This window comes from Salvelinus alpinus, chromosome 29 (assembly GCF_045679555.1).
Source record: "Salvelinus alpinus chromosome 29, SLU_Salpinus.1, whole genome shotgun sequence".
Taxonomy (NCBI): domain Eukaryota; kingdom Metazoa; phylum Chordata; class Actinopteri; order Salmoniformes; family Salmonidae; genus Salvelinus; species Salvelinus alpinus.
This window is the reverse complement of record NC_092114.1, coordinates 47,107,218-47,249,934: the sequence shown is the minus strand read 5'-3', so window position 1 is coordinate 47,249,934 and position 142,717 is coordinate 47,107,218. Positions and strand designations below refer to the sequence as shown.

The 142,717-nt window shown below is 42.0% G+C and overlaps 3 protein-coding genes and 3 long non-coding RNA genes across 13 annotated transcripts in view; 2 read left to right on the top strand and 4 right to left on the bottom strand.

Annotated features, from left to right (window-relative positions):
* Positions 1 to 57,829: 57,829 nt before the first annotated feature.
* On the bottom strand, positions 57,830 to 64,596 carry LOC139558849 (myelin basic protein-like). Of its 7 annotated transcripts, XM_071374357.1 has the most exons (7): positions 64,324 to 64,573; positions 61,252 to 61,344; positions 60,935 to 60,970; positions 60,667 to 60,687; positions 59,548 to 59,631; positions 59,412 to 59,429; positions 57,830 to 58,715 (listed from the first exon to the last, which is right to left on the bottom strand). In XM_071374357.1, the coding sequence occupies exons 1-6, from the start codon at positions 64,441 to 64,443 to the stop codon at positions 59,424 to 59,426; spliced, it is 360 nt and encodes a 119-aa protein (XP_071230458.1). In that variant the 5' UTR covers positions 64,444 to 64,573; the 3' UTR covers positions 57,830 to 58,715; positions 59,412 to 59,423. The 7 variants fall into 7 exon arrangements, with proteins under 7 accessions (XP_071230458.1, XP_071230459.1, XP_071230454.1 ...); XM_071374358.1 differs by lacking the exon at positions 60,667 to 60,687 and having other exon boundaries at positions 64,324 to 64,596; XM_071374353.1 differs by lacking the exon at positions 59,412 to 59,429.
* Positions 64,597 to 66,130: 1,534 nt separating this feature from the next.
* On the top strand, positions 66,131 to 66,910 carry LOC139558850 (uncharacterized). Its single transcript, XR_011671658.1, has 3 exons — positions 66,131 to 66,369; positions 66,482 to 66,509; positions 66,701 to 66,910. It is a non-coding gene; the product is annotated as an uncharacterized lncRNA (long non-coding RNA).
* An 11,067-nt stretch (positions 66,911 to 77,977) lies between these two features.
* LOC139558846 (sodium channel regulatory subunit beta-1-like) lies at positions 77,978 to 102,589 on the bottom strand. 2 transcript variants are annotated; one of them, XM_071374351.1, is made up of 7 exons: positions 102,272 to 102,589; positions 100,439 to 100,661; positions 99,944 to 100,110; positions 82,560 to 82,797; positions 82,224 to 82,365; positions 80,620 to 80,694; positions 77,978 to 78,346 (listed from the first exon to the last, which is right to left on the bottom strand). In XM_071374351.1, exons 2-6 carry the CDS (start codon positions 100,485 to 100,487, stop codon positions 80,628 to 80,630), a joined length of 663 nt encoding a protein of 220 aa, XP_071230452.1. In that variant the 5' UTR covers positions 100,488 to 100,661; positions 102,272 to 102,589; the 3' UTR covers positions 77,978 to 78,346; positions 80,620 to 80,627. The 2 variants fall into 2 exon arrangements, with proteins under 2 accessions (XP_071230452.1, XP_071230451.1); XM_071374350.1 differs by having other exon boundaries at positions 77,978 to 78,324; positions 102,272 to 102,587.
* LOC139558847 (uncharacterized) lies at positions 81,363 to 82,199 on the bottom strand. Its single transcript, XR_011671656.1, has 2 exons — positions 81,737 to 82,199; positions 81,363 to 81,703 (listed from the first exon to the last, which is right to left on the bottom strand). It is a non-coding gene; the product is annotated as an uncharacterized lncRNA (long non-coding RNA).
* A 145-nt stretch (positions 102,590 to 102,734) lies between the features above and the next one.
* Positions 102,735 to 105,865, top strand: LOC139558848 (uncharacterized). Its single transcript, XR_011671657.1, has 2 exons — positions 102,735 to 102,777; positions 105,045 to 105,865. It is a non-coding gene; the product is annotated as an uncharacterized lncRNA (long non-coding RNA).
* Positions 105,866 to 140,076: 34,211 nt separating this feature from the next.
* The window catches only part of LOC139558919 (zinc finger protein ZFPM2-like), a 7,164-nt gene continuing 4,523 nt past the window's right edge, over positions 140,077 to 142,717 (bottom strand). The window contains exons 5-6 of the mRNA XM_071374421.1: positions 140,804 to 142,290; positions 140,077 to 140,709 (exon numbers count right to left, since the gene is read on the bottom strand). Of these exons, the coding sequence (XP_071230522.1) occupies positions 140,077 to 140,709; positions 140,804 to 142,290 (2,120 nt within the window). The remainder of the gene's footprint in view (positions 140,710 to 140,803; positions 142,291 to 142,717) is intronic.

Here is a 142,717-nt window from a genome sequence, read left to right as displayed (position 1 = left end):
AAAGCAAGAGTCCGGTTCAGCTGCCCAACAGATGCCACGGGCCATGGTCAAATACCTACCTTTGTTTTTGTGCGTAAAATTCCAAGTTCTTGCGTAAGAGTAATGTTCCAATTCACAGACCGACTGCGAATCTCAAAGCAATTGTCTTTCCGAGGAGCGGGTTCTTGGTTTTGCTTGCCTGCAGGTGCACTTTAGAAGCCCCCGCCTCTAGTCCATTATGAGAAGCCCTCTAGCCAAATGTTATAGGCTAGAGGGATGCCACAGAAGGAGTTGGGACCGTTTCTTCAGTCCCAGCAACCGCCCACAGCTGATGTTTCAGTTGGCTTATGGAGCCATTTTACTGGGTTGATAAGTTGTTTTCTCAAACAATCAAAGTGAGTGTAACTAAAAATAGCCTATATATAATGAAATTACATTTTGAGGTTTGATGTCTTATGAAGAATACACTGTATTAAGAGTTGTGTGGATATAATTCACAAATCATGCCCTCTCTGAGATAACAAATGTATCAAAATGGGTCTCGTTGTCCATGGCTGTGGCCCTCTAATCAGCTATTGTTCAAAAGGCTGTAATTATGGTATTAAAAGATGTGGTCTGCCTGGAAATGGCAGAATCAGCTGTTAATAATTGCAAGTAGGCCTACTACACAACAGGCTTGTAATGCTTGCCTTGTCTCCCATTCCCCTAGTATAGATTCCCCACTCCATGAGGAATGTAATTTATTTTTGACCCATCAGCTTTCTACAGACTTATGATGAAAAGCCAGAGTGGTTGAGAGCTCTCTTATATCACAACTTTGATGTAATATTGATTATTTATCACTAGCTTAGCACACAAAACGAACTACTTGACCACTATCATGTACAACCACAATGCTGGAACACTGATCTCCTGCTTCTGCAAAGAAAATTATGTTTTGAAACCGTTTATATGATTTAATATCAGTACTGTACACATACCAAAGAGAAGCACAATAACTTACAGTGCAGACACAGGTCAGGCTACTTACGCTGAATGTATGAACCTACTTATCATAAGTAAGTAATTCAATCCAATAGGATAGTACATGCATGCTATAACGCCAAAGTGCATGAGCTCCAATAGACGGAGGGGTTTAGGGAATTGTTTCTCTCCCAGGTACCAGTGAGATTTGTGTTCCATTCTCCCTTCAGATTTTTTTGGGGAAACAATATCAGTTACTATAGATTGTTTTAACACCACAGAGCACAGTCTGACTCTCAATCCTGGTAAGTGCATGCAGAAAACATACATTTTCCAAAAGATGTTGTGATAGATTCAACAATCAAATCCAATTGTATTTGTCACTGTAAAGGTTTTCTTCCTGGGGTGAAGGAGAGGACCAAAATGCAGCGTAGCCAGTGCTCAACATGTTTAATTATAAGAACAAGTGAACACTACAAACAACTTACAAAATAACAAACGTGCAAAACCGATACAGACCTATCTGGTGCAGAACACAAACACAGAGACAGGTAACAACCACCCACAACGAACACAGTGAAACAACCTACCTAAATATGACTCTTAATTAGAGGAACGCAAAACACCTGCCTCTAATTAAGAGCCATACCAGGCAACCCTAAACCAACATAGAAACACACAACATAGAATGCCCACCCAAAACTCACGCCCTGACCATCACACACATACAAAACAACAGAAAACAGGTCAGGAACGTGACAGTCACATTCGCCCGAATTCAACAGGTGTAGACCTTACAGTGAAATGCTTACTTACAAGCCCTTAACCAACAATGCAGTTTTAATAAAAACAAGTGTTAAGTAAAACATAGATAAGTAAAAAATAAAAAATAATAGTAACAAATAATTAAAGAGCAGCAGTAAAATAACAATAGCGAGGCTATATACAGGGGGTACCGGTACAGAGTCAATGTGCGGGGACACCGGTTAGTCGATGAAATTGAGGTAATATGTACATGTAGGTAGAGTTAAAGTGACTATGCATAGATAATTAACAGAGAGTAGCAGCAGCTTAAGGGAGGGGGGGGGGGGGGGGGGGGGGGGGGGGGAATGCAAACAGTCCGGGTAGCTGTTCAGGAGTCTTATGGCTTGGGGGGTAGAAGCTGTTAAGAAGTCTTTTGGACCTAGACTTGGCGCTCCGGTACCACTTGCGGTAGCTGAGAAAACAGTCTATGATTAGGGTGTCTGGAATCATGGTAAAGTATGTGTATAGAAAACATGTTTACTGCATTTTGTCTGTGCCACTAAAGTCTCAATGAAAAAATAAGCTTGTTTCAAGGTAAACAACATATTGGAGGCCAGTGCACAAGTGTGCATATTGAAGTACTTCAAGTGGCATGCTTTTGTGTGCATTGATTACAGTACAGTGTGATTTAATACTGGCCAAATGGATGAGCAGATTTTGCCCCCTCCTGTCAGGATATGTCAGCTGAGGAATGTGTGTACTACGTGGGGTTTGGTGACTTATAATGAAGATATGACATCCTGTTACACCTGACCCTGTCCGTGCTCAAAGACAGCAACAGCAAAATCCTAAGATTTGCATTTTGGGTTAGATGACAAATGACTGAGGCCAGCAGGTCTGGTGGGGGCTGTACAAGGAAGAAAAGTGCCTGAAATGATTTTAGGACACTTTTAACTCCATTTTTAGAGACAGCCCCATTACTCTGCCGTTGAGTAACATCCTAGATGTTTTGCAATTTAACACATAAGGAACACCTCTTGGAACTATAGGGGGTGCTGTTCCGCATTAGCATATTTGGGTCTCCAAATTAAACTGCCTCGTGCTAAATTCTTGATCGTACAATATGCATATTATTGTTATTATTGGATAGAAAACACTTTCTAGTTTCTATAAGCGTTGGAATTTTGTCTCTGAGTGGTACAGAACAATATCTACAGCACTTTTCATGACAGGGGTCAGATTTCAGAAATTTTTACCCCTGATCTGGAGTCTGTTTTTAAGGCGACAGTGAATGCTATGAAGAAACCGACACTGCCTACGTCTTCCTCTGGGTGTCTGTACGTCATCACGTTTTGAATGGAATCGATTGCACAATCACAGCCATTATAAAAGAACAAAACGTATAGGTACCTCCCTTTGTCGTCGCGCGCCTGAAGCGTGAAGGACATCGGACTTGCCTCATTCCAAATCGTTGTCTAACCAGCAATATTTCTCCGGTCATGTTTTCAGTCGTTATAGTTGTTAAAAACATCATAATGTAGTTAATTTGAACCGTTTTATAGCAATTTATATCCGTTTAGTGCGATTCTGAGGAATTTATTTGTCGTGCACTCTGAAACTTTGGACACGTTTTGTGGTCCCGTTCGATCGTTAGTGGATATTTCGAAGGACAGAGGACATCTATCGACCAAAAGAAGATTACAACATAGAAAGGATACATTGCCCAAGAATCTGATGGAAGAACAGCTCAAAGTAAGCAATATTTAATATGATAAATCGTTGTTCTGTCGAAATATTTTAAACGCATATTTCGCCATTTTGTTTGTTATCGCGTCACTTGGCGAACCCTGTATTGAAAAGTAAGGATAATTTTAAAAATGTAAGTCAGCGGTTGCATTAAGAACTAATTTGTCTTTCGATTCCTGTCAACCCTGTATTTTTTAGTCAAGTATATGATTAGCTTTCAATTAAACTAGATCACTCTGATAGATGACGTCAGACATATTGAGGCTTGATTTCCTAGTATTTTTATTGTGTAACCACGGTTTTGTATGGCTAAATATGCACCTTTTCGAACAAACTGTATATGTATGTTGTAAAATGATGTTACAGGAGTGTCATCGGAAGAATTCTGAGAAGGTTAGTGAAAAAATTAATATATTTTGGCGGTGATTACGTTATAGCGCTCTTTGGCTGGAATCGATGCTCTGGTAACGTTTGCACATGTAGTATGCTAACTTATCGATTTATTGTGTTTTCGCTGAAAAACGCTTAGAAAATCTGAAATATGGTCTGAAATCACAAGAACTGGGTCTTTCCATTGCTATGCTTTGTCTATTTTTATGAAATGTTTTATGATGAGTAAATTGGTCATACACGTTGCTCTATCTAGTAATTCTAGTCGATTTGTGATGGTCGGTGCAATTGTAAACTGTGATTTCTACCTGAAATATGCACTTTTTTCTAACAACACCTATCCTATACCATAAATATGTTATCAGACTGTCATCTGATGAGTTTTTTTCTTGGTTAGTGGCTATCAATATCTTAGTTTAGCCGAATTGGTGATAGCTAGTGGTGGAGAGAGAAAATGGTGGACAAAGAAAGATGGTGTATTTTGCTAACGTGGTTAGCTAATAGATTTACATATTGTGTCTTCCCTGTAAAACATTTTAAAAAACAGAAATGATGGGTTTATTCACAAGATCTGTATCTTTCATCTGGTGTCTTGGACTTGTGATTTAATGATATTTAGATGCTACTATTTACTTGTGAAGCTATGCTAGCTATGCTAATCAGTGTGGGGGGGGTGGGGGGTGCTCCCGGATCCGGGTTTCTGAGGCAGTAGAGTATAGTAACTGTGTAATTACTATTGCAACAACATTACATAAACATGTTACATATCAAATTGCTACTATTAACAGTAAGATTATTTGAAAATATAATTCTACCAAAGGGTTTCTCATAGGTGCACTATGTTTGGTAACATTCTTTGCAGTCTGCCGGCACACTACACCATTACAAAATAGATAAAAAATGATTAAACACGTACTAACACGGAACCCAAACCGGCTGTGCGCGTGCGCCATTGTGCGCCATCTGGCATAAATATATTTTGTTCTCCTACACCAAACGCGATCATGACACGCAGGTTAAAATATCAAAACAAACTCTGAACCAATTACATTAATTTGGGAACAGGTCGAAAAGCATTAAACATTTATGCAATTTAGCTAGTTAGCTTGCAATAGCTAGCTAATTTGTCCTATTTAGCTAGCTTGCTGTTGCTAGCTAATTTGTTCTGGGATTCAAACATTGAGTTATTTTACCTGAAATTCACAAGGTCCTCTACTCCGACAATTAATCCACGCATAAAACGGTCAACCGAATCGTTTCTAGTCATCTCTCCTCCTTCCAGGCTTTTTCATCTTTGAACTTATATGGTGATTTGCATCTAAACTTTCATTGTATCACTACACCGACCGGCAACTCAGTTCGTCTTTCAATCACCCATGTGGGTATAACCAATGAGTAGATGGCACGTGGGTACCTGCTTCTATAAACCAATGAGGAGATGAGAGAGGCAGGACTTACAGCGCGATCTGCGTCAGAAATAGAAAGGAGTTATATTTTAGCCCTTGGCAACGCAGACGCTCGTTGACGCGCGCAAGCAGTGTGGGTGCAATATTTGAATAACATAGATTTCTAAATTTATTTTGCAACGCAAGCGGTGTGGTCAGCCTATAAGGGTCTGTTTCCTCGTATAATCACACAAAGTTTTTGTTTTTTGAAAATGTTTATAAATCACAGCCTGGATCAATACAGTGGGGCTTGGCTGCAGTGATTGATTTGAATTAATACATGACATAGAGTCAGCTCTTACACAATGACATATGGTCTCACTCCTGTTCCTTCAGTGCACCAAATACAGTACCAGTCAAAAGTTTGGACACACCTACTCATTCAAGTGTATTTCTTTATTTTACTATTTTCTTTATTTTTTACTATTTTCTACAATGTACTATGAACTATAAAATGACATACGGAATCATGAAGTAACCAAAAAAGTGTTATTTAGCTCAAATATATTTTATTTTTCCTTCACTCCGCAGTTCAACTCATCCCAAACCATTTCAAATGGGTTGAGGTCGAGTGATTGTGGAGGCCAGGTCATCTGATGCAGCACTCCATCACTCTCCTTCTTGGTCAAATAGCCCTTACACAGCCTGGAGGTGTGTTGGGTCGTTGTCCTGTTGAAAAACAAATGATAGTCCCACTAAGCGCAAACCAGATGGGAAGGCATATCACTGCTGAATGTTGTGGTAGCCATGCTGGTTAAGTGTGCCTTGAATTCTAAATAAATCACAGACAGTGTCACCAGCAAAGCACCCCCACACCAACACACCTCCTCCTCCATGCTTCACTTCCTCCTCCAACACACCTCCTCCACACACCCCCACACTAACACACCTCCTTCTCCATGATCTCCATACATGCGGAGATCATCTGTTAACCAACTCTGCGTCTCACAAAGACACGAGGTTAGAACCAAAGATGTCAAATTTGGACTCATCAGACCAAAGGACAGACTTCACCGGTCTAATGTCCCTTGCTTGTGTTTCTGCATTGTTTGTTATATGTCCGTGTTACCCGTGTGCTGATGCTGTTCCTGTCTTGTTCTATGTCTGTTCCCAAATACTCCCCGTACCTGCTTCACCTGTCCGGCGTCGGCCCTGACACTATTATTATACAATGTAGAAAATAGTAAAATTAAGAAAAACCCTTGAATGAGTAGGTGTGTCCAAACTTTTGACTGGTACTGTATGTCCTCAATATCTGAAAGGTTCATCAGATGTAGTTGGGATCAGGAACCTATAGGTATAAGAAGTGTGTGAAACAAGAGTTGGTATAGTGTGGGTGTGCTTCTCCAGCTCTGCCTTCTGTACATCATACATGTGTGTGAGGAAAGAAGGGTTTTGTTTTTGTCCACACATCCGTTGACATGAATGTTATTTCACCCTGTAAGGAACATTATTTGAGAGTTTATTTTATTTTTACAGGTACAGTGCACATTAATCAACGCTTCACCAAAAACGCCTGTTTTAGCCAGCCGGCAAATTTTCAACCGCAGTCCCTGGGCAGGTTATTAACAACAATTACAATAACAATACAGACAATCAATGAGCAGTGAGCACATGCAGAGCAACATAGGACAAGCCACATGTAGCAAGCAGACAGAGCAATAGCACAAAAAGCAACAAAACAAAATACATAAAAGCAACAAAGTGTTTCAGACAACAGACAACAGATAACATGGAAAGCGACAATACACAGCTATGTTCACAAGTTTGATTGGCCTTTAGCCATGGCTTCATGTTTTTTGTGAAGGTGCTATAGGTGGTGCAGGTGTGTGTGTGTCTGATGACAGTGTGTTCCAGACATGGGAAGCTCTCACAGAGAAAGCAGATTGACTAAAGGTCCTTTTCCTTAAGGGAACTGTACATTCACCGCTCATGGCAGACGTTGTGGTATGTGAGAATGGGAGCCATTATCATTATGCCTAATCCTATGTAAAAAAATATATATACATGAGCATACCTTTTCACCTGTTCAATTTTCTGTTGTAAATCACACATCTCAATATACTGCACTAGCATGCCTAGGATATTACATCCAAATTACAACACAGTACATGGGATCATAACACACATCATCAATACAGGAACATATCATGGCATCATAGTTAAGGTGCCAGATTACATTTAAACCAAGTATTTTTCTGCATATCTAAGCACATCTCTTGAGCTGTCTGTAGAACCTGGTTCTTTTTTTAAAGATATGAAATATAATAAATCTGTGTAAAAGATTGAAAGGAATGTGAGTCTTATTCAGTACATTTACAATGAACAAAAATAAAAACGAAACATTTTCAAAGATTTTACTCAGAGGTCATTAGGCCCTAATCTATTGATTTTACATGACTGGGATTACAGATAGGCATCTATTGGTCACAGATACCTTAAAAAAGGTAGGGGCGTGGATCAGAAAACCAGTCAGTATCTGATGTGACCATCATTTTCCTCATGCACCACGACACATCTCCTTTGCATAGTGTTGATCAGGCTGTTGATTGTGGCCTGTGGAATGTTGTCCCACTCCACGTCAATGGCTGTGCGAAGTTGCTGGATATTGTCGGGAACTGGAACACGCTGTTGTACACCTCGATCCCGAACATCCCAAACATGCTCAATTGGTGACATGTCTTTTGAGTATTTAGGCCATGGAAGAACTAGGACATTTTAACCTACAGGAATTGTGTACAGAAGCTTCCGAGGGATGATGGCGGATGAATGGCACGACAATGGGCCTCAGGATCTCATCACGGTATCTCTGTGCATTCAAAATGCCATCGATAAAATGCAAATGTGTTCATTGTCCATAGCTTATGCCTGCCCATACCATAACTCCACTGCCACCATGAGGCACTCCGCTTGCCCACACGATGCTGTCTGCCATCTGCCTGGTACAGTTGATACCAGGATTCATTCGTGAAGAGTACACTTCTCCAGCGTGCCAGTGGCCATCAAAAGTGAGCATTTGCCCACTGAAGTCGGTTACAACGCCGAACTGCAATCAGGTCAAGACCCTGGTGAGGGAGACGGGCACACAGATGAGCTTCCCTGATATGTTTCTGACAGTTTGTGCAGAAATTCTTCAGTTACATCAGCTGTCTGGGTCGCTGGTTTCAGACGATCCTGCAGGTGAAGAAGCCGGATGTGGAGGTCCTGTGCTGGCAAGGTTACATGTGGTCTGCGGTTGTGAGTCTGGTTGGATGAACTGCCAAATTCTCTAAAATGACATTGGAGGGGGCTTATGGTAGAGAAATGAATATTCAATTCTCCAGCAACAGCTTTGGTGGACATTCCTGCAGTCAGCATGTCAATTACATGCTCCCTCAAAAAGTCAGACATCTGTGTTGTGTGACAAAACTGCTCATTTTAGAATGGCCTTTTATTGTTTTTATTGAATTTTAAAACATACAATCTATCTGCAGTGAAGCCACTCAATATTTGCATTACATTTTGTCATCTAGCAGACACTCCCATCCATAGCGACCCACAGGTGGAACCAGAGTCAAGCGCCTCGCCCAAGAGCACATCGACTAATCTCCCACCAAGTCGAATCGAGGACCTCAACCAGAGAACTCTCGGCCACCGGCCCAAGATCCCAACCGCCAAGCCACCAACCATCCAAGATCCTCCCCAGTCCCAACCGCCAAGCCACCAACCATCCAAGATCCTCCCCAGAGTTCCACCTGAGAGCTGCCCCTCAACCATCTTAAACCTCCCCCTGGTGCAAATGTATGCTCAGATATGTCACCTTCATGTAAAGATGCACAAAGAGTTTTGGTGCCTAAACAGGTAAAATCATTTGGGTGCTGGACATTGACCATGAATTGGATTAGCCCAATTTCCATGCCCACGCTTCAATCTATATTGTAACAAAAATATAAACGTAACCGATGTGAAATGGCTAGCTAGGTAGCAGTGGTGGGCGCTAGCAGCCTTTCAGTCGGTGACGTCACTTGCTCTGAGACTTGAAGTAGTGGTTCTCCTTGCTCTGCAAGGTCCGCAGCTTTTGTGGAGCGATGGGTAACGATGCTTCGTGGGTGACTGTTGTTGATGTGTGCAGAAGGTCCCTGGTTCGCGCCCGGGTATGGGCGAGGGGACGGCCATAAAAGTTATACTGTTACATAAACACAACATGTAAAGTTTGGATCCCATGTTTTATGAGCTGAAACAAAAGATCTCAGAAATGTTCCATTGTGCACAAATTTGTTTACATCCCTGTTAGTGAGCATTTCTCATTTGCCAAGATAAGCCATCCGCCTGACAGGTGTGGCATATCAAGTAGCTCTTTAAACAGCATGATCATTACACTGGTGCACCTTACGCTGGGGACAATAATAGGCCATTCTAAAATTATAGGCAATGCTACCAAATACTAACTGAGTGTACTGTATGTAAACTTGTGACCCACTGGCAATGTGATGAAAGAAATAAAATCATAAATAAATCCTTCTCTCAACTATTATTCTGACATTTCAAATTCTTTAAATAAAGTGGTGATACTAACTGACCTAAGACAGGGAATTTTAACTAGGATTAAATTACAGGAATTGTAAAAAACTGAGATTAAATGTATTTGGCTAAAGTGCATGTAAACTTCCGTCTTCAACTGTATAACATTCTATTGGTTGCAAGAGTTTTGTATTATAATTTAAATAGAAAAACTATGTTTTAAAGCCAGCATTGTTGTGTGTATCAGTTCATAAACAGTTCATTTTTTTATTTTATTTTTTATTTCACCTTTATTTAACCAGGTAGGCTAGTTGAGAACAAGTTCTCATTTGCAACTGCGACCTGGCCAAGATAAAGCATAGCAGTGTGAACAGACAACACAGAGTTACACATGGAGTAAACAATTAACAAGTCAATAACATGGTAGAAAAAAAAGAGAATCTATATACAATGTGTGCAAAAGGCATGAGGTAGGCAATAAATCGAATAATTACAATTTAGCAGATTAACACTGGAGTGATAAATCATCAGATGATCATGTGCAAGAAGAGATACTGGTGTGCAAAAGAGCAGAAAAGTAAATAAATAAAAGCAGTATGGGGGGTGAGGTAGGTAAATTGGGTGGGTAGTTTACAGATGGACTATGTACAGCTGCAGCGATCGGTTAGCTGCTCGGATAGCAGATTTTTAAAGTTGTTGAGGGAGATAAAAGTCTCCAACTTCAGAGATTTTTGCAATTCGTTCCAGTCGCAGGCAGCAGAGAACTGGAAGGAAAGGCGTCCAAATGAGGTTTTGGCTTTAGGGATGATCAGTGAGATACACCTGCTGGAGCGCGTGTTGCGGGTGGGTGTAGCCATCGTGACCAGTGAACTGAGATAAGGCGGCACTTTACCTAGCATAGCCTTGTAGATGACCTGGAGCCAGTGGGTCTGACGACGAACATGTAGCGAGGGCCAGCCGACTAGGGCATACAGGTCGCAGTGGTGGGTCGTATAAGGTGCTTTAGTAACAAAACGAATGGCACTGTGATAAACTGCATCCAGTTTGCTGAGTAGAGTATTGGAAGCTATTTTGTAGATGACATCGCCGAAGTCGAGGATCGGTAGGATAGTCAGTTTTACTAGGGTAAGTTTGGCGGCGTGAGTGAAGGAGGCTTTGTTGCGGAATAGAAAGCCGATTCTTGCTTTGATTTTGGATTGGAGATGTTTGATATGAGTCTGGAAGGAGAGTTTGCAGTCTAGCCCAGACACCTAGGTACTTATAGATGTCCACATATTCTAGGTCGGAACCGTCCAGGGTGGTGATGCTAGTCGGGCGTGCGGGTGCAGGCAGCGAACGGTTGAAAAGCATGCATTTGGTTTTACTAGCGTTTAAGAGCAGTTGGAGGCCACGGAAGGAGTGTTGTATGGCATTGAAGCTCGTTTGGAGGTTAGATAGCACAGTGTCCAAGGAAGGGCCGGAAGTATATAGAATGGTGTCGTCTGCGTAGAGGTGGATCAGGGAATCGCCCGCAGCAAGAGCAACATCATTGATGTATACAGAGAAAAGAGTCGGCCCGAGAATTGAACCCTGTGGTACCCCCGCAGAGACTGCCAGAGGACAACATGCCCTCCGATTTGACACACTGAACTCTGTCTGCAAAGTAGTTGGTGAACCATGCAAGGCAGTCATTAGAAAAACCGAGGCTACTGAGTCTGCCGATAAGAATATGGTGATTGACAGAGTCGAAAGCCTTGGCCAGGTCGATGAAGACGGCTGCACAGTAATGTCTTTTATCGATGGCGGTTATGATATCGTTTAGTACCTTGAGCGTGGCTGAGGTGCACCCATGACCGGCTCGGAAACCGGATTGCACAGCGGAGAAGGTACGGTGGGATTCGAGATGGTCAGTGATCTGTTTGTTGACTTGGCTTTCAAAGACCTTAGATAGGCAGGGCAGGATGGATATAGGTCTGTAACAGTTTGGGTCCAGGGTGTCTCCCCCTTTGAAGAGGGTCATAAAGGGTCGGCAGGTAGCCTAGTGGTTAGAGCATTGGGCCAGTAACAGAAAGGTTGCTCGATCGAATCCCCGACCTGACAAGGTACAACTCTGTCGTTCTGCCCCTGAACAAGGCAGTTAACCCACTGTTCCCCAGTAGGCTGTCAATGTAAGTAAGAATTAGTTCTTAACTGACTTGCCTAGTTAAATGAAGGTTAAGAAAATAATTCAAAAATAAACCATGTGCCTTGGAATTGGTACAATAAATCTCTTACCAAATATTTTGCAATTTGTATGGCACAGCTGTCAATTTGTGTGTCCTTAAATGAAACGAGTATACTTTTTATTTATCACAATTTTCTTTAGCCAATTTTGGTCTTTCATGCAAGTTCCTTACTTTCTCTCCCTTCCACTTGCCTCTTCCACTTTTGCGGTAATACTGCAATTAGTTGGTTGTAGTTTTGAGTAGAGCAGGCATTTCCATATATTTTTGTTAGCTACATGTGTGACATAACTCTCCCGTCCTATTTATGATATAATTTAGAAAGATTGTACCTTTTCCGTTCCAAATAAAATGGAAAATGTTTTGCTCATATAATTTAAAAAACAAGTCACAACTATAGGTGTAGGCAAGGCCATAAGCAAATAGGTAAACTGGGACATGACTAAAGAGTTAATCAGTGTAATTTTTCCACAAATAGATAGGTATTTTCCTTTCCACGGTAGCAAAATCATATCTATTTTTTGCCAACATTCTATTAAAATGTATTGTAATGAGAATTTCTTTCTTTTGGATATGAATACTGAGTATTTCCACTTCACCGTCAGACTATTTTATTGGTAAACTACACGGTAATGTAAAAGTCGTTTTTTTTGGTGATCCAATACGTAATATTGTACACTTAATAATTTGGTTGTAATCCAGAGAGGTTAGATATAGTATCTAGATCATCTATGAGGCTGTGGAAGGATCCAAATTATGGATTTAAAAGAAAACATGAATCATCAGCGTACAATGACACTTTTGTTTAAGCCCTAGATGTCTTATTTTAATAGCAAACATTTCGATGGCCATAATAAATAGATATGCTGAGATGGGGGAGACTGAAATGAAAACATATGCTTAAAGTACTTTGCTTCCTCTTTCAAAATATTGTTTGGTGAATCATGGGCAACCGTCATTTGTAACAAGTTTCAGTAAATTATTTTTGGTAGCATTTCTATGTTGAAGATTAAAAAAGAATTTGGTGCATTTTCCCACCTATTCCATCCAGTTCTCTTTATTTTTTATAATATATTACACTTGATCTATCTTGAAAAAGTTTCTCTATTTATTAGATTTTTTCCTCTAATGTATTCTGTGTATCTATGGTACTGTTTTTATTGCTATCCTTCTGTACTGTTAGCCGCTCTATTTCCTTCTTAGACTTTTGCTAGCAGCGAGAATGACATAAGAAAGTAGTCAAGACAACTAGCTTGATTGAGCATCAGCCATACATATCTCACCAGGTCATGATATTTAAGCCTCTATATATCCGGATGCGGAGGGTTTAGTTGGCGCACCACATTTTGATTTCTAGTCTAATTTCCATGATTTTGTTTTGCTCCACATTTGGTATTGGTTTTTCTTTTGTTTGCCTCTTAGTGTGCAAATATTTGTGGGACCTCATGGTGGGTGTCTTTTTTAAATTTCAGTTGTTGTTGCTATGCAACTTTCAGCGGACACCCCCATGAGTGTATTTTAGAACCCCTCCTAAAACCCCACCTGTTTTGTTTTGGTTGTTGTTGGTGACTCTTTGTTAGTTCCCCCCTTCTGTTTGAGTGACTTTTTTTGTTGCTGGGGAACATAACAATTCTAAAATGTATTGACTCAGGGGGTTGAATACTTATCTAATCAAGATATGTGTTTTTATTTTTTGCAAATGTTAGAATGTTTCCACTTTGACAGAGTATTTTGTATAGATTGTTGACAAAAAATGACAAAATATTTGTTTTATCCCACTTTGTAACACAACAAAAAGAAAAAAGTTTCTGAAGGCACTGTATATAAAACACAGGTAAATCGCGTTTTTGACTGCACTGGGCCTTTAAGTGTGGTCGCCGTGAGTCAAGATAATTTTTAATTTTGACAAATGAATGTCAGAGGTCAATTGCTCTCAGATAGCATCTGGGTGAGTTCCTACCGAAACTAACAGCAAAAAGCAAGGACAATGCCTGCAGCACTCTGTGTCCTTTAATTCCCATTTACATACTAGGCTAATCATTAATTTTCTTACATCCCCGATTATCCACCATCCCCACTTTCCATGTTAACATCAATGTCACAGATCTGGTGTGGATTAAATGTATCTCAACAAGCTGATTTTGCAAAGGTTTTCCATTTATCTACAGTATATCTACGCAGTATTGAAGAAAAATTATAATTGGCACACTTTATTCAGCATAATTCCTTGGAAAAACTAATGTTGTCAAATTCCAATGTTTCTTATTAACAGTGTTTCTCTGACACTGAGATCTAGGTATGAGTAGGTGTAATGGAAGAACCTGTTGCCTTCAGAAAGAAAAACTCACAACCCTTGACTTTTTCCACATTTTGTTGTGTTACAGCCTGAATCTATTGGTAGATGAGCAAAAATAAAAGTAGACATTGAATATCCCTTTGAGAATGGTTAAGTTATTAATTAAACTTTGGATGGTGTATCAATACACTCAGTCACCACAAGATACAGGCAACTCAGGAAGATAGGTAGGAAACTCAAGGATTTCACCATGAGGCCAATTGTGACTTTAAAACCGTAACAGAGTTTAATGGTTGTGATAGGAGAAAACTGAGGATGGATCAACAACATTGTGGTTACTCCACAATACTAACCTAATTGGCAGAGTGAAAAGAAGGAAGCCTGTACAGAATAAAAATATTCAAAAAGATGCATCCTGAAGTGTGTGTGTGTGTGTGTGTGTGTGGGGGTGGGGGGTGTAGCCCTATACAGCCAATAAGGCACTAAAGTAAAACTGCAAAAAATATGGCAAGAAATTAACTTTTTGTCCTGAATACAAAGCGTTATGTTTGGTGCAAATTCAACACAAAACATCACTGAGTACTACTAATCATATTTTCAAGCATGGTGGTGGCAGCATCATGTTATTGGATTTTTTTTTTTAAATGCAACAGAACTAAGCACAGGCAAAATCCTAGAGGAAAACCTGGTTCAGTCTGCTCTCCAACAGACACTGGGAGACAAATTCACCTTTCAGCAGGACAATAACCTAAAATGCATGGCCAAATATACATTGGAGTTGCTTACCAAGATGACATTGAATGTTCCTGAGTGGCAACTTACAGTTTAAAATTAAATCAGCTTGAAAATATATGGCAAGACTGGAAAATGGCTCACTAGCAATGATCAACAACCAACTTGACAGAGCTTGATTTTTTTTTTTAAGAATAATGTGCAAATATTGTACAATCCAGGTGTGCAAAGCTCAAAAAGACTCACAGCTGAAATTGCTTGTAAAGGTGATTCTAAAATGTATTGACTCAAGGTTGTGAATACTTATGTAAATTGGTATTTCATTTTCAATAAATTTGCTAAAATTTCGAATCAAAGTGAAAACATGTTTTTACTTTGTCATTATGGGGTACTGTGTGTAGATGGATGAGGACAAAAATGTATCTAATCAATTTTGAATTCAGGCAGTAACACAACAAAATGTGGAAGAAGTTAAGGGGTGTGGATACTTTCTGAAAGCACTGTATCTGTCATCTGGATCCAATAATAATGTTACTTGTGTGGAGAAGTCAAGCTAATGACTTTCACGGTCAGTCAGGTCCTCACTCTCTATGGCTATTTGTATGTCAGATTACAGTTTTTTCCAACTGCTTACACACAAAATCTTTTCATGTCACACCTCTCACTCAAAGTGCAAAACTACACACCAAATATCCAAAACCATAAGCTATTTCTCAGCCTTTGACTCAGTTCACAATTGCATAAAACACTTTTTTCAAAACACTACACACAATTCTCTATCTAAAACACAAAAAATCTAACAGGAAGTGACTTGCTTTCCTTTTCCAAACACAACCAATCAAAATGCTACACTTATTCACCAGGTCACACACACTCCTCACATGTGCAAACACATATAGCTTAACTGATCACTAACCAATCACTGCTTTACTGTAGTATAGGCCTATAAATAGGTCAAAAGTCAGATTACCTGTTTTGAACAATGGATGCCAACAATGGACAGAGAGCAAGAGGAGTAGGAGGGAGAGGAAGAAGAGGACGAGGGCAAAGAAGAGAAGGAAGGAGAGCCATTTCTGATGAGATTAGGGCAACACTTGTTGATCATGTGATCAACCACGGTTTGACCACGAGAGAGGCTGGACTGAGAGTCCAGCCCAACTTGAGTCGATTTACAGTGGCGTCCATAATTCGAACCTTCAGAAATGAGAACAGGTATGCAACTATCTAATGACTATTTTAGCATTACAGTAATGTACTGTAAAATAGGTATGACTGCATAGTATTGCATAAACATTTGTAACTCTAAGCCATCCATTTACTGCACTGCATTGAATGAATGAGGGTAGTTATCATGCTGTACTACATCATCATACATTGTTTACAGTTCCTATGCTGAACACATACTGTGTTTGAATTCTGTACAGAGTGGAAAGGCAAAGACATCATGGAGGACGAGGACGCTTGTTTACAGATGTACAAGAGACTGCAATTATAAATATGGTTTTGGCCAACAATGCAATTAGGATTCGAGAGATAAGAGAGCATATCTTGAATAATGACACCATATTTAACAACATCAATGCTGTAAGCCTGTCGACCATACAACGCATCCTCCAACGGCACCGAGTGACGATGAAACAACTTTACTAGGTGCCATTTGAGAGAAACTCTGACAGAGTCAAGAATATGCGACATGACTTTGTAGAGGTATGTATGCAACACTACTTCCAGTACTTCAGACATACCATATTTACTCATCTGTATATCATTTTGTCTGTTACAGAGAGTATTGGAGCTGGATGCCCATGTAATTCACCATTAATTTATTTATGTGGATGAGGTTGACTTCAACCTCACCAAAACCAGGCGCGGCGGAAGAAATGTAATAGGACAGAGGGCAATTACCAATGTCCCTGGACAGCGTGGGGGTAATATAACTATGTGTGCTGCCATCACTCAAAACGGGGTCCTCCATCACAATGCAACACCGGCCATATGCTCACTTTTCTGGATGCAATTTACACAATGCTTGTCCCTGATCCAGATCAGGAGCCTGCTAGATGTGTGGTTTTATGGGACAATGTTAGTTTTCACCGGGCTGTTCTGGTCCAAAACTGGTTTGCCACCCATCTACAATTTGTAGTTTTGTACCTACCCCCATATTCACCTTTTCTAAATCCCATAGAGTAATTCTTCTCAGCCTGGCGCTGGAAAGTGTATGATTGCCAACCCTATGCCTGCATGCCACTTCTCCAGGCTTTGGAGGACGTATGTGGGGACATAGAGGTTGCCTCTGTCCAAGATTGGATACGCCATGCTAGGAGATACTTCCCTCGATGTTTGGCAAGAGAAAACGTATCTTGTGATGTGGACGAAGTATTGTGGCCAGACCCAGGCCGGAGAAGAGATAAAGCGTAGCTTAGCACTGGTGACTGCCCCCCCACCCCCCTACCAATTCCTGGATTGCCCCCCTGGGACCCCACACACACAATTGTGTTCTTTACTGTATTCTAAAGAATATACTTTTGGTTTACATATGTTTATGGTTTTGTTGTATGCTACTGTATACAACAGTAATGTTTGGCCTAATAAATATTTTCTGTTTCTACATTGCATTGGTGTTTACAGTGTACTTGTTACCCCTCTCAGCAGATTACTTTCACTGTAGAACATTGTATTGAAATGTAGATATAAGCCTATGAAAGACCAAAGAGCTTTAGATTTAGAACAACAGTGTTTACATGGTATATCCCAAAATGTAATATTATGAAAGCAGTGTTTGCCATTTGATGCAAATGCTTCATTCTGACATGTGTTTATGGCATTTTGAATGCAGTGTTACATTTTGAAGGAGATGTGAGGCATTTTGCATTTTGTGTGTGCAGTTTTGGGAGTTGTGTGTAGAGTTTTGAAAAAAGGAGACAGTTTTGAAAACGTGTGTAAGCAGTTGGAAAAAACTGTAACTGTTAGGTTAGGGGCTCAAAGAACAGGCTGACCTGGTTGTTTCTGCCCTTGTAGCACTACCACAGTGTAATAATGACAAAGCAGGGATGTTTACTAATGATTAGCAGAAATGCTTTCGGTTAATTAGCAAGAGCTACGTTTATTGTTCCATTTGCACATTTTGGGTGTTGGGGGGACTAATCATTATTAATTAGGGTCATTGTTGTGACGGGGATGAAGTGTGTGTGTGTGTGTGTGTGTGTGTGTGTGTGTGTGTGTGTGTGTGTGTGTGTGTGTGTGTGTGTGTGTGTGTGTGTGTGTGTGTGTGTGTGTGTGTGTGTGTAGCCCTACAGCCATATTCATCAGGCTGCGACAAAGCTCCATTGCCTTGTCTGATGGCATTGGCCTGTGATCTCTTAGCATAATCTAAAAGCTTAATTAGGATGAAGAGAGGACCCTCATAAACACTGCACTTTGATTAGGCCTTCAAGTGGATCATTGGTTTTACATGTCACCTCTATCTGGCTTATGGTGCCCACAAGACACCACTCAAATGACAGTGAGTTAGGTGTAGCAGTAGAGCAAGGAGATCAGTAGAGGTCTCTCATTCTTATATAGTCATACAGGTAAATCATAACGTAAAATAAATCATAGCTAGGTGTGTACTTATTCAACATGCATTTCCAATGAACATCAATTGGACGATCTGGGCACATTTCTGGTAATGTTTATGTAATTAATGTATCTGTTATTATGAACCTAATTCATTTCATGTATTTGATGTCAAGTTGTATCCGGAGATTGTTTTGGTTATATCCGAGTTGTATATGGCTCTTGATTATATCATTGCTTTTCCTGTCCTCATCATGGAAGACGTTAATATTATGATGTAATGACAACTTAATAAAATCACAGGTAAGGTGCCAGGTCAGGAGGGGGTAGTGAGATACATCTTTGTCCTCAAAGACAATAATTCATGAATTTAGTTACCAGCCCATCCTATAAATTATATGTTTCTGAGTGGAACCTAGCCTGGACGAATATTAATCATATTAGATATTCTCCCTGAGACTGTAATAAATCAAATGCTTCAAAGCTTGTATTGCTAATAACAAGATGTTAGGATCTGAAGGGCAGGGAGTAAATCATTTTTTTTCATTAGCTTTGGACCCATACATGTAAATGAGACTACCTACTGCGTGAGTCTTGATGTGACGTGTTATTAAGAGAGCAACCGTCAACACAAGGAAATCAATGGAATGATTTAGAAAAACGAAATATACAGTTGTCAGAAGTTTACATGCACCGTAGCCAAATACATTTAAAGCCAGTTTTTCACAATTCCTGACATTTAATCCTAGTAAAAATTCCCTGTCTTAGGTCAGTTAGGATCACCACTATTTAAAGAATGTGAAATGTCAGAATAATACTGGAGAGAATGATTTATTTCAGCTTTTATTTCTTTCATCACATTCCCAGTGGGTTAGAAGTTTACATACACTCAATTAGTATTTGGTAGCATTGTCTTTAAATTGTTTAACTTCGGTCAAACACTTTGGGTAGCCTTCCACAAGCTTTCCACAATATGTTGGGTGAATTTGGCCCATTTCTCCAGACAGAGCTGGTGTAACTGAATCAGGTTTTTAGGCCTTCTTGCTCGCACACGCTTTTCAGTTCTGCCCACACATTTTCTATAGGATTGAGGTCAGGGCTTTTTGATGGCCACTCCAATACCTTGACTTTGTTGTCCTTAAGGCATTTTGCCACAACGTTGGAAGTATTCTTGGGGTCATTGTCCATTTGGAAGACCAAGCTTTAACTTCCTGACTGATTTTGCTTCAATATATCCATATAATTTTCCTCCCTCATGGTGCCATCTATTTTGTGAAGTGCACCAGTCCCTCATGCAGCAAAGCACCCCCACAACATGATGCTTCACGGTTGGGATGGTGTTTTTCGGCTTGCAAGCGTCCCCCGTTTTCCTCCAAATATAACGATGGTCATTATGGCAGGCCTTAAAATACATCCACAGGTACACCTCCAATTGACTCAAATTATGTCAATTAGCCTATCAGAAGCTTCTAAAGCCATGACATAATTTCTGGTATTTTCCAAATTAAAGGCACAGTCAACTTAGTGTATGTAAACTTCTGACCCACTGGAATTGTGATACAGTGAAATAATCTGTCTGTAAACAATTGTTGGAAAAATGACTTGTGTCATGCACAAAGTAGATGTCCTAACCGACATGCCAAAATTAAAACATTAAATGACATTAAAACTCCACAAACTTATTTAGGCTTGCCTTAAAAACTTCTTAAGGCTAGGGGGCAGTATTTTTGTTTTTTTGGCTAAAAAACGTACCCATTTGAAACTGCCTATTTCTCAGCCCCCGAAACGAGAATATGCATATAATTGTCAGATTATGATAGAAAACACTCTAAAGTTTCCAAAACTGTCAAAATTTTGGCTGTGAGTTAAACAGAACTGATATTGCAGGCTAAAACCTGAGGAAAATCCAATCAGGAAGTGCCCCTGTTTTTGAAACCTCTCTGTTCCTATGCATCCCTATTGCCCATTTAAAGGGATATCAACCAGACTCCTTTTTCTATGGCTTCCCTAAGGTGTCAACAGCCTTTAGACATAGTTTCAGGCTTTTATTTTGAAGAATGAGCGTGAACGACCACATTGCGTAAGTGGATAGGTGGGGGCTCTCAGAGTGAGTTGTGCGCAAAGAGAAAGGCAGCCATTGTTACTCCCGGTCCTAGTGAAAAGCCAACTGTCCCGGTTGATATATTATCGAATAGATATTTGAAAAACACCCTGAGGATGGATTATAAAAAACGTTTAACATGTTTCTGTGGACATTATGGATATAATTTGGAATTTTTGTCTGCGTTGTCGTGACCGCTCTTTCCGGTGGATTCCTGGGCATAACGCACCAAACTAACTGAGGTATTTGGATATAAAAAATATCTTTATGGAACAAAAGGAACATTTGTTGTCTAACTGGGAGTCTCGTGAGTGAAAACATCCGAAGATAATCAAAGGTAAACGATTAATTTGATTGCTTTTCTGATTTTCGTGACCAAGTTACCTGATGCTAAGTGTACTTATTGTTTTGTCGAGCGATCGATAAACTTACACAAACGCTTGTATTGCTTTCGCTGTAAAGCATAATTTCAAAATCTGAGACGACAGGTGGATTAACAAAAGGCTAAGCTGTGTTTTGCAATATTGCACTTGTGATTTCATGAATATGAATATTTTCTAGTAATATTATTTACCTGTGGCGCTATGCTACGCTATGCTATTCAGCGTTGCTGATGACAATTATCCCGGATCCGGGATGGGTGGTTCAGAAAGGTTAACAAAGGGTTTGAAAACTTACTGACTCAAGATATTTCAGCTTTTCGTTTGAATGAATTTGCCATAAAATTTCAAAAACATAATACCATTTTGAAATTATAGGGTTTTGTGTGTATGCCAGTGACCCAGAAATCTCATTATAATCTATTTTAAATGCAGGTTGTAACACAACAAAATGTGAAAAAAGTCAAGGCATGTGAATCCTTTCTGAAGACACTGTATATTTCCACACTATAAGCTTGCAATAATATTGTGAAAATTATTACAATGCCCTTTTAGCGTAATAGCTGTTTGAGAAAATCGCTTGAAATTGTTGCCTTTTTTGGTGGGATGGAGTTTTGGCCTGCCCGGTGACATCACCAAATTAGCTAATAGACTAATAAGAAAGAGATTCAAATCTCTCTGCCAATAACACAGTTTTCAGTTCCCCCCCTCCCAACTCAGACCACTCCCAGACAGTCTGAGCAAAATTCTTGCTTGAGAATTTGCTCTTTGCTAAGAAGTAATTTGCTTTGTTTTCAATTAAAATGGTCAAAATAAATCCAAACACAGCAAGGGACTTAATTGTTACCCAGAAATGATTTCATATTTCGATAAAAGCGGGCTGCATTGAACCTTAAATCAATTTAGAGTAATGGAAAAAGTTACATTTTCATGAAGTGTAAATGTGTTTTTTAACTAAATCTGTACACAAACACACACATGCAAGCGTGTATACACACACACACACACACACACACACACACACACACACACACACACACACACACACACACACACACACACACACACACACACACACACACACACACACACACACACACACACACACAGCTAAATGATAAAACACCCAAAACAATAGATACTAATTCCTGGACACAACTTTTGAGCCTAGTTGGAATATAACAATGACAAATACAGGCAATAGTCCAAAGAATGCTGTGACATACAGTTGAAAATTAGCATCATTAATTAGCACCACAGTGTGGCTATGGGGGCAAGAAGAAGGGGCTAAATGTTTAACAATTTACAGCAATGTTCATACGTAAGTCAAACAGTTTTATTGCAATTTAGCAAGCAGATATTTTATACATCATAACCTAATCTTTAATTTGAAAAGAAACAGCCCATTGTTAGTAATTCAACTCATGAACTCAGCAAACAGGGAGAGGACACACAAATCTTAGCACCATCTCTTCATAGTAGAGCGAGCCATTTTGCACCTGATTTGCATCATAGGGGAGTACTGCCATCTAGCGAGAATGTCTAATCTGTGTGAAATTAAACAGGTACCTATGGTGCGGCATGGTTTATTTGATCAAAAGAGACTGTATTAATTAATTTTTCACAATAAATATTTGCATTGATACAGTTGTATAGGTTTAATTCTAAATATTGAATCCAATAACATCAATTTAAGAAGTGGGTGTCTAAACACAATTCACAGTAAGACAAACAATTAAAACAAATACAGTAGATGTAGACCGTAATTCAGTCAAGCTCATTCATATGCTATTAAGTATTTCTTGAAGATGAAATATGATCTTTACAGAGCTCTCTTCCTCGAAACATCACCATTCTTCTTCTCCCAGTCTCTCAGCCCCCCTCAGACTTTTCAAAGGACCCATGAATGAATCCCAAATAGCATCATATTCCCTATAGTGCTAGTGCACAACTTTTGACCATGGCCAATACGACTCTGGTCAAATGTAGTGCACTATGTACGAAATAGGATGCCATTTGGGATGTACCCTCAGTTTGTTGTTCAGCTCTGACAAGCTGTTCATCACAACTCTGAGAGAGACAGTGAAAAGAAGAGTGATAACATCATACAGGTTTGTGAAAGGATTGTGTTTCACTGACAAACCCTTGTTAGAGGCCTCATCCAATTTGCTTCAGCTTTGAGATGGCTTCGGAAAGGAGAAAAATGGCATCCCCGGGGTGAGACAGGAAAGATGCATAGCTTTGTTCCCACCAATTCTGCCCCAGTGCTAGCCAAAAATTAAGTGGCCTGAGTTGGAGTGAAACCCGCAGACGTTCTCTGATCTCTGCCGGGAAAAGAGACGTGATCTAGACTCGGAGTCACAGTTCATTTCATTTTTCACATTCGATGAGATCTCAGCTGATTAAATTGAACAACCATTAGTAAGCACAGGCGAATAAAGCACTCTTGACTGCTAATTAACAGAAATCCCATACTTTGTCAGCAGTTTTGAATGAATCGGCCCAGAGCAAGAATGACAGTTTGTGGAATGGTTATGTTCATATTTGTATGAACATAACAAGATTCAACACCTGAGACATAAACTGAACAAGTACCACAGACATGTGACTAAAAGAAAGGGAATAATGTGTCCGTGAACAAAGGTGGGATCAAAAGTAACAGTCAGTATCTGGTGTGGCCACCAGCTGCATTAAGTACTGCAGTGCATCTCCTCCTCATGGACTGCCCCAGATTTGCCAGTTCTTGCTGTGAGATGTTACCCCACTCTTCCACCAATTCTTCCACCAAGTAAGTTCCCAGACATTTCTGTGGGGAATGGCCCTAGCCCTCACCCTCCGATCCAACAGTTCCCAGACATGCTCAATGGGATTGAGATTCGGGATCTTCGCTGGCCAGGCAGGAAATCACGCACAGAATGAGCAGTATGGCTGGTGGCATTGTCATGCTGGAGGGTCATGTCAGGATGATCCTGCAGGAAGGGGGATGAAGGAGGAGGATGTCTTCCAATGCACAGCATTGACATTGCCTGCAAGGACAACAAACTTAGTCCGATGATGCTGTGACACATTGCCCCAGATCATGACAGACCCTCCACCTCCAAATCGATCCCGCTCCAGAGTACAGGCCTCGGTGTAACGCTCATTCCTTCGACGATAAACGCAAATCCGACCATCAGCCCTGGTGAGACAAAACCGTGTCTCGCCCGCGAAGAGCAGTTTTTCCCAGCCCCGTCTGGTCCAGCGACGGTGGGTTTGTGCCCATAGGCAACGTTGTTACCGGTGATGTCTGGTGAGGACCTGCCTTACAACAGGCCTACAAGCCCTCAGTCCATTCTCTCTCAGCCTATTGCGGACAGTCTGAGCACTGATGGAGGGATTGTGTGTTCCTGGTGTAACTTGGGCAGTTGTTGTTGCCATCCTGTACCTGTCCCGCAGGTGTGATGTTCAGATGTACGGATCCTGTGCAGGTGTTGTTACACGTGGTCTGCCACTTTGAGGACGATCCTCTGTCCGTCCTGTCTCCCCGTAGTGCTGTTTTGGGCATCTCACAGTACGGACATTGCAATTTATTGCCCTGGCTACATCTGCAGGGCAATATTGCCTCTGCCTCCTTGCAGCATGCCTAAGGCACGTTCCCGCAAATGAGCAGGGACCCTGGGCATCTTTCTTTTGGTGTTATTCAGAGTCAGTAGAAAGTCCTCTTTACTGTCCTACCGTCTGTAAGCTGTTAGTGTCTTAATAACGACCGTTCCACAGGTGCATGTTCATTAATTGTTTATGGTTCATTGAACAAGCATGGGAAACCATGTTTAAACCCTTTACAAGGAAGATCTGGGAAGTTATTTGGATTTGTATGAATTATCTTTGAAAGACAGGGTCCTGAAAAGGGGACATTTCTTTCTTTGCTGAGTTTATATATCACAAACATCAATAGGAAATAATGAATATTTACACAGAATATATACAGTTGAAGTCGGAAGTTTACATACACTTAGGTTGGAGTCATTAAAATTTGTTTTTCCAACACTCCACAAATTTCTTGTAAACAAACTATAGTTTTGCCAAGTCGGTTAGGATATCTACTTTATGCATGACACAAGTGGGACCACGTAGCCATCATTCCGCTCAAGAAAGAGATGCGTTCTGTGTCCTAGAGATGGACGTACTTTGGTGCGAAAAGTGCAAATCAATCCCAGAACAACAGTAAAGGACTGGAGGAATCAGGTACAAAAGTATCTATATTCACATTAAAACGAGTCCTATGTCGACAAAACCTGAAAGGCCGCTCAGCAAGGAAGAAGCCACTGCTCCAAAATCACCATAAAAATGCTAGACTACGGTTTGCAACTGCTCTAGGGACTAATATCATACTTTTTGGAGAAATGTTCTCTGGTCTGATGAAACAAAAATAGAACTGTTTGGCCATAATGAACATCGTTATAGTTGGAGGTAAAAGGGGGAGGCTTGCAAGCTGAAGAACACCATCCCAACCGTGAAGCACGGGGGTGGCAGCATCATGTTGTGGGGGTGCTTCACTGCAGGAGGGACTGGTGCACTTCACAAAATAGATGGCATCATGAGGGAGGAAAATGATGTGGATATATTGAAGCAACATCTCAAGACATCAGTCATGGTCTTCCAGTCGCAAATGGGTCTTCCAAATGGAAAATTAACCCAAGCATACTTCCAACGTTGTGGCAAAATGGCTTAATGACAACAAAGTCAAGGTATTGGAGTGGCCATCACAAAGCTCTGACCTCAATCCTATAGAAAATGTGTGGGCAGAACTGAAAAGCGTGTGCGAGCAAGAAGGCCTACAAACCTGATTCAGTTACACCAGCTCTGTCAGGAGGAATGGGCCAAAATTCACCCAACTTATTGTGGGAAGCTTGTGGAAGACTACCCGAAATGTTTGACCGAAGTTAAACAATTTAAAGGCAATGCTACCAAATACTAATTGAGTGTATGTAAACTTCTGACCCACTGGGAATGTGATGAAAGAAATAAAAGCTGAAATTAATAATTCTCTCCACTATTATTCTGACATTTCACATTCTGAAAATAAAGTGGTGATCCTAACTGACCTAAGAGAGGGAATTGAATCCACTAGGATTAAATGTCAGGAATTGTGAAAAACTGACTTTAAATGTATTTGGCTAAGGTGTATGTAAACTTCCAACTTCAACTGTATAAGTTAATTATTCATGACTGGAGCTGGGAACACATCAGATGGCTTCCACAACATGTGAACAATATCAGAAAAAAATGGGATTGATAGATTTAACAACTAGAAATGGGCAGATGTTTTAATAAGTGGTGCCAGGTGTGCTCAAGGGACGTTTCCTAGTGTCCTGAAACCTCTCCAAAGTGGAATATGTATGGAAATTAGACAATTCCAGTGCTATTACATATTTTCAATGCCTAAATGCTATTTGTTCAGTATAAAAACAATTTCTACCATATCAACCTTACTCAAACATTGTGGTGGTGTTATGAGGTATCCAGGGTACATTCAAGTGTCCTTTCAACCTCTCCAAAGTGTCCGCATGTGGTAATTGCACTGTTTTTGCACACTGGATGTGCCTAAAAGTTATTTAAAAAAGTTACTACATTTCTACAACACCAACCTCTCTCAAATATTGTGCTGGTGTCAGGGGACATACAGGGGAAATCCAAGTGTTTTGGTCCCACATACAAATGAACTGTTTACACAAATAATATAAAAGCAACATATACAGTGGGGCAAAAAAGTATTTAGTCAGCCACCAATTGTGCAAGTTCTCCCACTTAAAAAGATGAGAGAGGCCTGTAATTTTCCTCATAGGTACACTTCAACTATGACAGACAAAATGAGAAAAAAAATCCAGAAAATCACATTGTAGGATTTTTTATGAATTTATTTGCAAATTATGGTGGAAAATAAGTATTTGGTCAATAACAAAAGTTTCTCAATACTTTGTTATATACCCTTTGTTGGCAATGACAGAGGTCAAACGTTTTCACAAGGTTTTCACACACTGTTGCTGGTATTTTGGCCCATTCCTCCATGCAGATCTCCTCTAGAGCAGTGATGTTTTGGGGCTGTGTCAGGGCCGGCAGTGGGGGTGGTTGAAGAGGAGTGTAGTGTTTGTGGAGTAGTGGATGTAGAAGCGTCAGACAGGGTGATTGAAACTGCATTGGGGAGGAGGGGGGGTGAAGACCTTGACCGGCTTGTGCACTTGCTGGGAGGGGTGGCTCGCAAACGTCATCATCCAAATCCTCTGCATCCTCCAATCTGTGGTGAAAAAAAATAAAGGGATATATTGTTGTAAGACACAGAATTACAGTTGACAAAATTTACAATGACATTTCTGTAAATTAAAAACACCACGCTTAAACTTTATCTGTACAGTGACTCACATAGGTGTGAAGTACACACACGGCCATGAGAGTTTAGTTGCCTCTCCGAAGTGACAAGGATGAAACTTAGAACAGCAAAACAGTGAACTAATATGAAGCATAGACAATAACTACTTTGGAATTATATAACATTGAAATTAGTTTTAACATAGGCCTATGTAAACTAAATCCAAAGCACAAATAGCAGACAGCTTACAGAAAACAAAATACATCTAGTAAATTAGGTATATAAAATCATGAAAGAAATGTACTTACCGATCTAAAAGTGGATCCAATCCTTCTAGAAAGCAATCGTCGTCGGCCCAGTCGAAATCCTTGATGTCCAACTCGCTCCTCTTGATCTGAGTCCGACTCCAGTATTTCATTCCATGCTTCTGTCACTATACTTATTCATAGCTGCCTTCTTTTTAGATTCCTGTTCGATATTCTTAGTTTTTTTCCCCTGCTTGAGAAGCCATCTTTTATGCTAAAGCGATGAAATCTGTTTAATGTAGCGTGCTCGGTGTGTCTCGTCTCTGAGCCAGGTAGCAATAGTTCGCATTACGCATAACATGTTCTAGACCTTGCTTTGTCCCACCCAGGTCAACTGCGTATCCCTTGAAAGCTTATCTCAATGGCTACAAGACTGTCAAGGTGCCATAGTAGTCATCTCTTGTGTAGCAGATGCCTACAGCCCGTCACTTGGTGGACATTCGATGTTGCCATTACGTCATACATCATCAAATAACATGGCATTAGGCTAAATGTGTTCTTACCAACCAAAGGATTCAATTGATATCCCCCATGTTAGTTATAGCTCAAACACAGACCAAATCGAAGCTGGCCTTGTAAGATGTTTGGTGAAACGTTGTGTAAAATAAACATTGACTCTCGGGGGTGGTAATCAATAACGGTAGGTCACAGGCAGACGAGTCCTGGCTTTCTGTGTGTATAAACGTATTCCGTGTTTATTTTGTTTAAGCTTCACAACACTAACTGGAATGTAGGTAGCAGCCATGTTGAGATGAGGTCATCGGCTCGCCTGCCTTTTATAAATTCATATGCCCATATATGGTAGTAAGTCACCGATCAATACTCAAGATACTCAGCTTTCCGCAGATACCCTGCTTTTGCAGATAGAGGCTACCGTTCTCATACCAGACTGAATTCATCTGGCCCGGGCCCTTCGTCGACACGGCGCCCCGCCGTACCACCACGACTGGTCCGCAGACGTAATTCCATCAGCTGTGCCTTCAACCGGCCTTTTCCGGACGACGGGGCAGAAGCTTCTACTTACCCCGGACTGCTAACTTTAAACGCTGTGTCTCCCGCGTGCTAGCGTAGTAACGACTACCTAGCGGCTTCCCTGTTTCATCTATTGCTGTACACTGGACCCTATGATCACTTGGCTACATAGCTGATGCCTACTGGACTGTTCATTTATCATGGTACTCCACTTTGTTTACCTTTGTTTATCTGTCGGTCCTTGCCCTGAACTCAGGCCCTGTGTGTAGTTAACCGACCCTCTCTGCCCATGCATCGCCATTTTACCTGTTGTTGACTTAGCTGATTAGCTGTTGTTGTCTTACCTGTTGTTGACTTAGCTAGCGCTCCCAATCAATACCTGTGATTGCTTTATGCCTCGCTTTTTGTCTCTCAAATGTCAATATGCCTTGTATACTGTTGTATAGGATAATTATCATTGTTTTAGTTTACTGCGGAGCCCCTAGTCCCACTGTACATGCCTTAGATACCTCCTTTGTCCCACCTCCCACATGCGGTGATCGCACCCAGTATTACCAGCATGTCCAGAGATGCAACCTCTCTCATCATCACTCAGTGCCTGGGCTTACCTCCACTGTACCCGCACCCTACCAAATCAAATCAAATCAAATTGTATTTGTCACATACACATGGTTAGCAGATGTTAATGCGAGTGTAGCGAAATGCTTGTGCTTCTAGTTCCGACAATGCAGTAATAACCAACGAGTAATCTAACCTAACAATTCCACAACTACTACCTTATACACACAAGTGTAAAGGGATAAAGAATATGTACATAAAGATATATGAATGAGTGATGGTACAGAACGGCATAGGCAAGAGGCAGTAGATGGTATAGAGTACAGTATATACATATGAGATGAGTAATGTAGGGTATATAAACATAAAGTGGCTAGTGATACATGTATTACATAAAGATGGCAAGATGCAGTAGATGATATAGAGTACAGTATATACATATACATATGAGATGAGTAATGTAGGGTATGTAAACATTATATTAAGTGGCATTGTTTAAAGTGGCTAGTGATACATTTTTACATAATTTCCATCAATTCCCATTATTAAAGTGGCTGGAGTTGAGTCAGTATGTTGGCTGCGGCCACTAAATGTTAGTAGTGGCTGTTTAACAGTCTGATGGCCTTGAGATAGAAGCTGTTTTTCAGTCTCTCGATCCCTGCTTTGATGCACCTGTACTGACCTCACCTTCTCGATGATAGCGGGGTGAACAGGCAGTGGCTCGGGTGGTTGTTGTCCTTGATGATCTTTATGGCCTTCCTGTGACATCGGGTGGTGTAGGTGTCCTGGAGGGCAGGTAGTTTGCCCCCGGTGATGCGTTGTGCAGACCTCACTACCATCTGGAGAGCCTTACGGTTGTGGGCGGAGCAGTTGCCGTACCAGGCGGTGATACAGCCCGACAGGATGCTCTCGATTGTGCATCTGTAGAAGTTTGTGAGTGCTTTTGGTGACTAGCCGAATTTCTTCAGCCTCCTGAGGTTGAAGAGGCGCTGCTGCGCCTTCTTCACAACACTGTCTGTGTGGGTGGACCAATTCTCGCCAATGTCAATACTCGCCAATGTCCAGTCTCTTGACACCCCACCATACCCCTGTCTGCACATTATGCCCTGAATCTATTCTACTATGCCCAGAAATCTGCTCCTTTTATTCTCTGTCCCCAACGCACTAGACGACCAGTTTTGCTAGATTTAGCCGTACCCTCATCCTACTCCTCCTCTGTTCCTCGGGCGATGTGGAGGCTAATCCAGGCCCTGCGTGTCCCCAGGCACTATTATTTGTTGACTTCTGTAATCGAAAAGCCTTGGTTTCATGCACGTTAACATCAGAAGCCTCCTCCCTAAGTTTGTTTTACTCTCTGCTTTAGCACACTCCGCCAACCCTGTGGTCCTTGCCGTGTCTGAATCCTGGCTTAGGAAGGCCACCAAAAATTCTGAGATTTCCATACCCAACTACAACATTTTCCATTAAGATAGAACTGCCAAAGGGGGAGGAGTTACAATCTACTGCAGAGAAAGCTTGCAAAGTTCTGTCATACTTTCCACGTCTATGCCCAAACAGTTCGAGCTTCTAATTATAAAAATTTATCTCTCCAGAAATAAGTCTCTCACTGTTGCCGCCTGTTAACCTGTTAGTGTGTAGGGGGCGCTATTTTCACTTTGGGAAAGAATCGTGCCCAAATGAAACGGCCTTGTACTCTATTCTAGATCGTACAATATGCATATTATTATTACTATTGGATAGAAAACACTCTCAAGTTTCTAAAACTGTTTGAATTATATCTGTGAGTAAAACAGAACTCATTTTGCAGCAAACTTCCAGACAGGAAGTGAAAAATCTGAAATCGAGGCTCTGTTCCAGGGCCTGCCTATTCAACTGGCTTATATCTGTCGATATACATGCACTTCATACGCCTTCCACTAGATGTCAACAGGCAGTGGGAGGTGAAATGGGGTGTCTAGCTTGATCTGAGGTCGAACAAAAGCTTTTGGAGTGACAGGTCTGGAAATTTCATTGTCTTCGAAGGCGCGAGAAGGAACCCCAGATTGCCTTCTGAAAAGCGTTCGGTATACACGGCTAATATCTCCGGCTCTGATTTTATTTGATACATGTGATAATATCATCGTAAAGTATGTTTTTTCAACCGAGTTTTATCAGATTATTCAACGTTTATCGGGACTTTTGGAGTTTTCCGTTGTTTGGGTCGAGAGAAGATGGACATGTTTGCTCCACTTGGCTTGCTAAGGTTGCTAATTCGACAGGAGAAAAGGACATTCTAAAACCAAACAACGATTTGTTCTAGACCAAGGACTCCTTGTACAAGATTCTGATGGAAGCTCAGCAAAAGTAAGACAACATTTATGATGTTATTTCGTATTTTTGTGTGAAATGTTTAGTCCTATTCTCCGACCTTTTAGCGGGCGCTGTCTCGCAATAACGCAAGCTGTGTGTCGTACTAAAGTTATTTTTTTAAATCTAACACAGCGGTTGCATTAAGAACCAGTGTATCTTTCATTTGCCATACAACAAGTATTTTTATGTAAAGTTTATGATGAGTTATTTGGTCAGATTAGGTGAGTGTCAGAAATATATCCGGACATTCTGGGAAAAAGTTGCTACATTTTCACAATGTATAACCACAGTTTTCAGCTCTAAATATGCACATTTTCGAACAAAACATAAATGTTTTGTGTAACATGATGTTATAAGACTGTCATCTGATGAAGTTGTCCAAAGGTTAGTGTTTATTTTATATTTATTGCTGGTTTTTGCTAAAGCTATCTTTTTGGTGAATAAATGCGGTTGTGTGTTTGGCTATTGTGGTAAGCTAATATATTTCTATATTGTGTTTTCGCTGTAAAACACTTAAAAAATCGGAAATATTGGCTGGATTCACAAGATGTTTATCTTTCATTTGCTGTACACCATGTATTTTTTCATAAATGTTTTATGATGAGTATTTATGTATTTCACGTTTCTCTCTGTAATTATTCTGGCTGCTTCGGTGCTATTTGTGATTGTAGCTGCAATGTAAAACTATGATTTATACCTCAAATATGCACATTTTTCGAAACAAAACATAAATGTATTGTGTAACATGTTATAAGACTGTCATCTGATGAAGTTGTTTCTTGGTTAGTGACTAATTATATCTATATTTTGTCGGTTTTTTGAAAGCTACCTATGCGGTGGATAAATAGCGTTGTGTGTTTGGCTATTGTGGTGAGCTAACATAAATATATATTGTGTTTTCGCTGCCCTCCAAATACACCTCTGCTGTTTTCAATCAGGATCTCAGCGATCACTGCCTCATTGCCTGCATCCGCTATGGGTCCGCGGTCAAACGACCACGCCTCATCACTGTCAAACGCTCCCTAAAACACTTCTGCGAGCAGGCCTTTCTAATCGACCTGGCCCAGGTATCCTGGAAGGATATTGACCGACGCGTGGTCGTTCTTTAACTTGTTATGGATAGGGTGCAGCATTTCCACGTTTGGATGAAAAGCGTGCCAAGAGTAAACTGCCTGCTACTCAGTCCCAGTTGCTAATATATGCATATTTGGATTGAAAACACTCTGAAGTTTCTAAAACTGTTTGAATGATGTCTGTGAGTATAACAGAACTCATATGACAGGATAAAACCTGAGAAAAAATCCACCCAGGAAGTGGGAAATCTGAGGTTTGTAGTTTTTCAAGTAATTTCCTATCGAATATACAGTGTCTATGGGGTCATATTTCCTAAGGCTTCCACTAGATGTCAACAGTCTTTAGAACCTTGTTTGATTCTTCTATTGTGAAGTGGGGGCGAATGAGAGCTGATTGAGTAACAGGTCTGCCAGAGTGGCATGAGTTGATCACGCGCATTCACGTGAGAGCGACCTGCGTTCCATTGCAATTCTAAAGACAAAGGAATTCTCCGGTTGGAACATTATTGAAGATTTATGTTAAAAACATCCTAAAGATTGATTCTATCCATCGTTTGACAAGTTTCTACGAACTGTAATTTAACTTTTTGAACTTTTCATCTGAACTTTCGCCTGGAATTGCCCGCGCGTCGTGAGTTTGGATTTGTGAACTCAACACGCGAACAAAATGAAGGTATTTGGACATAAATTATGGACTTTAGCGAGCAAAACTAACATTTATTGTGGAACTGGGATTCCTGGGAGTGCATTCTGATGAAGATCATCAAAGGTAAGTGAATATTTATAATGCTATTTCTGACTTCTGTTGACACCACAACATGGCGGGTATCTGTATGGCTTGGTTTTGTGTCTGAGCGCTGTACTCAGATTATTGCATGATGTGCTTTTTCGGTAAAGCTTTTTGAAATCTGACACAGCGGTTGCATTAACACAGTGTCTAAAGAAGGGCCAGATGTATACAGAATGGTGTTGTCTGCGTAGAGGTGGATCAGGGAATCACCCGCAGCAAGAGTGACATCGTTGATATATACAGAGAAAAGAGCCGGCCCGAGAATTGAACCCTGTGATACACCCATAGAGACTGCCAGAGGTCCGGACAACAGGCCTTCCGATTTGACACACTTAACTCTGTCTGCAAAGTAATTGGTGAACCAGGCGAGGCAGTCATTTGAGAAACCAAGGCTATTGTGTCTGCCGATAAGAATACGGTGATTGACAGAGACGAAAGCCTTGGCCAGGTCGATGAAGACGGCTGCACAGTACTGTCTTTTATCGATGGCGGTTATGATATCGTTTAGTACCTTGAGCGTGGCTGAGGTGCACCAGTGACCAGCTCGGAAACCGGATTGCACAACGGAGAAGGTACGGTGGGATTCGAAATGGTCAGTGATCTGTTTATTAACTTGGCTTTCAAAAACTTTAGAAAGGCAGGGCAGGATGGATATAGGTCTGTAACAGTTTGGGTCTAGAGTGTCACCCCCTTTGAAGAGAGGGATGACCGCAGCAGCTTTCCAATCTTTAGGGATCTCGGGAAAAACGAAAGAGAGGTTGAACAGAGTGGTAATAGGGGTTGCAACAATGGCGGCGAATAATTTTAGAAAGAGAGGGTCCAGATTGTCTAGCCCAGCTGATTTGTATGGGTCCAGGTTTTGCAGCTCTTTCAGAACATCTGCGATCTGGATTTGGGTGAAGGAGAAGCTGGGGAGGCTTGGGCAAGTAGCTGCGGAGCTGTTGGCCGGGGTTGGGGTTGCCAGGAGGAAAGCATGGTCAGCCATAGAGAAATGCTTATTGAAATTTTCGATTATCATGGATTTATCGGTGGTGACCGTGTCGCCTAGCCTCAGTGCAGTGGGCAGCTGGGAGGAGGTGCTCTTGTTCTCCATGGACTTTACAGTGTCCCAAAACTTTTTGGAGTTAGAGCTACAGGATGCACATTTCTGATTGAAAAAGCTAGCCTTTGCTTTCCTGACTGACTGTGTGTATTTGTTCCTGACTTCCCTGAACAGTTGCATATCGCGGGGACTATTCGATGCTATTGCAGTCCGCCACATGATGTTTTTGTGCTGGTCTAGGGCAGTCAGGTCTGGAGTGAACCAAGGGCTATATCTGTTCTTAGTTCTACATTTTTTGAAAGGGGCATGCTTATTTAACCTCTTATGGCTGAGATCGTCTAAGATCCCGTTAACAGGATAGATTTGACAACAGCCAGTGAAAGTGCAGGGCGCCAAATTCAAACAACAGAAATCTCATAATTAAAATTCCTCAAACATACAAGTATTTCATACCATTTTAAAGATAAACTTGTTGTTAATCCCACCACAGTGTCCAATTTCAAAAAGGCTTTACGACGAAAGCATACCAAACGAATATGTTAGGTCAGTACCTAGTCACAGAAAAACACAGCCATTTTCCAACCAAAGAGAGGAGTCACAAAAAGCTGAAATATTGATAAAATTAATCACTAACCTTTGATGATCTTCATCAGATGACACTCCCGGGACAACATGTTACACAATACATGTATGTTTTGCTCGATCAAGTAAAAACCTCAGTTTACATTTGGCTTTGCCTCCAAAACATCCCGTGAATTTGCACAGAGCCACATCAAATCACAGAAATACTCATAATAAATATTGATAAAAGATACAAGTGTTATTCACAGATTTAATGATATGCTTCTCCTTTAATGCAACCGCTGTGTCAGATTTCAAAAAAACTTTACGGAAAAAGCTAACCATGCAATAATCTGAGTACGACGCTCAGAGACCAACACAACCCAAGAAGATATCTGCTATGTTGGAGTCAACATAAGTCAGAAATAGCATTATAAATATTCACTTACCTTTGATGATCTTCGTCAGAATGCACTCCCAGGAATCCCAGTTCCACAATAAATGTTTGATGTTCCATAAATTTCATAATGTATGTCCAAATACCTCCTTTTGTTAACGCGTTTGGTAAACAAATCCAAACTCATGACGCGCGTGCAAGTCCAGCGGAAAGTACGGACGATAAGTCCAAAAAGTTATATTACAGGTCGTAGAAACATGTCAAACGAAGTATAGAATGAATCTTTAGGATGTTTTAACATAAATCTTCAATAATGTTCCAACCGGAGAATTCCTTTGTCTTCAGAAAAGCAAATGGAACAAAGCTCGCTCTCACGTGAACGAGCATCACGAGCTCAAATTATTCTGCCAGACCTCTGACTCATTCCCCTCTCATTCGGCCCCACATCACAGTAGAAGCATCAAACAAGGTTTTATAGACTGTTGACATCTAGTGGAAGCCGTAGGAAGTGCAACATGACCCATATCCCACTATATCTTTAATAGGGAATGAGTTGAAAAACGACCAACCTCAGATCTCCCACTTCCTGGTTTAATTTTTCTCAGGTTTTTGCCTGCCTTATGAGTTCTGTTATACTCACAGACATCATTCAAACAGTTTTAGAAACTTCAGAGTGTTTTCTATCCAAATCTACTAATAATATGCATATTTTAGCAACTGGGACTGAGTAGCAGGCAGTTTACTCTGGGCACGCTTTTCATCCAAACGTGAAAATGCTGCTCCCTATCCATAGCAAGTTAACTCCTTAGTCATATCTCAGTTTACTCCTCTTACTTATGTTGCTGCCTACTCCTGATTTATTAAATCATATGAGCAAAAAATATTTAGCTTTATCTGGGTTGCAAAACAAGACAAAATAAAGTGTGCCTATTTATATAGTGAATATGAACTGGGTGGGTTGAGATTATTAAATAGAAAAGCACTAATCCTCTCTCTAAAAGCTTCAATTATACAAACGTTTTACTTGAACCCTAAATGGTTCTCAAGTGGCTTATTAAGAAAAGCTCATCCATTGTTTAAAAATGTCCTTTTAGACTTTGTGCAGATTGCCATTTCTCATTTTCGATTAATTGAAAATTAAACCTTTTTCAAAGTATCTCTCTTTTTCAAACAACCATTGCAGAGCTTGTTACAATTTCAATTTCATGCTCCTGAAAAGATAAAACAAATATTACAGCAAATGTGCTGGTTTATAAAAGACCTGTGTATATGGGAAATGGTATTTTGTAAATTGGATTGGTAGAGTTATGTCTTTCATGGAGTTATCAGAATTGTATGGGAAGGCCGGCTCAATCCAAGATTACAACCAAATGATTACGGCATTACCCCAAAAATGGAGGAGGCAGGTGGCAGCGGGAGGAGGTAGGAAACTGGTCTGTCTGTCTAAAGGATCAAAACTGGCGGAGGAATAAAAATAGCATAAATAGGAAAGTATAGCAGTTTCATTTAAGACCCAGGATGTTGGCAGCTGTGCCATACAGATTGCAAAATAGATGGGAAGAGATTCCATGGTACAGGGTGTATGAGTTGATATACACTGCTCAAAAAAATAAAGGGAACACTTAAACAACACAATGTAACTCCAAGTCAATCACACTTCTGTGAAATCAAACTGTCCACTTAGGAAGCAACACTGATTGACAATAAATTTCACATGCTGTTGTGCAAATGGAATAGACAAAAGGTGGAAATTATAGGCAATTAACAAGACACCCCCAATAAAGGAGTGGTTCTGCAGGTGGTGACCACAGACCACTTCTCAGTTCCTATGCTTCCTGGCTGATGTTTTGGTCACTTTTGAATGCTGCCGGTGCTTTCACTCTAGTGGTAGCATGAGACGGAGTCTACAACCCACACAAGTGGCTCAGGTAGTGCAGCTCATCCAGGATGGCACATCAATGCGAGCTGTGGCAAGAAGGTTTGCTGTGTCTGTCAGCGTAGTGTCCAGAGCATGGAGGCGCTACCAGGAGACAGGCCAGTACATCAGGAGACGTGGAGGAGGCCGTAGGAGGGCAACAACCCAGCAGCAGGACCGCTACCTCCGCCTTTGTGCAAGGAGGAGCACTGCCAGAGCCCTGCAAAATGACCTCCAGCAGGCCACAAATGTGCATGTGTCTGCTCAAACGGTCATAAACAGACTCCATGAGGAGACAGAGAGACAGCCTGGTGCGGGGGGCTGCCACCGGAGAGCTGGTGCGTGGAAGTGGCACCGGATAGACCGGACCATGGAGGCGCACTGCAGGTCTTGAGCACCGAACCTGCCCAACCCTACCTGGCTGAATGCTCCCCGTAGTCAAGCCAGTGCGGGGCTGTGCTGGCGAACCGGGGACACCATGCGTAGGGCTGGTGCCATGTACCCCAGCCCGAGGAGACGCACTGGAGACCAGATGCATTGAGCCGGCTTCATGGCACCTGGCTCAATGCCCACTCTAGCCCGGCCGATACGAGGCGCTGCTATGTACCGCACCGGGCTATGCCTGCTCAGCGGGGACACTGTGCGCCTCACGGCATAACACGGTGCCTGCCCAGTCTCTCTCTCCAATGTAAGCACGGGGAGTTGGCTCAGGTCTCCTACCTGGCTTAGCTACACACCCCGTGTGCCCCCCCCCCCCCCAAGAAATGTTTGAGGCTGCCTCTCTGGCTTCCAGCCGCGCTTACGTGCAGCCTCCTCATACCACCGCCTCTCCGCTTTCGCTGCCTCCAGCTCAGCTTTGGGGCGGCGATACTCTCCAGCCTGTGCCCAGGGTCCCTTGCCGTCCAGAATCTCCTCCCAGGTCCAAGAGTCCTGCGATCGCTGCTGCTGCTGCTTTTGCCCGTTACCACGCTGCTTGGTCCTTTGTTGGTGGGTGGTTCTGTAACGATCTTCGTCTGGAGAAAGAGAGGAGGACCAAAGCGCAGCGTGGTAAGTGTTCATGATGAATCTCTAATAGAACAGAAATACAAAACAATAAAGTGAACTACAGAAAACCGAAACAGTTCCATGTGGAACACACAGACACGGAAGACAACCACCCACAAAACACAACAGAAAACAGACTACCTAAATATGGTTCCCAATCAGAGACAACGACAAACACCTGCCTCTGATTGAGAACCATATCAGGCCAAACGAAAAAACCCAACATAGAAAAACAAACATGGGGGACAAAATGGCGCCGTAGAGAGAACACTGTGTTTCAGCGAGCTCCCGTGGCATTCATAAATTTATATTCTTTCATTAATCTCCTAGCTTGAAAAAGTGGTAGAATTGGCTAAATAAGTTATCCTGCAATGAGTCTTGACGGTTATTTCTCAAAAATCTCCGACAACATGCCCAGCAGAGCTACTAAGAACTCAACCAAAACCACCATCCCTGTAGATGTGCAGGAGGAGCTAGCTTACGTTAGCGAGGCTAACACCGTTGCGGATCCAGGCACAATGGACCTGGTGATTCAAAAGATGACGGACAACATTACTAAAGTGATCGATGTTAAGATAAGAACGGTCTTGGAAGCAATAGCAGGCCATTCAGCTGAATTACAGAGGGTGGTCAAACGTGTCGATGAGGCGGAAGGAAGAATCGCTACAGTGGAAGCCTCAACTACATCTATGGACACTAAGATGAAAGCACTTGAGAAACAGGTGCGCGAAATGGCGGAGCACATTGACGACTTGGATAATCGAGGACGCAGATGCAATATTCGTGTTGTGGGACTCCCGGAAAATTCTGAAGGGACACGTTCAGTAAATTTTTTTGAGGAATGGATCCCTGACTACTTACAAATGGACACTAAGGCTGGTCGTGTGAAGCTGGACAGAGCCCATCGCTCTCAAGCACCGATACCCGGTCCCAACCAGCGCCCACGGCCAGTGGTTATAAAGTTCCACAACTTCACCGACAAGCAGCGCGTTATGGATGCGGCTAGAAATATCGGCTCTGACGGTAGTCAACGTAAAGGTCCAAAGGTCTCATTCTTCAATGATTACTCCACAGCGGTTGTACGAAGACGCAAAGGGTTTGATGAGGCGAAGGCTCGACTCAGGAGAATGAAGATGGACTACGCACTGTTGTACCCGGCCACATTGAAGATTATGGTCAATGGATCGCCTAAGAAACTCTCCACACCTGAAGAGGCTGCTGCGTTTATTGACTCTCTCGGGTAAATAACTTTAAGCTGCGCCGCCGCAGCATTGGATAACTTTATTATCTTATTTGAATCTGATCATGAAACAGTGGTGTGAGTTCTCACATGCTCCGGTTCAGTAATATTCGTATTTTTATTATTTTTCTTGCTAAAGTAACTGCCGCTATAGCTCAGGCTGAGATATGGGTGAATCTATATTGGTGCCCAGGCTTGGTTTTAGGTGGAAGAGCCTCAATCTTCATATATTGATTTTCATTTTCATATGTATTAAGGACGAGGCTATTGAGTGGCAATGCAGACTTAAGAGTCTACATTGGAAAGTTGAAATCCCCTGCATGTTAGCCAGTGGGAAAACCCCCTTTTGGATCTTTACATGTTTAATTTTGGGGTTTAGTATAGTTAGAGTTCAGGGTTCATATCGTTTGTTTATGCTCGGTGAGATAGAAGAGAGTTCAACACATGGAAAAAGGTACCACCCCATTTTTATGGTGGGATTCAATCTGAATATGAAACGGTCAAAGTGCAATGGCAGGTAATACACTGCGTGTATGTACATGGAACATTAGAGGGAGCCATAATCCCATTAAAAGGAAGAAGGTACTGTCTTTTTTGAAAAAATAAAATATTGATATTGCCCTGTTGCAAGAAACTCATTTAGATGATAAGGAGCATCTGAAATTACAACAAGGGGGGTTTGGTCAAGTGTTTTTCTCATCATTTACATCCAGAAGTAGAGGTGTAGCAATTATTGTGAAAAAGAACTTACCACTTAAGGTCTTGAATTGTGTGAAAGATACATTTGGTCGCTTTGTTATAATTAATGGTACTTTACAAGGGCAGAACATCTCCATAATGAATATTTACTTCCCCCCTGCCCACCCCCCTGATTTCCTCACTAAGGTATTTCTAGACTTTTCAGAATTAAACTCAGACACTGCAGTGGTTGGAGGAGATTTTAATTGTTTGTTGAACCCCCTTATTGATAAGTTTCCCAGCGGTATAGCTTCACTCTCTCCTCGAGCTAAGTCACTTAAAGCTATTTGTGATGATCTGGGGTATGCTGATGTTTGGAGAACTTTTCACCCCTCCAACAGAGAGTTCACTTTTTTCTCTGCACCTCATGGATGTCAGACTAGAATAGATTACTTTTTTATGCCCAGGACGTCTTTGCAGTCTGTTTTATCTGCTAGGATAGGAAGCATAGTCATATCTGATCATGCGGAGGTGATCCTGGACATAAAACTCAACGGGGCATTCAATCTGTCAAGACATTGGAGGCTGAATACAACCATCCTTAAAGACCATACATTCACATCATATTTTATTACAGAGTTTAAAGCATTTTTCTCTATTAACTCTCAATCAACAGATAATCCCTCGCTCCTTTGGGAAACCTGTAAAGCGTACGCCAGGGGTCTGATTATGTCATACACAGCCATTAAGAGGCGGAAAATGCGTGAAAAGCAAAAAAGGTTAGAGGGTGAATTAGGAACTAAAGAGAAGGACTACATTAAAACTCCCACGCCTACCCTATTAAAGGAAATATCAGTTCTTAGATCAACGTTGGACTCTCTCCTAACACAGGACGCTGAAAAGAAAATGGGATTTGTCAGGCAAAAGCTATATGAACATGGCGATAAGCCAGGAAAGTACTTGGCGTACCTAGCTAAAAAGAGAGCTGACTCACAGTCAATTGCTACTATTACTGATTCGGATGGCAATCATTTATATGAAAATAAATTGATAAATGACTCATTTAAGAAATTTTATGCAAATCTTTATGCCTCAGAACTGCCAAATGACGCACCCAAATTAATGGAGAATTTCTTTTCTAAGATTGAGCTCCCTACTATCTCAGAAGAACAGAGGTCTCTCCTTAATGCCCCTATTACCGAGGAAGAGATAATGATCGCAATTAAGAATCGGCAAAACAGTAAGGCCCCAGGACCAGACGGGTTTGGTAGTGAATTCTATAAAGAGTTTCATGGCCTGATCCTTGAGCCATTGCGTGATATGTTTAACCACTCATTTTCAAATGACCAGCTCCCTCAAACGCTGAGGGAAGCCAACATATCACTTATTCTCAAAAAGGGAAAATGTCCAGAGTCTTGTTCCTCGTACAGACCAATTTCCCTTCTGAATGTGGATAGAAAATTACTTTCTAAAATTCTAGCCACAAGATTAGAGGACTCACTGCCACTAATTGTGAAAGGAGACCAAACTGGCTTCATTAAGGGCCGTAAGTCGTGCAACAATGTCAGGCGGCTTCTTAATGTAATTCAAGCCTACCAACAAAGTGCTAGGGATGGTCTTGTGCTCTCCCTAGATGCTTGGTCTAGGGGACAACTTTATAAAATGGGTGAAAGTTTTATATGAGGATCCTCAGGCTGCTGTCCTTACTAATGGGCTAAGGTCAAATAGCTTATCTATATACAGAGGTACCAGACAGGGCTGCCCTTTGTCCCCCCTCCTATTTGCACTCGCTATGGAACCACTGGCCGAGGCCATCAGGGTAACGCCTGCTATACAGGGGCTGCTCATTGGTGATGTTCACCATAAAATAAGCTTATATGCTGATGATGTCCTGATATTCATCTCTAATCCCGAGACCTCAACTACATCTCTTATTAATATTATTCAATTATTCAGCGAATTCTCAGGCTACAAGATTAACTTAACTAAATCAGAGGCTATGCCACTTGGTAGCCTTCACTCTGTACCTAATACTTCTCCCCCCTTCCCTTTTAAATGGTCTCCCTCAGGCTTTACGTATCTGGGTATATTTGTAACTCCTAAATTCCAGCAAATGTACAAAGCCAATTTTGTTCCCTTGTTTGATACAATAAGACAGGATCTGGAGCGCTGGAACTCTCTCCCGATTTCTTGGTTGGGTAGAATATCCCTCTTGAAAATGAACATTTTACCTAGACTACTTTACCCAATCCAAATGATCCCAGTATTACTCTCCAATAAGGTAATAAAGGATGTAAATGGATGGCTAAGCTCCTTCATATGGAGTAAACGCAAGCCAAGGCTTAAGATGGCAATATTGCAGCTGCCAAGTTCTATGGGGGGCTTGGATCTGCCCAATATCAGGTTCTATCAGTGGTGTGCCCACCTATGTTATATTTCTGATTGGATCACAAACGATGACTCCTCTATTTGGTTAGACATTGAGACTTCTCTTTCAAAATACCCCTTACAGGATCTTTTATTTTTCAGAAGTTTCAAGTCTGTAGAAGATCACTGCAATAATCCTATTACACTTAACACACTCAAGGTTTGGAGGTCAGTTCAGCGCTTCCTGGGAAGGTCCAAACTAACCTCTGCTCTTACCCCAATTCTTAACAACCCAGATTTTGGTCCAGGATTGCTGGATGCTGGCTTTAACTCTTGGCTTAATAAGGGCATACGCAGACTAAATTACTTATTTGCTGATAAGATTCTTTTGTCATTTGAGCAGATGGTGGAGAAATACCGACTCCCAAAGCAGGACTTTTTCCGCTTCCTACAAGTAAGACATTATATTGTGAAGAGCACCACCTTAATTGGTAACCCTGATATGTCTGTCATTGAGAGAATGCTTTTTTTTCCACAAAGGAAAATGTCTGTAAGTCTGTTTTATGATGCTTTAAGGTCCTTTCCTGCTGTCGACACACAGAGGGTGAAACAAGTGTGGGAGAAAGAATTGTCTGTGACTATTGACGAAGAGATGTGGGAGGACATTTGGAGATATGCAAAAACAATATCTATATGTAATCGTACTAGAGCAATCCAATTAAGAATAATACACCGATTGCATATATCCCCAAATCGCAGACATGCCTTTAGCCCCTCTTCCTCTTCTCCTCAGTGTCTTAAATGCAAAACTGATACAGGCACCCTAACACATTGTTTATGGTCATGTACCAAAATACAAAGATACTGGTCTGGTGTTCTGCAAGAAATTGAAAAGATCCTAGGGGTTGATCTAGAATTGGACCCAGTTTCTTTACTGTTGGGTCTCCCTAGTAGGCATGTTACTTCTGTGAGTAAGAGGAGGCTTTACAACAGCCTTACCTTTGCTGCAAGGAAAAACATCCTTTTACGGTGGATTAGTGATAAGGTTCCTTCTATTAAAGATTGGCATAAGATACTTTTTGAATGGGTGCCTCTGGAATATCTGACATGTACATTGCATTCTAAAACAGATCAGTTCTACAAAGTGTGGGAACCCTATCTAAATTACCTAGAACCTGAGGTATCAGCTATTATGCTGCAAGGATTCTCTTAGAATGGTGGTGATCTATGTATTCAGAATTACACTGTATGTTCCATGTGTGGAACCTAACTTCTTAGTTTAAACCGAGCTTTTTTGTTTAATTTCTGTTTGTAAGTTTGTTTAAAATGCATGTATTGAGAGACGCAATGATGGGGATAGGGTGAGAGAAACGGGGATAGGAAAATGGTGTGCGTATGTGTGTATATGTGTATGTATATGTGTATGTATATATGTATGCGCAGGTATGTGTAGGCGAGTGCCGTTTTTTTTTTTTTTTTTTTTTTTTGCCTTGTCTCTGTTGTTGTATCTCTTTAATATGGGTGAAAATTGTGAAATTCCAATAAAAATACTGTTTAAAAAAAAAGAAAAACAAACATAGATAACCCACCCAACTCACGCCCTGACCATACTAAAACAAAGAAATAACAAAAGAACTAAGGTCAGAACGTGACAGTCGCTGCACAGCTATTTTCAGGTCTCTCCAGAGATGTTCGACCAAATCAAATCAAATGTATTTATATAGCCCTTCTTACATCAGCTGATATCTCAAAGTGCTGTACAGAAACCCAGTCTAAAACCCCAAACAGCAAGCAATGCAGGTGTAGAAGCACGGTGGCCAAAACCTAGGAAGAAACCTAGAGAGGAACCAGGCTATGAGGGGTGGCCAGTCCTCTTCTGACTGTGCCGGGTGGAGATAATAACAGAACATGGCCAAGATGTTCAAATGTTCATAAATGACCAGCATGGTCAAATAATAATAATCACAGTAGTTGTCGAGGGTGCAACAGGTCAGCACCTCAGGAGTAAATGTCAGTTGGCTTTTCATAGCCGATCATTGAGAGTATCTCTACCGCTCCTGCTGTCTCTAGAGAGTTGAAAACAGCAGAGCTGAGACAGGTAGCACGTCCGGTGAACAGGTCAGGGTTCCATAGCCGCAGGCAGAACTGTGGAAACTGGAGCAGCAGCACGGCCAGGTGGACTGGGGACAGCAAGGAGTCATCATGCCAGGTAGCCCTGAGGCCTGGTCCAAGGGCTCAGGTCCTCCGAGAGAGAGAAAGAAAGAAAGAAAGAAAGAAAGAAAGAAAGAAAGAAAGAAAGAAAGAAAGAATTAGAGATAGCATACTTAAATTCACACAGCACATCGGATAAGACAGGAGAAATACTCCAGATGTAACAGACTGACCCTAGCCCCCCGACACATAAACTACTGCAGCATAAATACTGGAGGCTGAGACAGGGTTCAAGTCCGGGCTCTGGCAGGGCCACTCAAGGACATTCAGAGACTGGTCAAGATGCCCCTCCTGTGTTGTCCTGGCTGTGTGCTTATTGTCCTGTTGGAAGGTGAACCTTCACCCCAGTCTGAGGTCCTGAGCACTCAGAAGCAGGTGTTCATCAAGGATCTCTCTGTACTTTGATCCTGACTACTCTCCCAGTCCCTGCCGCTGAAAACATCACCACCAGCATAATTCACCGTAAGGATGGTGCCAGGTTTCCTCCAGACGTGACGCTTGGCATTCAGGCCAAGGAGTTCAGCCTTGGTTTCATCAGACCAGAGAATCTTGTTTCTCGTGTTCTGAGAGTCTTTAGGTGCCTTTTGGCAAACTCCAAGCGGCTAACATGTGCCTTTTACTGAAGAGTGACTTCTGTCTGGCCACTCTACCATAAAGGCCTGATTGGTGGAGTGCTGCAGAGATGGTTGTCCTTTTGAAAGTTTCTCCGTCTACACAGAGGAACTCTAGAGCTTTGTCAGAGTGACCCTTGGGTTCTTGGTCACCTCCCTGACCAAGGCTCTTCTCCCCTGATTGCTCAGTTTGGCTGGGCAGCCAGCTCTAGGAAGAGTATTGATTGTTCCAAACTTCTTCCATTTAAGAATGATGGAGGCCACTGTGTTCTTGGGGACCTTCAATGCTGCATAAATGTTTTGTGCCTTTCCAAATCATATCCAATCAATTGAATTTCGAGACGTGTAGTACACTTGTCATTCCAATCTCCTTTGCATTAGCGTAGACTCTTCTGTAGCCTGTCAACTATGTGTCTGTCTATCCCTCTTCTCTCCTCTCTGCACAGACCATACAAAAGCTTCACGCCGCGTGGCCGCCGCCACGCCAACCTGGTGGTCCCAGCGCGCACGACCCATGTGGAGTTCCAGGTCTCCGGCAGCCTCTGGAACTGCCGATCTGCGGGCAACAAGGCAGAGTTCATCTCAGCCTATGCTTCCCTCCAGTCCCTCGACTTCTTGGCACTGACGGAAACATGGATCACCACAGATAACACTGCTACTCCTACTGCTCTCTCCTCGTCTGCCCATGTGTTCTCGCACACCCCGAGAGCTTCTGGTCAGCGGGGTGGTGGCACTGGGATCCTCATCTCTCCCAAGTGGACATTCTCTCTTTCTCCCCTGACCCATCTGTCTATTGCCTCCTTTGAATTCCATGTTGTCACAGTTACCAGCCCTTTCAAGCTTAACATCCTTATCATTTATCGCCCCCCAGGTTCCCTTGGAGAGTTCATCAATGAGCTTGACGCCTTGATAAGTTCCTTTCCTGAGGATGGCTCACCTCTCACAGTTCTGGGTGACTTTAACCTCCCCACGTCTACCTTTGACTCATTCCTCTCTGCCTCCTTCTTTCCACTCCTCTCCTCTTTTGACCTCACCCTCTCACCTTCCCCCCCTACTCACAAGGCAGGCAATACGCTTGACCTCATCTTTACTAGATGCTGTTCTTCCACTAATCTCATTGCAACTCCCCTCCAAGTCTCCGACCACTACCTTGTATCCTTTTCCCTCTCGCTCTCATCCAACACTTCCCACACTGCCCCTACTCGGATGGTATCGCGCCGTCCCAACCTTCGCTCTCTCTCCCCCGCTACTCTCTCCTCTTCCATCCTATCATCTCTTCCCTCTGCTCAAACCTTCTCTAACCTATCTCCTGATTCTGCCTCCTCAACCCTCCTCTCCTCCCTTTCTGCATCCTTTAACTCTCTATGTCCCCTATCCTCCAGGCCGGCTCGGTCCTCCCCTCCTGCTCCGTGGCTCGACGACTCATTGCGAGCTCACAGAACAGGGCTCCGGGCAGCCGAGCGGAAATGGAGGAAAACTCGCCTCCCTGCGGACCTGGCATCCTTTCACTCCCTCCTCTCTACATTCTCCTCTTCTGTCTCTGCTGCTAAAGCCACTTTCTACCACTCTAAATTCCAAGCATCTGCCTCTAACCCTAGGAAGCTCTTTGCCACCTTCTCCTCCCTCCTGAATCCTCCTCCTCCCCCCTCCTCCCTCTCTGCGGATGACTTCGTCAACCATTTTGAAAAGAAGGTCGACGACATCCGATCCTCGTTTGCTAAGTCAAACGACACTGCTGGTTCTGCTCACACTGCCCTACCCTGTGCTTTGACCTCTTTCTCCCCTCTCTCTCCAGATGAAATCTCGCGTCTTGTGACGGCCGGCCGCCCAACAACCTGCCCGCTTGACCCTATCCCCTCCTCTCTTCTCCAGACCATTTCCGGAGACCTTCTCCCTTACCTCACCTCGCTCATCAACTCATCCCTGACCGCTGGCTACGTCCCTTCCGCCTTCAAGAGAGCGAGAGTTGCACCCCTTCTGAAAAAACCTACACTCGATCCCTCCGATGTCAACAACTACAGACCAGTATCCCTTCTTTCTTTTCTCTCCAAAACTCTTGAACGTGCCGTCCTTGGCCAGCTCTCCTGCTATCTCTCTCAGAATGACCTTCTTGATCCAAATCAGTCAGGTTTCAAGACTAGTCATTCAACTGAGACTGCTCTTCTCTGTGTCACAGAGGCGCTCCGCACTGCTAAAGCTAACTCTCTCTCCTCTGCTCTCATCCTTCTAGACCTATCGGCTGCCTTTGATACTGTGAACCATCAGATCCTCCTCTCCACCCTCTCCGAGTTGGGCATCTCCGGCGTGGCCCACGCTTGGATTGCGTCCTACCTGACAGGTCGCTCCTACCAGGTGGCGTGGCGAGAATCTGTCTCCGCACCACGTGCTCTCACCACTGGTGTCCCCCAGGGCTCTGTTCTAGGCCCTCTCCTATTCTCGCTATACACCAAGTCACTTGGCTCTGTCATATCCTCACATGGTCTCTCCTATCATTGCTACGCAGACGACACACAATTAATCTTCTCCTTTCCCCCTTCTGATAACCAGGTGGCGAATCGCATCTCTGCATGTCTGGCAGACATATCAGTGTGGATGACGGATCACCACCTCAAGCTGAACCTCGGCAAGACGGAGCTGCTCTTCCTCCCGGGGAAGGACTGCCCGTTTCATGATCTCGCCATCACGGTTGACAACTCCTTTGTGTCCTCCTCCCAGAGTGCTAAGAACCTTGGCGTGATCCTGGACAACACCCTGTCGTTCTCAACCAACATCAAGGCGGTGACCCGTTCCTGTAGGTTCATGCTCTACAACATTCGCAGAGTACGACCCTGCCTCACACAGGATGCGGCGCAGGTCCTAATCCAGGCACTTGTCATCTCCCGTCTGGATTACTGCAACTCGCTGTTGGCTGGGCTCCCTGCCTGTGCCATTAAACCCCTACAACTCATCCAGAACGCCGCAGCCCGTCTGGTGTTCAACCTTCCCAAGTTCTCTCACGTCACCCCGCTCCTCCGCTCTCTCCACTGGCTTCCAGTTGAAGCTCGCATCCGCTACAAGACCATGGTGCTTGCCTACGGAGCTGTGAGGGGAACGGCACCTCCGTACCTTCAGGCTCTGATCAGGCCGTACACCCAAACAAGGGCACTGCGTTCATCCACCTCTGGCCTGCTCGCCTCCCTACCTCTGAGGAAGTACAGCTCCCGCTCAGCCCAGTCAAAACTGTTCGCTGCTCTGGCACCCCAATGGTGGAACAAACTCCCCCACGACGCCAGGTCAGCGGAGTCAATCACCACCTTCCGGAAACACCTGAAACACCACCTCTTTAAGGAATACCTAGGATAGGATAAAGTAATCCTTCTAACCCCCCCCCCCCTTAAAAGAGTTAGATGCACTATTGTAAAGTGGTTGTTCCACTGGATATCATAAGGTGAATGCACCAATTTGTAAGTCGCTCTGGATAAGTAACCAATGGTGGCTATTTTGTGTTGTGCAGTAATAATGATCATGTATTACATTTATTCAGAATAATTTCGAACTGGATAAATGTGTTTGCTTTTCTGTGTCCATCAAAGACAAAAAGCAATTTACAAGATACGTTTGGTTAAAGTTGTCCTCCTCAGGGGCTGACAATTGATTAGGGTTGGGCTCAAACTTGCATGCATGTAGAATAGACGTAGAAAAGACGAGGGCCTGTTTGAATGGCGCAGGTTGTCTCTTTCACTCCTCCCTAATAGACTTATTATAATCACATGCATTGGTAAACTCTGAACACTGTAGCCTAATATATTTGTCAGTATGCGGAGATCGCATGTAAACAATTCAACTTGGAATGGGGAATGTTTAGCCGACTGGTTGCTCAGGAGACAAAGGCAATGTCAGACGTATGGAAGACATTTGACTTCAGCTCATAGAAAGAGGAAGGAGCCAGTGCTGCGTGCATGTGCCAAACAAATCAAATCAAATTGTATTTGTCACGTACGCCGAATACAACAGTGAAATGAAATGCTTACTTACAAGCCCTTAACCAACAATGCAGTTTTAAGAAAATTTAAAGAGCAGCGGGAAATAGCAATAGCAGAGCTGTATACAGGGGGTACCGGTACAGAGTCAATGTACGGAGGCACCGGTGTCGAGTTAATTGAGTTAATATGTACATGTTATTGAAGTGACTTTGCATAGATAATAACAGAGAGTAGCAGCAGAGTTCCGGGGGGGTTTGTCAATGCAATGCTGTAGGTGTCACGCCCTGACCTTAGAGAGCCTTTTTATTCTCTATTTTGGTTAGGTCAGGGTGTGACTAGGGTGGGTACTCTATTTTTTGTACTTCTATGTTGGCCTGGTATGGTTCCCAATCAGATGCAGCTGTCTATCGTTGTCTCTGATTGGGGATCATATTTAGGCAGCCTTTTTTCCACCTCTTGTGTGTGGGATCTTGTTTTTTTTGTATTGTAGCCTTTTTGCACTACAAAGCTGCACATTCGTTTTGTTACTCTTTATTGTTTTGTTGCTGGTTCACATTAATAAACATGATGAACGCCTTCCACGCTGCACCATTGTCCAATCCTTACAACAACGATCGTTACAGTAGGCTACTATATTTTTCTTGTCTGATTGCTTGGTACAGTGTAAACAACACAAAATAAAGTGTAGGTGTACAAGAGAGTTGTTCTGTACTAATGAAAACAATTATAAAGCCTATTATTATTATTATCTAGGCCATTGTAGGCTAATTATTCAAGAGAATGCTTGACTGCATTTAAATGCATGACTAGTAGGCTGTGTGATGAAGATAAGTAATAATAAGACCTAATTGATAAGAGGCCAGAAAGCTAAACAAAACCAGCATAATGACATACTAGAGTCTGCTCTAACGAAGAAAAAAATGGTAAAGCATTTATTAGGGCTACATCATAGGAAAATTAAAAAAACAGTTCGAGAAAATATCACGCTGGGTGGACCGTTATACATTTTTAGAACTTGGGCGTCAATAGGTTAAAAGGCCATTAAGGTCACATGATCACCTCATTCAAAATTGCCAAGCTGCTAAAACCATTCTTCTCAAAGATGGACCACACAAATTACCACCATGCAAATGAATAATTTGTTTAGAAGAATCTAGCCTGTTAAAACAGACAGAGCAGCTCATTTTGATTGTGCGACCCTTTAAGCAATGGGAGGGTGTAGTAAAGGCTGTTCTTATGCACAACGCAACTCAGCGTGCCTGGATACCGACTGTAACCATGTATTGTGTGGTTACGGTACCACAAAAGCCAGAAAACTTTGCTTTTACGGCTATGACACTCACAGCCATGATAAAAAAATGTGATCATAACACATGGGCTCGCATGTATTATTGCTTAAATATACCATGGCTGTCAGCCAATCAGCTTTCAGGGCTCAAACCACCCAGTTACTAATACAAAATATACTACAGAATAATGACATGTTTGTAGGTACCGTTGACAACAGAGTACACAGATGTGTTTCCTAATCCCCACTGTGTGATGGCCGTTGAAGTTGAAGAAGGACATCAGGCCATTGGTAAAGAGCCTGAAAGTCAAGCACACATAGGATGTACTTTGTGAATTGAACACTTTCAAACTGCTGAGGAGATAAGGCTGGATTGTTGCTTTGTTGTCTTTGTTGCTGACAGTTTGTATCACTAATGATGCCTTTAAAATTACTTTATTGGATCCATTCTAAAGATATGACAAACCTATCTATGACCTTGTTGACACAGTCCTTTGTGTCCTCACCACCAATGTTGCTTAACCTTGCAATCTGTGTCAAGAGACTTTGTTCGAAACGTCAGAAGTTATGCAGTAACAACTGTTTCTGTCTGACTACTTTTTTTTTTTATTATACAGGCATTGCTTGTAAGAGTGGAATTAACTAATCGTATCAGTCTAGGTCGTGTGAAAAATGCTGACTAAATGACATGTCAAAATAAATGTCAGTTTCACCATCAGATTCTGTGCATCCACACGTTGGAGCTGCTGCTCTAGCTGCTCAAAGTCTCGCTCCGTCTTCATCCTCTTGACATGGAACTCAAGAGTCTTGGGGCTCTGCTCTCCCAACACGTTTCACCTCCTGCCCAATATCTCTGACAATTTAGTTAGGACACACTTCGGAAATTCCGAAAGGAGAACATTTTGTTGACACTGGAAATATGGTGTTGTCACACGCAAGGGGATCCTGACAGACGAGATTGTGATTTCGAATATACAGTAAGTTACATTTTACTTTCAATAATACATATAATTCAACGTTTCAATAATATTCTACATTCTAATGGATTCAGTGTTTAACTTGAACGCGAGTTTCAATTTTGTAGTACATTTTGAGTCGTTCCACAAAATAGGTGCCTTTTGAATTAGTGCATCATTTATACATAAAATATCAGAGAGAATTAAATGGCACACATTTCGTGGAACAATCCACTCACTGTCATTATTCATGGGAAACAGTTCTGGTCTAGCGGAGGGTAAGGGAGGGTGAGAGCTGCGATGCTCTTGGCACCGTTGGGATTGGCAAGTAGAAGCCCTGGATGAATCTGCAAAATTCAAAGCCAACTCATTGTCAACACAGAGATAAACAGCAAAAAGAAATAGCATTTTCATTTTTGTAAACCTACGCACTACAATACATATTTTAAGGATAGTTTTAATCTTCAGTTATCAAGACTGAACATGATATGTATCATTTCTGCTCATTGTAAGGAAACTAGCACCGATGAGCGAACGTGTCCCCGTTGTGTGCATGTTGTCTGTGTGTGCTCTTTAGTTACTACATAACTGCTCTCACCTTGTCTGATAGAGTAACAGGATGGATATGGAGAACATCTGTGCTCTCTGCTCTGGAGGTGGGACTGGCTAGTAGAAGCCCTGGATGATTCTGCAACATTCGAAACCAATGAATAAACCTTCTTAAAGACTTGACCGGTTAGCTGATTAAGAATTCTGGACTTTTCTGGCAAGCTTTACTCTTGACCCGCTGTGTGTGAAGTGAGATGTGGAAGGAGAGCATCTGGAATGGCCAGCTGAATCCCTGAATTGCCCTGAAACACAAATAAAAACTCAATCTGTGTTTAGTCCAGATAGCAAACAGGTACACCAAATGGCAGGAGGAGAGTTCGAGCTGCTGTGCCTGCTGGATCGACTCCTGGCCAAACTGTTGGATGGTCCTGAAACACAAACATTATCTAAACCTTTTTCTGTCTGTAGGTGGACTACACATTTGATTACTTAACTATTGTCTCTTACCAACTACATCCCGAACATGGGTGGATGGAGAATGAGAGGGGCTAGAGCTGCTGTGCCTGCATGATCGACTCCTGGCCAAACTGTTGGATGGTCCTGAAACACAAACATTATCTAAACCTTTTTCTGTCTGTAGGTGGACTACACTTTTGATTACTTAATGATTGTCTTTTACCAACTACATCCCGAACATGGGTAGAGGAGGAAGAACGAGAGCGGTTTTGCTGTCTTTTTTGGGACTGCCTAGGTGAAGTTGTTGATAGTCCTGCAACAAACATTTAAACCCAATGAATAAACCTTCCTTAATAGTTGACAGGTTAGCTGATTAAGATTTCTGGACTTGTCTGGCAAGCTGTACTCTTGACCCACCGTGTGTGAAGTGAGATGGGGAAGGAGAGCATCTAGAACAGCCAGCTGAATCCCTGGAATGCCTTGAAACACAAAAAAATCCCCAATTTGGTTGTGATCAGGACAACTTAAAATCAAGGATTTGGATAGGAAAATGCATATGTACTGTATATCATGTGTAAATAATGATCCTGATAGGCAGAGATGCCTGATACAATACGGAAAATCCCATCTGTGCTACCCTGTGAAAGGTTTGACATTTCCCACTGACTCTTCAGTTTCTCTTACCCCGTCTAGGCGGGTTTCCATTAAATTCATCTTTGGCTGGGTGGGAGGGAGAACAAGACCGGCTTTTCTGCCTTTTTTGGGACTGCCCAGGTGAACTTCTGGATAGTCCTGCAACAAACATTTAAGCACATGACACATACAGTAAACCATGCATCCAATGTTATTTGATGCACATCAAAACCCGTCATTTATACATAAAATATCAGAGGGATTCAAAAGGCACACATTTTGTGGAAAAATCCACATACTGGCATTATTCATGGGAAACAGCTCTGGTCTTGATCAGTTGTGGATGTACAGTTGAAGTCGGAAGTTTACATACACTTAGGTTGGAGTCATTAAAAATCTTTTTTCAACCATTCGACAAATGTTTTGTTAACAAACTATAGTTTTGGCCAGTCGGCTAGGACATCTACTTTGTCACATGAGTTGACGCTGCAGAGACAAAGCAGGTACGGGGAGTCAAACATTTAATAAGGAATGGACATGGAATGAGACAAGAACAGCGTCAGCATACAAGAAAACAAAGACAAAAAACTAAAAATACAGAAGCAGGGAACAGAGCAAGGGAACTGACAAATATAGGGGAGGTAATAACAGGTGATGAGTGAATCCAGGTGAGTCCAATATCGCTGATGCGTGTGACGAGGGAAGGCAGGTGTGCGTAATGGATGATAGGAGTGCGTGACGCAGGGCAGCCCAGGGGGGGGAAAGAGTGGGAGCAGACGTGACAGTACCCCCCCCCCCCCCCCCCCCCTAGGGGCACCACCCAGTGTCCCACCTGGGTGAACCGACCGAGACATGGGCGCTGTGCAAGCCGGTTAGGGCGTGGAAGCCCAACAAACCGGCAGGAGTCTGAGAGCCTGGCGAGCTGGCTGAGGCAAGACGCCTGGCGATCTCGCTGCAGAGAGGGAGCCCGAAGATCCGGTGGAGTGTGACGTGGGATGGGAAGCCGCTGAGTCAACCGAGGCAAGGAAACTTCTCGGGCCAGCGAGGCCGTGAAATCCCGACGGGCTGGCATAGGCACCCCCGGTACCATCGGCTGCGGAATCCACCCCGACATCACCAACAAAACAAAAAACAAAACAAAAACTCCTGGACCGACTGGGCGAACAAGAACTGATGATCCGGATGAGGCCCGACGTGGGATGGGCGCCATCCGAGCCAACCGGGGCAAGGAAACCTCTCGGGCCAGCTAGGGCGTGGAAGCCCGACAAGCTGGCTAGGCACCCCCGGATCCATCGGTGGGGACCCAGAGCCGATGCCACCATACCAACCGGAATGCCAGTACTCCCCGATGCTTCGTGTGATAACTTCTACATTCTGTCACATTAGTCGACGCTGGAGAGATGAAGCAGGTACAGGGAGTTAACCTGATGAGGACAGAGGGCGCTGTTTTCACTTTGGGGGAAAATCGTGCCCAATTTAAACGGCCTCGTACTCAATTCTTGCTCGTACAATATGCATATTATTATTACTATTGGATAGAAAACACTCTCTAGTTTCTAAAACCGTTTGAATTTTGTCTGTGAGTAAAACAGAACTCATTTGGCAGCACACTTTCTGACCAGGAAGTGGAAAGTCTGAAAATGATGCTCTGTTCAAGGACCTGCCTATAAATGGGCATGATACGTATGAGTATACATGCACGTCATACACCTTCCCCTAGATGTCAAGAGGAAGTGAGAGAAGAAATGAAGTGATTATCTTGGTCTGAGGTGGAATAAATCCTCTTGGAATGACGTGTCCGCCATTTCCTGTTTTCTGGAAAGCGCGAAGATGAACCTGGAATTGCCTTCTGGACAGCTGTCGTTATAGGCGAATACTATCTCCGGCTTTGATTTTATTTGATACATGTCACAATATCATCGTAAAGTATGTTCTTTCAATATAGTTTTATTAGATTATTGAAAATTTTTCGGGACGTTAGGCGTGTTGCGTTGTCTGTGTTTGTTGACGATGGAGAGCTTCGCGCCACTTGGGCAGTGTGCTTGCTAATTCAAGAGGGAAAAACGATGTTCTAAATCCAAACAACGACTGTTCTGGACAAAGGACCCCTTGTACAACATTCTGATGGAAGATCACCAAAAGTAGGACCCATTTTGTGATGCTATTTCATATATCTGTCGAACTGTGTACTAGTAGTTTTGCGCCCAGGTTTTGGCCAATCTCTCGCTATAACATAAGCCTTATGTCGTAATGAAGATATTTTTAGAATTCTAACTGCGATTGCATTAAGAACTAGTGTATCTATCATTTCCTATACAACATGTATTTTTTTGTAATGTTTATGAATAGCTATTTGGTCAGAATAGGTGAGAGTCTAATAGAAATATCCGCACATTCTGTGAAAAAGATGCTACGTTAGCATAATGGATAACCACTGATTTCAGCTCTAAATATGCACATTTTCGAACAAAACATAAGTGTATGTATAACCTGATGTTATAGGACTGTCATCTGAGGAAGGTTTATGAAGGTTAGTGAAAATTAATATCTTTTGCTGGTTTATTCGCTAACGCTAACGTGCCTATTGCTATCGCTAACGTGCCTTGATGAATGAATGCGGTTGTGTGGTAGGCTATTGTAGTAAGCTAATATAATGCTATATTGTGTTTTCGCTGTAAAACACTTAAAAAATCGGAAATATTGGCTGGATTCACAAGATGTTTGTCTTTAATTTGCTGTACACCATGTATTTTTCAGAAATGTTTTATGATGAGTATTTAGGTATTTCACGTTGGTCTCTATAATTACTCTGGCTGCTTCGGTGCTATTTCTGACGGTAGCTGTGATGGTAGCAGCAATGTAAAACTGATTTATACCTCAAATATGCACATTCGAACAAAACATAGATTTATTGTGTAACATGTTATAGGACTGTCATCTGATGAAGTTGTTTCTTGGTTAGTTTGGTTGGTTCTTGGTTAGTTTGGTTGGTTTCGTGCATGCTACCTGTGCTGTGAAAAATGTCTGTCCTTTTTTGTATTTGGTGGTGAGCTAACATAAATATATGTGGTGTTTTCGCTGTAAAACATTAAAAAAATCGGACATGTTGACTGGATTCACAAGATGTGTATCTTTCATTTGCTGTATTGGACTTGTTAATGTGTGAAAGTTAAATATTTCTAAAAAATATTTTTTTAATTTCGCGCTCTGCAATTTCAGTGGAATGTGGGAGGAGTTCCGCTAGCGGAACGCCGGGGCTAATAAGGAACGGACATGGAACGAGACAGGAACAGCGTCAGCATACAAGAAAACATAGACAAAAAACAATCAATGCAGAAGCGGGGAACAGAGATGGGGAGCACCCCCCATCCACATCGACGGGACAGTAGTGGAGAGGGTAGAAAGTTTTAAGTTTCTCGGCATACACATCACGGACAAACTGAATTGGTCCACCCACACAGACAGCGTGGTGAAGAAGGCGCAGCAGCGCCAACCATGCACGAAACCAACTTGTCACAAAAAGCACTCACAAACCTTTTACAGATGCACAATCGAGAGCATCCTGTTGGGCTGTATCACCGCCTGGTACGGCAACTGCTCCGCCCACAACCGTAAGGCTCTCCAGAGGGTAGTGAGGTCTGCACAACGCATCACCGGGGGCAAACTACCTGACCTCCAGGAGACCTACACCACCCGATGTCACAGGAAGGCCATAAAGATCATCAAGGACAACAACCACCCGAGCCACTGCCTGTTCACCCCGCTATCATCCAGAAGGCGAGGTCAGTACAGGTGCATCAGGCAGCCTGGCGCCCTCAAATGTCCTCTGGTCTCATGAAACAAAAATAGAACAGTTTGGCCATAATGTCCATTGTTATGTTTGGAGGAAAAAGTTGGAGGATTGCAACCGTGAAGCACAGGGGTGGCAGCATCATGGTGTGGGGGTGCTTTGCTGCAGGATGGACTGGTGCACTTCACAAAATAGATGGCATCATGAGGGAGGGAAATTATATGGATATATTGAAGCAACATCTCATGACATCAGGCTACCCAAAACATTTGACCCAAGTTAAACAATTTAAAGGCAATGCTACCAAATACTAATTGAGTATGTAAACTTCTGACCCACTGGGAATGTGATGAAAGAAATAAAAGCTGAAATAAATCATTCTCTCTACTGTTATTCTGTCATTTCACATTCTTAAAATAAAGTGGTGATCCTAACTGACCTAAGACAGGGAATTTTACTAGGATTAAATGTCAGGAATTGTGAAAAACTGAGTTTGAAATGTATTTGGTTAAGGTGTATATAAACTTCCGACTTCAACTGTATAAGACACTTATATGTACCGACATTTGTTGTTTCTCTAAAATCTGCGATCTTGACACAAGGCGCAGCATGATTTACAACTGTCCTGTTGACGTGACGCCGATCCCCAAGAAGTCCTCTTAAAACAGTTTTGAAAAAGTTTAACAGTGCAGTTTGGAAGGGCATTTGTTTTAATTGTTGTTGTTTTATTAAGCTTGGACAACATAACGGTACACAACATTGATTATTTCAGTGCCTAAGTAAACCAAGACTTTTGTAATATGACTAAACATACAAATGTAATTGTTGTTATATTACAGTGGAATATTACATAATGTTAGTTTATAATTTGTGCAGGTAGTTTTCCCATTACATTTTCAAATGCAACTGCACGTTTCAAGCACTGCATTCATTAAATACTTTTCACAAGACAATTTTTACTATTGCATGCATAACAAGACCCACAAACACTTTATCAGACTAGATTTCACATAAATGGCAACATACAAAACAAAACACAGTTGTGTGTGAGCTCCTAAAAGCAGCAAAGGGGAATATAAAGCATGTTTTTATGCATAGAAGAACAGATCAACGATGTACAAAATGCAGACAAATAGAAAAACACATAACATGAACAACAACCCATTGATAGCAGACACTAACGTGATTCGAACAGGGTGCTAGGATGAGGTGAATAGCCCATTGAGCCAAATGTTACAGTAGAATCATTTTGAAGCATTTTCAAAAAATCTGAAAGCTATGAAAAATACATCCAAATGAGAACTTTCCCTTAGAGCTAAGATTATAAGACTATTGATGAACTCAGATTGCATATTGTGATCCCAGCAGGCGAAATATTAGGTGCCAAGATTGTGTCACTATGTACAAACAAAGGAGACCGGCTGGTGTTAGTGTGTTAACGTTGTCGAGGGTTGTTGTGAGTCTTTCAAATGGAGATCTTATTTCTCTTCTTCATCCTTTTCCCCCTCTGTTGGATCATTGATTTTCTCATCTAAGGACAGCTCAGAAGATGGTGCTCCAGCGTTTGGGAGGAGGGCGGGACTTGGTCTCCTGTAAACAGAGGGAAGTAGAAGTAATACATTAGATGATTGACATCTGAATAATACATTCTATACAACCAAAGGAGGAAATACAGAGTTTAAAAGTGCTGAGTGTCTCTGTATTCGATGGAAAGAAGTATTTCTATTTTCTATGAGATAAGATTGGGGTTTAAATTGTTATTTGTATTTATATGATTGTCAAATGTCACATTTTCAGGGATTCTTAATTAGTACATACTCTCGGGAAATGGGGTTGAGGAAGGTTTAAAGACATCAATAAATAATACCATCAATAAAAAGGAGTGATGCAATAGAGATTAAACTGAAAAAGCATTGATAACAAAATACACAGTTTGTAATTCATTTCCCTAATACCTATATATTTACATGAAAATTGCATAGCCAAATACAGTGTAGTTACAGTGCACTTACATACCTGTTTGCTTACTGTTACACCTGTTTATAACAATGTGTACCTACACTGTAATTACACTGTAACTACTATGTAAATGTATAGGAAGTATATCAAGGGAACCCAACCTTAAAAATATATGCTTTTTTCATTTAATTAATTGCTGATGCATATGTTGTTAGCTTAGTATGATGGCAAATACATTTCAATGTAATTAGCTTTTTTGTGATTTTATGTATAGATGAATGATGATTCAGGATGGATATGGCTAGGTTACATCTCTAATTTACTCACTGATTCATGAAATCACCACTGTTGTTTTGAGAGGTAAACACAAACAAGAAAACAATGTTTATCAGGTGCAATCTTTAGACAGTGTAACTGTGTAGTGACAAGATAAACTTGCGACACAAACGTCAGTATGTCTCACCAGGTTGAAGATTTTGGACAGTGTTCCTTGGTCTCTGCGGCGTCTGTGAGGTGACTTTGTGGCATCAGCACGCGGTGGCGTGGCCTAGAACAAAATGCTTTATAAACACATGGAACATGGCTGGACCTGGAACCTTATCAGTGCTCAGTTCTTATTAGATGAAGTAGGGAGAGAGGACACCAAAATGGTGTTGAACTAGTAGTTATATTGAGTTTAATATATTTTGATAAATACAATGGGTATAAATGTTACATTACTACAATTCTCTTTTGAATTAAACCCAGAAATGTCATGTTGCTATCAAAATAAATTGGCTTCATTCAGTGATCTGTTAGTGTAAAAGAATGCTGTGAATTAGACAGGAAGAGAGATAAATAAAGAACGACCAGCATTACAGCTACCTTTAGGGGGAAAGATGGAAGTCAAAGGCATGCATTACTTCAGAACACACATAACACAGAGAACTGGTGAAGAGCACATGTCAACTCTTACACACTGGACAGCTCACTCTATGGACACAGAGGAGTTGAATGAAAACACACACAAATGCAGGATGATTAGTGAGTCACTATGAACAGAGGAGGGGGCAGAGATGAAAGAGTCTCAGACTGGTAAGGAAAGGAAAGGTGGAACTGTTGTATATAGGGGTCCCTGAGTCCTTAACGGTTGTGGTTCATAAATAGTGTGTCAAAGTCATCCAGAAGCAGTGACTGAATTGAATCGTCAGAAACACAAATCATGAAATATATTGGCACCACAGTCTAAGCTCCTATTCCAGGAGAACTGCGTTCGACGTTGACATCTGACATTTTCCATCAGAGTAAGAATAGTAACATTTCACGTAAACAATGTTTGTACTTAGCAAAATTCAATTCAAGCTATGTAAGGAAATATATATATTTTTGATGTTAACTGTCTTGAAGAATCACACAAGGGAAAGGATGAAGAGCTGGGAGAGTAAGAGTTAATTAAGAGGGAAGAACAACATATCAAGACGCTCACAGAACGACGTTAGAGAACGTCTTCAGACAGAGGGAGACATTGAGATGTCATTATTACGCACAGGGCTGTAAAGTCAGCAGTGTTTTGGGGGTTTAGGACTGAGTTTGAATGACCTACCAAGCCCAACACCTTCCTCCACTGGACATGAAAGAGAAAGAGAGGATCAGGAAGATTCATGAAGGCCTACTGGAGGAGCGCCTGTTACTATAACTGCTGAGAATCTAGCTACCCAACTTGCACAGGCCCATGAAGAGATGTAAGTCATGCAATGTAAAAAGCAAGGACAGTTTAAAAGCTAATTAACATTGTTTTCTTGACAGAGGCTTAAAGAAACTGTAACCACAGTAAATACAAAAATAATACAAAATGAGGTAATTGAACTCACCCTGGACTTGGGATGGGGAGAGGATGTCGCCTGAGGCTACAGAACACAACAACTGATAAGGTCCTATTCTATGAGTTCAAAGATGGTTACATGAAAACATTGGCTAATTCGTCAAATCCTTTGCAATACCAGAATTAGATTTTTAAAAACTGTATTTTTTCAAGTTTGTAGCAGCGATGCAGGCCTAGAGACACAACTTGTCTTGTATTAGATAACTACTTTTTCAACTTTACAATTACAATTGTTTATATAAACTAATACAATACATGTTATAACAGATACAAATGCAGTGAGGTATTCAATCCTAAGATACTCACGCTCAAGCTCCTGAAGAAATGCATTACGGCATTCTCATTAGCCCGACGTCGAGGGGCTGGCTTGGGGGAGGTGGCATGACCCCGGAAGGACCCCTAAAGTTATAAACATGAGTCAAAAACTCACTGATGTCTTACTGCTACCGTTGGACATTCAGGCTCAATGAAATGTCTACATGGTAATAGAGCAAATGTTAATCAACTCCATAAACATCCTTTTGTATTTTAAATACCGTTTTCAACTTGAGGTGACTTTCTGAACAGATACTATGCTATGTATTTCTTCATAATAATAATTTGTTACTTTTATTTGTAATTTGTTAACTATCTATTTTTTACTTAACACCTATTTTTCTTAAAACTGCATCGTTGGTTAATATGGGCTTGTAAGGGGGAGGTGGCATGATTCAGCGCATGTGACAAATAAAATTTGATTAGATTTAATGTTATGCATCTTAGTTCACCTAGTTAGTTTTCTTACATTGTCTGCTCAATGGAATTAGAAATTAAATTAAATGCATACAGATGAGTACAAAAAGGGTTGCATAACCAAATCCTCCTCACATGAAGGTGATTAGGAGTTGTTTTTTTAAGCTGTCTGACTGGAGGATTGCACTTCAATGGAAGATGCTCAAAACCTGTATAAAGAAACTATTCTATAAACTATAATTGGGCAGAAAGAAATTCAGATTTCCAAGAAATTGGCAAACAATGAACCTATCTAGAAGTACAACTTTACTACAGCAAGAAAATTCAGCCGGAATTCAAGAATCCTACTTTCTTTGTAGGTGTATGCAGATCACAACTACAGATGTAGGATCTTAATTTGTTCACTCCTTTTGTTGCTGCAAATTTTCCTACACTGCAGGAAATTCAGATGAGATTCGTGATTTAGATACATTTCTGAAAACCCATACTAACTCATGGTTATATTAACAGTATTGCACTTTGTAGCCTACTTTTGTCCAGCCTAACCGCCGATCAAGAAACATTATGGGCTAAATGTTCAAATCTTGTTGGTGCAGGATTATTTTGCTACGACAATACTGGTCAAATTAAGATACTACATCTGTAACACAAACTACAGCATTATGTTAGGTTACATTCTCATATCTGTAAGTGTTTAACACAAGCACAGAGTAGATAAGACAGGATATTCTTTCAGTATGTCTGCAATGGGAAAATGCTGTAATTTTCTGGTCTAAAATCCATATATATATTGATAAAACATTACAAACAAATGCATAGCACCAGGGATAAGCTGTTGTGGACCTGCCATCACTCTGCAAACTGCCCCCCTTCCTTAGTTTTGGTTGCGATAAAATCTAGAGAAAATAAGCTAAAGACGGAGCTCAGAATCATTTGGGGGTGTTTGATCGACATGCTCAGCATTAGGAAAAAACATTCAACCTTATAACCCGCAGAGGACCACCTGGTGCCTAATGCAAACAGATCACATTTGATATTCTGTTTGCTATCAAGTCTGTACAGCTAAACCAATGGTGGTCAAAGTTTTATGAATTAAAATAAACTATGCAGTAGTTGTATTTCAAATACAAAACACCAAACATCCAAGATCTGCCCACAGTTCCCCTGAGAGCTGCCCCTAAACCCGACTGTTGATTCTAACTATTTCAATCATTTGAGGAACTCTAAGTGCAAATATATTTTATGAGTTAAGGCGCTGATTTTTCTACATTGGTAAAAACATTAAAGACATGCTTCGGAACTTTGACAACTAGTACGTTTAAAAAAAAACTATTTTAAACGCTTTGGGCTGGATGCGTCAATATGTAGTTCATACATGCATAATCTACGATCAGAATTACTGCCTTACCTCAATTAGCCACGAAATCCCTAGTTTGAAAGCGACTGTTTACTGGAAGCTGTGCTGCGCCATTTTCAACCATGTGGGTCAGGCCCCTAGCCAATGAGCTTAAGCCCCTCCCCTTTTGAGTGACAGCTAGCAAGATGCACATACAGCAGAGCGAGATAGAGAGAGAGCAATGGCGTGGTGCACATACTGTACCTGCACATAAACTGAGTATACCAAACATTAGGAACACCTTCCTAATATTGAGTTTGCACCCCCCCCTTTTGCCCTCAGAACAGCCTTAATTCGTTGGAGCACAGACTCTACAAGGTTTCGAAAGCGTTCCACAGGGATGCTGGCCCATGTTGACTCCAAAGCTTCCCACAGTTGTGTCAAGTTGGCTGAATGTCTCTTGATACACACGGAAAACTGTTGAGCATGAAAAACCTTGCAGCATTGCAGTTCTTGACACAAACCGGTGCGCCTGGCACCTACTACCATACCCCGTTCAAAGGCACTTAAATCTTTTGTCTTGCCCATTCACCTTCTGAATGGCACACAATCAATTGTCTCAAGACTAAAAAATCATTCTTTAACCTGTCTGCTCCCGTTCAAATACGCTGATTGAAGTCGATTTAACAAGTGACATTAATAAGGGATCCTAGCTTTCATCTGCAGTCACCTAATCAGTCTATGTCATGGAAAGAGCAGGTGTTCTTAATGTTTTGTATACTCAGTGTATGTGACGTAGTACGCCATTTTCGGGGACCACTTTTGGCTCGTGAATGCTACTTTCCGAACTACTCTCTTAAAGAGAAAATAAATTAAGTGTATTCCTCTTTATCAAAGCGAATTCCTGTTATCTTTAGCGGTTCTATAGCTAGCCCTTCAACTATTCCTCAACATAGCTGCCATAGCATTAGCTACTCTTCCTGGGGTCCAACAAAATGTCAATTATATACAATTTTACAAAAATTATATAACATTTCACAATAGATTTCGCAACACATTAGATCTGGAATAGAAATGAAATTTAACCAATTATCTGAGATTTTATTACACCAGGTATTCTAGCTCTACAAGTATTTTAGCTCTGCACAATAAGTAAATCACCAATTTTCAAAGAATCTCTTTCTTGACCGCAGACTCCAACACAAACACTGGACAGATCCATCCTTACCATCATCATCTTAGACCTCTATAGACTGGAAGAGTCTTGGTGAGGCAATTGGTTATGACAGTTGGTAACTCCAGATGCTCACCTTGCTCCCTTTCTTTTTGTCGCCTCCAAAGAAAGTGCTAATCTGATCCATCAGACCAGGGGCCTTCTTCCTCCTGCTCAGTCCAAATGAGCTTTGCCCTGAGCTACTCGCTGTGGTCATGCTGGACAGTGGTTAGGTTGGGTGGGCTTGAACGCTCTGTATCTGGGAGTAAGACTTCTTGCAAACAATCCAAACCAACTCTGTAAACGCTCTACTGTTGCTCCTCTATCTATGTTACTTTTCTATACGTCTGACGTTGGATAGGCAGTGTTTAAAGGTGTCGTCCCCGTGCCCCAATGCACCATGGGAGATGATGCGGGTAAGGTGGGGGTAGGCAGCCACAGTGGCATCCATGGTGCTGGCCTGACTCCAGGCATTCTTTGGTCCATCAGTGCCTGTGGAGTCAGTCACTACCGCCCTCTGCATGGGCCAGCCATTGTTCTCTCCCCTCCCCCATCTGCCTCACCCAGTCTGAGGAACAACAAGGGTTATGTACGAGGCTGAACTAGGGCCCTGATGAGTAACAGTCTCCAGCACTGTGAACCCATTGTTGAAATGGACCCTATTTATCTTTTTGATAGATTATATTGAAATAGGATTTAAATTAGCCCTGTTTTCCATACAGAGTTGACTAGAAAAGGAAACACCCAAAAGCTAACAAATGTTCAAACATATGGAAACATATTAAAACAAACTATTTTAAAGAGAAATAATAACTACACAAATGTTATGGTCAGCCATGGAAAGAGCTTTGACCTCCATTACTGTAAATATCATATTGTAGGGCAGCCTCCGAAGTAACTCTTCTTATAAACTGTATGCAAGGATTCATCTGTGTTGTTTGAGGAATGCCTCATTATCTTTCCAACCCCCAATGTCACGCTTCTAGGTAGCAGAGGTTCTGTTGTCTTTACAGGTCAGTAGGTCTGATATCTGATTGGAGGTTAACTTTACAGTAATGCTATTGGTAAACAACTCAGATGTTATAAAAGGGTCTTATTTTGTTCCTAAACTGCTGTGGTTCTTTCTGTCTGTCTGTCTTTCTCTTTCTCCCATGAGCCATCGCTCAGGCCATGGTTCCTCTCTCTCTCTCTCTCTCTCTCTCTCTCTCTCTCTCTCTCTCTCTCTCTCTCTCTCTCTCTCTCTCTCTCTCTCTCTCTCTCTCTCTCTCTCTCTCTCTCTCTCTCTCTCTCTCTCTCTCTCTCTCTCTCGTAAAGCTTGTTAATGCTTTGTAGCTTATGCTTTATGCCTTGTATGTGAATCCATTCATTTTACCAAGTAATTAAATACTATTGTATTTAGAATTCCATTCTCAGACATTTCCTGATTGCCTATTACTGTAACTCAACTATAGTCTTGCATGTTTTAATTATCTTTATGGAGTCAGATAAACATTTTAATAGGCTAATTAAATAGTCTTATCATAGGTCGCATGTAAGATACATACAATAGACACATATCAAATATTACCCCACTACAGTAAATGGTGACCCCAACGTGCTCTATCATTAGGAACTTGTGGATTATATTGATAACTTTGGAAGTACAGTAAATGGTGACTTCCGACTTGATCTTACGGATACTTTGGATTAAATTAGAGTTTATTCTATTAGATTCCTCGATATATAACGAATACGTAGTTTACGTGATGTCGAATATGCAAGCAACAGATATTTCTGAGTTATGGCAAACGGCTTGTATTAATGATTTGATCAAATAGAACCAAATGGAACCTAGTCTTTGCTAGACAGAGAGACTAATACAGAAAGAGAGAGAGGAAGGAAGTGAGAAAGAAAGTGACAGGGAGAGGGAGAGAGAGAGAGAGAGAGGTGGGAAGAAGAGTGAAAGACAGAGAGAGATAGAGAGAGAGAGAAACAGAAAGAGAAAGACAGCAGTGCAAATTTACTTAGAATTTTCATGTGTCTTGTTTGTCTCAAGTCGTCAATGTGAGTGAATCTCTGTCCATCGTGTCCATCGTCCGTCATCTGTTTTGTCTGTTTTCCCACCCTTGTTTTCACTGCTTTGCCGGCTCCCCACCTCAAGAAGGTAGGTGTTTTACTACATTGCATCTTGTTGTGAATTGTATGTTATTATAAATAACCTTAATAACCTGTTGTAATGTTGTTTTTCATTTATATAAAGATGTGTTTTCTTGCAGACATTGGCTGTGAAGTTTAAGTTGGTTGGTAGGTATATAGTACATAACTGTCTTGTATTGCAAGTAACGTTTACAAGCATGTAAATATTTGTATATTTTTCCATTTGTTTGCTGGTAAATATTTGAAACTTGCTCGAATTGGCTGTAAATGTATACATTTGCATATTAAATGTATTCATTGCAAGTTGTCACTTGCATACTCCCTATCCGGCGCTCTAGGTCACCAGGCTGCTCATTATTACACACACCTGTCACCATTGTTACGCGCACCAGCCTCATCAGACTCACCTGGACTTCATGACCTGCCTGATTACCTTCCCTATATATGTCACTTCCCCAGGTGTTATTGACTCTGTTTCTGTTTCATGTCTGTGTGCGTTTCTTGTTTGGTATTATGTTCCATTTATTTATTAAATGATTCACTCCCTGTACTTGCTTCCTGACTCCCAGTGCACACGTTACACAAGTAAAATGTTCAATTGACTGTTCAGTTGCCCAGTTCCTTACTGGTCCTTCTCCCTAGCCATTCATCTTTTGTGTCCAAATAAAAATTGAGGCCAGGTTTGGTATGGAATTGGACATTGGTTTCTAGTTAGTGTTTGCATATCTGGAGGGTCTATATTTGTGTACGTAATATGGCAGAAGTGTCCAGGAGTCCATTACACAGCAGGGTTGAGTCATCACCACATTGCTATGCTTATTCAAGCCCCATCATGTCAAACACTTAAAAGACAGAGTAGGGGGTTAAAGGCCTTAATTAAACTGGCCTGTACCTTGACGTGGTGAGAGGGCTTCCAACTAAACCAAGCCCATGTTATTGAAAATAAAGTATCCATTGCTTTTCCATCCCACCACCCTTTACTGAGACTGGCTGCCTGTCGAGGACAAGTGACAGGAAGAACTTGCCGCAGCACCTGTCTCTTGATTCTGCCTCTTTCCTCATCCTCTCTCCTGTCTCTCCAGATTAAATTCTGCATCTAGTGACGTCTGATTGCCCAACAATCTGCCCACTCATCCCATCCCCTCCATCTCATTAAATCATCTAAATCTGTTAATGGCATGTCATTATCTACTAAAAAAAATTGCTAACCGTATCATACTGGACACATAATATATGAGATAAGCAGATGAGCTAAAAACACTAGCACTGCAAACACGGAACAAAGAGAGCAGCAGTGCATGGACTTCGTAGTCTGCCTCTTCAAGTCCCCCTTCCGAGACCTGCTGCCTGTTGAGAACAACTGACAGGCAGAACCTCCCAACCACACAGCACCCACCTCTCTATTCCACACACCAGAATTAAGTATTAAAGTCTGATTGCCATGTGAGTGTACAAAAAATTATCTGTGAAAATAAATGAATGACAAGCCTGTGTCACAAAAATATAAAAGTTTATTTATTAAAATCAGGTTGGTTTTCACAGCTGTTTCACAAGGTATTCATTATTTTAAATTGTAAGGTATACTTTGATGGTATTTATTTGTTCCACATTATTAATTATTGTATCGTAGCATAGTTTGGACACATCTACTATTTATTTTTACTGTTTTCTACATTGTAGAATAATAGTGAAGACATCAAAACTATGAAAAAACACATATTGAATCATGTAGTTACCAAAAAAGTAAACATATTTTAGATTTTAGATTCTTCAAAGCAGCCACCCTTTATCCTTGATGACAGCTTTGCATACTCTTGCATTCTCTCAACCAGCTTCATGAAGTAGTCACCTGGAATGCATTTCAATTAACAGCTGTGCCTTCTTAAAAGTTAATTTGTGGAATTTCTTTCCTCAAAGAGTATGAGCCAATCAGTTGTGTTGTGACAAGGTAGGGGTAGTTTACAGAAGATAGCCCCATTTGGTAAAATACCAAGTCATTACCATCATTACTTTAAGACAAGAAGGTCGGTCAATTCAGAAAATGTCAAGAACTTTGAAAGTTTCTTCAAGTGCAGTCGCAAAAACCATCAAGCTCTATGTTGAAACTGGCTCTCATGAGGACCGCCACAGGAAAGGAAGAGTTACCTTTGCTGCAGAGAGCATAAGTTAATTAGAGTTCACAGCACCTCAGATTGCCGCACAAATATATGCTTCACACAGATCAAGTAACAGACACATCTCAACATCAACTGTTCAGAGGCGACTGTGTGAATCAGGCCTTCATGGTCGAACTGATACAAAGAAACCACTACTAAAGGACACCAATAAGAAGAAGAGACTTGCTTGGGCCAAGAAACTCGAGCAATGGACATTAAACCGGTGGATATCTGTCTTTTGGTCTGATGAGTCCAAATTTGTAAGACGTAGAGTAGGTGAACGGATGATCTCTGCATGTGCGGTTCCCACTGTGAAGCATGGAGCAGGAGGTGTGATGGTGTGGGGGGGCTTTGCTGGTGACACTGTCAATGATTTATTTAGAATTGAAGGCACACTTAACCAGAATGGCCACCACAGCATTCTGCGGCGATACGCCATCCCACCTGGTTTGCGCTTAGTGGGACTATCATTTGTTTTTCAACAGGACAATGACCCAACACACCTCCAGGATGTGTAAGGGCTATTTGACCAAGAAGGAGAGTGATGGAGTGCTGTATCAGTTGAACTGGCTTCCACAATCACCCGACCTCGACCCAATTAAGAAGGTTTGGGATGAGTTGGACCGCAGAGTGAAAGAAAAGCAGCCAACAAGTTCTCAGCATATGTGGGATCTCCTTCAAGACTGATGGGAAAGCATTCTTCATGAAGCTGGTTGAGAGAATGCCAAGAATGTGCAAAGCAGTCATCAAGGCAAAGGCTGGCTATTTGAAGAATCTCAAATATAAAATATATTTTGATTTGTTTAACGCTCTTTTGGTTACTACATGATTCCATATGTGTTATTTCATAGTTTTGATGTCTTCACTATTATTCTACAATGTAGAAAATAGTGAGAATAAAGAAAAACCCTTGAATCAGTAGGTGTGTCCAAACTTTTTACTGGTTCTGTATATATTCAACCACAAGGGTGTACTAAAAAGCTATGCAAGATAGAAAAAATGTATCATAATAGAGGACTTCTGAAATAAATGTATTTCAGTTTAGATAAGCGAAGTGCAGGTTAAACTAAAAACATGACAGCGAGACAAGCCAGTGTATGAATCAAATGGATTTGCATATGAATGGATTGGGAATTAGCTGACTTCGTGATCTGTAAGGTAAGTAACTTTGATGTAGAAGAAAAAGAAACGCACACCTATTTAGGCGAGGTGCTGGCTAGCGGAGTAGAAAACTTGAAAATAAAGGAGAGCCGCACACTCTAGGAGATCAGATGCCAAAATTTTATATCCAACGTTTCGACAGCAAAGCTGTCTTCATCAGCGTATAATGTACCCTGATGAAGACAGCTTCGCTGTCGAAACATTGGATATAAAAATGTTGCACCTGAGCTCCTAGAGTGTGTGGCTCTCCTTTATTTTCAAGTAACTTTAATGTGTCAAGCAGATTACACGTTTTCTTTGCCATTTCCAAAACGTAGCAATGTTTAAGACTTGGATTTCATGTTGTAATGTTAACAAGGTACCCAAAAGTAGTTTGAACGAATGTTTTCATCTTATTAGCTAAACAAAACTTGTTTAGACAGCGAAATTGTCACGGAAATCAGCCTTGTTTGCATAATGTTAACAAGGTACCCAAAAATAGTTTGAATTAGTAGTTTCACTTTATTAGCTAAACAAAACTTGTTTAAACAGCGAAATCGTTGCTGAAATCAGCCTTGTTTGCATAGCGATGATGAAAAGAACGTAATTTAGGCTGTAATGATCTCCAAAATTCTGATCATTAGGACATCACACCGTTGACATAGCAACGGTCGCTGATAGTTTATCGACTCCCATTGTGACGCAGAGGGGGACACTATATTTGGCCGGGGTACATTATTTGGAATGACAGGCCCCCGTGTTGAGGATCAGCTTTGGCAGATGTGTTGTTGCCTACCCTTACCACCTGGGGGCGGCCCGTCAGGAAGTCCAGGATCCAGTTGCAGAGGGATGTGTTTAGTCCCAGGGTCCTTAGCTTAGTAAGAGCTTTGAGGGCACTATAGTGTGAACGTTGAGCTGTAGTCAACGAACAGCATTCTCACATAGGTGTTCCTTTTGTCCAGGTGGACAAAAGTGGATCTGTTAGGGCGGTACGCAAATTGTAGTGGGTCTAGGGTTTCTTGGATGATGGTGTTGCAATGAGCCATGACCAGCCTTTCAAAGCACTTCATTTCTACAGACGTGCGTGCTACAGGGCGGTAGCCATTTAGGCAGGTTGCCTTAGTGTTTGTGGGCACAGAGACTATGGTGGTCTGCTTGAAACATGTAGGTATTACAGACTCAGTCAGGGAGAGGTTGAAAATGTTAGTGAAGACACTTGCCATTGGTCAGTGCATGCTCTGAGTACGTGTCCTGGTAATCCGTCTTGCTCTGCGGCCTTGTGAATGATGATGACCTGTTTAAAGTTTTTACTCACATCGGCTATGGCTACGGAAAGCGTGAACAGAACAGCTGGTGCTGATGTTTTGTCAATGCAATATTGAAGTTTACCAAATAATGTTTGTCGAACTTTATTGTGTCATTTTTACCCATTGAAGCTGCAGCAGTTGTGAAACAGCTGATTCTGTAGCGCGGTGAGTTGTGTTGTAAAATATCCTAAAATTAGCATATTCATATTTTGGAACAAATGCCTTTTGTTATGGATGGTTATTTTTGTTGAACAAACAAAGCTATGTAAAGAAGGTAACTTTCAGAGCAAAATAATCAACTTTTCAAATCTCTAATTTTACAATAATAGGTTGGGGTGAATACCAAATATTTAATACCATTTTAAAGCTAAACAGAAAATATTGACTTAGTAGGATTAACCTGCAATGGCCTCAAAGACATTCCAAATAGTACTTTCACAGAACTCACTCCGGTGATTGATGGTGTCTAAGGTTTCTGTTTTCTGACAAATTCAGAGACCTCTGCTCTGCACACCAAAGTAGAGTACAGATAATAACTTTGACAAAGTGAGATTAAACATGAGAGTAGAATCTCAGATTGCTTTGAAACATCAGAAGAACAGATAAGCTAAAATAAAATGGAAGTGTTATGAGAGAAACACATTAATCTCAACTAGTCTAGTGTGAAATGCAGCAAGCTTCATTTTCCCCAATACAATTAGAAGGAACTTAAAAGAGAATGTTTCTTCAGAAAGTGTGAACTACACATTGTATGCCATGTCAAAAAAAGCTATTATACTTTAGCCTGACACATAGGCCTATAAACTTAACGTAGGAGGTGTGTCAAATTAAATCTGCACAATGCTAATTGTTCACTGCATGCTGGTCATGAGAGTCAAAACTCCATGAGAACAACCGGCTGTGGCTTGCACAATAGAGTTATGCTGTTCATGGGTGAACACATTGCTTCTTTTTATAAATAGTAGCACGGTTTTAATGGCTTTTGGCCACTCTATAAATGGAGTACACTTGGAGGGAGACATTTATCTAATGTCTACAGTAGTCCGTCTGTTTTGTCAGGGAGGGTCTATGAACAGAGATAGAGAGCAGGAATGCATGGAGTGGGTTGACTGCACTGCATGTGCCCTCGTGTCCAGAAGACTCTTGGCTTTGTCCCTCCAGTTTGAAGGTCGAGAGAGACTGCGGGGGAAACAATATGGGCCATGGAAGAAGATAACCTTGAACCACGAGAAGAATGTAGATCCAGAGACCAAGACACCCACCTAGGGTAGCAGCTGAGAATCTGAGATTCTGCTACTTCACAAGGCATTGTGTTGCCACTGTGCCTTAGGAGCCCACCAGCCAGGGAGACAGCTCCTCTGTTTCATCACGTGTGGATGGGGAAAGAGAATATAGGGGGTTGTTTGCTAGGCCTCTAATTACAACAGCAGTTATACTGGTTGTAACTTAACCGGGTGCTTTCTTGCCTAGTCAAATCAAATTGTATTGGTCACACACACATGCAGATGGCTCGGGTGGATGATGTCCTTGATGATGTGTTTGTCCTTTCTGTGACATTGGGTGCTGTAGGTGTCCTGGAGGGCAGGCAGTGAGCCCCCGGTGATGAGTTGGACAAACTGCACCACCCTCTGGAGAGCCCTGCAGTTAAGAGCTGTGCAGTTGCCATACGAGGTGGGGATACAGCCCAACAGGATGCTCTCAGTGGTGCATCTGTAAAAGTTTGTGAGGGTCTTAGGGGCCAGGCCGAAATTCTTCAGCCTCCTGTTGCCTCCTCCACTGTGTGTGGGTGGACCATTTCAGATTGTCATTGATGTGTACGTCGAGGAACTTGAAGCTTTTCAACTTCTCCACTGCAGTCCTGTCGATGTGGATGGGGCGTGCTCCCTCTGCTCTCTCCTGAAGTCCACGATCAGCTCCTTCGCTTTGTTGACTTTGAGGGAGAGGTTATTTTCCTGGCACCACTCGGCCAGGGCCCTCACCTCCTCCCTGTAGGCTGTCTTGTCATTGTTGATAATCAGGCCTACTACTGTTGTGTCACCTGCAAACTTGATGATTAAGTTGGAGGAGTGCATGGCCACGCAGTCATGGGTGAACAGGGAGTACAGGAGGGGGCTGTGCACTCACCCTTGTGGGGCCCTGTGTTGAGGATCAGCGTAGTGGAGGTGTTGTTTCCTACCTTCACCACCTGGGGGAGGCTCGTCAGGAAGTCCAGGACCCATTTGCACAGGTCGGAGTTCAGACACAGGGCCCCAAGCTTAATGATGAGCTAGGAGGGTACTTTGGTGTTGAAGGCTGAGCTGTAAATTAACAGTATTCTTACATAGGTATTCCTCTTGTCCAGATTGGATAGGGCAGTGTGCAGTGTGACGGCGATTGCATCGTCTGCGGATCTATTGGGGCGGTATGCAAATTGAAGTGGGTCTAGGGTGTCAGATAAGGTGGAGGTGATATGATCCTTGACTATTCTCTCAAAGCTCTCAGGGCTCCCGAGTGGCGCAGCGGTCTAAGGCATTACATCTCAGTGCTAGAGGCGTCACTACAGACACCCTGGTTTGAATCCAGGCTGTCTCACAGCCGGCTGTGATTGGGAGTCCCATGGGGCAGCGCCCAATTGACCAAGCGTCGTCCGGGTTTGGCCGGTGTAGGCCGTCATTGTAAATGAGAATTTGTTCTTAACTGACTTGCCTAGTTAAATAAAGGTTAAATAAAAAAATTATATATTAAAATGCTCTTCATGATGACTGAAGTGAATGCTATGGGGCAGTCGTCATTTAATTCAGTTAACTTTCTTTTCTTGGGTTCAGGAGCAATGGTTTCTACTTCATTCAATTCGAAAGTATGGATTATACCCCTCGTGCTCTGCGCAGGTCGAGTAATAATAACAACAAAGTCCCGCCGGTGACGTGATAGCGTGGGAGGACCACGTACTGTCTCTTATTCCTTCTTGCAAAATTAGCTTAATTGTATCACACAAGTTGACTGCTCCTGTTTTTGCTCAGATTGCATCTTCCCAGGTCCCGGTAGGGTAAGCTAAACTCTGTGTGAGTTGTGTGTACTGTCAGTCTGTCATCAACAGGTTGTGACCTGTGGGTCAGAGTGCAAAATTCGCCCTCCAAGGCTGTATGACAGCTCTCCCCTACCTATCCATTTTATCGGAAGATATCGGGCTTCCTTGTCTTGTGCTGACTTAGCCCACCAGCTAATGTGTGTGTTGGCCACCGTACTCCGGTGCTAACCTTGTCAAGATATTCTACACTGCCATGCTCGTTATCGAGGCCACAGGACACTAGTCATCTTTCGACTATTTAAAACTCAAATCACTTCCCTACATAACCACCTCTAGGAAGGTTGTCAGCTTCAGATTGCCTCCACTAGGCATCCCTCTCCCTTAGTTTACTAACTCAACCTAGCTGCCACTGTGTGTTGTCAGCTAGCTAACCAACTCAACCTAGTTTCCGCTGTGTGTTGTTAGCTTGGCTTACCAAACGACACACCATTCGTGCGTGTTTTGCATAAATAAGCCTACATTTAAAAATGATATCTCTCCTGCTCCAGCCCTGTGGTTATAGCGCCCACCAGATTATTGTAGCTCTCTACCTTACTCTGTATTGTGGTAGCTGTTGTATACAGTCTCCGGTTACTATTATATTAGTTAATTTGATGAGTCAGTATATTGCATAAGAAATACTTTTCTTCACATTCTGAGCTGAGAGAACACTGCATCACCATGATGCTGGGCATGCATGGCTGCTCCTCTTGTGGATCTGAACTACAAGTAGAAAATTGTTATGACCTGTGCCCCGCCTGCCTAGGCATTGGACAACTGCCTGAGGCCCTTTCTTACCCCTGCTTTTACTGCGCCATCCTGCCTGTGAAGGTAAGGGAAGCGCGACTCAGATAGCCATGATGATGACCTGCTCTCCACTCGAGCATCCAACTACCACTTCAGTTATCAGGATGTAACCTCCTTCACCTCAACATGGTGAAGGAGGTGCCAACTAGTGTTATGGACCCATTCAGTCTCAATGCTAAAGATGGGTTAGAGGAATCATTCCCAGGCTCTGATCACACGGAGTCTGCAGCTAACCTGTTCTTTAAGAAGGCCCGGGCAGCTACATTGTTCAGTGTGCCACCTTCACTGGCTTTTCTTACGGAGCTTCAGAGATGCTAGGCCAACACGCAAGATGGCTTTAACTCATCCTATTTCCTGGTTCTGAAGAAAGACGGAAGCTTCGGTCCAGTTCTGGATTTAAAATGGTTCAATGTTTTCCTAAAAGTTCTCCCCTTTCACACATTCTCCAAACCGTAGCCGCAGGTTAATGGTTCACGTCCCTTGACTTAAAGGATGCTTACTTTCACGTTCCTGTGTTACTGGAACACAGGCATTTTCTACGGTTCACCTTCCATGGTCAGGCATACCAGTTTGCGGTATTACCCTTCGGTCTCTCCCTAGCTCCTCGTGTCTTCACAAGATGTGTGACCGCAGCCCTGAACTCCCTCCACCTACAGCGAATCAAGATCCTTCCTTACCTCGACGACTGGCTCATCTGCGTCCTCTCTCGCGAGCATGCGGCCAAGTGCACAGCGCTGACACTGACCCACGTCCCCGCACTGGGTCCGCACTGGGTCTTACTGTGAACAACAAAAAGAGCAACTTCACACCAAGCCAAAAGGTCTCCTTTTTTGACATGTCTCTGAACTCCCGCACTATCAGGGCATGTATAACACCCAGTGCGTGGATAGCATTATTCTTCTTCTGCAACAATTCCAGTTGAGTGCATTGGTGAAGGTACGAACATTCCAACAACTGATGGGCATGCTCGGACTCCAAGCGGGACAGAAATACCAAAATATGGGTTACAAGGTCATGCTACCCTACTCTTCGGCCGTAGAGGAAAAGTGCTACCTGACTGCAGGTGTCCCTCTCAGATTCCAGCAAGGCGGGAAGTTGTGACGACCGGAGCTTCACTAGCAGGCTGGGGAGCAGTGTGGTAACACAGGTCTGTACGGGAAGAGTGGTGCCCCCGCTGTAGGAAAGAGCACATCAACGTACTAGAACTTCAGACAGTTTACCTAGCCCCGAATCACTTTCTGCCGGTTCTCAAACACAAACATGTCCTGATACGATCAGACAATACATTGACAGTGTTCCACATCAACCATCAAGGGGGAACAAAGTCTGTACGGTCCCTACAGGCGGCACAACAGCTCTTGATATGGGCCCTACCACATCTGGCCTCCCTACAAGTCATTCATCTCCCAGGCAAGGTGAACGAGGTGGCAGACTTCATGTCGCGACAGAAACTGCCCCCGGGGGGATGGAGACTTCACCCACAAGTAGTGAAGATTATATGGCAGCGGTTGGACCTGTTCGCCTCAGAGCAAACGTCCCACTGTTCCCTCTGGTTCTCTCTGGCAAAGTCCAAGAGCCCCCTGGGCATGGTGTTCAGTTTGAAATTAAAATATGACGAACACTTACCACACTGCATTTTGGTCCTCCTCTCCTTCCACCAACGAGAATCGTTACAGAAACACCCACCAAAAAAGGACCAAGCAGCATGGTAACCAAGAGCAGAGGGTTCTGGACTCCTGGACTTGGGAGGAGATACTAGACGGTAAGGGACCCTGGGCACAGGCTGGGGAATGTCGCCGCCCCAAGGAAGAACTGGAGGCAGCAAAAGCTGAGCGGCGGCGGTATGAGGTAAGGCAGCGCAACAGGCACGAGAGGCAGCCCCAAAACAATTTGGGGGCGGCACCCTGGAGATTGACGGGGTCAGGCGATAGACCTGAGCCAACTCCCCGTGCTTACCGGAAGAAGCGCAGTACTGGTCAGGCACCGTGTTATGCGGTCAAGCGCACGGTGTCGCCAGTATGCGCTCATAGCCTGGTGGGCTATAGGCCAGCACCCCGCAAGTGCCATGCGACTGTGGGCATCCAGCCAGGGCGTATTGTGCCGGCCCAGGGAGAGGTGCGAGTGGTATGCACCAGATCTCCAGTGCTCACCCACAGTGCCTGCACTCTGGAGGGTCCGGGCTAAAGTGGTCATCCAGCCTGGAGGAGTGGTGCCAAGGCTGCGCACCAGAGCTCCAGTGCTCCCCCACAGCCCGGTCCTTCCGGTGCCTCCTCCAAGCACCAGGCCTCCTGTAGGTCTCCCCAGCCTGGTGGGTCCTGTGGCAGCCGTTCCGCGCCAGAGCCGCCACCGCGGACAGACGCCCACCCAGACCCTCCCCTATAGGTTCAGTTTTTGCGGCCGGAGTCCGCACCTTTGGGGGGGGGGGGTACTGTCACGTTCTGACCTTAGTTTCTTTTTATGTCTTTGTGTTAGGTTGGTCAGGGTGTGAGTTTGGGTGGGTAGTCTATGTTCTGTTTTCTATGTTGTTGTATTTCTACGTCTGGGCTGATATGGTTCTCAATCAGAGGCAGCTGTCGATCGTTGTCTCTGATTGAGAATCATATTTAGGTAGCCTGTTTTTCCACTATGGGTTGTGGGTGTTTATTTTCTGTCTAGTGTCTGTTCACCTTACAGAACTGTTTAGTTTTTCTTATCGTTGTTATTTTGTGTAGTGTTCAGTTTGAAATTAAAATATGACGAACACTTACCACGCTGCATTTTGGTCCTCCTCTCCTTCCACCAATGAGAATCGTTACAGTATGTAAACTTCCGAAATCAACTGTATACGTTAACTAGGCACTACATCCTTTTGGTGAAGTAGTTTTGATCAGTTTGATTAAGTGATAGTTAATTGTATTGTTTAAAAATGACAAGAAAATCATATCAAAAGTAAAGTGAAAATTGCATTTTGAAAAACAGATACTTAAATTGAATATATATTCAAATTAAAAGAGCAATTTGGTGCAGTGTTATAAGTGGCTTTGTGAATTTGTTTGTTGTACTCAGTCAATTGAAAAGGTGCTTAGTTTTGAAACATGGGCCATTTTGATGATCTGTTTTGATTTTTGTGCTTAGAGTTGTGAAAATTGCACAAAAGTCAATGAAAACTTAAATACAGTGTGTGATAAAGCTCTCTTGATAACCATTTAATCAGATGAATTCTCTCACAATAACTCTTTATATAAATGTACATTCACTTTAGAGAGAGATATCAATACAACCCCAAAAAATACCTTGATGCAGCATTCATACACATAAAGATTCATTAGTTGAATTAGTTACATGCTTTTGGGTGTAATACATACAGAGGTGCTGATATCATGCTACTTTCAAAGTAATGATGTCATCATATCACATTTATCCATTAACGTAACAGGAAAAGTAATAAAGACTCAGGATGTCTTCATGCGATCCAAGGGGTCGTATAGGTGATGTGGCCAGTACGTAGATGGAACCCCTTTGCATTCCTGAAGGCAGAAGCAAGCATCACTAGATTACACATGGCATACAGTGCCTTCAGAAAGTATTTGCACCCATTGACATTTTCCAAAATGTGTTGTGTTACAGCCTGAATTTAAAATTGAGTAAATTTACATTTTGTGTCATTGGCCTACACACGATGCCGCATAATGTCAAAGTGGAGTTCTGTTTTTAGAAATGTTTACAAATGAATAAAAAATGTAAAGCTGAAATGTCTCGAGTCAATAAGTATTCAACCAAAAAGGTCAGGGTTAAAAAGTCACATAATAAGTTACATGAACTCACTGACTCTCAATAATAGTGTTAAACATTCGTTTTTTTTATGACTACTTCAATTATCTGTGTCAGTCGAGTAGTGAATTTCAAACACAGATTCAACCACAAAGGGAGGTTTTCCAATGCCTCACAAAGAAGGGCACCTATTGGTCGATTGACTATCCCAAAGTATTTTATTAATTACACTTTGGATGAGTATCAATACACACAGTCACTACAAAGATAAAGTCGTTCTTCCTAACTTATGGTAAGAACAGCTCAAATAAGCAAAGATAAACGACAGTCCATTATTACTTTAAGTCATGAAGGTCAGTCAATATGGAACATTTCAAGAACTTTTAAAGTTTCTTCAAGTGCAGTCGCAAAAAGCATCAAGCCCTATGATGAAACTGGATCTCATGAGGAACGCCACAGGAATGGAAGACCCAGAGTTACCTCTGCTGCAGAGGATAAGTTCATTAGAGTTACCAGCCTCAGAAATTGCAGCCCAAGTAAATGCTTCACAGAGTTCAAGTAACAGACACATCTCAACGTCAACTGTTCAGAGGAAACTGTGTGAATCAGGCATTCATTGTTGAATTGCTGCAAGGAAACCACTACTGAAGGACACAAATTAGAAGAAAAGACTTGCTTGGGCCAAGAAACACAAGCAATGGACATTAGACCGGTGGACATTTGTCCTTTAGTCTGGAGTCCAAATTGGAAATTTTTGGTTCCAACCGTCATGTCTTTGTGAGAGGCGGTGTGGGTGAACAGATGATCTCCGCATGTGTATTTCCCACCGTAAAGCATGGAGGAGGAGGTGTTATGGTGTAGGGGTGCTTTGCTGGTGACACGGTCTGTGATTTATTTAGAAATCAAGGCACAAATAACCAGCATGGCTACCACAGCATTCTGCAGCGATACACCATCCCATCTGGTTTGGGCTTAGTGGGACTATCATTTGTTTTCCCACAGGACAATGAGCCAACACCTGTTGTATTCGGCGCATGTGACAACTAAAATTTGATTTGATTTGAAAATGTATTGACTCAGGGGTGTTAATGTAACTGACAATTAACCGGTAAGTCTAAGTCGTTGTTTTTTGTTTGAATTGTTTACGTGTTCGCTATGCGGGGGAAATGATAAGACAAGCGAAACTACGTGGCTAAGAACTGTTGTAACGGGGATTATTATCGTAGCAACACACTTTTGGAGTGAAGTCAATCCCACGCCGTGTTAGCTAAATTTCCATGTCTTCGGGGGTAGTTCGTAAAGGTTGAAGTGTGTATGTTAAGATGGTAAAATTATAATAATTAAGGATGAAGCGTGAATTCATGCCAGGAATAATAAGTGTGAAGTTTTTGATTTCCTCCCTTCTGTAATAAGCAGACAATGAGGTATTTTTCCTTTATTCATGTGTTTAATCTGATACTGTTATAGCTCCGGCTAAACTGTTTATCTATGTAAGCACTTCAGAGTTATATCAAGCTAATTAGAAAGTTGTAAGAGTGTGCTTCACTGTATTTTCATTTACTTTATTGTTCTCACAGAAGGTGATAATTCTGACTAAAACTACAGAATAAAGCCACCAGGGAACAGCTGTGCTCATGGTTACTGGAGGGAGCTACAGTTAATACTTATCTAAATGAGATATTTCTGTATTTAATTTCCATTACATTTGCTAAAATTAAAATAAAATAAAAAACATATGTTTCACATTGTCATTATGGGGTATTGTGTGTAGATGGGTGACAAAACAAATCTATTTAATCAGTTTTGAATTCAGGCTGTAACACAACAAAATGTGGAATAAGGGGTATGAATACTTTCTGAAGGCACTGTATCCTGTGGCAAGAGAGAGGTCAAGGACAGTTGAACTCTGTTAGATGAAAATGCCTCTCCATGTGCATGAATCTGATCATTTAATTGTGTAGGCTACTATGTGCTGTGCTGCATTTACATTGTTTATACTTTGAGTTTACTTATCCTTTTTCTTGCTGATAACAGTTTTTTTCATGACATACCTGGGTTATTATGCCACTTGCACCCCTGCACAGTTATCTTTACCCTCCGAGGCTATAGCTAAATATTCTGCATTCCTGGAAAGAAAGGAGAAAGATAGAAATGTTTAGAATATCATCATCAGCTTATTACCTAAAAACCTGAGATTTTATCACATGGAGATTGATAGAGGACTCTCGTGCCCAAATGCCTGTTTTAGCACAGGCAGAGCCATTAAGGACTTACACCATTTTGACATAGTGAACTGGGTGGGACTTCCTATGGATTAAGGAAGGATCACATAATTCCATGCAGGTCATCAGGTGGGATCAGCCAATGAATTATACGTGTGAGAAAACATTCCATAACTACAGGTGGCATTAAATCGCTAGGCTTTGCTTTATAACTGTTCAAACAACAAACACACTCCACCCTTTCAGTTGGTTTATTTAACTCATTGTGGGACAGATAAAATGTTGTGTTCTTCTACCTGTCTCTATGTTTCATCTTAACCTTAATCATTCATCCCTCCATTCATTAATCTATCTATCCATCTATAACCATTCGAACCACTCTCATTACTTAAAGCATTTCAATAAGTTAAACTACACTGCATTTATCTCCGACTATTCCTATGTCTATTCCACTCTTTTTATCTATTCATATCCTCTATCAATCCACGTACCCCTCTCACCTCTCTATCCATACAGGAACCCCTCTAACCTTCTTTCATCACTCCATCCATCCATAATAACTTCCTTTGTACTTCTGTCACGCAACCATGCATCCAATCCATTAAGTCACCAGATGTATTACTTTAATGTAGCAAAGCGAAGCAAGCAGTGTCAACTGAGCTAACATTCAATCAGAGACTGAATATCATTTATTTTATTGGCAGCTTATTCAGTTTCGCCATTCAGAAAGCACCATCGCTTGCATCTGCTGTGCTTTTGCCAACCAGCTCCCCAGCCTCCACCTGCTTTTGGTTCTGTTATTCTATCTATGCGGGGCATGGCAGATATTCTGCTCCCTACCTATAGCTTGCTTTTGATTGTATACATTAACTGAGCACTTTCCCCACGTTGGCAGCACCCCACAGAGCACAGCCTAAACACCAAGGCCAAATGTAGTATCATACACATTTTATGTTCAATGAAATGTGATGTCAACGGAATACATGAGTTCCCCTCCTGACACAACTATATTTAACTCCAACTTCTTTTCAAGTTGAATTTTACATGAGCTTTTAAGCTATTATAAACATACTTCTAGACTGCTGAAGCAAGCAAGCAAATGTTTTTTCAGGAAAAGTACCTTCTTTGGCTTTTCTAGAGAGTGGGAAATGTGATGATTGTGGGACACAGAGATGGAAAGAGTGAGAGAGAATGGGAGTGGCAAGGAAGACGAAGATCGAGAGAAAGACAGACAAGAGTACAGGGAGAGAATATTGAACAAGGAGGAACAGAGGAATTGCACTACTCAGCACTATGAAAGAGAGAGGAGAGAACACAAATCAACCGGATGGACAGGTTCATAACAGACAAGGACAGTTGGGAGACCGTAATAGAGGACCTAAAACAAAAGAATACAGCTGCAGGAGAGGAAGTAGGGTTACAGTGTTACTCACGCGCTTTCTCTTATTGCTTCCTCTCCTGCAGCTGATATCTTTCTGAAGCAGTATACCATCTCTATGTAGAGCCAAGCCTGTAGCCCGATGATGGACACATACATCATCACCTCAGAGACTATGGAGGCCGTCCCTCTGGTGGCTAGAGAGAGAGAGAGAGAGATGGAGGGAGAGAGTGGGAGAAAAAAAGCACTCCGTAGGCACCACATAGGCTCTTAGCACTTACAAAACACTTACAAGCTTCATTTCAAGTCATAAATGTTTCCTAACAATTGGGATAATTGACATTGGAATTCAAATTGCTTACAAAAGCATGTCTGTATTGTAATACTGAACCTTTAGCCACCACTTTCAGGTGCACAAGCTTGCTGACAACAGTCTGGTTTTCATAGAACTCATACGTCAAGAGCCGGTGGAAGTGGCAACTGTAGGTGCCCGAGTCATTGAAGGTGACATTGAAGAGGTAGATGGATGCATCCTGTATGTCTTGGCTCCTCTTACTGCCGTTCCAGTCGACGCGCTCCTCAAAGCGCTCATCCACAATGTGGGGGCCCTCCTCATCGTAATTATATATCTAATGACACAGTGAAATCTGGGTTGTTCACCTGGCACTGAAAATCTGAAATCTGGCAACATCCAAGTTAATGGACTCAAAAGGATACAACTGTGTTTTGAGAGAGGTCCCTTGATTAGGAAAGTATACCCAAAGTTACATACAGTAGCTGTGAGCCTACAGTGCATTCGGAAAGTATTCAGACCCCTAGACATTTTCCACATTTTGTTACGTTACAGCCTTATTCAAAAATGGATTTCAAAAATATATATATCATCAATCTACACACAATACCCCTTAATGACAATGCAAAACAGGTTTTTAGAAAAGTTTGCACATTTGTGACTCGTTTCAGGAAACTTCGGCGTATGTCGAAGGGTCACTACTTCACAGGAGAGCCATTTGAATGTCAACTTTTTGATTTTATCAAAATGTGTTTTTTTGGCAGAAATGCCTTCTGGAACATGTAAACTTTCATGTGCCTTAAAAACAAAGTTGTATGCCATCTGTAAATATGAATAAAATTGTTAAATTACAATCCTAGTTGGTTTAGTCACAGAAAAAGTCGGCAACCATCCCGCTAGCCATGATTGGCTGAGATAATTAGTGGGCTGGACATGCCGAGAGATGAGTTCGGATTGGTCTGCAATATAGCATGCTTCTGTCTATTTGAGCTGGTCAGTATGTGTAGGTAATCCTGTCTAAAGCGGATAAAAAAAAAAGATATATTGCGTAGTAGAACTGCATAAGTGTTGCACTCCACTTTCTGAAGGACTGAGTTTTGAAATCAGTGGAATTAGAGTATGATAGCTAAGGAGATGGAGAAAACACCCGTCTCCGGATTACATCTTCAAACTAAGGGCAACCATGGCTCCCGAGTTGCGCAGTGGTCTAGGCACTCCATCTCAATGCTAGAGGCATCACTACAGAACCTGGTTTGATCCTGGGCTGTATCACAACCAGCTGTGATTAGGAGTGCCACAGGGTGGTGCACAATTGGCCCAACGTCATTCGGGTTTGGCCAGGGTAGGCAGTCATTGTAAAATAAGAATTTGTTCTTAACTGACTAGTTAACATTAGCTGGTTCGCTCAGTAACGTTACGTGCATAATCTTATTATTCGTATCTCCGAGCAATTTACTTGCTAGTTATAGCTAGCTAACATTGAACCTGGTTGGTTAGCTACCTGTAGATTCATGCAGGGTAGTAACGTCATGAGTTGGGATTATGGTTCATTGTTTACCTACAGTTGAAGTCAGAAGTCTACGTACACTTAGGTTGGAGTCATTAAAACTCATTTTTCAACCACTCCACACATTTCTTGTTAACAAACTATAGCTTTGCTGCAGGAGGGACTGATGCACTGCACAAAATAGATGGCTTCATGAGGGGGGAAAATGATGTGGACATATTGAAGCAACATCTCAAGACATCAGTCAGGAAGTTAAAGCTTGGTCGCAAATGGGTCTCCCAAATGGACAATGACCAAGCATACTTCCAAAGTTGTGGCAAAATGGCTTAAGGACAACAAAGTCAAGGTATTGGAGTGGCTGTCACAAAGCCCTGACCTCACTCCTATAGAAAATGTGTGGGCAGAACTGAAAAAGTGTGTGCGAGCAAGGAGGCCTACAAAACTGACTCAGTTACACCAGCTCTGTCAGGAGGAATGGGCCAAAATTCACCCAACTTATTGTGGGAAGATTGTGAAAGGCAACCCAAAACGTTTGACCCAAGTTAAACAATATAAAGGCAATGCTACAAAATACTAATTGAGTGTATGGTAACGTCTTACCCACTAGGAATGTGATGAAAGAAATAAAAGCTGAAATAAATAATTCTCTCTACTATTATTCTGACATTTCCCATTCTTAAAATAATGTGGTGATCCTAACTGACCTAAAACAGGGAATTTTTACTAGGATTACATGTCAGGAATTGTGATAAACTGAGTTTAAATGTATTTGGCTAAGGTGTATGTAAACCTCCGACTTCAACTGTAGCTAGCTACATGTCTTAACAAAAGACTCAACTATGCAAGTAACTATTTCAATAGAATGTCACTGCGACAACTGTTGATAGACGTAGCTGTTAAATTCGCTCTGGATATCTACTCTGATTTCAGAGCACTCTCATCTGAGTGTGCCAGAGCGCAGAATAACTGCCGAATTTACGAACGCTCAACACGTTAAATATGGCCGGTGTCAGTAAACGTCGGCAATAAAGCGTAAATTGATTCCAGCAGCACAGTCGCAGTCACCAACACTCTGGATAACATAAAAACAGCCTAACCAGCTCTGCTAGGGCTAGTAAAATGGTCTGTGTCTGGAAGTAGCTAGCAAGCTAGACGACGTTAGCCAGTTGGCCTGGGTGCTTGACTGCTGTTGTTAGGACAGAACACTCTGATCAGCCCTTAAAGAGATGGGTGGGGCTAAAGCTTAAGAGGGTGTGAACGATGCTAAATTGTTGTAGACAAAGAAAAACTCTCCAGTAACCACAGCGTAGCCTAGTGGTTAGAGCATTGGACTAGTAACGGTGTATAATGGGCCTCCGGTGTACAGAGGCCCATTATCAGCAACCATCTGTGTTCCAATGGCATGTTGTGTTAGCTAATCCAAGTATCTTTTTAAAAGGATCATTAGAAAACCCTTTTGCAATTATGTTAGCACAGCTGAAAACTGTTGTTCTATTATTAAAGAAGCAATAAAACTGGCCTTCTTTAGACTAGTTGAGTATCTGGAGCATCAGTATTTGTGGGTTTGATTACAGGCTCAAAATAGCCAGAAACAAACTATTTTTTTCTGAAACTATTCTTGTTCTGAGAAATGAAAGCCATGCGAGAAATTGCCAATAAACTAAAGATCTCGTATAACGCTGTGTACTACTCCCTTCACAGAACAACGCAAACTGGCTCTAAACAGAATAGAAAGAGGAGTGAGAGGACCCGGTGCACAACTGAGCAAGTACTTTAGAGTGTCTAGTTTGAGAAACAGATGCCTCACAAGTCCTCATCTGTGCAAACTGATCCAAGATCCAAGATGGCATAGCAGTGCAGACGTGGTTTGTCGTCCTCTCGTTTCCGTTTGTATTTTTCGTCTTTTTTGTATATATTTCAATTTATTTTCAATCTTCTTTCCATTTTTAAATTAAATATACATTCCGGTAACCCGCCTCACCCAATGTGACACGGATCTGCTATTTTTTAGACCTTATAGCCAGAACCTCCATCAGAAGCTAGACATCAGAAGCTAACCAGCTAATTAGTCATTGTTAGCCACTGCTAGCGGCCTTTACCTTCTGAACAGACACCCGCCGTTTAAAAAAAAAATATGTTTAGCCTGGATAATACTTGCCAGCCTGCCAGTATCGGACTGTTTTCTCCACTACTCCACCAGATCCTTGCCGAAAGCTCTGGACCTTTGCATCGGATCATCGCCGCTAGCTAGCTGCTACCGAGTGGCGATAGTGGCTCATGCCCCTGCCCCGAAGCTAGCACCAGTTAGCCGCGAGAAAACTAAATTACTACAACTACAATACCTCTTTCGCCATCTGGCTCGGACCCTTTGTCGACATGGCGCCACACCGTACCACCACGACTGGTCCGCCGACGTAACTTAATCCGCTGTGCCCTCAACTGGCCTTTGCCGGACATTGGAGCAGACGCTTCTTCTTACCCCGGCCTGCTAACTTTAAACGCTGTGTCCCCCGCGTGCTAGAGTAGTAACGACTACCCCACGGCTTCCCTGTTCCATCTATTGCTGTTCACTGGACCCTATGATCACTTGGCTACATAGTTGATGTCTGCTGGACTGTTCATTAATCATGGTATTCCATTTAGTTTATTTTTTGTTTATCTGTCAGCCCCAGCCTCGAACTCAGGCCCTGAGTGTAGTTAACCAACCCTCTCTGCCCTTTCATCGCCATTTTACCTGTTGTTGTTGTCTTAGCTGATTAGCTGTTGTTGTCTTACCCGTTGTTGTCTTAGCTAGCTCTCCCAATCAACACCTGTGATTGCTTTATGCCTTGCTTTATGTCTCTCTCAAATGTCAATATGCCTTGTACACTTGTTTAGGATAGTTATCACTGTTTTAGTTTACTGCGGAACCCCTAGTCCCACTCAACATGCCTCAGATACCTGTACCACCTCCCACACATGCGGTGACCTCACCCAGCATAACTAGCCCGTCCAGAGATGCAACCTCTCTTTTCATCACTCGGTGCCTGGGTTTTCCTCCACTGTACCCGCAACCCACCATACCCCTGTCTGTACATTATGCCCTGAATCTATTCTACCACGCCCATAAATCTGCTCCTTTTATTCTCTGTCCCCAACGCACTAGACGACCAGTTTGATAGCCATTAGCTGTACCCTCATCCTACTCCTTCTCTGTTCCTCGGGTGATGTGGAGGTTAACCCAGGCCCTGCGTGTCCCCAGGCACTCTCATTTGTTGACTTCTGTAACCGAAAAAGCCTTGGTTTCATGCATGTCAACATCAGAAGCCTCCTCCCTAAGTTTGTTTTACTCACTGCTTTAGCACACTCCGCCAACCCTGATGTCTTTGCCATGTCTGAATCCTGGCTTAGGAAGGTCACCAAAAATTCAGAGATTTTCATATCCAACTACAACATTTTCCGTCAAGATAGAACTGCCAAAAGGGGAGGAGTTGCAATCTACTCCAGAGATAGCCTGCAAAGTTCTGTCATACTTTCCAGGTCTATGCCCAAACAGTTCAAGCTTCTAATTTTAAAAATGAATCTCTCCAGAAATAAGTCTCTCACTGTTGCCACCTGTTATAGACCCCCCTCAGCTCCCAGCTGTGCCCTGGACACCATATGTGACATATGTGATTGCCCCCCATCTATCTTCAGAGTTCGTTCTGCTAGGTGACCTAAACTGGGATATGCTTACCACCCCGGCCACCCTACAATCTAAGCTAGATGCCCTCAATCTCACACAAATTATCAAGGAACCCATAAAATACAACCCTAAATCCGTAAACATGGGCACCCTCATAGATATTATCCTGACCAACTTGCCCTCCAAATACACCTCTGCTGTTTTCAATCAGGATCTCAGAGATCACTGCCTCATTGCCTGCATCCGCTATGGGTCCGCGATCAAACGACCACCCCCGATCACTGTCAAACGCTTCCTAAAACACTTCTGCGAGCAGGCTTTTCTAATCGACCTGTTTATTTTTTGTTTATTTCACCTTTATTTAACCAGGTAGGCTAGTTGAGAACAAGTTCTCATTTGCAACTGCGACCTGGCCAAGATAAAGCATAGCAGTGTGAACAGACAACAACACAGAGTTACACATGGAGTAAACAATAAACAAGTCAATAACATAGTAGGAAAAAAAAAAAAAAAAAAAAGATAATCTATATACAATGTGTGCAAAAGGCATGAGGAGGTAGGCAATAAATAGGCCATAGGAGCGAATAATTACAATTTAGCAGATTAACACTGGGGTGATAAATCATCAGATGATCATGTGCAAGTAGAGATACTGGTGTGCAAAAGAGCAGAAAAGTAAATAAATAAAAACAGTATGGGGGTGAGGTAGGTAAATTGGGTGGGCTATATACCGATGGATTATGTTCAGCTGCAGCGATCGGTTAGCTGCTCAGATAGCAGATGTTTAAAGTTGTTGAGGGAGATAAAAGTCTCCAACTTCAGAGATTTTTGCAATTCGTTCCAGTCGCAGGCAGCAGAGAACTGGAAGAAAAGGCGGCCAAATTAGGTTTTGGCTTTAGGGATGATCAGTGAGATACACCTGCTGGAGCGCGTGCTACGGGTGGGTGTTGCCATCGTGACCAGTGAACTGAGATAAGGCGGCGCTTTACCTAGCATAGCCTTGTAGATGACCTGGAGCCAGTGGGTCTGACGACGAACATGTAGCGAGGGCCAGCCGACTAGAGCATACAGGTCGCAGTGGTGGGTGGTATAAGGTGCTTTAGTAACAAAACGGATGGCACTGTGATAAACTGCATCCAGTTTGCTGAGTAGAGTATTGAAAGCTATTTTGTAGATGACATCGCCGAAGTCGAGGATCGGTAGGATAGTCAGTTTTACTAGGGTAAGTTTGGCGGCGTGAGTGAAGGAGGCTTTGTTGCGAAATAGAAAGCCGACTCTAGATTTGATTTTGAATTGGAGATGTTTGATATGAGTCTGGAAGGAGAGTTTGCAGTCTAGCCAGACACCTAGGTACTTATAGATGTCCACATATTCTAGGTCGGAACCATCCAGGGTGGTGATGCTAGTCGGGCGTGCGGGTGCAGGCAGCGACCGGTTGAAAAGCATGCATTTGGTTTTACTAGCGTTTAAGAGAAGTTGGAGGCCACGGAAGGAGTGTTGTATGGCATTGAAGCTCGTTTGGAGGTTAGATAGCACAGTGTCCAAGGAAGGGCCAGAAGTATACAGAATGGTGTCGTCTGCATAGAGGTGGATCAGGGAATCGCCCGCAGCAAGAGCAACATCATTGATATATACAGAGAAATTCGTTCCAGTCGCAGGCAGCAGAGAACTGGAAGGAAAGGCGGCCAAATGAGGTTTTGGCTTTAGGGATGATCAGTGAGATACACCTGCTGGAGCGCGTGCTACGGGTGGGTGTTGCCATCGTGACCAGTGAACTGAGATAAGGCGGCGCTTTACCTAGCATAGCCTTGTAGATGACCTGGAGCCAGTGGGTCTGACGACGAACATGTAGCGAGGGCCAGCCGACTAGAGCATACAGGTCGCAGTGGTGGGTGGTATAAGGTGCTTTAGTAACAAAACGGATGGCACTGTGATAAACTGCATCCAGTTTGCTGAGTAGAGTATTGAAAGCTATTTTGTAGATGACATCGCCGAAGTCGAGGATCGGTAGGATAGTCAGTTTTACTAGGGTAAGTTTGGCGGCGTGAGTGAAGGAGGCTTTGTTGCGAAATAGAAAGCCGACACTAGATTTGATTTTGGATTGGAGATGTTTGATATGAGTCTGGAAGGAGAGTTTGCAGTCTAGCCAGACACCTAGGTACTTATAGATGTCTACATATTCTAGGTCGGAACCATCCAGGGTGGTGATGCTAGTCGGGCGTGCGGGTGCAAGCAGCGACCGGTTGAAAAGCATGTATTTGGTTTTACTAGCGTTTAAGAGAAGTTGGAGGCCACGGAAGGAGTGTTGTATGGCATTGAAGCTCGTTTGGAGGTTAGATAGCACAGTGTCCAAGGAAGGGCCAGAAGTATACAGAATGGTGTCGTCTGCGTAGAGGTGGATCAGGGAATCGCCCGCAGCAAGAGCAACATCATTGATATATACAGAGAAAAGAGTCGGCCCGAGAATTGAACCCTGTGGTACCCCCATAGAGACTGCCAGAGGACCGGACAACATGCCCTCCGATTTGACACACTGAACTCTGTCTGCGAAGTAGTTGGTGAACCAGGCAAGGCAGTCATTAGAAAAACCGAGGCTACTGAGTCTGCCGATAAGAATATGGTGATTGACAGAGTCGAAAGCCTTGGCCAGGTCGATGAAGACGGCTGCACAGTACTGTCTTTTATCGATTAGTACCTTGAGCGTGGCTGAGGTGCACCCGTGACCGGCTCGGAAACCGGATTGCACAGCGGAGAAGGTACGGTGGGATTCGAGATGGTCAGTGATCTGTTTGTTGACTTGGCTTTCGAAGACCTTAGATAGGCAGGGCAGGATGGATATAGGTCTGTAACAGTTTGGGTCCAGGGTGTCTCCCCCTTTGAAGAGGGGGATGACCGCGGCAGCTAGCCAATCCTTGGGGATCTCAGATGATACGAAGGAGAGGTTGAACAGGCTGGTAATAGGGGTGCGACAATGGCGGCGGACAGTTTCAGAAATAGAGGGTCCAGATTGTCAAGCCCAGCTGATTTGTATGGGTCCAGGTTTTGCAGCTCTTTCAGAACATCTGCTATCTGGATTTGGGTGAAGGAGAAGCTGGGGAGGCTTGGGCGAGTAGCAGCGGGGGGGGCGGGGCTGTTGGCCAAGGTTGGAGTAGCCAGGAGGAAGGCATGGCCAGCCGTTGAGAAATGCTTGTTGAAGTCTTCGATTATCACGGATTTATCGGTGGTGACCGTGTTACATAGCCTCAGTGCAGTGGGCAGCTGGTAGGAGGTGCTCTTGTTCTCCATGGACTTTACAGTGTCCCAGAACTTTTTGGAGTTAGAGCTACAGGATGCAAATTTCTGCTTGAAAAAGCTGGCCTTTGCTTTCCTGACTGACTGCGTGTATTGGTTCCTGACTTCCCTGAACAGTTGCATATCGCGGGGACTATTTGATGCTATTGCAGTTCGCCACAGGATGTTTTTGTGCTGGTCGAGGGCAGTCAGGTCTGGAGTGAACCAAGGGCTATATCTGTTCTTAGTTCTGCATTTTTTGAACGGAGCATGCTTGTCTAAGATGGTGAGGAAGTTACTTTTAAAGAATGACCAGGCATCCTCAACTGACGGGATGAGGTCAATATCCTTCCAGGATACCCGGGCCAGGTCGATTAGAAATGCCTGCTCGCAGAAGTGTTTTAGGGAGCGTTTGACAGTGATGAGGGGTGGTCGTTTGACCGCGGACCCGTAGCGGATACAGGCAATGAGGCAGTGATCGCTGAGATCCTGATTGAAGACAGCAGAGGTGTATTTGGAGGGCAAGTTGGTCAGGATAATGTCTATTAGGGTGCCCATGTTTACGGATTTAGGGTTGTACCTGGTGGGTTCCTTGATGATTTGTGTGAGATTGAGGGCATCTAGCTTAGATTGTAGGACTGCCGGGGTGTTAAGCATATCCCAGTTTAGGTCACCTATCAGAACAAACTCTGAAGCTAGATGGGGGGCGATCAATTCACAGATGGTGTCCAGGGCACAGCTGGGAGCTGAGGGGGGTCGGTAGCAGGCGGCAACAGTGAGAGACTTATTTCTGGAGAGATTAATTTTTAAAATTAGAAGTTCAAACTGTTTGGGCATAGACCTGGAAAGTATGACAGAACCTTGCAGGCTATCTCTGCAGTAGATTGCAACTCCTCCCCCTTTGGCAGTTCTATCTTGACGGAAAGTGTTATAGTTGGGTATGAAAATCTCAGAATTTTTGGTGGCCTTCCTAAGCCAGGATTCAGACACGGCAAGGACATCAGGGTTGGCAGAGTGTGCTAAAGCAGTGAGTAAAACAATCTTAGGGAGGAGGCTTCTGATGTTGACATGCATGAAACCAAGGCTTTTTCGATCACAGAAGTCAACAAATGAGGGTACCTGGGGACATGCAGGGCCTGGGTTTACCTCCACATCACCCGAGGAACAGAGGAGTAGTAGGATGAGGGTCCGGCTAAAGGCTATCAAAACTGGTCGCCTAGAGGGTTGGGGACAAGGAATAAAAGGAGCAGATTTATGGGCGTGGTAGAATATATTCAGGGCATAATGTGCAGACAGGGGTATGGTGGGGTGCGGGTACAGCGGAGGTAAGCCCAGGCACTGGGTGATGATAAGAGAGGTTGTATCTCTGGACATGCTGGTTATAATGGGTGAGGTCACCGCATGTGTGGGGGGTGGGACAAAGGAGGTATCAGAGGTATTAGGAGTGGAACTACGGGCTCCATTGTAAACTGAAACAATGATAACTAACCCGAACAACAGTATACAAGGCATATTGATATTTGAGAGAGACATATAGTAAGGCATAAAGTAATCGCAGGTCTTGATTGGGAGAGCTAGCTAAAACAAAAGGTGAGACAATAGCAGCTAGTCAGCTAACACAACAACAGCAGGTAAAATGGCGGTGACTAGGCAGAGAGAGTCGGATTAACTACACACAGAGCCTGAGTTCGCGGCTGGGGCCGACAGATAAACACAAATAAACAGAATGGAGTACCGTAATTAATGGACAGTCCAGCAGGCATCAGCTATGTAGCCAAGTGATCATAATGTCCAGGGGGGAGCAGTGGATGGAACAGGGAAGCCGTCACCACGCTAGCACGCGGCGTTTAAAGTTAGTAGCCCGGGGGTGGTCTGCTCAGACGGAGGCCGGTTGAGGGCACAGCGGATGGAGTATTCGTCGGCAGACCAGACGTGGTGGTGCGGCGTGGCGCAGTGTCGACAGAGAATCCAAGCCAGATGGCGAAAGAGGTATTGTAGAATTTTGTTTGCTAACTGGTGCTAGCTTCGTGGCAGTGGCGTTTGCCACTATAGCCAATCGGTAGCAGTGGTGATCCGGTGCCAAGGTCCAGAGTTAACAGCAAGGATCCGGTGGAGTATTGGGCTCTAGTCGTGTATGAGTGGGGTTCGGGTAAACAGCTGAGTAGGCCGGGGGTGGGCCTCAGGGATAGCTTCGGTACTGGGTGCCACGGAGGGTGCAAGCTAGCTGTGAGCTAGCTAGCTGCAAGCTGTGAGCTAGCTAGCTGCAAGCTAGCTGTGAGGATCAGAATTAGTGGCTCAGGGATTACGGCAGGAATCCGGCGTTGTTGTGGAGAGACAGTCCGATGCTGGTAGATTGGCGAGTAATATCCAGGCTAAGAACAGGGCTGGTGTCTGTGCAGAAAGTAAAAATGACTAAATAGCTTGTAGCTGATTAGCTGGTTAGCTACTGGAGGTTCTTGAATGTGTTCCAAAGTTAAAAATAATAGCGATTCCGTATCACATTGGGTGAGGCAGGTTACCGGAAGGTATAATCGAATTAAAAATCGAAAAGAGATAGATTTTTTTTTTTTTATATATACAAAAAATACGAAAAATACAAAGGTACAAGGGAGGACGAAGAAAAACACGCCTACACTGCTACGCCTACACTGCTACGCCATCTTGGATTATCTTGGATACTGTCCCGAGTATCCTGGAAGAATATTGACCTCATCCCGTCAGTCAAGGATGCCTCGTCATTCTTTAAAAGTAATTTCCTCACCATTTTAAATAAGCATGCCCCTTTCAAAAAATGTTGAACTAAGAACAGATATAGCCCATGGTTCACTCCAGACCTGACTGTCCTCGACCAGCACAAAAACATCCTGTGGCCTTCTGCATTAGCATCGAATAGCCCCCGTGATATGCAACTTTTCAGGGAAGTTAGGAACCAATATACACAGACAGTTAGGAAAGCTAAGGCTAGCTTTTTCAAGCAGAAATTTGCATCCTGTAGCACAAACTCAAAAAGGTTCTGGGACACTGTAAAGTCCATGGAGAATAAGAGCACCTCCTCCCAGCTGCCCACTGTACTGAGGCTATGTAACACTGTCACCAATAATATATCTACGATAATCGAGAATTTCAATAAGCGTTTTTCTATGGCTGGCCATGCTTTCCTCCTGGCTACCCCAACCCTGGCCAACAGCTCCGCACCCCCCGCAGCTACATGCCCAAGCCTCCCCAGCTTCTCTTTCACCAAAATCCAGATAGCAGATGTTCTGAATGAGCTGCAAAACCTGGACCCGTAAAAATCAGCTGGGCTAGACAATCTGGACCCTCTCTTTCTAAAAATATCCGCCGCCATTGTTGCAACCCTATTACCAGTCTGTTCAACCTCTCTTTTGTATCTTCCGAGATCCATAAAGATTGGAAAGCTGCCGCGGTCATCCCCCTCTTCAAAGGGGGTGACACTCCAGACCCAAACTGTTATAGACCTATATCCATCCTGCCCTGCCTTTCTAAAGTCTTCAAAAGCCAAGTTAATAAACAGATCACTGACCATTTCGAATCCCACCGTACCTTCTCCGCTATGTAATCCGGTTTTCGAGCTTCGAGCCACGCTCAAGGTCCTAAACAATATCATAACCGCCATCGATAAAAGACAGTACTGTGCAGCCGTCTTCATCGACCTGGCCAAGGCTTTCGGCTCTGTCAATCACCGTATTCTTATCGGCAGACTCAACAGCCTTGGTTTCTCAAATGACTGCCTCGCCTGGTTCACCAACTACTTCTCAGACAGAGTTCAGTGTGTCAAATTGGAGGGCCTGTTGTCCGGACCTCTGGCAGTCTCTATGGGGGTACCACATGGGTTCAATTCTCGGGCCGACTCTTTTCTCTGTATATATCAACGATGTCGCTCTTGCTGCGGGTGATTCCCTGATCCACTCCTACGCAGACGACACCATTCTGTATACATCTGGCCCTTCTTTGGACACTGTGTTAACTTCTTGCAACTATAGGGGGTGCTGTTCCGCATTAGCATATTTGGGTCTCCAAATTAAACTGCCTCGTGCTAAATTCTTGATCGTACAATATGCATATTATTGTTATTATTGGATAGAAAACACCTTCTAGTTTCTATAGAAGTTGGAATTTTGTCTCTGAGTGGTACAGAACAATATCTACAGCACTTTTCATGACAGGGGTCAGATTTCAGAAATTTTTACCCCTGATCTGGAGTCTGTTTTTAAGGCGACAGTGAATGCTATGAAGAAACCGACACTGCCTACGTCTTCCTCTGGGTGTCTGTACGTCATCACGTTTTGAATGGAGTCTATTGCACAATCCCAGCCATTATAAAACCACAAAATGTATAGGGACCGCCCTTTCTCGTCGCGCGCCTGAAGCGTGAAGGACATCGGACTTGCCTCATTCCAAATCCTTGTCTAACCAGCAATATTTCTCCGGTCATGTTTTCAGTCGTTATAGTTGTTAAAAACATCATAATGTAGTTAATTTGAACCGTTTTATAGCAATTTATATCCGTTTAGTGCGATTTTGAGGAATTTCTTTGTTGTGCACTCTGAAACTTTGGACACGTTTTGGGGTCCCGTTCGATCATTAGTGGATATTTCGAAGGACAGAGGACATCTATCGACCAAAAGACGTTTATAACATAGAAAGGATACATTGCCCAAGAATATGATGGAAGAACAGCTCAAAGTAAGCAATATTTAATATGATAAATCGTTGTTCTGTCGAAATATTTTAAACGCATATTTCGCCATTTTGTTTGGTATAGCTTCACTTGGCGAACCCTGTATTGAAAAGTAAGGATAATTTTAAAAATGTAAATCAGCGGTTGCATTAAGAACTAATTTGTCTTTCGATTCCTGTCAACCCTGTATTTTTTAGTCAAGTATATGATTAGCTTTCGATTAAACTAGATCACTCTGAAAGCTGACGTTCCTCATTTTGAGGCTTGAGTTGTGACTATTTCCATTGTATAACCACGGTTTTGTATGGCTAAATATGCACCTTTTCGAACAAACTGTATATGTATGTTGTAAAATGATGTTACAGGAGTGTCATCGGAAGAATTCTGAGAAGGTTAGTGAAAAAATTAATATATTTTGGCGGTGATTACGTTATAGCGCTCTTTGGCTGGAATCGATGCTCTGGTAACGTTTGCACATGTGGTATGCTAACTTATCGATTTATTGTGTTTTCGCTGAAAAACGCTTAGAAAATCTGAAATATGGTCTGAAATCACAAGAACTGGGTCTTTCCATTGCTATGCTTTGTCTATTTTTATGAAATGTTTTATGATGAGTAAATTGGTCATACACGTTGCTCTATCTAGTAATTCTAGTCGATTTGTGATGGTCGGTGCAATTGTAAACTGTGATTTCTACCTGAAATATGCACTTTTTTCTAACAAAAACTATCCTATACCATGAATATGTTATCAGACTGTCATCTGATGGTTTTTTTTATAGGTTATTGGCTATCAATATCTTAGTTGAGCCGAATTGGTGATAGCACCTGAAGGAGTAAGAAACTGATGGAGTTAGAATAGTGGTGTATTTTGCTAACAGATTTACATATTTTGTCTTCCCTGTAAAACATTTAAAAAATCTGAAATGGTGGCTTTATTCACAAGATCTGTATCTTTCATCTGGTGTCTTGGACTTGTGATTTAATGATATTTAGATGCTACTATCTACTTGTGAAGCTATGCTAGCTATGCTAATCAGTGTGTGGGGGGGGTGGGGGGTGATCCCGGACCCGGGGTAGAGGCTCGTGAAAGGTTAACAAACCTCCAAACGAGCGTCAATGCCATGCAACACTCCTTCCGTGGCCTCCAATTGCTCTTAAATGCTAGTAAAACCAAATGCATGCTTTTCAACCGTTCGCTGCCCGCACCCGCCCGCCCGACTAGCATCACTACTCTGGACGGTTCTGACTTAGAATATGTGGACAACTACAAATACCTAGGTGTCTGGTTAGACTGTAAACTCTCCTTCCAGACTCATATTAAACATCTCCAATCCAAAATTACATCTAGAATCGGCTTCCTATTTCACAACAAAGCCTCCTTCACTCACGCCGCCAAACATACCCTCGTAAAACTGACTATCCTACCGAAACTCGACTTCTCCGATGTCATCTACAAAATAGCTTCCAACACTCTACATAGCAAACTGGATGCAGTCTATCACAGTGCCATCCGTTTTGTCACCAAAGCCCCTTATACCACCCACCACTGCAACCTGTACACTCTAGTTGGCTGGCCCTCGCTCCATATTCGTCGCCAGACCCACTGGCTCCAGGTCATCTATAAGTCTATGCTAGGTAAAGCTCCGCCTTATCTCAGCTCACTGGTCATGATAACAACACCCACCCATAGCACGCGCTCCAGCAGGTATATCTCACTGGTCATCCCCAAAGCCAACACCTCTTTTGGCCGCCTTTCCTTCCAGTTCTCTGCTGCCAATGACTGGAACGAATTGCAAAAATCACTGAAGCTGGAGACTTATATCTCCCTCACTAACTTTAAACATCAGCTATCTGAGCAGCTTACCGATCGCTGCAGCTGTACATAGCCCATCTGTAAATAGCCCACCCAATCTACCTACCTCATCCCATATTGTTTTTATTTACTTTTCTGCTCTTTTGCACACCAGTATTTCTACTTGCACATCACCATCTGCTCATCTATCACTCCAGTGTTAATTAGCTAAATTGTAATGGCCTATTTATTGCCTACCTCCTCACGCCATTTGCACACACTGTATAGAGACTTTTTTTCTATTGTGTTATTGACTGTACGCTTGTTTATTCAATGTGTAACTCTGTGTTATTGTTTGTGTCGCACTGCTTTGCTTTATCTTGGCCAGGTCGCAGTTGTAAATGAGAACTTGTCCTCAACTAGCTTACCTGGTTAAATAAAGGTGAAATACATTATTTATTTTTTTCACTGGCAGCTTCATTAAATAGTACCCTCTCAACGTCAACAGTAAAGAGGCGACTCCGGGATGCTGGCCTTCTAGGCAGAGATGCAAAGAAAAAGCCGTATCACAGACTGGCCAATATTTTTTTTTTATTAAGATGGGCAAAAGAACACAGACACTGGACAGAGGAACTCTGCCTAGAAGGCCTGCATCCCGGAGTTGCCTCTTCACTGTTAACGTTGAGACTGGTGTTTTGCTCTATGGACAATTCCTTCAACCTCATAGCTTGGTTTTTGCTCTGACATCCACTGTCAACCTTATATAGACAGGTGTGTGCCTTTCCAAATCTTGTCCAAGCAATTGAATTTACCGCAGGTGGACTCCAATCAAGTTGTAGAAACATCTCAAGGATGATCAATGGAAATAGGATGCGCCTGATCTCATTTTCAAGTCTCATAGCAAAGGGTCTGAATAAATAAGTCATTAATTAATGTATGTATCGGAGAACCTGAGCCCTAGGACCATACGTCACGGCAAACCGGGCATGATGACTCCTTGCTGTCCCCAGTCCGCCTGGCCTTGCTGCTATTCCAGTTTCAGCTGTTCTGCCTGCGGTTATGGAACCCCTACCTGTCCCAGACCTGCTGTTTTCAACTCTTAATTATCGGCTATGAAAAGCCAACTGATATTTATTCCTGATTATTATTTGACCATGCTTGTCATTTATGAACATTTTGAAAATCTTGGCTCTCTCTAATTCTCTCCTTCTCTCTTTCTTTCTCTCTCTCGGAGGACCTGAGCCCTAGGACCATACGTCACGGCAAACCGGGCATGATGACTCCTTGCTGTCCCCAGTCCGCCTGGCCTTGCTGCTATTCCAGTTTCAGCTGTTCTGCCTGCGGTTATGGAACCCCTACCTGTCCCAGACCTGCTGTTTTCAACTCTTAATGATCGGCTATGAAAAGCCAACTGATATTTATTCCTGATTATTATTTGACCATGCTTGTCATTTATGAACATTTTGAAAATCTTGGCTCTCTCTAATTCTCTCTTTCTTTCTCTCTCTCGGAGGACCTGAGCCCTAGGACCATACGTCAGGACTACCGGGCATGATGACTCCTTGCTGTCCCCAGTCCACCTGGCCTTGCTGCTGTTCCAGTTTCAACTGTTCTGCCTGCGGTTATGGAACCGCCACCTGTCCCAGACCTGCTATTTTCAACTCTTAATGATCGGCTATGAAAAGCCAACTGAAAATTATTCATGATTATTATTTGACCATGCTTGTCACTTATGAATATTTTGAACATCTTGGCATAGTTCTGTTATAATCTCCACCCGGCACAGCCAGAAGAGGACTGGCCACACCTCATAGCCTGGTTCCTCTCTAGGTTTCTTCCTAGGTTTTGGCCTTTCTAGGGAGTTTTTCCTAGCCACCGTGCTTCTACACCTGCATTGCTTGCTGTTTGGGGTTTTAGGCTGGGTTTCTGTACAGCACTTCGAGATATTAGCTGATGTACGAAGGGCTATATAAAATAAACTTGATTTGATTTGATATTTCTGTTTAAACATTTTTATACATTTGCAAAAAATATTCTAAACCTGGTTTTGCTTTGTCATTATGGGGGATTGTGTGTAGATTGATGAGGGGAAAAAATTATTTTATCCATTTTAGAACGAGGCTGTAACATAACAAAATGTGGAAAATCTCAAGGGGTCTGAATACTTTCCGAATGCACTGTATCTGCCTATCGGCTGTCCCAGTGGCCCTAGTGACCTCTGAGATCTAAAATGTCATCCAGATTGATTCTATCTGAACTGCACGCAGCACTCTGCCATATTATGTGGTGGGGCATTGTGGTATGTGCATACGTGTGTGCATGTGCATGTAAGCGTGTAAATCTTTGTGTGTTGTGCCTTGTGGTTGTGGGCTTAAGGATGGGCTCTGGACCATATGGAGTAAGACAGGTTTGTCTAAAGGACAACGCAAACCTAGTCCTAGCCAATCTGCAATGACGCTGTCGGTGTGATTGAAGCATAATCCTACAATCTACTTCCATGGCAGCAATTTGGACTACTATAGCTATCATAATCCATCTCAGATACTCACATGAGCAAATTCAGCTTCCCCTTTGGCCTTGAAATACCAGTTGACTGTGGCAGAAGCCTCCACCTCGGGCCTCATCTTACAGGAGATGCAGCCCAGTTTGAACCCTTTGCCTGCAACGGCCTCAGTGTCCGAGTCCACCTCTGAACAGGCCCCATGGCACAGGGACACTTGATACAGGAGAGAGAAGACATTACACTTACATTTTTAGTCATTTAGCAGACGCTCTTATCCAGAGCGACTTACAGTAGAGTGCATACATTTTTATTAAATTTTTTACATACTGAGACAAGGATATCCCTACCGGCCAAACCCTCCCTAACCCGGACGACGCTATGCCAATTGTGCGTCGCCCCACGGCATGTTATTAGTGCTTAACATTTTGGTTGTAGAAATGGGTAGATTCATAATTCAACAGTACACTGAAGAATATCCATATACTGAAAGATGTGACCATACACAAATGGTCAATCCACAAAGGTGGTCAACTCCACTTACCAAAATGGGAACAAAGCAGAAACAGGAGCAGCAGTCGCACAGCACACATGTCCTTAAGTGTAATGTAGCTATGAAAGTAAAGATCCTAGGGCTGAGAAGCCTCAAAAGGCTCTTCTTTGAACACTTGATAGTAAGATATTCCCTTGAGATGTTATCCAGGAAGACGTTGTTTGAGCAAAGTATAAGAAATGGTAGGGACTGAAGTTGCTTCCTCCAAAATTACCTTAGAAATAACAAAAATAGAAGTCCCAACACCTTCAATAATACATTTGACATGATAAAATACTTAAACTAACACTTAATATAATAATAATAATAATAATAATAATAATACAAATATATTCCATCAAGCAGATGCTTTTATCCAAAGCAATTTACAGACATGCATGCATACATTTTACTCACTGGTGGTCCCGGGAATGGAACCCACCATCCTGGCATTGCAAGTGCTATGCTCTTGGTGCCATGCTCTTAGTGCCATGCACTTCTCTTTAAATGGAAACAATCTTTTCATCAAAGACATTAATTAATTTACTTGTTACATAGGCTACTGTTTCCATGCACAGTGAGGATACATGCAAGTATTACCATGAATATTTGATTACAATTAAAGTGTTTTAGGAAGACTCTGGAGCTTGTTGATTTTAATTAAATAATGTTCCTTTGAGTGGATGATTACTCACTCTAATAAAGTGTAAACTAATAAACGCCAGTAGGCCAAGAACAGACTTTCTAGAGAACAAGCAGAAGAACAAGCACACATTTGTTGTTGTTTTGGCTATGTACTCTAGCACTTTGGATTTTAAACTATATAATGACTATGAGGTTAAAGTGCAGACTGTCAGCTTTAATTTGAAGGGATTTTCATCCAAATCAGGTGAACCGTTTAACTATAGCACTTTTTGTACATAGTCATTCAGGATTCTCTGTAATCACGGTAGCATCCACATTAATGTTAACGGGTTTACAAAACATACTATATTCTTATTTACAATAAAAGGGACTCCACAATTACACAAATTACTTACCATTCATTTCTATTGGACACAAAATAATCTGAAGTCACAAGCTTGATGTAATCATTGCATGCTAGGAATATAAGTGAATTTGTCCCAATACTTTAGGTCCCTTAAAATGGGGTGACTATGTACAAAGCATGCTGCAATTCCTAAACGGGTCACCCGATATGGATGAAAATACCCCAAATGAAATCTGACAGTCTGCACTTTAACCTCATAGTCATTGTATCATTTCAAATCCAAAGTGCTGGAGTACAGAGCCAAAACGACAAAAAATGTGTCACTGTCCCAATAGTTTTGGAGCTCAGTATATCGCTAAACTATAGCTGTGATTATGGTCATCTTTTTCTATTGTTCCAGATCTTTGTTGACACAAAGTGTTTACAAATCTACACCCTGGCCTGGGATTATCAATTCCCTGAAGTCTTAATAGCAATTACACGGAGCTATTATTATCTTTACAGGCTATTCATACCAACTGTAGTCTGATGTTATATTAGAATAATGGGCCTAGTTCTAAAGGATATTCACACAGTTATAAAGGCAGACTGAAGATGGCATAGCTTTGAAATTAGTTTATATATTATGCTTATTTGAATAATCTGTCGACACTGTAGGTCTATGGTTTAAATAGGCTACTGTAAAGTCGCATGCCACAGAATAGGCTACATTAATAATTAATTGCATGCCATATGAAAGACGACCTAGGCTACATAAGCTACATGCCAATTATATATCTATATTTTTTTTAGGAACACTGTAAATGTGTTATTGCACTATTTGGTTTAAATAATCATATTTTGCATTGTCTCACATTTTACTGCCCTCACGTTGTCCCTTCAGAAAAAAATTGCCTCCTTATCCCGATTTGTCCGTTCTCCGGGGGGAAAATGTAGGCTTTCCTTTCCTTCTGATGGATCAACAAATTATTTAATGAAGCGCAGTTCTTTTGAGTGGCAAAAATTATCCCACGCATCAAAGGACCCTGGATATTTCTCACGGGCTGGCATTGCGAATAATACAGACTTCTTTCTCACTGCCTGTCTGGCATTTTTTTTTACCGCAGTGCATCTGACTGCAGCATCTTCCAAGCTGAGCAGGACAACTGTGTGAAGCTAGCCACAAGGATTAGCCACAATAGTTGAATGAGGTTCGCCTTCACAATAAAAGTCCCAGCAGTCCCAACACCCTACCACTGCTGCAACTGGCTATCAGCGCAGACTTGTCTGGCAGCGAAACAGTTCATGCAGCCTCTTTTACTGACTTTAAAAAATAATACGCAGCGTCACCGCCCTGTTCAAGTGAGCACAGCACAACAAGGTGAGTTCAAAAATGTCTTGTATGCTGCTGTATATATGATGTAATATGCCAGGGAGATATGTAATACTGTAGCTAAGAAAGTAATACAATATGTTGTTTAGTAAGCTGTTAGTAGCCCATGTGCCTCACTCTAATAATTTGGTCTATTTAAACCTATTCATTTTGCCTACTGTTCTGACTTGGGGGTTTTGTCATCAAACTTTGTCATCAAAGTCTGGCATTCTCTGGATTTATGGGGGGAACTCTGAAGAAAAAAAACAGCCACTCCATTGAATTGCAGGCTACCGGTTGCTTTGCACTGCTTGCAGTTAGCCACTGATTCCTTCCAAACGACTCATTGTTGAATTTGCGATTTCCAACTTGTTGTGTAATCTTTATGTCCAATGGCCGATGAGCACCGATACGTTTTATCTATAATTTCTCTTCATTATTTCTCTTCATGTGACAAGGATTAAAAAGGATTTGCCAGTAGATTGTCAAACGGATTCTTGATGGTGACTGCTAGCTAAGTAAGATGTTGACATGATCAGTCCAATCAAAGCTACTGTACATATAATGCAATTTGATGTCATTTTATCTGTGGCCAATGACCTTGAGCCTTCTTGGAAGGGCACTTGTAATAAAACTCTATGGCAGGACCCAAAGGTGTCTACCCTTACTAAGGACATTAACTTCGCAATGACATAGTGTCCCCATGAGTTTTTTTTATTTTTATTTATTTTACCGTTATTTTACCAGGTAAGTTGACTGAGAACATGTTCTCATTTGCAGCAACGACCTGGGGAATAGTTACAGGGGAGAGGAGGGGGATGAATGAGCCAATTGTAAAATGAGTGACAGAACACAGAGCCAATCACGGCGCAATGCTCCTATTTTTTGCTGGCTCGCCCCACCACCAAAGAAAGCACTGAGCTAGGCTGAAACACCGGCATTTTGGAGCTGCCTTACTCAAGAAAACAAAAAAGAGTGTATTCGGCTTTATTAACTCATTGATATATATATGTGTTATGCCAAAATAAGCAAGCCCCCCAAAAATGATCATTATATATATATATTTTGCTATAAATGTGGGGCTCTAAAAGCCCCACCTGCCCGGTCCACCACTGCAGCTGGCTACTTTTCTTCCGGGGTTTAACTCAAAGAGAGGTCACAAGTGTTTCCCTAAAAGCTGTCTGGGTTTAAACATCTTCTATTGTACAGAAAGTGAATACCTTAATCAATAAATATAGAGGGTCTTATTCTGGGGTCTTATTCTGTCTTGACTGCTGTTTGACAAATACAAATATCATCACTCTTATCCATAATAATCTCATCATGTAGACTAGACAACCTGCACAGCCTAACCGCACTGTATCTGTGAGCTGTTAGTTAGAGCGCAGGTTCCAAGACCAGAGTAGGCCCATTTTCTATTTAACACAACAGTTTTTATGACAAAACTATTGTAGAGTTGAAAATGCGATGGAAACGCATTGAACATTAGAATCTGGGCATAGCTACAAACCACGTTCCCATCCAACCATTTCATGATGTGTAATATTGTTATTAATGTTGCAATAAATAAATGTATATATATTTTTTTTTTAAACAACCCCCCAAAAATGTATTATATTTAAAAAAAAGACAAAAACTTGTATGTGGATGAAATACCTTAAGCTTTAAAAAAATTCACGACTGGGCTGATGGAAACAAGAAATGCATGTACAATTTTATAAATGCAGACAGACAATTTGTTCTCTGTGTCGGTAAAATTAATAACGCGAGAAATGCCGGTGGAAATTATATAATAACCATCATATCGAAGTAAACTTGGAGTCACGTGATGAAATGTGGTGTGGTCTACCCACTGTGACTTGGGAAAGAATGCAGTTTATTCGGCTACAGATGAAATAAGTTATGAACTTCACAGGGTGGTAAATGTGCAAGGTGATGAGCTTGACGTGTCTTTCCAATAAATATCGAGGGTGTTATTCTGGTGACATGATGATTGATGCTTGGTTGCAATTTGACAAATACAAATAATATCCCTCTTATCCATAATAATTTCATAATGTAGGTAGCCTACATCTAGATCATACTGTATCTAGATCATACTGTATCTGCAAGCTGTTGGCTAGAGCGCATGTGCCAAGACCAGAGTGGGCACAGTTTTTGTGACAAACCATCAGTAGAGATGGAATAATGGAAACCCATTTAACTTGTATATTTCATTCATGTGAATTTAATGGTAAAACAGTTTGTAAAACATGATGACTCCTTGCTGTCCCCAGTCCACCTGGCCTTGCTGCTGTTCCAGTTTCAACTGTTCTGCCTGCGGTTATGGAACCCCTACCTGTCCCAGACCTGCTGTTTTCAACTCTTAATGATCGGCTATGAAAAGCCAACTGACATTTATTCCTGATTATTATTTGACCATGCTTGTCATTTATGAACATTTTGAACATCTTGGCCATGTTCTGTTATAATCTCCACCCGGCCAGCCAGAAGAGGACTGGCCACCCCTCATAGCCTGGTTCCTCTCTAGGTTTCTTCCTAGGTTTTGGCCTTTCTAGGGAGTTTTTCCTAGCCACCGTGCTTCTACACCTGCATTGCTTGCTGTTTGGGGTTTTAGGCTGGGTTTCTGTACAGCACTTCGAGATATTAGCTGATGTACGAAGGGCTATATAAAATAAACTTGATTTGATTTAAAAGTAATTTGTATGTGCACTACGTCATCACGCACAGCCTTTTATCCACAAAAAGTCCGTTTGCTGGAAACACAACTATTTTTGTTCTTTTTTTATTCCCTTGCCTGTTTGCCTGTGAGCAAGTAAAACAAAAAAATATGAGTCAGGATACTATGTGTGTAGTAGACATGAGTAGGTTGATGTGTGTGATATTGGATGTGTGTATGATTTATGGATAAGAGTAAGACTATATGTGTGATGTCCAAATAGATCATTACTAAGCCAATTTGCATGGTTGAGTGTCTGTGTTTGTAACATGAAGTGAATATGGCCTTAATATTCAGGATGATAATTGTAATCCATATCGTATCACCATCATAGTTGCATCATAATTACATTAAACATAATTTTAATAGAAAAACACATCCCAGCATTTCCATAGTAATTGACGTTTCACATGATTATGAAAGAGACATTGCATTACTACAGAGTTGGCTTCACTACATTACAAATGTATCCAGTACAATATGCTATTATTCCCCAACATCCCTGTTCTGATATCTTTCCATTGCTTGATGTAAACATAGATAAACATGTGGACAAAGACATACAAAAGAAAGACAAACAAAAAACATAGAATTATATAAAAGTTCTTGATTATAAAGAGAGGAGAGAGGGAGAGGAGCGAAGAGAGAGAAAGTGAGTGAAGAGAGCGAGATCAAGTGTGTGTGTGTCCATCCGTATGTGTAAGCGAGCGTGTGTGTGTATAATCGTCATAGTTTTCAGATATTTTTACGGTCCCCATTATTTTCCCCGTGGAATTTAGTACAGCCATGGTGTTATGGAGCTGTCTCTGAAGAGCTGTCGGTCTATGAAGAGTTGAACTGTAACTCTTGAACTGTTCAAGATAGACACAGCAAACCAACTTTCACATGTTTAGGCTATCCTAACTTCAAATTCTTAAAAACTTTTATCAATTTTAACTATATAAGTTAGCATAAATTAGCATAAATTATCTCACTAACAGTAACTCTTGAACCATTGAAGCTAGAGATACCAAACCAATGTTCTCATGTTCAGGCTTTCCTAACTTCAAATGCTTAAATAATTTTTATCAACGATTACTATATAAATTAGCATAATTGAACTCACCAACCGTAAATCTTGAACTGTTCAAGTTAGACACACCAAACCAACTTTCTCATGTTCAGGCTATCCCAACTTCCAATTCTTAAATTTTTTAACTACGAAAATTAACTATAATTATATAATGTTGCATAAATTAGCATAAAATAACCATCCCACAGTATCTCTTGAACCTATTTAAGCTAGAGACACCAAACCAAATTCACAAGTTCAAGCAATCCTAACTTCCAATTATTAAAAAAAAATTATAAACTCCAATTATATAAATGTGCATAAATTAACTCACCAACAGTAACTCTTGAATCGTTCAAGCTAGAGACACCAAACCATTGTTTTCATGTTCAGGTTTTCCTAACTTCAAATGCTTAAAGAGTTTTAATCAAATATAACTATTTAAATGAGCATAAATTAACTCCCCAACAGTAACTCTTGAACTGTTCAAGCTAGAGACACTAAACCAACTTTCACATGTTTAGGCTATCCTAACTTCCTATTCTTGAAAATTATAACTATATACATTTGCAGAAATTAACTCTGAGGGAGTGGGGAGGTGGGTGAGATATTGTCAATATAATTGCACAATGGAACTGTATTTGATTTGTATGTGAACTGTATGTCCAATTACAAAAAAAGGAGCTTTGCACTCCAGACTGGGACTCATCAAAGCCAACATCAGGGCCAGGAAGGGTGAAATGGCTGAAGGCCTTCTTCTACAGACCTACTGTACTTCACCAACTGTTGGTCTGCCTACATCACTACCAGTATCTTCAGAGGGACCTGGGAGTTTGTCGGTAGGCAAGGGGTCCTCAGATTCAGGGTTCTCAATGGCCACAAGGTTTGAGGACAGCTCCTCACTGTCACTGACATAATCTGATTCCTCACTGACATATTCAGAATCATTGTCATTGAGTTTCCACATTTGTGAGTTGTCTCATTTTGAAAGACATTGCTAATGCTACTGCTTAGCCCACTAGATACATACATAAGTAACAACACTGAGGGTGTCACGCCCTGACCTTAGAGAGCCTTTTTATGTCTCTATTTGGTTTGGTCAGGGTGTGATTTGGGTGGGCATTCTATATTCTTTATTTCTAGGTTTTGTGATTCTATGTTTTGGCCGGGTATGGTTCTCAATCAGGGACAGCAGTCTATCGTTGTCTCTGATTGGGAATCATACTTAGGCAGCCTGTTTTTCCACTTTAGGTTGTGGGATGATGTTTTTTGTTAGCTCTGTGTAGCCTTCAAGACGTGACGTTCGTTGTTCTTTTGTTGTTCTGTTTGGTGTTCGGTTTTAATAAAGAAGCATGAACACGTACCACGCTGCACCTTGGTCTCATCCTTCCGACGAGCGTTACAGAGGGGCTCTAAGAGAGTGTCAGGGGTGACCTGATTGGCTGCCGGTGTGGGGATTTTGAAGATTTGTCTCCACAGATGGTTTGTTTACATAGCAGATTAGAATAATTAACGTGGCAGATTAGGAGAACTAACGCAGCAGGTTAGGCTTAGTTACGATGCTGCAGTTGTCAACAGCTGTTGTCCCCAACACGACCACTAGTCACAATGGTAGAAATGTAAACAAACCATCTTTGGTGACAAATCATCAGTTTTGTAACAACGGCACTGGCCAATTGTATCCATGAATCACTATCACAAAAGGGTTTGAGTGGTAATAATTTATTTATTTAACGTTTTATTCACGTTTTCAAGTACTGGTGGCAATCATGCATTCTGATTCTTGCATGGATTGTAATGTACAGTGGTGGAAAAAGTACCCACTTGTAAAGGTACCTTAATAGTAAATGACTCAAGTAAAAGTGAAATTCACCCAGTAAAAAACTACTTGAGTAAATGTCTAAAAGTATTTGGATTTAAATATACTTAAGTATCAAAAGTAAATGTAATTGCTAAAATGTACTTCAGTATCAAAAGTAAAAGAACATGTATAAATCATTTCAAATTCCTTATATTAAGCAAAGCAGACGGCCAAATTTTCTAGTTTTTATTTATTTACAGATAGCCAGCACACTCCAACTCTCAATTTATAAATGCAGCATGTGTTTACTGAATCCGCCAGATCAGACGCAGTAGGGATGACCAGGGATGTTCTCTTGATAAGTGTGTGAATTAGATCATTTTCCTGTCCTGCTAAGCATTCAAAATGTAATGAGTACTTTTGGGTGTCAGGGAATATGTATGGAGTAAAAAGTACATCATTTACTTTAGCAATGTAGTGAAGTAAAAGTAAAAGTAGTAAAAAATATGAATAGTAAAGTACAGATACCCCAAAAAACTTCTTAAGTAGTACTTTACACCACTGGTAATGTACACACACGCTATGTATGGAGACATATTGACATCATTCAATTCATTCTGGATGTCACGTAAACGTTTGTCAGACCAAAGAAGCTATAGCAAAATGAGGTGAAGGGATGTTTCACTCATCTTTTGAGTAAACTTACGGAAATGAAGGATGGGAAGTGAATGATGGTATACGACCATGACAACTTAGCCTTCAACATGCATACTGCAAACAAACCAAACTCATATTGTCACCTCTTCTTATCTTTGGTTGACGAAGAAAAACAAACATGGCGGTGTGCAAAAACTTCCCACCGTCGGATTACTTTTGAATTTTAGAAATAGTTTTACAAAATTATTTTGATCACTGATGAGCTCACCCGTGATGTGATGAATTGTAAATAGTAATTGCTATTATGGTTTCTATCAGCCGAGAGTTGGCTAAATATGACCGTTTGCGTTAGCGCTAGAAATAATATAGCCTACATTTTCAGACTTGGATGAGAATTGTGTTATGCTAAACAGGTCAACATAAACAAGGCTGCGGGGCCAGACGGATTACCAGGACGTGTGCTCCGGGCATGTGCTGACCAACTGGCAGGTGTCTTCACTGACAATTTCAACATGTCCCTGATTGAGTCTGTAATACCAGCATGCTTCAAGCAGACCACCATAGTCCCTGTGCCCAAGAACACAAAGGCAACCTGCCTAAATGACTACAGACCCGTAGCACTCACGTCTGTAGCCATGAAGTGCTTTGAAAGGCTGGTAATGGCTCACATCAACACCATTATCCCAGAAACCCTAGACCCACTCCAATTTGCATACCGCCCAAACAGATCCACAGATGATGCAATCTCTATTGCACTCCACACTGCCCTTTCCCAACTGGACAAAAGGAACACCTATGTGAGAATGCTATTCATTGACTACAGCTCAGCGTTCAACACCATAGTACCCTCAAAGCTCATCACTAAGCTAAGGAACCTGGGACTAAACACCTCCCTCTGCAACTGGATCCTGGACTTCCTGACGGGTCACCCCCAGGTGGTGAGGGTAGGTAGCAACACATCTGCCACACTGATCCTCAACACTGGAGCTCCCCAGGGGTGCGTGCTCAGTCCCCTCCTTTACTCCCTGTTCACCCACGACTGCATGGCCAAATACGAGTCCAACACCATCATTAAGTTTGACACAACGACACAACAGTGGTATGCCTGATCACCGACAACGACGAGTCAGCCTATAGGGAGGACCGAGTGGAGCAAGGACAACAACCTCTCCCTCAACGTGATCAAGACAAACTAGATGATTGTGGACTACAGGAAAAGGAATAACGTGCACGCCCCCATTCTCATCGACTGGGCTGTAGTGGAGCAGAATAACATGGTCCAAGCACACCAAGACAGTCGTGAAGAGGGCATGACGAAGCCTATTCCCTCTCAGGAGACTGAAAAGATTTGGCATGGGTCATTAGATCATCAAAAGGTTTTACAGCTGCACCATCAAGAGCATCCTGACGGGTTGCATCACTGCCTGGTATGGCAACTGCTCAGCCTCCGACCGCAAGGCACTACAGAGGGTAGTGCGTACGGCCCAGTACATCATCGGGGCCAAGGTTCCGACCATCCAGGACCTCTATACCATTCGGTGTCAGAGGACGGCCCTAAAAATTGTCAGAGACTCCAGCCACCCTAGTCATAGACTGTTTTCTCTGCTACCGCACGGCAAGCGGTACCGGAGTACCAAGTCTAGGTCCAAGAGGCATCTAAACAGCTTCTACCCCCAAGCCATAAGACTCCTGAACAGCTAATCAAATGGCTACCCAGACTATTTGGATTGCTCCCCCTTCTATGCTACTGCTACTCTCTGTTATTATCTATGCATAGTCACTTAAATAACTCTACATACATGTACATATTACCTCAATTACCTTGACTCTGTACCGTTAACCCCTGTATATAGCCCCGCTATTGTTATTTACTGCTGCTCTTTAATTATTTGCTACTCTTAACTCTTACGTTTTTGTTTGTTATTTTCTTAAAACTGTATTGTTGGTTAAGGGCTTGTAAGTAAGGTCTACACCTGTTGTATTCGGCACGTGACAAATAACATTTGATTTGATTTGATTCTATAGACCAAGCAAACTAAGGCGTGAGCCAGATGTTGCAAAATGGTTTAAACTACAACTCTACCAAAGGACAGGACCAGAGACCCATGCTGAAATGGCTAAGAAATGATTACCAATTATTCAGTCTGCAGCTGTTTAAGTACTTTAGTCTGGTAAACGCAACTGATTGAACAACCGAATGATATGCCTGACGTATCCATTATAACAAGCTACGACTACGAAAGACTTTGATCTCTGGTGGACAAACCAGAGACTTTCTGTCGACTGACTATCCAGCAGACGGATTGGCGATCACAGAGAGAGACAACAAAGGCATACACTCGTAAATATGTAAATTGCCATTTATTTTTTAATGAGCGGCTGTGCATGTTGTGGATGTGGATGAATATGTATGAACTTTCCAATTTGTAAGTCGCTCTGGATAAGAGCGTCTGCTAAATGACTTAAATGTAAATGAAAATGTTCAAAGTATTAGCATTTCCATGAGTGTAGTCAACTGTATGTACGTGGGTCTACTCTGAGTTTCCCGCTCTTGAACTGTCCCCACCCCTTTCCTTTGTCTACCAAGCCGTCTTTTCGGTTTAGCCCACTAGGGACTTTTCAGTGTATCATGTGAGTAACCAATGTATAACTATCATGTGTGTGTTTATGTAATTCCGTGATTGATTAGTTAGTTAATAAATAAATAATTAAGCAAATTTGTATATTGCTGATTCATGATTTATGTTAGGGTTCGTGCAGATATCCAAGGGTTTGCGACATTCAGGAATGACACTGATGAGGTAAAAATACATTAATAGAAGACTGTAATCGATAATGAAAATATCTGAAGAGTTAATTCAGGAAATAGAGACTCTTTAAACATTTTCCCATGGTGCCCCTGACTTCCTAGTTAATTAAAGTTTACATGATTAGTTTAATCACGTAAGGAATTGATTTGATAATATAACAGTCTTCACATTTAATGATAGTTACGCTCCGACAGTACTATATTTATAGAAATTATATGAATCCTATAAATTAAAAAGGCCAATTTTGGTGCAATCAATGAACTAGATTTCTCAGAGGTAAAATTATATTTCAACAAAATAATGTTGCAGTAATCCTAATCTTATCTGTTTCTAACTACAGAAACAATTTCAGAACAATCTGAGAGGGTGGGTGTCATGGATTGCTGAAATGACATGGCAAGCCAACAATGGCATCTATCACCAGGTTGTAAGCCTCGTCAATCACCACTGCCTAACAGGAGCATCTCTGTCACAGGTTAGGGCTCTGTGCATGCCAGTCAAGTTCTTCCACACGGATCTCGACAAATCATTTCTGTATGGACCTCACTTTGTGCACGGGGGTAACCGAGGACAGATGATTTTTACTCGCTTCAGCACTCGGCGGTTACATTCTGTATGCTTGTGTGGCCTATTGTTGTTGCTAGACGTTTCCACTTCACAATAACAGCACTTACAGTTGACCGGGGCAGCTCTAGATGGGCAGAAATTTGACGAACTGTCAGGAACACCTGTCAGGAACGGAAATAGCTGAATCCACCAATTTGAAGGGGTTATGGTAGCAAAAATACAAGATTATGTTATGATACTGTTTTTGTACGAAAAGGTTGTTTTCATGCGATAGAGAAGGGTTCTTAGGACTCTCTCTCTTCATTCTGAGTGAACTAAGGGGATTCTTTTGAAGCTTGGGTTGGCAACTGATTAAGTGATGGCTTGGTGCTAAAAAACTTTACAGACAAATTCCATTCTATGATTAGTGGTGCTTGTGAGACATATGTCTCCGGTCTGACTGAGCCTGCATTCATAGATAAGATGTGGTGTGTGTGTGACTCTAGATAGAGATAGTAGCCTGAAGGAATAGAACAAAGTGGCTTATGGTGCCCCAGCTATGTGTCGTAGTGTGACTATCATTAAATGTGAAGACTGTTATATTATCAAATCAATTCTCTATGTGTAATTATTCCTCACGTGATTAAACTAATCATGTAAACTTTAATTAACTAGGAAGTCGGGGCACCATGGGAAAACATTTTGAGTCTTTATTTCCCAAATGTATTATACTCATGAGTAAACATTCCATAACTGCAAGTGGCAGTAAATCTGCAACATTTTGCTTTATACCTTTAAAACAATACACTGCAGGTTTGCTTTCCATCTCATAGAAGTAGTAGAAGAAGAAAATTGACTACTTCAAAATTAAGATGCCTCAAGAGCATGCTGCCCGTAATAGAGAGCATGAGCATACTGACCCCAGAAGAGCATGCTGACCCCATAATGGGACAGACAGATACAATGAAACGATGTCTATCTAAGTCTATGGGTGGACTTCAAAGCGCTGGTCCCTTTATTACATGGCAAAATCAATTTTGGGTAAACTGTGTTCACTTGCGTTTACCCTCCACTAAATTTACTCAAACCTACAGACACAACAGATGCTTATAATGGTAATGAAAAAAAGGTACAAGAATGTAGAAGCTGGCCTTTTTAATTATTGTGATATTCTAACATAAATATATGTGGTGTTTTCGCTGTAAAACATTTTAAAAATCGGACATGTTGACTGGATTCACAAGATGTGTATCTTTCATTTGCTGTATTGGACTTGTTAATGTGTGAAAGTTAAATATTTCCCAAAAATATTTTTTGAATTTCGCGCTCTGCCTTTTCAGTGGAATGTGGGAGGAGTTCCGCTAGCGGAACGCTGGGGCTAGACAGGTTATATTGTTTTTGTGCATCTCTGAGCGATGTTCTATCAATTCCTGGGGTCATTTTATATTTTAATGTGTAACTGAGCTATTGTCGTTCAAGCAGACATAAACTGGTATGGTGTAGCATTGGGATAAAGCCACTCTCAGTTAATAGGAATACGACTTTTGGATCGCGAACACGTTTATCATACATGTCAGATTTCAATACTGACCAATGTCATAACGCGGGAGGTTGTATTCTCTCGAATGAGACATTGATCATATTTTTGCAATATTCCTACCTTGAGAAATATGTAATTTAACAGAGGGTCCACCACATTTCTCCTATTTGTCTGCCTCTTCAGTCCAGGGCATAGCCACGGGAAGATGTTTTGAGTTGGGGGTGCTGGAATTCTTGCAATTCAATGTTATTTACATGATAGAAGGCATTAGCAGAATATTTGTTTATTTTTTTTGCAATTCGCTATTCAGGTAGGATGCAATTTGGGAACTTCATTTATTTATTCTTTCGTGTTTGTAATAATTTGTTTTGTTATTATTATTATCGTATATCATTGCTATTATTGTAGGCCTATTTATTATCTTAACCAGTTCTTAAGGTATGCAAAATGTGTTGTGTTTCATTCTGCTGAGACATTTTTGTTGGCTAAATTAAGTTCAATCGTATTTAATTTAAGATATGTCATAAGTAGGACTTTTGTAAAATGTATGTAATTTGGTGGGTATGGTAGGCACTAGCATTTCTTTGTAATTGCTGCAATATAGCTTGTTCAAAACTTTTGTAAAGGTTTAAACCAGTTGGCCAGTGCTTTGTTTAATTATGTGAGTCATTTTCTTTGGCCAAATTAAGTTCCAAATGTAATGTTGTGTTTGCTGAGACATAATATCATGCTCATATTTTCCATAAAAACAATGGCTTAATGTAATTTTGATATTACCCTAATAAAGTTTAGAAATGACACCAGTCTCAACATCAACAGAGAATGGGCGACTCCGGGATGCTGGCCTTCTAGGCAGAGTTGCAAAGAAAAAGCCATATCTCAGACTGGCCAATAAAAAAGAAAAGATTAAGATGGGCAAAAGAACACAGACAGGCCAATAAAAAAGAAAAGATTAAGATGGGCAAAAGAACACAGATAGGCCAGCATCCCGGAGTCACCTCTTCACTGTTGACGTTGAGATTGGTGGTTTGCGGGTACTATTTAATAAAGCCGCCAGTTGAGGACTTGTGAGGCGTCTGTTTCTCAAACTAGACACACTAATGTACTTGTCCTCTTGCTCAGTTGTGCACCGGGGTCTCCCACTCCTCTTTCTAGTCTGGTTAGAGCCAGTTTGCGCTGTTCTGTGAAGAGAATAGTACACAGAGTTGTATGAGATCTTCAGTTTCTTGGCAATTTCTCCCATGGAATCGCCTTCATTTCTCAGAACAAGAATAGACTGACGAGTTTCAGAAGAAAGTTCTTTGTTTCTGGCCATTTTGAGCTTTTAATTAAACCAACTAACGCTGATGCTCCAGATACTCAACTCGTCTAAAGAAGGCCAGTTTTATTGCTTCTTTAATTAGCACAGCAGTTTTCAGCTGTGCTAACATTATTGCAAAAGGGTTTTCTAATGATCAATTAGCCTTTTAAAATGATAAACTTTGATTAGCTAGACACAACGTGCCATTGGATCACAGGAGTGATGGTTGCTGATAATGGGCCTCTGTACGCCTATGTAGATATTCCATTAAAAATCAGCCGTTCCCAGCTACAATAGTCATTTAAAATATTAACAATGTCTACACTGTATTTCTGATCATTTTGATGTTATTTTAATGGACAAAAATGTGCTTTATTTAAAAAAAACAAGGACATTTCTAAGTGACCCCAAACTTTTGAACGATAGTGTATATAATTGAGTTAATAAAGCCGCACACAAATATGGTCTCTTTTTTGTTTTCTTGAGTAAGGCAGCTCCAAAATGCAATTGTTTCAGCCTAACTCAGTGCTTTCTGTGGTGGTGGGGCAAGCCAAGAGGAAATACTGAGCGTTGCGCTGTGATTGGCTCAGTGTTCTGTCACTCATGGGGACACTACATCAAAAATTCTAGCCCCTTAGGTGCTGCCATAGAGTTATATTCGAAGTGCCCATCCAAGAAGGCTCAAGGTCATTGGCCACAGATAAAATGACGTCAAATCACATTATATCTACAGTAGATCATGTCAACATCATACTTTCAAAATCTTAGCTAGCAGTCATCATCATGAATCAGGTCGACAATCTACTGTCAAATCCTTTTTAATCCTTGTCATATGAAGAGAAATTATAGATAAAAACGTATCGGTGCTCATTGGCCATTAGACATAGACATTACAAGTTGGAAATAGCTAATTCAACAATGAGTGTTTTGGAAGGAATCAGTGGCTAACTGCAAGCATTGCAAAGCAATCATTAGCCTGCTATTCCGTCTTCAAGAGAGCGAGAGTTGCACCCCTTCTGAAAAAACCTACACTCGATCCCTCCGATGTCAACAACTACAGACCAGTATCCCTTCTTTCTTTTCTCTCCAAAACTCTTGAACGTGCCGTCCTTGGCCAGCTCTCCTGCTATCTCTCTCAGAATGACCTTCTTGATCCAAATCAGTCAGGTTTCAAGACTAGTCATTCAACTGAGACTGCTCTTCTCTGTGTCACGGAGGCGCTCCGCACTGCTAAAGCTAACTTTCTCTCCTCTGCTCTCATCCTTCTAGACCTATCGGCTGCCTTTGATACTGTGAACCATCAGATCCTCCTCTCCACCCTCTCTGAGCTGGGCATCTCCGGCGCGGCCCACGCTTGGATTGCGTCCTACCTGACAGGTCGCTCCTACCAGGTGGCGTGGCGAGAATCTGTCTCCGCACCACGTGCTCTCACCACTGGTGTCCCCCAGGGCTCTGTTCTAGGCCCTCTCCTATTCTCGCTATACACCAAGTCACTTGGCTCTGTCATATCCTCACATGGTCTCTCCTATCATTGCTATGCAGACGACACACAATTAATCTTCTCCTTTCCCCCCTCTGATAACCAGGTGGTGAATCGCATCTCTGCATGTCTGGCAGACATATCAGTGTGGATGACGGATCACCACCTCAAGCTGAACCTCGGCAAGACGGAGCTGCTCTTCCTCCCGGGGAAGGACTGCCCGTTCCATGATCTCGCCATCACGGTTGACAACTCCATTGTGTCCTCCTCCCAGAGTGCTAAGAACCTTGGCGTGATCCTGGACAACACCCTGTCGTTCTCAACTAACATCAAGGCGGTGACCCGTTCCTGTAGGTTCATGCTCTACAACATTCGCAGAGTACGACCCTGCCTCACGCAGGAAGCGGCGCAGGTCCTAATCCAGGCACTTGTCATCTCCCGTCTGGATTACTGCAACTCGCTGTTGGCTGGACTCCCTGCCTGTGCCATTAAACCCCTACAACTCATCCAGAACGCCGCAGCCCGTCTGGTGTTCAACTTTCCCAAGTTCTCTCACGTCACCCCGCTCCTCCGCTCTCTCCACTGGCTTCCAGTTGAAGCTCGCATCCGCTACAAGACCATGGTGCTTGCCTACGGAGCTGTGAGGGGAACGGCACCTCCGTACCTTCAGGCTCTGATCAGGCCCTACACCCAAACAAGGGCACTGCGTTCATCTACCTCTGGCCTGCTCGCCTCCCTACCTCTGAGGAAGTACAGTTCCCGCTCAGCCCAGTCAAAACTGTTCGCTGCTCTGGCACCCCAATGGTGGAACAAACTCCCTCACGACGCCAGGTCAGCGGAGTCAATCACCACCTTCCGGAGACACCTGAAACCCCACCTCTTTAAGGAATACCTAGGATAGGATAAAGTAATCCTTCTAACCCCCCCCCCCTTAAAAGAGTTAGATGCACTATTGTAAAGTGGTTGTTCCACTGGATATCATAAGGTGAATGCACCAATTTGTAAGTCGCTCTGGATAAGAGCGTCTGCTAAATGACTTAAATGTAAATGTAACTTAACTAAGCCAAATTTCTTAAAATCAATCCCATATTATTACAAAAAGGTTTTAAATTCTCTGGCAATACCAATACGGAATACTATCAAATGCTACTCAAAGATGCCCTCTGGTGGTCTAACTTGCAGATGGCATAGCAGTCAGACGTCTTTGTCTTTGTCTTGTCTCGTCCCATGTATATATCCTTTTATATAATTTTCTAGGCATTCTTTTTAATATTTTTCCTAAACCTCAACTTCAAAATATTCTCCTGCAACCCGCCTCACCCAATGTGGTGTGGATCTGTTTTTTTTCTAAAGTATTTCTATTTACCTCTGAACTGGAACATCTCAACTGAAGCTAGCTAGCTAACAGTCAGCTAACCACTGCTAGCGGTCATCACCTAACCTTTAGCTCGGAAAGCTCTCGCCAGTTCGTACAACGTGTTTCGAACCAAAGCATACCGGACCTATTTTTCGCTCCATATCCCCGGATTCCTACCGCAAACTCTGAACCTTTTCATCTGGATCTTGGCAGCTAACTAACCGCAACCCGGGTTGACTACTCCTGGCTAACGTTTCCATCCCGGAGCAAGCACCAACTAGCCTGGAGCTAGCCCATCTCCCGGCTAGGGCTCCTGGGCTACTCCTGAAGCCCACTCCTCGGCTACAATATCCGGACCCCTTCTACTGCCGGTATGGGGAACGGAACCCCGCCAATCCTTCAAGACTGGAATACCGTCATAATCTGCCCGAGGATCACAACAGGCCCCTCAGGCGCGACGTCCCCTGAAGGCCCATTTTGCTAACCTCCGCGGACTGCTAGCTATCTATAGCATATTGGACTGTTAGCCCATCAATCGGCCAGTTTTCTTGGACCACTATACCCATTTTGCCAATTGGACTTCGACCCCTCTGCTACTTGGAACCCTACTAATTCCACGACTGGTCTATCAACGTCACCGCATGAGGAGGCAAAAACAGACTTTCCCCCATCGCGACGTCCCTCTAAGGCCCTTATGCTAGCTTGCTAGCCCTGGCCTGCTAACTGCTAGCTTTCTAGTCCCGGCCTGCTAACTGTCTGAATCGCCGTGTCCCCAGCCAACCCAACCAATCACTGGACCCATACGGTCACTCGGCTACGCATGCCTCTCCCTAAGATCAATATGCCTTGTCCATTACTGTCCTGGTTAGTGATTACTGTTTTATTTCACTGTAGAGCCTATAGCACTGCTCAATATGCCTTAACCAACCATGTTGTTCCACCTCCCACATATGCGATGACATCACCTGGTTTAAACGTCTCTAGAGACTATATCTCACTCATCATTACTAAATGCCTAGGTTTACCCCCAATGTACTCTCTTCCTACCATACCTTTGTCTGTACATTATGCCTTGAGTCTATGCAATCGTGCCCAGAAACCTGCTCCCTTTACTTTCTGTTCCGAACGTGCTAGACGGCCAGTTCTTATAGCCTTTAGCCGTACCCTTATCCTACTTCTCCTCTGGTGATGTAGAGGTTAATCCAGGACCTGCAGTGCCTAGCTTCACTCCTACTCCCCAGGTGCTCTCATTTGTTGACTTCTGTAACCGTAAAAGCATTGGTTTCATGCATTTTAACCTCTCTAGGATAGAGACTTGGCCAAAATCCATAAAAAATGTAGCGCGCCAAATTCAAATATATTACTATAAAAATCAATCTTTCATGAAATCACACCAAACAATTATGTTAGCTCAGTACATAGCCACAGAAAAACATAGCCATTTTCCCAGCAATAGATAGTAGTAACAAAAAACAGAAATAGAGATAAAATTAATCACTAACCTTTGAACATCTTCATCAGATGACACTCATATGACACAATACATTTATGTTTTGTTCGATAATTTACATTTACATTTAAGTCATTTAGCAGACGCTCTTATCCAGAGCGACTTACAAATTGGAAAGTTCATACACATTCATCCATATTCTTCCTGGTCCCCCCGTGGGGAATGAACCCACAACCCTGGCGTTGCAAGCGCCATGCTCTACCAACTGAGCCACACGGGACCACATATTTATATCCACAAATCTCGGTTTACATTGGCGCCATGTTCAGAAATGCCTCCAAAATATCCGGAGTAATTACAGAGAGCCACGTCAAATAACAGAAATACTCATCATAAACTTTGATGAAAGATACATGTTTTACATATAATTAAAGATACACTTGTTCCTAATGCAACCGCTGTGTCAGATTTAAAAAAAAACTTTTGTAAAAAGCACACCATGCAATAATCTGAGACGGCGCTCAGATAGTAACAACATTTCTCCGCCATGTTGGAGTCAACAGAAATACGAAATTACATCATAAATATTCCCCTACCTTTGATGATCTTCATCAAAATGCAGTGCCAGGAATCCTAGTTCCACAATAAATCGTTGTTTTGTTCGATAATGTCCATTACTTATGTCCAATTAGCTAATTTTATTAGCATGTGTAGTGCACGTGTACAAACGCTCGTGCAGATGCAGGCAAACGTCGGACGAAAACTTCAAAAAGTTATTCCAGGTCGAATAAACTGGTCAAAGTAAGTAGAGAATCAATCTTCAGGATGTTGTTATCATTGATATCAATAAGGTTCCAACCGGAGTTCCAACCTTTTCAGTCTCTATAAGTAATGGAACGCAAGACGATATAATGAGGAAAGCGCGCGACCAAGAACTGGCAATCTGCCAGACCACTGACTCATTCCCCTCCCATCCGGTCCCACAACACAGCATAAGCTTCATTCCACGTTCTACTGACTGTTGACATCTAGTGGAAGGCGTATGAAGTGAAAACAGATCCATATATTACAGGGAATTGAACAGGCGATGACTTTAACAACGACCACTCTCAGATTTTTCACTTCCTGTTTGGATTTTTTCTCAGGTTTTTGCCTGCCATATGAGTTCTGTTATACTCACAGACATCATTCAAACAGTTTTAGAAACTTCAGAGTGTTTTCTATCCAATAGTAATAATAATATGCATATATTAGCATGTGGGACAGAGTAGGAGGCAGTTCCCTATGGGCACGAAATTCATCCAAAAGTGAAAATGCTGCCCCCTATACCAAAGAAGTTAACATTAGAAGCCTACTCCCTAAATTTGCTTTATTCACTGCTTTAGCACATCCTGCCAACCCGGATGTCTTAGCCGTGTCTGAATCCTGGCTTAGGAAGACCACCAAAAACCACCAAACTTCCATCCCTAACTATAACATTTTCCGCCAAGATAGAACTGCCAAAGAGGGCGGTGTTGCAATCTACTGCAGAGATAGCCTGCAGAGTTCTGTCTTACTATCCAGGTCTGTACCAAAACAATTCAAGCTTCTACTTCTAAAAATTCACCTTTCCAGAAACAAGTCTCTCACCGTTGCCGCTTGCTATAGACCACCCTCTGCCCCCAGCTGTGCCCTGGACACCATATATGTGAATTTATTGTCCCCCATCTATCTTCTGAGCTTGTGCTGCTAGGTGACCTAAACTGGGACATGCTTAAATACCGTTGAAGTAGTATGGCTACAGGTTCATCTGCCTCACCTAAAGCCCATTCTTGTGGGAAGCTGCTATAGACCACCAAGTGCTTACAGTCAGTATCTGGATAATATGTGTGAAATGCTTGATACTGTATGTGATATAAACAGAGAAGTATATTTAAAATGTTAATATTGACTGGCTTTCATCAAGCTGCCCATACAAGAAAAAACTGTAACCAGTGCCTGCAACCTGGTTCAGGTTGTCAGTCAACCTACCAGGGTAGTTACAAACAGCACAGGAATGAAATCATCAACATGTATTGATCACATCTTTACTAATGCTGCAGAAATGTGTTTTAACGCAGTATCCAAAACCATAGGATGTAGTGATCACAATATAGTAGCAATATCTAGGAAAACCAAAGTTCCAAAGGCTGGGCCTAATATTGTGTAATAATATGTAATGTTGATGTTGTAAAGAACATTTTCTGGTCTGTGTTGTGTAATGAGGAGCAACCAGACGCTGCACTTGACACATTTATGAAATTGCTTATTCCAGTTACTAATAAGCATGTACCCATAAAGAAAATGGCTGTAAAAATTGTTAAATCCCCGTGTATTGATGAGGAATTGAAAAATTGTATGGTTGTTAGGGATGAGGCAAAAGGTAAGGCAAATAAGTCTGTCAGCACAACTGATTGGCAAACGTACTGGATGTCAGAAATCATGCGACTAAATAAAAAGAAAAATGAACTATACTATGTAACAAAAATAAATTATATAAAGATTATAAAGAAAAAAAGGCAAACTTGGTTCCATCATTCACTGAATCAGATGGCTCATTCATCACAAAACCCACTGATATTGCCAACTACTTAAAAAAAAAAAATATTGGCAAGTTTAGGAAATTTGGGCATGACATGCCAGCAACAGGTAGATCTGACCAAATTATGAAAGACAAGAATTGTACTTTTGAATTCCAAAATTATTGTTCAACAATGACAAACCACTGGGGTCTGACAACCTGGATGGAAAATTACCGAGGATAATAGTGGAAGAAATTGCCACTCCTATTTGCAATATCTTCAATTTAAGCCAACTAGAAAGTTTGTGCCCTCAGGCCTGGAGGGAAGCAAAATTTATTCCGCGACCTAAGAATAGTAAAGCCCCCTTTACTGGCTCAAATGGCAGGCCAATCAGCCTGTTACCAACCCTTAGTAAACTTCTGGAAAAAATAGTGTTTGACCAGATACAATGCTATTTTACAGTAAACAAATTGACAAGACTTTCAGCACACTAATAAGGAAGGGCATTCAACAAGCACAGCACATACACGAATGACTGATGTCATGACGTTGGCCTGGGGGTAGGTTTATGACAGTCATAAATACCTCTCCCCCCTTTTTCCTCTCTCTACCCTACTGATGTGACATTTGAAAATCCCTTGGTTAACATAGAGATTCTGGGAACATCAGAAGGTGGGGGGAAATGAACCATATTTTGGTAATCCGACCAGTTGAACATATGGGTTGGTACCTAATGAATATGATGTCAGTTCGGTTGTCATCTGAGACATTCTAATCAATGATAAGATGACAAAATCTACAGTGGAAAGTCTACACATTAGAGTTATCAGATTCACATGAATTGTTGGGCAATTTAAAAGTTTGAATATAAAATTATTGGTGAAGAGATGAAATGTAGCTTCCAAATGAGAGATTTGGGTTTTCATACGGTTAGGGCACTGCTCAATCAGTGGCCCGCCCCTGTGAAGGGACATGGGTTATAAAACTATGAAGACACACCCTTCTCCCTCCACTATATAAAGCCTTGACGAAAATGTAACCTCCTGTTCCAAGTATGCGAGGCCTGCAGCCTCTGCGTTAAAAGGGCAAATAACTTGCTGTTCCGGGTACATTAGGATGACGATCCGATGTCAGAATTGTTCAGATAATAACTAAAGAACGAAGCCAACCTCAGCGTGAGCTTTGGTTGCGAATGGTATGAACTTTGAACTCTTATTCACTACAGAAGTGATACCTCCTAGGCGTTGACTTAGCAACAGCAGCTGCAAACGTGGGCTAGGAAAAAACAGACAGAGTATCCCGTCTACCACACAACAACGTTACTACAACGTATCCAATTTACCAGCAGACACATTCTTTAAAGGACAAAGGACTCTGTTGGGAAACACGGCCTTCCATCTACCACCAACCTACCGAAGCGCAGCTCAGAGTAAATATTTATTGCATTTTCCTTTTCCAAATGGGCAGGTAATTTAGAATGCACAAGGTTCTGTATTTACGATAGAGTAGCTGCCTACGGCCCGATAGAGACATCGCTTCTCGCTTTGTTCTTCAGTCTTCCCGCTCTTTCAACTCAAACCCAACCCATTTTCCTTTGTGTAACCAGCTGTCATATCTGCTCTCTCCACTAGGGACATTTTCATTTATGACATAATTTGTAATCAAGGTATGATTCATTCTGTGTATATGTAATTCTGTGTGATTAGTTAGGTATTTAGTAAATAAATAATTAAACCCAATTTTGTATTGCTGATTCAACTTGTTAGCCAGGGTTCGTGAAGATAACCAAGAATTTACAACTTTCAGATGAGACTGAAATAAGGTGACGATTAATATTGACTGCTATTGATGTAAAATATTACTAGGTCTTTAAGAGTTTATTCGGAAGATAACAGTGATCAGTGAACAGTTATACAAAAATTAGCCAGTCTGGCATTTCTAATTGTGTTGTTATATATGCCAAGTTGCTCTTTCAGAATATCATAATGGACTTGCAACTTTTACTTTCTCCACTTCCGCTCTGCCTTTCTTTCAATTTCTCTTTAATTGATTTGATTCCTCACTCATCCAAAAGGCTCTGTCACATATACTCCCTCTCCAGCCTCTAGGTCACCAGGCTGCTGATTATTATGCACACCTGTCCACATCGTCACGTGCACCAGCTCTTCATGACACTCACCTGGACTCCATCACCTCCTTGATTACCTTCCCTATATCTGTCACTCACCTTTGTTCTTTCCTCAGGTGTTATTGACTTGTTTCTTGTTTTATGGTCTGTTTATTTATTAAACACTCACTCCCTGTACTTGCTTCCCGACTCTTAGCGCATTCGTTACAGGCTCTCTGTTTGATGTGGATTTTTTCAACTTTACGGGCGTTATGGCATCAATGTTTGCCCTTTGTTTGCTATTAAAGTTATCAACTAAATCATCAAAAGACTAAGGCAGAATAGGTGGTGGAGTATTGTTCGTACACTCGACTTGTAGCAACTTCAGAGGTAAATAGCATTTCTTAGTAATGCGTTCAGTATTACTCTGTGGTATGGGCAAATAGGTATTAAAAACTACACAGTAGTGATCAGATAAAGCAACATCAACAATGGAGGATATGTCAATAGAAATCCCCTTTGTAATAACAAGGTCCAGAGTATGGCCGCAGTTATAGGTGGGCCCAATAACATGTTGGATAAAGTCCATAGAGCTCAAAAGATTCACAAATTCAATGCTTTGGAGTCAGCCTCTTTGTCAGCATGAATATTAAAATTGCCCAACAACATTTTATCACAGATCTCAAGGACAAAATTGACGCTTGTCATTCAGTCTTGTTTCTTGTATAGGCAAGTCAGTTAACAAATTCTTCTCTGGTTGGTTTTTCTTTGGTTTTTCTCCTACCATATCTATTGTGTTATAGTCCCCTACATTTTGTTAACATTTCTACAAACTTCAAAGTGTTTTCTTTCCAATGGTACCAATTATATGCATATCTTGGCTTCAGGGCCTGAGGATCAGGTAGTTTACTTTGGGCACGTCAGTCAGGCTGAAATGGAATAAAAGGGACTCTAGCCCTAAGAAGTTAACAGTGATCAGTGAACAGTTATACAAAAATTCATAAATTCAATGCTTTGGAGTCAGCCTCTTTGTCAGCATGAATATTAAAATTGCCCAACAACATTTTATCACAGATCTCAAGGACAATAGACAACAGTTCAGATTAATCAGAAAAGAAAGTGTGGCAATGCTTTGGCAGCCTATACAGCGTTATGGCCCGTAATGGTAGCTGACATTTAAACAGTATAGCATGATGGTCAAAAGATCAAAGTCGGCAAACGAAATGGCCTTAAGGCTGAGAGCAATAGTAAAAATAGAGGCTCTCCCCCCACCCTTTTTCCCTTTTCTGTTAGAGTATGGAAAGCTGTATTCCGGGGGGGAGGTTTCAATAAGAGCGGCACTACAGTCTGACAACCATGTTTCAGTGAAAAACATGAATTCAACTTTGCACTCAGAAATGAGGTCATTCATCTCGGCGGCCTCCACTGTTGGTATACATCCAGGATCCGTGCTGAGTCCCAGGGCTGGTAGGTTCGTCTCAAGCAGGGAAAAGCTGTTTGATAGCTGTATCTGATCTTCTCGGATAGATGAAGGGTGACCAGACTGCCTCCCCGATCTCCTACGCCGTGCGAGTGTCCAGTCTCCCATGGGCCACGGAGTTGAGCCGTGGATAAAAACACCAGTGGGCTAGTGTTAGCCTGTTCTGTTTTCATGTTTGCCAGCAGCTACTTTTTATTTTATTTAACCTTTATAGGCAAGTCAGTTAACAAATTCTTTTTTGCAATGCCCTGTTCATTCTGGCCAATTCCGGACTACGCTGGGCATATTGTGTGCCACCATATGGGACTCCCAATCACAGCCACATGTGATACAGCCTGAATTCGACCCAGGTACTGTAGTGACACCTCTTGCACTGAGATGCAGTGCCTTAGACCGCTGCTCCACTGGGGAGTCCTTAACAGGAATCCAGGACAAAAACGTGTGGTCCCAGCCTTAAAGGCTTACCGCATTGCAGAATACGTAGCAATACAAACTTTAGCTATGATTAAAAATGATTTAATTAAAACTATTTCATGAAAACAACAAAGCAAGTGTTGTCACGCCCTGATCTGTTTCACCTGTTCATGTGATTGTCTCCACCCCCTCCAGGTGTCACTTATTTTCCCCAATGTATTTATCCCTGTGTTTACTGTCTCTCTGTGCCAGTTCGTCTTGTATGTTTAGTCAAGTCAACCAGCGTGTTTTTCCCATACTCCTTTACTTTTTTTTGTCCTCCCAGTTCTGACCTCTGCCTGACTGGACTACTTTCCTGCCTGCCTGTTCATCCTGCATGCCCTGACCTTGATTCTGCCTGCCCTTCGTTAACTATTGGACTCTGATCTGGTTTTGACCTTTTTGCCTGTCCACGATCATTCTCTTGTCATACAATGTTTATTAATCCAAAATGGTAAGACTCCAACCATCTGCCTCCTGTGTCTGCATCTGGGTCTCGCCTTGTGCCTTGATAGTTTAGACAGTACACTGTTCTGTTGCGCACTTTGGTGACGTCTCGCCCATAATCCCTGCTCACTTGAAAGGTGCATAAGATTCAAGTAGAATCACACTTTATCCATATACAGTGCATTCGGAAAGTATTCAGACCCCTTGATATGTTACAGCCTTTTTCTAAAATGGATAAAAAAAAAATACTCATATAATACCCCATAATGACAAAGCGAAAAAATATTTTTACAAATATATTAAACATAAATACTTTATTTACATAAGTATTCAGACCCTTTAGTTTGAGACACGAAATTGAGCTCAGGTGCATCATGTTTCCATTGATCATCCTTGAGCTATTTCTACAACTTGATTGGAGTCCACCTGTAAATTCAATTGATTGGGCATGATTTGGAAAGACACACCGGTCTATATAAAAGGTCCCACAGTTGACAGTGCATGTCAGAGCAAAAACCAAGCCATGAGGTCGAAGGAATTGTCCGTAGAGCTCCGAGACAGGATTGTGGCGAGGCACCGATCTGGGGAAGGGTACCAAAACATTTCTACAGCATTGAAATTCCAAAGAACACATCATTCTTAAATGGAAGAAGTTTGGAACACCAAGACTCTCCCTAGAGCTAGCTGCCAGGCCAAACTGAGCAATCGGGGGAGAAGGGTCACTGACAGCGATCCAGAGTTCCTCTGTGGATATGGGATAATCTTCCAGAAGGACAACCATCTCTGCAGTACTCCACCAATCAGCCCTTTATGGAAGAGTGGCCAGACGGAAGCCACTCCTCAGTAAAAGGCACATGACAGCTCGCTTGGAGTTTGCCAAAAGGCCCCTAAAGGCTCTCAGACCATGAGAAACAAAATTCTCTGGTCTGATGAAACCAAGACTGAATGCCAAGCGTCAAGTATTGAGGAAACCTGGCACCATCAGCGGCAGAGACTGGGGGACTAGTCAGGATTGAGGGAAAGATGAACGGAGCAAAGTTCAGAGAGATCGTTGATGAAAACCTGCTCCAGTGCTCAGGACCTCAGACTGGGGTGAAGGTTCACCTTCCAACAGGACAACGACCCTAAGACAACGTAGGTGTGGCTTTGGGACAAGTCTCTGAATGTCCTTGAGTGGCCCAGCCAGAGCCCGGACTTGAACACGATCCAACATCTCTGGAGAGACCTGAAAATAGTGCACCGACGCTCCCCATCCAACCTGACAGAGCTTGAGGGGATCTATAGAGAAGAATGGGAGAAACTCCCCAAATACAGGCGTGCCAAGCTTGTAGCGTCATACCCAAGAAGACGAGGCTGTAATCACTTCCAAAGGTGCTTCAACAAAGTACCGAGTAAACAGTCTGAATGCTTATGTAAATGTTATATTTGAGGTTTTTTTTTGTAATACATTTTCGAAAATTGAAAAAAAAACGTGTTTTTGCTTTGTCATTATGGGGCATTGTCTGTAGATTGATGGGGGGGGGGGAATTTAATCCATTTTAGAATAAGGCTGTAATGTAACAAAATGGGGGAAAAGTCAAGGGTCTGAAGACTTTCCGAATTCACTGCACTGTTAAAGCTACCTAGCAGATTGCATTATGACGCTTAGAACATACTAGAAAGAGCTCAATATCAAATGTATTATAATACATATTTATTAAAAACTTTAAATAAGCAAATAGACATCTTTCATAAATATAATTTCATGAATAGCATCATAAGGGACGGATCAACATTACCATTTCCCTCCAGGTAAATATTCTGTCAGAGGGCCAAGCTTTTTCAATTTCATTCAAGGGGAGGGTTTAGTATGTTTTTATCTAGTCCATGGGATGGTCATGTAATTTGTAATTCATACATTTTGGGGATTTCTCAGTGTTGTAGAATTAGTTGCTTATTACACTATATATCGATGTATGCCCGATGCCGCACCTCATCTCTGATTCTCTGCTAGGCACTCAATATCAATTGCGCCTATAGGCTATTTAGTGTTGTCTCAAACGATCCATAGCCTATAGTGCATGCTCAGAGAAGTGCAGAGCAAAGTTATATTCATAAGATAGCTGCTGGGATGTTGTAACTAAAACTATGATGCATTACACACTATAATGGATATTCCATTCCTGAGACCTGACCTGCACTGCTCTTGCTGATCAAAAACGTTGTGTGCTGTTAACCAATGGCAGTGCTGTGAGGAGTGTGAAGACGAGATGGAGGCCCGGTGTTCAACTTTGATACCTTGCTACCACTGTAATATATTTTATATATTTTATTTCCCCCCCCCCCCCCCTTAAAACTCCACTGGCTTCCAGTTGAAGCTCGCATCCGCTACAAGACCATGGTGCTTGCCTACGGAGCTGTGAGGGGAACGGCACCTCCGTACCTTCAGGCTCTGATCAGGCCCTACACCCAAACAAGGGCACTGCGTTCATCCACCTCTGGCCTGCTCGCCTCCCTACCTCTGAGGAAGTACAGTTCCCGCTCAGCCCAGTCAAAACTGTTCGCTGCTCTGGCACCCCAATGGTGGAACAAACTCCCTCACGACGCCAGGTCAGCGGAGTCAATCACCACCTTCCGGAGACACCTGAAACCCCACCTCTTTAAGGAATACCTAGGATAGGATAAAGTAATCCTTCTAACCCCCCCCCTTAAAAGAGTTAGATGCACTATTGTAAAGTGGTTGTTCCACTGGATATCATAAGGTGAATGCACCAATTTGTAAGTCGCTCTGGATAAGAGCGTCTGCTAAATGACTTAAATGTAAATGTAAATGTTAAAAGATTTAGATGCACTATTGTAAAGTGGCTGTTCCACTGGATGTCATAAGGTGAATGCACCAATTTGTAAGTCGCTCTGGATAAGAGCGTCTGCTAAATGAATTAAATGTAAATGTAATTTATTAAAAACAATATTTTTGCCCATTGTGTATTTATCTGAGTTATTGCCCTAAGGCAGATTTGAGTAATTTACATTGTGGTGCTGAAACGTGAAGCACAATCAATCTTTTATGGACAGCTCATGGTTCTGAATGTAGGCATAATTCCTTTCAACCGTCTTCATTTTAATTAGACTTTACTAATAAAATGAGGGATTTGTGTTAGAGCCTAATTCTTCCTATTTCAGAAATAAGAGTTAGGGCCTACCTGTTTGACAGACATAATTAGGCTATATGCTACTACATCTATCGATTGATTTTGGTCAATTCCGCTGCCCACCATGCACTCTTTAAATAGCCTACCTACCTATTTTTTACTTTCATTTTACCCTTCGCCCAGCAACTTCACTCCCTCAACTACAGTTACACATCCCCATCTCTGCTGCCCCCCCTCTTCGTATTTCTACGTGCCATATATCTTTCAACTATGCTATGATGTCTAACATACAATTTCAATCCATCTAATCCAATAGAATCCACTGATTGCGAGTTGAAGATAAATACTTTTACAAAGAGCATTATTATATCAGCAATTGAGTGACCAGGTCTCTCCAAATCTCCCAACAATGCTATTTCTAGGGTCAAATTTTAGATACATTTAAATATTTTTCAGCCATTCCTGAACATGAGACTAGGTTCAGTCAAGACAATACCAAAACAAATGGTCTATTGATTCTGTATCCTCGCAACAGAATCTGCAGATCTGTGACGGTTGTATGCCCCAAATATTACATTTTTTGTAGGTGGCAAGAATTATGTTCAACCATTTTAGCTGAAAAGTATTGAATCTTGTAGTTTTTTGCACATCAGCTACACTCTATGCCATGGAATCGGTACATCAAAAATCTATTCCCAGCTATTTTGCAATCTATATGACGCAGCTGTCAACATCCTGGTCCTCTAACGAAACTGGTATACTTTCCAATTTATGTTGTTTTTATTCCTCTACATTGCGCAGACAGACCAGTTCCTTACCTCTCCCCCGATGCTGAGTACCTGACAGTACCATTTGTATAGGATTTGATTAAACAAGCTACTAATGGAGCTTTGATTATATCAAAAAGGCTTGCCATCAAGCCCTGGAGTTTTTCCAGAGTGAAAGGATTGAATATGCTCAACAAGTTATTCCTCTGTAATTTGTCCTTCACACTAATATTTTTGTTTATTTGTAGATGTTTATCTTGTTTCTTACTTTAATAGTTATTCAGAGGGTGAGGAGGAGACTGAAAAGAAAACATGCTTAAAGTATTTAGCTTTCTCTTTTAAAAATGTTATTTCGGAGAGTCATAGATGACTGCATCTTTAGTAACAAGTTTCTGCTAATTATTTTTGGTAGCGTTCCTGTGGGAATAATTATGTTCTCCATATTCCATCCAATTTGCTTTTTTTTAAAGAAATTACATTAGATCGTTCTTGGAAAAGGGTTTAGTCTCCAAATATCCACTATTTCTAATGTGTCCATAATATTGTGACATCCTTAAGGACATGAGGATAATAGTTTGTGGAGCGATTTCCTTTACAGTCCATTGAGGTACTTAACACTGTGTTATAGTCTCCCACCATATTTATGTGATCATTTGTTGCCTTGTAAATTCAATACATTTGTATAAATATTTTCAAAGAAGAGTGGATTATCCTGATTTAGAACATATAGATTGATGAGCCAAATCAGTTTGTCCACTCATGTGCAAAATCTTTCCTGAGGGTTTGCACATTCGATTAAAATTAGTATTAATTAGTATCATCACCCCTTTTGAGAGAAATTACTGAATTATTTCAAGGTGAAGTTGCATGGAACATAAATACCGAACTTGGGTTTGCATGGATTCCACAATGAGGTAAGATTTTAACAGCTAGGACCACTATTTCTTGTCCTGGAATCCCACTTAACTGACAGGTTAATCTGCTTGAAAGAGCCGCTAACCTAGCTAAGCTGCTAACGTTAGTCCCAGATGAGTTTGCCAATGGAGCCCTCTGTATAAGTAAATGAACGGTTCCAGCAATGTAGGAGCTGTATCTACTACGATTTGCTTCGGGACAAACTGGATCACTCAGAGCACAGCAAGAGGAGCATGGCAATCAACGGTGGTCGCATGTCACGAGCCATGGAAGCCGAAGACAGCGGCCTCCCGCAAAGCAGTCTACACTCCCAACGAGAGGCCCGAAGCGGAAACAAACAAATAGTTTTGCCACTCTGGAACCTGATCTTCCTGCACCTTCGTCGCTGGGGGTACCTGTATCTGCGGCCACTGTGCCCACTCCTACCCCTACGATTTCAAAGTCGACATTTAAATGGAAATTTTCCAGTACATATGTGACATCTTAGAGTAAAATAAGTGCAGTCTGTGTGTCTAGGTCATTAGACACCATGAGACTTGCACCTGTCTTGGGAGTGGACATGTCTGTTTATTTTTGTATTACTATGGCCTAATATTTACTGTTGCTATGGTTATGCCTATTTGGAATTTTCTAGAACATGTGTGCCCATTATACATCTTAGAGTGGTCAGCAGAATAAATGCACTCTTTGTGTGGCTAGGTCATTAGGCACCATTAGACATGCACCTGTCTTGGGAGTGGACATGTCTGTTTATTTTTGTAACATTGCTATGGCTCAAATTTTTTTCTATGCCCTAATGTGAAATCAAACTAAAATTTGTGCAAGGCAAAAAGATAACGGTGGCTAAATGCCAGAGGGGATGAAACCTTAACATAAAGAGGAGTTACTATGTGTGTGACATAAGGATGAAACCTATATAAAGTATGTGCCAAGGCTGGAAGCAGTTGCTTCATGAACCAGCTTGGCTTTGTAGTAAAAGTCTTTGAATTCACAGGCTCTGGTATTTGAGAAATATTGACAGAGTATTTCCACAACACCTTCTCGCCAGCCGTGATTTTGGGCAGCTCCATGGTAAGAAATGTGACTGTTTTTGCACCAGGAGCAATGTCCTATACCGGAGCTCGAGTAAAGTACATTACTAAGCTGCTCCAGAATGTCCTACACCAGGACATGGACATAAATTCTATCGTAGTCCATGTGGGTTTTAATGACATTATGAAGGGCAGCGCTGAACAGTTGAAACTGGATTTCAAAGAGCTGATTGACTCTGCTAGACACTAATAAAAGACCCATCATATCTGGCCCTGTGAACTCTCTGAATTGTGGCATTGAACGCTTTAGCAGGATTCCTTCTCTTCACAACTGCCTACGTGATTATTGCAGTTCAATGGGTGTAACTTTTGTTTACAATTTGGGTTCCTGGATCCTTTCAAAGCATTATAAGGCTGCATGTAGACAATTACTATTCAATGACCCAAGCCCAGCTCAGTTAATCCCTACCATTGTGTCTGAGATATCATAATGCTTTAGCAAATGTACATTATACCAGGGACATTGGTAGACAATGTAAGTAACCTAATTTATGTCCCTCTAACTGCCCTGAATGCCTCTGCTAATCCTACATCTATGCAGTAATCATGTGCCTATGAACCAGACATATGCAGTTAGCACTGAGGCGGTGTGCCCAAGTAGGAAGTCCACTGTGTGCAGCTCCCCCTGCACTAGCATAAATAACATGAGACAATCTACTTCTGCTAACCTTCCCAGTAAAGCAATGAAAACAAGCAAGCATCCCAGAAAAGTGCTCAAAATAGCCCATGTTAACATTAATATGTAGCTTTAGAAACAAGGTTCATGAAATGAATAACTTGCTACTAACAGATGACATTCATATTCTGACTCTCAGAAACTCAGACAATACAGTCGTACCAATACAATGTTATAACATTTACAGAAAAGACAGAAATAAGTGGTGGAGGTGTTGCTGTTTATATTCAGACCCGCATTCCTGTAAAGATTAGAGAGGATCTCATGTTAAATATTGTTGTTTCATCTGCCTCTCACCCACAATTGTTTCCAGTCAGTATCTGGAAAACAATTGTGAAATGTTTGATAATGTATGTGATATCCACAGAGGTATATTTTCTGGGTGATTTAAATATTGACTGGCTTTCATCAAGCTGCCCACTCAAGAAAATGCTTCAAACTGTAAACAGTGCCTGCAACCTGGTTCAGGTTATCAGTCAAATTACCAGGGTAGTTACAAACAGCACAGGAATGAAATCGTCAACATGTATTGTTTACATCTTTACTAACGCTGTAGAAATGTTCTTGAAAGCAGTATCCAGATCCATCGGCTGTAGTGATCACAATATAGTAGCAATATCAGACTAGATCAATGCGAGAAAATCTGGTACTTGCCGGTAAAAAAAGAGAATGAGGGTGAAGATCCAGAGTGTGGTGAAAGAGTTCCTTGTTAAAGTGCTACAGATCCCAGATCAAAGCCAACTTAAACATTGTTTCGAATAGAGAGGACAGCGATACGAGTGCTCAATCATTGACAAATTTGCATTCTTTAAGGATAAAATGGGTTAAACCCTGGGCAAAAGACTCGCTGACACGAAAATAGGCATTAATGATCAGTTCCCGAAGTAAATTGCAAATGGGGCAAAGTTCTGTACCCACTCTTCAAAGTGAATAAACGAAAAGGGAAATGTGTAACTCTTGTAGTCGCTAAACTATACATTGATAACCAACTGTTCTGAGACTACTATATGGCTATTCTAAAAAACACAAATACTATAAAATTCGCATAGTCAAATAATGAAACACCCAATACTATTGGCATTGTAATAAAAAAACATGCAACAATTGATAAAGATATAACCTACAAATACACTATACCATTCAAGATAGTTATCTTGTAAAATAATTTGTATTCAACTGTTATTTATAGTATTTATAAATAGATAAGACAGCATTAGAAGAAGAAAATACAATTATTGGAATTATACATCTTCAAATAGATGGAAGGAACTCGAACACAAATGTTCTCAAAAGCCCAATATTAGGTAGGAATCAACATGGTAGAGAAAACACAGCAAACAGAGGACATAGAACGCACAGTATGTGGGTATGTGCGGGTGTGTATGTGTGGTTTTGTGTTTGGAAAAGTGTGGTGAGTTGAGTGAAAAATAAGTGGTTGCAAATTCCAGAGCCCATCTGTGTCTGCGAGCAGGAGTTGTGACAGAGTTTAAAATGTTTTGCTGTTATGGGATATACATTTTAAAATAATTACAAATATAGTCCATTTATTTATTGGACTATCATGATGGAACAGTCCCCAACCCTATACCCTAGAGACCCACCTAAAAGTATTCTGTTTCATAGGCCAACCGCAAGTAGCCTATACGCAGCCAAGACAGAAAGATAAACGCGGTCAGACCCACTAAAGCAACAACGTCCCCTCAAGAGTCTGAGCCTGCCTGGCAGGGTTGGTCCAGCAAAGCCAAAGCCTCCGGGTGGGTGAGCATAATATACAAAGAATTTCTCAAAGCTGCTAATGAAAACCTTGACGACCTTGTATTTGTCACGTTGTATAAAAGGATTGGAGACAGGCGCAGGAATACGTAATAGGGTTTTTTAATACTCCACCCAAAAATACAACATGCCATGAAAGGGACGGGGTACAAAGTCCAAAACAAACACGTATACAAAAACACAGGGATGTAACCCAAACAAAAGAGCGAGGTTAAACCTCTAATAAATACACTGGACGAGACCCGTAATAACAAGTGCACAACAATACACGGGACAAGACCCGTAATAACAAGACCACAAAACACGAAAGCCGAAACAACAAAGCACAGGTACTCACAAGACCAACGGACATGGGAACAATAACTGACAACACAATTGTGAACAGGGAGCACATACTACATGCAATTACAAATCAGGGGAATTGTAATCAGGTGTATGTAATGAGACAGTTCAGTGACGCCTAGAGGCCAATCTAGGGTTACTCCAATTTACAATCTAGGGTTACTCTAAGCAGTTTAGTCATCTCAACTTGCTCAATTTCCACATTATTTATTACAAGATTTAGTTGAGATTTAGGGTTTAGTGAATGTTTTGTCCCAAATACAATGCTTTTAGTCTTAGAAATATTTAGGGCTAACTTATTCCTTGCCACCCACTCTGAAACTAACTGCAGCTCTTTGTTAAGCGTTGCATTTATTTCAGTCGCTGTAGTAGCTGACGTGTATAGTGTTGTACCTAGCCTGTGGGAATCCCAGTGTAGACCCCTACCCAGGTAGTGGTAAAGCTGGCAACACTAGCTGCAGGAACTCTTGGGGAGGGGGTCACACTCGGATAATCAGAATCAGAGAAATTATTATGCCCCTGGTGGCACAAAATAATGAAGAGGTCTTAATGCTCAGAGACCCTTGGGAAAATGGTCACAGCTTGTGTGTGTTTTAGGGGAAAGGGGTGTATATGAGCTCCATCAACTAGGACTTGATATTGGTTAAGCAAATCTCCCCTTTCTTGCTCAATTAAGCAATTTTGAAGCCTTCTCTTGAGTTGGGCTTGGGGATGGAACAACTGTTTAACACCTGAATGGCGCCGGTGAGGATGGCTGACGTTTTACGTGCTCCTAACCAACTGTGTTATTTTGTAATTTTTTTTGCTTTGTTTGTAAATTATTTTGAAACTTATTTTGTACATAATGTTGCTGCTACCAGCTCTTATGACCGAAAATAACTTCTGGACATCAGAACAGCGATTACTCACCACGAACTGGTAGAGTAATCCGATCAGTTGCCATGCCGAGCAGTTATCATGCCAGGCAGTGATGCAATCAATCAGGATGCTCTCGATGGTGCAGCTGTAGAACCTTTTGAGGACCTAAACCAAATCTTTTCAGTCTTCTGAGGGGAAATAGGTTTTGTCATGCCCTCTTCACGACTGTCTTGGTGTGCTTGGACCATGCTAGTTTGTTGGTGATGTGGACACCAAGGATCTTGAAGCTCTCAACCTGCTCCACAATCTTGGCATTCTCTCAACCAGCTACACCTGGAATGCTTTTCCAACAGGAGTTTTTCCAACAGGAGTTTCCACATATGCTGAGCCCTTGTTGGCTGCTTTTTCTTCACTCTGCGGTCCAACTCATCCCAAACCATCTCAATTGGGTTGATGATTGTGGAGGCCAGGTCATCTAATTCAGCTCTCCATTGGGTCATTGTCCTGTTGAAAAACAAATAATAGTCCCACAAAGCACAAACCAGATGGGATGGCATATCGCTGCACAATGAGCCTTCAGAGCCTTTTAAATGTGTCTCTGTCCAGTGTCTGTTCTTTTTCCCATCTTAATCTTATCTTTTTATTGGCCATTCTGAGATATGGCATTTTCTTTGCAACTCTGACTAGAAGGCCAGCATCCCGGAGTCGCCTCTTCACTGTTGACGTTGAGACTGGTGTTTTGCGAGTACTATTTAATGAAGCTGTCTGTTGAGGACTTGTGAGGCGTCTGTTTCTCTAACTAGTCACTCTAATGTACTTGTCCTCTTGCTACTCTTTCTATTTTTGTTAGGGCCAGTTTGCGCTAATCTGTGAAGTGAGTATTACACAGCGTTGTACGAGATCTTCAGTTTCTTGGCAATTTCTCGCATGGAATAGCCTTCATTTCTCAGAACAAAAATAGACTGACGAGTTTCAGAGGAAAGTTCTTTGTTTCTGGCCATTTTGAGCCTGTAATCGAACCCACAAATGCTGATGCTCCAGACACTCAACTAGTCTAAAGAAGGCTAGTTTTATTGCTTCTTTAATCAGGACAACAGTTTTTAGCTGTGCTAACATAATTGCAAAAGGGTTTTCTAATGATCAATCAGCCTTTTAAATTGATAAACTTAGCTAACACAATGTGTCATTGGAACACAGGAGTGATGGTTGCTGATAATGGGCCTCTGTACGCCTATGTAGATATTCCATGTAAAATTTGACGTTTCCAGCTACAAAACTCATTTACAACAACAATGTCTACAATGTATTTCTGATCAATTTGATGTTATTTTAATGGACAAAATATTAGCTTTTCTTTCAAATTTCTAAGTGACCCCAAACTTTTGAACAGTAGTGTATATACAGTGGGGAGAACAAGTATTTGATACACTGCCGATTTTGCAGGTTTTCCTACTTACAAAGCATGTAGAGGTCTGTAATTTTTATCATAGGTACACTTCAACTGTGAGAGACGGAATCTAAAACAAAAATCCAGAAAATCACATTGTATGATTTTTAAGTAATTAATTTGCATTTTATTGCATGACATAAGTATTTGATCACCTACCAACCAGTAAGAATTCCGGCTCTCACAGACCTGTTAGTTTTTCTTTAAGAAGCCCTCCTGTTCTCCACTCATTACCTGTATTAACTGCACCTGTTTGAACTCGTTACCTGTATAAAAGACACCTGTCCACAACCTCAATCAAACAGACTCCAACCTCTCCACAATGGCCAAGACCAGAGAGCTGTGTAAGGACATCAGGGATAAAATTGTAAACCTGCACAAGGCTGGGATGGGCTACAGGACAATAGGCAAGCAGCTTGGTGAGAAGGCAACAACTGTTGGCGCAATTATTAGAAAATGGAAGAAGTTCAAGATGATGGTCAATCACCCTCGGTCTGGGGCTCCATGCAAGATCTCACCTCGTGGGGCATCAATGATCATGAGGAAGGTGAGGGATCAGCCAGAACTACACGGCAGGACCTGGTCAATGACCTGAAGAGAGCTGGGACCACAGTCTCAAAGAAAACCATTAGTAACACACTACGCCGTCATGGATTAAAATCCTGCAGCGCACGCAAGGTCCCCCTGCTCAAGCCAGCGCATGTCCAGGCCCGTCTGAAGTTTGCCAATGACCATCTGGATGATCCAGAGGAGGAATGGGAGAAGGTCATGTGGTCTGTTGAGACAAAAATAGAGCTTTTTGGTCTAAACTTCACTCGCCGTGTTTGGAGGAAGAAGAAGGATGAGTACAACCCCAAGATCACCATCCCAACCGTGAAGCATGGAGGTGGAAACATCATTCTTTTGGGATGCTTTTCTGCAAAGGGGACAGGACGACTGCACCGTATTGAGGGGAAGATGGATGGGGCCATGTATCGCGAGATCTTGGCCAACAACCTCCTTCCCTCAGTAAGAGCATTGAAGATGGGTCGTGGCTGGGTCTTCCAGCATGACAACGACCCGAAACACACAGCCAGGGCAACTAAGGAGTGGCTCCGTAAGAAGCATCTCAAGGTCCTGGAGTGGCCTAGCCAGTCTCCAGACCTGAACCCAATAGAAAATCTTTGGAGGGAGCTGAAAGTCCATATTGCCCAGCGACAGCCCCGAAACCTGAAGGATCTGGAGAAGGTCTGTATGGAGGAGTGGGCCAAAATCCCTGCTGCAGTGTGTGCAAACCTGGTCAAGAACTACAGGAAACGTATGATCTCTGTAATTGCAAACAAAGGTTTCTGTACCAAATATTAAGTTCTGCTTTTCTGATGTATCAAATACTTATGTCATGCAATAAAATGCAAATTAATTACTTAAAAATCATACAATGTGATTTTCTGGATTTTTGTTTTAGATTCCGTCTCTCACAGTTGAAGTGTACCTATGATAAAAATTACAGACCTCTACATGCTTTGTAAGTAGGAAAACCTGCAAAATCGGCAGTGTATCAAATACTTGTTCTCCCCACTGTATATATTTTTAAAACATAGAAATGCTACCAAAATTATTTACTGAATTTTTTTTACAAATGACGGAGCCATGATTCACCAAACAATATTTTGTAAGAGGAAGCATAGTACTTTAAGCATAACGTTTTCGTTTCAGTTTCCTCCATCTCCACTAGGCAAAGTTATTTGTTTCTAATATCTTGCCTCTTGTTGCTTTTTTGTTTCAATGTGAACGAAGATAGACATCTGTAGATAGGTATCATAAAGAAAGTTGGGCCTGAGATTTTAATTTTAATTTCCACAACACAATGTAAAAATATCAAACATTTTGAGGAATTTCATTCTGAACACAGGCATGCATAGCAACACATTAACAATGTATTTTTTTTTTTTTACATTGGAATGATCACAACCTTCATTGAAAACACTCAAACATTTTATCAACAATTCATCAAATCAGACAAAATAAATATATTAATTCACTCTATCATAATACTGCAATAGAGATAAAAAAAGGAGAAAAAAATGTTTTGTAAACCAAACATTTAAATGAATATACAATTTACACATTAAGTACATGACAAAGTTCTACACTGAAATTTAAGATCAACAAACATGTCCTATCATTCCAAAAACAGTATTATTTGTATCACTTCATGATGGTAAACGACCTAAAACTCAATAATAATCTGTATGGATAGACTAGTGCTTGTGAGTCTTTTCAACCAAAGAGTTTTTGTTGAACATCTCTTCATAATCAATACAAATGCATTCAAAAGTCAACAATTCTCTGTGCGTATGACACAAGGTTTTAGAATTAACATTGTTTTTCAATTAAATATATATTAAAATCTTAATACAATAAATACATCACAAAGATGGCAGAAAATATGACAACTTTTTTGTCCAAAAAACATTGCATTTTGCTATCAAACTGAAGGGAGATGGTACTCTTGATTGTTCACCAGCAGTGCTGTATTTAACCTGTGTGTGGCAGGTTTAAGAGGAGAGAGACTGGCCACTGAACCACAGTCATTTGACGTGCTCGGCGGTGTGTGACGAGCAGTAGAACTTCTTGTGTGTTATAAAGTTGGACAGGTTGTTGAACTGGATGTCGCAGGGGCGGCAATATTTGACACTACACTTTGTTGCCTGGATGGAGCCGTTAAGGCCTCTTTTCACACAGGAAGGTAGTACATCCTCTGTCTTAGATTGTGCTGGGGAGGATAAGGATGAGGAAGTGCTCTTCTTGGAGTTGACACTGACAGGACTCTCTGAATCTGACAAGGATGATACGTGGCTGTCTGGGAGATGGGAGTTCACAAGCTTGTTGTCTTGGAGTGTGTTCTCTGTGTCTATGACCATGTCCTCAGGCTCCTGGGGGCCATTTTGAGGCAAAACACCTTGTGTTTCCTGGTAGCCATCAGGCATAGGCTGATCTTTTTTCACCTCACTCCCTTCATTGGGGCTTTGTCTCAGCTCGCTGAGCTCTCTCTGCATCACCACTGTACCTGTGGTGTAGTCGGCAGGCTTGATTCTATAAAAGGTTGAAATATGTTCGTCAAGTCTCATTTTTTTTAAATAAAAGAGGGCTAAATTCTTGGGACAGAAACTCATCCGTGCTTTCCTCTTTGATGACAGCAAGCTGATCCCCGTTAGTGCTACCTATTTGCAAGAACACCTCGTTGGCTCCATTGTTAACACATTTACCCAAGTTTGTATCATTGTCATCTACTGGGTTGTTAAACCCTCTTTTTACGACCGCAGATGTTTTGCGATCTGGAGCAGTGACTGGGCAAGAGCTCCGTTTGTGTGCAAGGTAGTCTTCCACTTTGTTGAAGCTGATCTTGCACACTGTGCACTCGTGATAGTCCATGAGTCTTTTATGGGTGGTATATAATTTACCAGGGCTTGATGATGAACACGTTTTACTGAGATCAATAGCGTTATCCAGTTCATCTTGTGCTATGGCGTTGCACTTAGATATCAGAGCTGATTTAGTGAAAGGGAGATTAGCCTCTGGATGCTTAGGAACCATGCCAAGGAACATGTTGTATCTGGGGTGAAACTGTTTACCGAATATCTCCCTTGGGTCTTGGCACATGCCTGGTCCTCCAGTGGGTGCTATCCCAAAGTAATGTGGATGGTGATTCATGGAAGACCTCTGTTGTTCGTTGTTGGGAATGTTCATTTTGAAGTTCTTCTTCCGTTTCCGTAAACGCACCGTTCTCTGGGTGGCAGGCAGTTTGTTGCTTTGCGCTCGTTTCATGAGTGGGTCATGTCGCGTGGCGCAGTAATACTGCTTGTGAACCATATAGGTCTCTGTACGACTGAAGGTGATCTTACAGGGCTCGCACGTTGTCTTGTTAGGGTCTAAGATTTCTGTCTTAGGCATTTGAGATGCTTTGGGACTTGTCACGTCTGCCTGTATGGAGGGGTTGTCATCTGTTCTGGTGGGGATGGAAGGGTTCTTCACAGTACCTGGGAGCTCAGCCTGTACCTGTGCCTTCCCCTCCCCAATGGTGAACAGGTCTAGTCCTGACAGGTTCAGGCACGGGGAAGTGAGATGACTGTTGGGGTCAGATAGATGACCCTGACTCATGTTCAGGCTGCCCAACCCACCCAATCCCCCACTTTTAGGGCTCCCTGTGTCAGTCACTTTGTCCAGGACACTGGTGTAATCATGTGGCTTAGCCACATGTTGCCAACCACTATTACAGTAGTGCTTTTTATGAATTAAGTAGTTGTCCAAGTTCCCGAAAGTGATGTTGCATTCAAAACACATGGCCCCTTTGGGGACAAGGGTGCTGTACATGACATGAGCGGGGTAGTGGTTAGTACCTCCATGCCTCAGTCTATGGTGGACCAACTCAGACATCTTAGCCAGGATCTCCGAGGCCTGGGGGGCAGCTCGTAAGTCCTGTGAGTAGGGGAAATGGGATAAGAACAGCCCCATGGGGAAAGCAGCAGGGACCATGTTGTTCTGGATGGACGAGGATGCCTGGCGAGGACTAGAGGGCTCCAATTTGACACTGTAGGAGAAACAGTGTCTGTGGATCTCGTGGTGCTTGTCCAGTTCCCTAGGGGAGGTGAAGCTGAAGTGGCAGTGGGAGCACCGGTAGCCTGTCTGAGACAAGTGGGAGAGAATGTGCTTCTGGAGGCTGGGGAGAGAGTCCGCTGTGTGGTCAAACACTGTGCATTTCATTGTGCCGCCTCCAGTGGACACCGCCGCCTCCACCTTAGCACCTAGGAATGAGATTATAAAGGCATTTTAGAGTGTTAATATATTCACACTATTAGTGGTAAGGTTAGGGTACAATAATGTTCCCTGGGATACAAAAAGATGACTGTTCAGTACCTTTTAAGGTACATGTGTGGATAAAGAGTATAAGGGTACATTTCGGTAGCCAATATTTGAAATATAAAAGGTACAATAATCTCACTCTCACAAAAAGGGGTACAGTGTGAAGGTATATTTCTATACTTTGTACCCTCAGTGCCCACCATAAGGTCCAATGATACATTTCTGCCTAAAAGGTGACTAACGGTTTTGTCACTTGGTTGGCACCCTAAAAAGGCACATTTGTACCATAATCATTATCATATTTCCCATCATGCTCTACTGCAGGTAGATATTTTTACAATTGTTTTTAATATCTGTGTTTTTGCATGT

Excerpts from the sequence above, each read along its gene's own strand:
- LOC139558849 (XM_071374353.1), bottom strand. The coding sequence starts at position 64,443 with ATGACCACAGCGAGTAGCTCAGGGCAAAGCTCATTTGGACTGAGCAGG. Across the intron at positions 61,345-64,323 it reads ACAAAAAGAAAGGGAGCAAG|GGGTCCTTCCGGGGTCATGC; the intron begins GTGAGCATCTGG and ends TTATAACTTTAG. Across the intron at positions 59,632-60,666 it reads GGAGGAAGGTGTTGGGCTTG|GCCACGCCACCGCGTGCTGA; the intron begins GTAGGTCATTCA and ends ATTTTGTTCTAG.
- LOC139558846 (XM_071374351.1), bottom strand. The coding sequence starts at position 100,487 with ATGTGTGCTGTGCGACTGCTGCTCCTGTTTCTGCTTTGTTCCCATTTT. Across the intron at positions 100,111-100,438 it reads TCTGCTTTGTTCCCATTTTG|TGTCCCTGTGCCATGGGGCC; the intron begins GTAAGTGGAGTT and ends TCCTGTATCAAG. Across the intron at positions 82,798-99,943 it reads GGGAAGCTGAATTTGCTCAT|ATATATAATTACGATGAGGA; the intron begins GTGAGTATCTGA and ends CTGTGTCATTAG.